Source organism: Heterodontus francisci, chromosome 29, assembly GCF_036365525.1.
Source record: "Heterodontus francisci isolate sHetFra1 chromosome 29, sHetFra1.hap1, whole genome shotgun sequence".
Lineage (NCBI taxonomy): Eukaryota > Metazoa > Chordata > Chondrichthyes > Heterodontiformes > Heterodontidae > Heterodontus > Heterodontus francisci.
The window spans coordinates 11,859,454-11,983,535 of record NC_090399.1 but is presented as its reverse complement, the minus strand read 5'-3'; the positions used below and the strand labels follow the sequence as shown (position 1 = coordinate 11,983,535).

At 47.3% G+C, this 124,082-nt stretch overlaps 1 pseudogene; it reads left to right on the top strand.

The window, feature by feature from the left end:
- Window positions 1-6,212: 6,212 nt before the first annotated feature.
- Window positions 6,213-120,258, top strand: LOC137346118 (zinc-binding protein A33-like; annotated as a pseudogene).
- The last annotated feature ends 3,824 nt before the right edge of the window (window positions 120,259-124,082 follow it).

Below are 124,082 nucleotides of genomic sequence, written 5' to 3'. Positions count from 1 at the left end.
CCTGAGTTCTTTCTGTCTTTAGACCCATGGTTTTTGTGCTGAATCAGTGTGATCAGTGTGCTGGAGCCTGATAAACATGCACAGCACTAGTGGCTAAGGTTTGAGGGTCCATTCCCCGGCCTCTCTGTTACATTGGTGTGGGTGAGATGATTAGAGTGAGAACACTCACCTCTCTATATCATGAGGTTAAACTGGAGGCTTCAGCGTGAGGTGTGATCTGATGGGGCTGGAATCAGGGGATGGATTCGGAGGTCAAGCTTGGTTCAGAGTGGAAAGGGCAAAGGGTAGGCGGATCCTTGGGTTTGGTTTTTGGGGGTTCGGGACTATGGTGAATGATGATAGTGCCTTGCTGACGGGTCATCCATAGGTGAGATCTGCTTCTCTAGTAGGTTCTTTGAGGTAATCTTCGGCCAGCCTATGAATAAACGTTACTATAACGTTGGCTTTACAATCATTTCTGCTGTAAATGTCAAATGCAGTTTTCAAACAGCAAGACATGAAACATGATGAATATAATGGTGCGTGAATTAATAAGAGTAGTAGGACAGAGCAGATTTAGAGGCATTAATTAAAATTAATAGTTTAAACAAGGTGCATAATTGGATGCTAAGGGAATAGAGTGTTTTTTTAGATCATGTTTGGGCAGCTGTGACCTGTTGCTTGTAATTCCAGCACCATTTAGGAACCCCAGGAAACTTCACGTGTCTTGGGCGATCATGTTTGTAGCAAGTGTCTCCAGCTGCTTCAGCTTGAGCTCAGAATTTTCGAGCTTGAAGGGAGCTGTAGTCACTGTGGAGCATCAGGGAGCAGAAGAATTTCCTGGTTCGTACTTTCCAGGAGGTGGTCACCTTACAGGCAGTAAGCATTCAGGATACTAGGTGGGTAGCCATCCAGAAAACTAGGAAGAGGCAGGAGGTGCAGGAACCTTCGTGCCACTCTCGAATAGATACTCTGTATTCCAGACAATGGCACCAAGGGGCTGTACAAGAAGGAGAAGCAAAGTTTATAAATGCAGTGGTTATAGGAGATTCCATAGTCAGGGGGACAGAACAGGCATTTCTGTATCCATCATCCTGAGTTCCACATGGTGTGCTACCTCCCTGGTGCCAGGGCAAGGAATGTCACAGAGAGAGTGCAGGATATTCTGCAGAGGGAAGAGAGTGAGCAGAAGTTGTTGTACACTTTGGCACCAATGACATAGCAAAGGCAGGTATTGAGGTCCTATGGTCAGATACTCGGGAGCTAGCAAGGAAGTTAAAGAGTAGGACCTTGAAGGTGGTAATCTCTGGATTACTCTCAGTGCCATACACTCGTGAAAGTAGAAATAGGAAGATAGGAAGGATCAATGCGTGGCTTGAATAATGGTGCAGAAGGGAGGGATTCAGATTCTTGGGCATTTTGACCAGTTCTGGGCATTGGGGCCTATTCAAAAGGGACGTGTTGCACTTCAATAGGACTGGGACCAACGTCCTTGTGGGGAGACTGCTGTGGTTAGGGAGGGTTTAAACTAAATTGGTAGAGAGATGTGTACCAGCATATAGAAGTAGAAAAGATAAATAAGGTGCATAATTTGAGTGTTGGACAGTACTAGAGAAGGAAATAGTTCTATACTAGATAGGAACAGACTGAGATGGATTACGAGGAGTGCATGTATGTAAAGACACAAAGTGTGGTGAATAACGTTGGTGAGCCACAAGCATAAATAGCAATATAGGAATATGATCTAGAGGCAATAACAGAAATGTGGCTTAAAAATGGTGAAGTCTGGGTGCTTAATATACAAGGATATAAAGTGTTCAGTAAAGATAGAGAAGGAGAAAAGGGAGGTGGGGTTGCAGTACTGATTAGGGAATCTGGTGCTGGGAAATGAGGTGGGCCAGGTGTCTGTCAGGGAACACTTGGGTAATAGTGATTATCATATCATAATGTTTAGACTAGTCTGCAGAAAAGCAATGAACGATATAAGGTAAAATGGCTAGATTGGAAAAGGGCGAATTTCAATGCAATTAGAAGGGATCTCGCCAGGACAAAATGGAACCAATGACTGATGGGAAAAACTGTATTGGAATAATGGGTTATCTTTAATGAAGAGATACTTCAGGTACAGGCTAGGTACATTCCAACAAGGCAAAAGGTAGGGTAACTAAAAACAGGCCTCCTTGGATGACAAGGGACAGAGATTATGATGAAACAAAAAAGAGGGTGTATAATGCATGTTTGGTGAATTCTTCAAGTGAGAACTAGGCTAAATACAATAAATTGAGAAGGGAAGTGAACATTAAAATAAGACATTTAAAGAGAGAATATGAGAATAAAATGGCAGTCAACATAAAAAGGAACCCGAAAATCTTCTACCTGCATGTAAATAGTAAGTGGATAGTAAAAGGTGAAGTGGGTCTATTAAGGACAGAGGGCAATATATGCTTCAAGGAAGAGGGAAAGGCTAGAATACTTAATAAGAACTTTGTATCACTGATAACTAAGGAAGAGGAGTCTGACAAAATATTGGGAGAAGTGAGGAAAGTAGAGGCAATGGATAGGGTAAAAATTAAGAGGGAGGCAGTACTGGAAAGGCAGGCTATGCTTAGGGTAAATGAGTCACCTGGTCTGGATGGCTTGTATCCCAGGAAGTAGGGGTGGGCTTGCCGTAATCTTCCATTCTCCCTGAGAAATTCAAGAAAGGATGTAAGGACAGTCCCAGCAACTACAGGCCAGTTAATTTAACATCAGATGGGTAAGGTTATAGAAACACTAATTAGGCAAAAAAAAATCAACATATGCTTGGAGAGGTTTGAGTTAGTAAGGATAAACAGCACTGATTTGCAAAAGGCAGATCATGTTTGACTAATTTAATTTTTTGATGAGGTAACAGAGAAGATTGATGAAGGAAATGCGGTGAATATTGTCTTTATGGATATTAAGAAAGTGTTTGACAAAGTACCACATGAAATGCTGGCTAACAAAATTGAGGCTTATGGAATAGGAAGGTCAGTGTCCAATTTGATTTAAAAATTGGCTTAAGGACAGAATACAGTGAGCTATGATAAATGGTTTTTTTCAGACTGGAGAATGGTAGACTGAGGGATTCCCCAAGGGTCAGTGCTGGGACCACTCCTTTTTTTTTGGCTATATATAAATGACTTTGATCTTGGAATATAGAGCAGAATTTCAAAATTTGCTGATGATACCAAACTTGGAGGATTGGCAAACAGTGAGGATAATAATGAACTGCCTGCAACGGGACATAGATAGGCTAACAAAATGGGCAGACAGGTGACAGATGGAATTTAATACAACGAAGTGTGAGGTGATGCATTTTGGCAGAAGGGATAGGGTGAGGCAATATAGACTTAATGGCACAATTCTAAAGAGTGTACAGCGACTGAAGAACCTGGGGGAACATGTGCATCGATCTTTGAAGGTGGCAGGACATATTGGGAGAGTGGTTAGTAAAGCATATGTGATCTTGGGCTTCATAAATAGAGGCATAGGGCTGAATCTTCTGTGTCCACCATCGATGTCGGCAGTGGGTGCAAATAATGGAGGCCTGCCCATGTAGGCCTCATGTCACTGACCCATCGCAATCTTCCCTGCGGCATCTCATTTGAATAGCTGGGCAGGCTGCTTCCCTGAACACGTGGAGGGAGAGGGCTGTCCATGCTCGGTAATAGCGTCAGCTGCCGTTACGCAGGCACTAACGCCATTTTGAAAGGGCTGTCAGCCTAACCGGGAGCTTTAAATATTTAAAGATGAAGTGAGTAAAAACGACATTTATTTTGCCCCTCTCCCAGTCCCCAATAACCATTATATTAATTATTTGCCCTTTCCCCGCCCCAAGACACTTACCTTTACAATCTGACCCCCACCCACCCACCCCCCCTAACCCCCACCCCCCGAAATTGCACATAGTATTCATTTAATACGTCAGCTATGCCTTCAGCCTCCATGTGTAAATCCCTTTATAGTCTCGAATGAGCCCCAATCCTCCTTTTACCACCACTTTACAGCTCTAGTACAAAACAAAACCCAAAAATACGTTAACCAAAATACTTGATAATTCTTGAAGAAAAAAAATGATACTAAAAGATGTCAGAAGTGCTCTTCTGATTTGGTGTCCCAAATACGTATAGATGGCTGTCACTGGGATCTTCCTGGAATATTTCTTGTCAGGCGATGTTGAAGATCAGTTTGGGTGGGCTTTCGAGGAAAAAAAGCAGCACCAGGGGTTTCAGGCAGTTTCTGACACTTACTTCTCAAGAGATGGAAAACTGACAGGCTTTTTCAAAGAGCTGGAACAGACTGAGGTAGGGTTTGCTCCCTTTGCAAGTGTTCTCCAACTGTCTTTTCAAATCATTGTCCATATCCTAACTCACTGTCCAAAGTGAAACCAAAAACATGATCACAAGAGTCAAGCATCCTGACCCCTATAAATCTGGACCTGTCACTTCTTCGTAAACATCTTTCCCCAAAAGTTGTACCTCTGTTTAAAAAGGGAACGAAGGATAGACCCAAATAATTGCAGGCTAGTCAGTCTAACCTCAATAGTGGGCAAATTATTAGAATCTATTCTGAGACAGGATAAACTGTCACTTAGAAAGGCACAGGTTAATCCAGGGTAGTCAGCTTGGATTTGTTAAGGGAAGATCTTGTTTGACAAACTTGATTGAATTTTTTGAAGAAGCAACAAGGAAGATTGATGAGGGTAGTGTAGTTGATGTGGTCTACATTGATTTTAGCAAGTCTTTTGACAAGGTCCCACATGGCAGACTGGTTTAAAAAATAAAATTCGATGGGATCCAGGGAAATGCAGCAAGGTGGATACAAAGTTGGCTCAGTGGCAGGAAACAAAGGGTAATTGTTGACGGGTGTTTTAGCAACTGGAGGGCAATTTCCAGTGGCATTCCACAGGGCTCAGTTTTGCGTTCCCTGCTTTTTGTGATATATATTAATGATTTGGACGTAAATGTAGGGGGCATGATCAATAAGTTTGCAGACGACACAAAGATTGGCTGCGTGGCAGATAGTGAGGAGGATAGCTGTCGGCTGCAGGAAGATATTGATGGTCTGGTCAGATGGGCAGAAAAGTGACAAATGGAATTCAACTTGGAGAAGTATGAGGTGATGCATATGGGGAGGTCAAACAAGGCAAAGGAATATATGATTAATGGGAAAATACTGTGAAGTGCAGAGGAATTGAGGGACCTTGGAGTGAATGTTCACAGATCCCTGAAGGTAGCAAGACAGGTTGATAAGGTGGTTAAGAAGGCATATGGAATCATTTCCTTTATTAGCCGAGGTAAAGAATATAAGAGCAGGGAGGTTATACTGCAACTGTATAACTCATTGAGCAGTTGAACAGTGTGCAGTTCTGGTCACCTCATTAAAGAAAGGATGTAATTGCACTAGGGAGGGTACAGAGGAGATTTATGAGGATGTTGCCAGGACTGGAAAAATGCAGCTATGAGGAAAGATTGGATAAGCTGGGGTTGTTCTCCTTGGAACAGATAAGGCTGAGGGGAGATCTTATTGAAATGTAAAAGATTTTGAGGAGCCTGGATAGAGTGGAGGTGAAGGGTCTATTCACCTTCGCAGAGAGGTCAGTGACGAGGGGGGCACAGATTTAAAGTGATTGGCAGAAAAATTAGAGGGGAAATGAGGAAAAACGTTTTCACCGAGATTGTGATGGGGGGGTCTGGAACTCAGTGCCTTGAAAGGATGGTCAAATCAGAGAGCCTCAGCTAATTCAAGAGGTGTCTGGATATGCACCTCAAGTGCCGTAATCTACAGGGCTACGGACCAAATGCTGGAAGGTGGGATTAGAATAGGTGGATCGTTTTTCGGCTGGCACAGACACGATGGGCCAAGTGGCCTCCTTCTGTGCCTTAAACTTTCTATGATTCTATGAAGTCAAGAACAACCCCTGCTGGGTAATTATTTGAAGACTGGTACCTTCCAGTAACTGTTTACAATCCAGACCTCTCAGTGACCCTTAAAACAAAAAATCCATGGATTCCTTTTCAGTTTTAAAACACAATTCCTCAAAAGTTAAGAAAAAAATGGAAGCCGCCATAACAAAGAGATGAACATCATAGGACTATGTTAAGCCTATGTGTTCTTATTAATAATTTGCAGACTTACATTGAGTTTATAAACAACATGCTGTCATCATAAATGATCAATAATTAATAGACATGTCACATTCTCTTCAGGAACTGCTGAAAACTTTACTGAATCCCCCTTCAGAACAAAAAGGAGAATGCAGTACCTCAAAAGGGAACAATTGGAGAATGCTAACCCACATTCAGGTATATTTCATGTTATTTATTCAATATTCTTTAAATATAAGACTTTAAACTCTTGCTAAAATATCCAACCTCTTTAACAAAGCCAAATCTTAGCAAAACAAACTTAGCCCGAGCTGTTTATGTAGAAGGGCCATAAATATGAAATAATCACTAATAAATCCAATTGGGAATTCAGGAGAAACTTCTTTACTCAGAGAATGATGAGAATGTGGAAGCTACTAACACTGGGTGAAGTTGAGGTGAATAGTACAGGTGCATTCCAGAGGAAGCTAGATAAGCATTAAGGAGAAAGGAATAGGAAAGTTATGTTGACAGACTGATAAAATAGAAGCAAAATACTGCAGATGCTGGAAATCTGAAACAAAAACAAAAAGTTTTTGCTGGAAATACTCAGCAAGTCTGGCAGCATCTGTGGAGAGAGAAGCAAAGTTAATGTTTCAGGTCTGTGACCTGAGAGGGTCGTGTAGAACATAAATACTGGCAGGAACCTGTTGGGTCATGTGGCTATTTCTGTAAATACTTTGTAAGAACATTGTCCTTTTCATTTAAATGCAGAAGCAGCTGAGTTATTAGTTTGATTTCATTTCCCCTTTTGGGTAACTGATTCTGCATTCATACTGTGGCTGCTGGCAATATCTGCATCATGGGCTTCCAGGAGGCAGCTGTTTAAGACTGCCTGAGACCCTTCCCAGAGATAGCTCAGTGCACGTGTAGTTCAAGTACATGCAGACTTCCTTTTCCATTTAAAATGTTTAGGGTGCACAGGGCAGAGTTTATACTCACTAAACATTTACTGTTGCTCAGTGGGTATCACTCTCATCTCACAGTCAGAAGGCCAGAGATTCAATCCCCACTCCAGAAACCTGAGCACATAATCCAGGCTGACACTCCAGTAAAGTACAGAGGGAGTGCTGCACTGTTGAAGGCGTTGTCTTTCAGGTGAGACAGCAAGCCCCACTCAGATGGATGTAAGAGATCCCTCGGCCCTATTTGAGGAAGTGCTGGCAGGGCAAGCTGGGCATGTGACAGTGTGCACATCAGAACTGGCTGCTCTGTGGTTGTACCACATCCACAGTTGACTAGTCAGCTGATGTTCCCTCTTTCGAATCAGACGTGATGACTGGTCACCAGGCTAAGATGCCAGAGGGTTCCTGACTGTCTGTGGAACTGTGTCCCAGTGAGGAATCAATGCCTTCAGGAGAAGAGAGGGAGGAAAGAGAAGAAAATTAGTGAGGAAAGATCTGTTACTATTTCTATGGAAATAAGGAACACACACTGGTCATCTTAAACAGATTATATTACAGCGAATATCTGAAAGTATAAAGAAATGAGAATAGTTTTTTTTTTACATCTGAATATTTTGTACTGGATTGTTAACCATTGAGCTGCATTACAAAATAATACCATCTGTTTTCAGTATCACAATATATTCACATTCTCAGGATAAAGAAGTGCTTTTGCTGTCTAAAATCAAAAAATACTGCCACTTGTCTGAATTTTACTCTGGATCAATTGCGTTTGTTTGGTACTGAAAGTTCTGAAAAATAAGGAGACTAATTATTGTGTTTTCCTCCTTTCAGAAATTTCCAGAAATGGAGAAAAGTTACAGGTTAAACTGGTAATGTTAATCTTTTTTTCTTTTGTAATTTGTTCACAATTCCAGCAAAAACTGGTATCATCTGCCACTGATCTCTTCTTGCAGAGCTAAAAGGACCATCCCAGCTGTAGCCAGGGCTTGTCCTATTGTAAATGTAGAGAAATGCATTGGATCTCTCCAGTAGAGTCTGGAAGAGATACTGAAGGTAATTAACATGGGCGGGTGACACGGATTCCGTGTTTTATTCCTGGTATCATCCATTGGACTGATCTCTCCAGGAACAGAAGACAATATTCCAATTGTGCAATTCACCAATTCTCTTCCAAAAGTGTAATTGTGTCTCTTTAACTAAGTTCCCTGGAAGAATCTATCAGCCTCGAATATGTTCTGATTGGAATGCATTTCAGGTGGTGGAAGCAGATTCAATAGTAACATTCAAAAGGGAATTAGAAATATACTTTCAAAGAAAAAAGTGTCGGGCTATGGTGAAGAGTGGGGGAGTGGGACGAATTGATAGCTTTCAGAGAGCCAGCACAGGCATGATGGGCTAAATGGCCTCCTTCTGTGCTATATCCTTGTATGATTGTAGAAAGCTTGTTGTCACAACATATAGAATCATAAATAAAAACAAGAAATGCTGGAAATACTCAGCAGGTCTGGCAGCATCTGTGGAGAGAGAAACAGAGTTACCGTTTCAGGTCAGTGACCCTTCATCAGAACTGACAAATTAGAATTAGAATTAGAACATTACAGCGCAGTACAGGCCCTTCGGCCCTCGATGTTGCGCCGACCATCTGACCTACACTATTCCATTTTCATCCATATGTCTATCCAATGACCACTTAAATGCCCTTAAAGTTGGCGAGTCTACTACTGTTGCAGGCAGGGCGTTCCACGCCCCTACTACTCTCTGCGTAAAGAAACTACCTCTGACATCTGTCCTATATCTTTCACCCCTCAACTTAAAGCTATGTCCCCTCGTGTTTGCCATCATCATCCGAGGAAAAAGACTCTCACTATCCACCCTATCTAACCCTCTGATTATCTTGTCTGTCTCTATTAAGTCACCTCTCCTCCTCCTTCTCTCTAACGAAAACAACCCCAAGTCCCTCAGCCTTTCCTCGTAAGACCTTCCCTCCATACCAGGCAACATCCTAGTAAATCTCCTCTGCACCCTTTCCAAAGCTTCCACATCCTTCCTATAATGCGGTGACCAGAACTGCACGCAATACTCAAGGTGCGGCCTCACCAGAGTTTTGTACAGCTGCATCATTACCTCGTGGCTCCGAAACTCGATCCCCCTACTAATAAAAGCTAACACACCATATGCCTTCTTAACAGCCCTATTAACCTGGGTAGCAACTTTCAGGGATTTATGTACCTGGACACCAAGATCTCTCTGCTCATCTACACTACCAAGAATCTTCCCATTAGCCCAGTACTCTGCATTGCTGTTACTCCTTCCAAAGTGAATCACCTCACACTTCTCCGCATTAAACTCCATTTGCCATCTCTCAGCCCAGCTCTGCAGCCTATCTATGTCCCTCTGTACCCTACAACACCCTTCGACACTATCCACAACTCCACCGACCTTCGTGTCATCCGCAAATTTACTAACCCACCCTTCTACATCCTCATCCAGGTCATTTATAAAAATGACAAACAGCAGTGGCCCCAAAATATTAAAAATGTAAAAGGTTTTAAGCAAGTAAAGCGGGGGTGGGGCAAGAGATAACAAAAGAGAAGGTATTGATAGGACAAGGTCACAGGGAATCATATATAGAATCATAAACTGGTTACAGCACAGAACAAGGCCATTTGGCCCATTGTGTCCATGCCAGCTCTCTGTAAGAGCAACTCACCTAGTCCTACACCCCTGCCTTTTCCCCATAGCCCTGCAAATGTTTTCTCTTCGGACAATTGTCCAATTTTCTTTTGAAGGCCCCAATTGTACCTGCCTCCACCACACTCTCAGGCAGTGCATTCCAGATCCTAATCATTGGTGCTTTAAAACATTTTTCCTCATGTCACCATTGCTTCTTTTGCCAATCACCTTAAATCAATGCCCTCTGGTTCTCTTTCATCTGACAAAGGAAACTGTTTCTCACTATCTGCTCTGTCCAGACCCCTCGTGATTTTTCTTGCTTCTCCAACCTATCCATGTAACTGAAATTCCTCACACCTGGAACCATTCTTGTAAATCTTTTCTGCACCCGCTTTAATGCTTTCACATCCTTGCTCAAGTATGGTGCCCAGAATTGGACACAAGACTCCAGTTGAGGCCAGACCATTGTTTTATAAAGATTCATCATAACTTCTTTGCATTTTGACTCCATGTCCCGATTTATAAATCCCAGGAACCCAGCAACCTTCAATGATTTGTGCACATGTATCTCCAGGTTCTGCTGCTCCTGCACCCTCTTTAGAATTGTATCCTTTATTTTATATTGCCTCTCCTCATTCTTCTGACCAAAATGAATCACTTCACACTTCTCCATCAATTTCAGTTGCCACATTGGGGCAGCACAGTGGCGCAGTGGTTAGCACCGCAGCCTCACAGCTTCAGCGACCCGGGTTCAGTTTTGGGTACTGCCTGTGCAGAGTTTGCAAATTCTCCCTGTGACCGTGTGGGTTTCCACTGGGTGCTCCGGTTTCCTCCCACAGCCAAAGACTTGTAGGTTGAGAGGTAAATTGGCCATTGTAAATTGCCCCTAGTGTCGGTAGGTGGTAGGAGAATGGTGGGGATTAATGTAGGATTGGTATAAATGGGTGGCTGTTGGTCGGCACAGACTTGGTGGGCCGAAGGGCTTTTATCTCTCTATGACTCTATATTCACCCATTCCACCAGCCTGTCTATGTCCTCTTGAAGCAAGAGCCAAGTTCATGGCATCATGGGTGGCTGTGCTGCACAGGAGGGAAGGAAGAAGAGGGCAGGGCTATAATGATAGGGGATTCAATCATAAGGGGAATAAATAGGCGTTTCTGCAGCCACAAGCGTGACTCCAGGATGATATGTTGCCTCCCTGGTTCTAGGGTCAAGGATGTCTCGCAGTGGCTGTCGGACATTCTGAAAGGGGAGGGGGAACAGTCAGAAATTGTGGTATACATTGGTACCAATGAGATAGGCAGAAAGAGAGATGAGGTCCTGCAACAAGAATTTAGGGACCTAGGTAGCAGATTAAAGAGCAGGACCTCAAAGGTTGTAATCTCTGGATTACTCCCGGTGCCACGTGCGAGTGAGTATCTGAATAAAAGGATAGAGCAGATGAATGTGTGGCTGAAGAGATGGTGCAGGAGGGAGGGCTTTAGTTTCCTGGATTACTGGGTCTGTTTCTGGCGAAGGTGGGAGTCAGGAGGGGAGTTACTCGCCTCAGGATTCCCAGCCTCTGACCTGCTCTTGTAGCCACAGTATTTACATGGCTACTCCAGTTCAGTTTCTGGTCAATGGTAGCCCCTAAGATGTTGAGTTCTGAAGAAGGGTCACTGACCCGAAACGTTAACTCTGCTTCTCTTTTCACTGATGCTGCCAGACCTGCTGAGTGGTTCCAGCATTTCTTGTTTTTATTTCAGATTTCCAGCATCCACCGTATTTTGCTTTTATTACCCTAGGATGTTGATAGTGGGGTATTCATCGATGATAATGCCGTTGAATGTCAAGGGGAGATGGTTAGGTTCTCTCTTGTTGGAGATGGTCATTGCCTGGCACTTGTGTGGAGCGAATGTTATTTACCACTTATCAGCCCAAGTCTGGATATTGTCCAGGTCTTGCTGCATTTCTACACAGACTGCTTTAGTTTCTGTGGAGTCACAAATGGTGCTGAACATTGTGCAATCATCCGCGAACATCCCCACTTCTGACCTTATGATTGAAGGAAGGTCATTGATGAAGCAGCTGAAGATGGTTGGGCCTCGGACACTACCCTGAGGAACTCCTGCAGTGATGTCCTGGAGCTCAGATGATTGATCTCCAACAACCACAACCATCTTCCTTTGCACTAGGTATGACTCCAGCCAGCGGAGAGATTTCCCCTGATTTCCATTGACTCCAGTTTTGCTAGGGCTCCTTGATGCCACACTCGGTCAAATGCTACCTTGATGTCAAGGGCAGTCACTCTCACCTCACCTCTTGAGTTCAGCTCTTTTGTCCATGTTTGAACCAAGGCTGTAATGAGGTCAGCAGCTGAGTGGCCCTGGCGGAACCCAAACTGAGTGTCACTGAGCAGGTATTGCTAAGCAAGTGCCGCTTGATGGCACTGTTGCTGACACCTTCCATCACTTTACTGATGATTGAGAGTAGGCTGATGGGGCAGTAATTGACCGGTTGGACTTGTCCTGTTTTTTGTGTGCAGGACATACCTGGGCAATTTTCCACATTGCAGGGTGGATGCCAGTGTTGTAGTTGTGCTGGAACAGCTTGGCTAGGGGCGTGGCAAGTTCTGGAGCACAGGTCTTCAGTACTATTGCTGGAATATTGTCAGGGCCCATAGCTTTTGCAGTATCCAGTGCCTTCAGTCGTTTCTTGATATCATGCGGAGTGAATCGAATTGGCTGAAGTCTGGCATCAGTGATGCTGGGGACTTCAGGAGGAGGCCGAGATGGATCATCAACTTGGCACTTCTGGCTGAAGATTGTTACAAATGCTTCAGCCTTATCTTTTGCACTGATGTGCTGGGCTCCCCCATCATTGAGGATGGGGATATTTGTGGAGCCACCTCCTCCAGTTAGTTGTTTAATTGTCCACCACCATTCACGGCTGGATGTGGCAGGACTGCAGAGCTTCGATCTGATCCGTTGGTTATAGGATCGCTTAACTCTGTCTATCGCATGCTGCTTACGTAGTTTGGCACGCAAGCAGTCCTGGGCTGTAGCTTCACCAGGTTGATATCTCATTTTGAGGTATGCCTGGTGCTGCTGCTGGCATGCCCTCCTGCACTATTCATTGAACCAGGGTTGGTCTCCTGGCTTGATGGTAATGGTAGAGTGGGGGATATGCTGGGCCTTGAGGTTACAGATTGTGGATGAGTACAATTCTGCTGCTGCTGATGGCCCACAGCGCCTCATGGATGCCCAGTTTTGCATTGCTCGATCTGTTCGAAATCTATCCCATTTAGCACGGTGATAGTGCCACACAACACGATGGATGGTATCCTCAATGTGAAGGCAGGACTTCGTCTACACAAGGACTGTGCGGTGGTCACTCCTACCAATACTGTCATGGACAGAAGCATCTGCGGCAGGCAGATTGGTGAGGACGAGGTCAAGTATGTTTTTCCCTCGTGTTGGTTTCCCCACCACCTGCCGCAGACCCAGTCTAGCAGCTATGTCCTTTAGGACTCGGCCAGCTCGGTCAATAGTGGTGCTACCGAGCCACTCTTGATGATGGACATTGAAGGCCCCCACCCAGAGTACATTTTGTGCCCTTGCCACCCTCAGTTCTTCCTCCAAGTGGTGTTCAACATGGAGGAGTACTGAATCATCAGCTGAGGGAGGGCGGTAGTTGGTAATCAGTCGAAGGTTACCTTGCCCATGTTTGACCTGATGCCATGAGACATCATGGGTTCCGGAGTCGATGTTGAGGACTCCCAGGGCAACTCCCTCCCGACTGTATACCACTGTGCCACCACCTCTGCTGGGTCTGTCCTGCCGGTGGGACAGGACATACCCGGGGATGGTGATGGCAGTGTCTGGGACGTTGTCTGTAAGGTATGATTCCATGAGTATGACTATGTCAGGCTGTTGCTTGACTAGTCTGTGGGACAGCTCTCCCAACTTTGGCACAAGCCCCGAGATGTTAGTCAGGATGACTTTGCAGGGTCGACAGGGCTGGTTTTGCCGTTGTCGTTTCCGGTGCCTTGGTCGATGCCGGGTGGTCCATCCGGTTTCATTCCTTTTTATAGACTTTGTAGCGGTTAGATACAACTGAGTGGCTTGCTCGGCCATTTCAGAGGGCATGTAAGAGTTAACCACATTGCTGTGGGTCTGGAGTCACATGTGGGCCAGACCAGGTAAGGACAGCAGATTTCCTTCCCTCAAGGACATTAGTGAACCAAATGGGTTTTTACAACAATCGACAATGGTTTCATGGCCATCATTAGACTAGCTTTTTTTAAAATTCCAGATTTATTAATTAAATTCAAATTCCACCTTCTGCTGTGGTGGGATTCGACCCCATGTCCCCAGAGAAATACCCTGGGTCTCTGGGTTACCAGTCCAGTGATAATACCAGTACGCCACCGCTGAGAGAGAATGCGAATGCGAAGAGAGAGAGAGCTGAAGTGGCTTGAGTTAACTAGGGGGCAACAAAGTAACCCCAGCGAAACCATGGCCAATATGGAGGAGCTTAATTCAGGGCTGGGTATAACATTCCCAACTGATCCCAGAATTCAATGAGGGAGACACAGAAGTGTTTTTTGTGTCAAGGTAGTTAAAGTAACCAGCTGGGGCTTGGACTCTGCTGTTACAGAGTAAATTAACTAGAAAAGCCCATGAGGTTTATTCCATGTTGCCAGATGACAGTTCATCAAATTATGAACTGACAAAAAATCCTCGGGCATATAAGTTAGCCTATCTCTAAAAGTTCAGAACCTTCAAGAAGCAAGTTGATTAAACTTACTTGGAATTTGAGAGATACAAGCAGCTAGATTTTGACCAGTGGCTGAGGGCTCTTAAAGTACAGCTCAGCTATGAAAATCTCAGAGAAGTAATTTTGCTAGAGGAATTTTAAAACTCTCTCCCAATCTCCATAAAGACACATGTAGAGGAACAGAAGACTGATAGAGCCCGGCAAGCCGCAGTTCTGGCCAATGCGTTTGCTCTCATTTATAAGTCAGTTGCCTCAGGGAAAACATTTCCTAATCACTCCCACTAATCTGAAAAGGACGAAGGGTGGGAAGGTGATCGCAGCCCCAGCAATCCTGGGAGGGAAAGAAAAGCAGACACACAGGGGACTCTCCTCCAGCCAAAAAGGAAGGTGCTGTAAGCAGGAGTGAGACCCAGAGACCTGTGCGCTTTCATTGTAATAAAGCAGGGCATAGGAACATAGAAGCAGGAGTAGGCCATTCAGCCCATCAAGCCTGCCCCGCCATTCAATATGATCATGCCTGATCATCCAGTTCAATGACTTTTTCCCACACTATCCTCATATCCCCTTATGCCAGTTGCATTTAGAAATCTGTCAGTCTCTACTTTAAACATACTCAATGACTGAGCTTCCACAGCTCTCTGGGATAGAGAATTCCACAGATTCACAACCCTCTGAGGAATGAAATTTCTCCTCATCTCTGTCCTAAGTGGCTTCCCCCTTATTTTGAAATTGTGTCCACTGGTTCTAGACTCCCCAACCAGGGGAAACATATTAGCTGTATCTACTCTGTCTATCCCTTTAAGTATTTTTAAGTTTCAATTAGATCACCTCTCATTCTTCGAAATTCTGGAGAATACAGGCACAGTTTCCCCAATCTCTCTTCATAGGACAGTCTCGCCATCCCAGGAACAAGTCTGGTGAATCTTCGTTGCACTCCCTCGATGGCAATGATATCCTTCCTAAGGTAAAGGGACCAGATCTGCATACAGTACACCAAGTGCGGTCTAACCAAAGTTCTATACAATTGAAGCAAGACTTCACTACTCCTGTACTCAAATCCTCTTGCAATAAAGGCTAACATACTATTAGCCTTCCTAATTGCTTGCTGCACCTGCATGTTAGCTTTAAGTGAGTTATGACAAGGATACCCAGGTCCCTTTGTACATCTACACTTTCTAATCTCTTACCATTTAAGAAATACTCTGCACATCTGTTCCTCTTACAAAAGTGAATAACCTCACATGTTTCCACATTATATTCCATCTGCCATGTTCTTGGCCACTCACTAAGTCTGTCCAAATCCCCTTGAAGCCACTTTGCATTTTCCTCACAACACACATTGCCACCTAGTTTTATGTCATCTGCAAACTTAGAATTACTACATTTGGTTCCCACATCCAAATCATTTATATATTTTGTGAATAACTGGGGCCCAAGCACTGATTCCTGAGGTACCTCACTAGCCACAGCCTGCCAACGTGAGAATGACCCGTGTATTCCTACTGTCTGCTTTCTGCCTGTTAACCAATTCTTAATGCATGCTAGTATATTACCTCCTAGCCCATGTGCTTTAATTTTGCTAAGCAATCTCCTGTGAGGGACTTTATCAAAAGCCTTCTGAAAATCCAAGTATACCACGTCCACTGACTCCCCTTTATCAATTCTGTTCGTAACATCCTCAAAAAACTCCAACAGGTTCGTCAAACATGATTTCCCATTCATAAATCCATGTTGACTCTGCCCAATCAGATCATTATTATCCAAGTGTCCATTTATCACATCCTTTAGAATAGATTCTAGCATTTTCCCAATGACTGATGTAAGGCTAACAGGTCTGTAATTCCCTGTTTTCTCTCTCCCTCCCTTCTTAAATAATGGGTGACATTTACAACCTTCCAATCTGCAGGAACCACTCCAGAATATCAGATCCTGGGGACTTATCAACCTTCAGCCCCATTAATTTATCTAATACAACCTTTTTACTAATACAATTTCCTTCAATTCCTCATTCCCCCTAATCCCTTGGATCTCTAATTCTGGGAGATCTCTTGTATCTTCCTCAGTGAAGACAGACACAAAATAATCATTTAGCTTCTCTGCCACTTCTTTATTCCCCATTATAAATTCTCCTGACTCTGCCTGTAATGGACCCACATTTGTCATTGCCAAAAGTTTCCATTTTACATACGTGTACAAGCTTATACAGTCCGTTTATATATTTTTTGCTGGCTTACATTCATATTCTATTCTCCTTTATCAGTTTCTACGTCCTCCTTTTCTATATTCTAAAATCCTCCCAATACTCAGGTTTACTACTATTTCTGGCAACTTTCTAGGCCTTTTCTTTTAATCTTATACAATCCTTAACTTCCTTTTTTAGCCACGGTTGACTGCCTTTACTTTTGGGGTTTTTGTGCCTTGAAGGAATATAAGTTGCTGCAAGCCATGCAATATTTCTTTAAAGACTATCCATTAGCCATGTGCTATCGTCACTTTTAATGTAATTACCCAATCCAGCTCAGCGAATTTGCCCCTCCTACCTTCATAATTTCCTTTGTTCAACTTTAACACCCTGGCTTCAGATTGAACTACCTTACTTTCAAACAAAATGTAAAATTCTATCATATTATGGTCACTCATCCCTAAACATTCTTTTACAAGATGATTATTAATTAGCCCTTTCTCATTACATAATACTATATCTAAAATAGCCTGTTTGCTCGTCAGTTCCTCAACATACTTCTCTAGAAAACCATCCCTAACATACTCCAGAAACTCGTCTTCCACAGCATTAGTGCTTATTAGGTTTACCCAGTCTATGTGCAGATTGAACTCACCCATTATTACTATACTACCCATGCCACAAGCTTCTCAAATCTCCTGATTAACACCATGCCCCACATTACAGGGCATTTAAGAGATGACTGTTGCAAACTAAGGGGAAAACCTGTAGGGTTAATCAGGGCACACCCGCTCAGTAAAGAAGCGACTCTGATGGAAAGCACAGCAGAACAAGTTGTGGCTTTGACTGCAGTAAGAGTGAGACCCAGGAAGCTTACGGCTGCAATTGCAGGACAAATTAATAGGATTCCTGAGGGGTATCTGGGTTTTTTCCCTGAAGGGAGAGTAACCCCATACCCCTCGAGTGGGGCAAGCAAGCCCATAGTAATCCTCAGAGACATAGGGGCCACTAGATCCTTTTTACTGGGAAAAGGCCTGACCTTTCCCCAGAGAGTGCAGTAAACTCTAAAATGGTTGTGAATGGTATTGGAGGGCAGAGTATGCCTGTACCTTTACACTGGGCGCAATTGGGGTGTGACCTACTTTGGGACCGGTGAGTGTAGGGATTGCCCCTAGTCTGCCTGTGGACAGAGTTGACCTGCTCCTAGGTAATGATCTGGCAGGGATGAAGGTGGTAGCTTCGTCAGTAGTGAAAGAGAGACTGCAGGAAGTCAGAGAAACAGAGCAGTGGCAGGTGACGGTCCCCTGCAGTTATCCTGAATTTGTGATGAGTGAGGCATGATCAACCTAGCTGCCTCAGAGGAGACTGAATTGGCACTGCAGGCAGATGACCACGAGGTCTGTCTGTCATAGACTTTCTTTGGGAAGTTAGAATATTCTGGGAATGAATTTTTCCTATCATATTCCCATATGACAAAAGTGTTATCAATATATCGGAGCCAGAATTTAGATTGAAGAGTGGCTGATTGAAGTGCTTCCTTATTCTCATTTATAATTTTTCCTGTCTCGTTCTCTAAGAGATCTACATTTACTCTCATGAATCTCTCCCTTTTTATCTGTTCTTACACCTCCAGCTAGTTTACTCTCATATCCTATTTTCTCTTTCTTTTTCAATTTCTTTGTCATCCTTTCCTGAATTTTAAAATCCTCCATACATCAAGCTCCCTATTCTTTCTGGCAACATTATACACCTCTCCCTTTAATCTAATACTATCTTTAACTTCCCTTGTTCGCCATGGTTGGACCACTTTGGGGTTTTATTCCTTTAGGGAATGTATAATTATTGCAACTTATGAATTAACTGTTTAAATATTTGCCATTGCCTATTTCCTGCAAAACCTTTTAATCTTCTTTCCCAGTTTACCTTAGTCAACTTACTCCTCATACCTTTGTTCAGATCAAAAACACTCCTTTTGGAAATAACTAAATCACTCTCAAACTCAATATAAAATTCTGGCATGTTATGATCACTGTTCCCCACAGGCTCTTTTAATACAATGTTATGAATTAATATTGTATTTAATTGAACTAAACTAGACTTAAAATACCCCTGTTCTCTAATTGGTTCCTTGACACACTAATCTAGAAAACTATCTTGAATGTATTTCAACAGTCCCAGAATTTCCTACAGTATAACAGTGACTTCACTTCATTGGCTGTAAAGTGCTTTAAGATGCCCGGTGGCCATGAAAAGCCAATTTAAATGCAAGTCTTTCTTTTTATCTGAATATTGACTAACATTTTCGGACCATAACTGTATCTCCCACTTTCTCTCTGGGACTGCTAGCAATGGATATGCCAGTATTTCTGGAGACAGGCGAGAAGACAGGTGAAAAGACTGGGGGTGGGACCCCCAGCCAATCAGAACGTTGCGCTGATAGGTGATCTGCAATAATGTTTCCCCATTTCTGTTTTTTTTTGTAGCCCGAAATGCTAACTTTCCTATTGTCTCCACAGATGTTCCCTGACCTGCTCAGCGTTTCAGCATTTTCTGTCTTTGTTTCAGGTTTCCAGCATCTGCAGTATTTTTGCTTTGTTTTATGTTGTACTGATGATTCAGGAGCAGGAGGCCCAGTTACTCTTCCTAACTCAACAATGCACCTTGGGCAACTTCACAGAATATTTAAGGATTAGGATGGATGTTCACCCATCTTACTTGATTCATCCAGGAATATTCTACTGTTTCCCCTTCATTGCGACATTCCATTTTCTATCAGATAATTTCAGTGTTTCTGTTTCTACTGCTCCAGGAAACCATTCCAAGTGTTAATCACTCTACTTTCAGTCTTGAGCTTTTATTTTACTATATTCACCCTGTGTCCCCTTATCCTTTTTATAAATTCATTCTTGTGGGTATTGTTGGCAAAGGCAGCATTTTATTGTCTCTTCTTAATTGAAAGTGCTATCCATTACAGGACAATGAGCTGGTACAGGCATGATGGGCCAAATAGCCTACTTCTGTGCTGTACGATTTTGTGATCAAAGCAGTTTATTCAAAATGAGAATTGCATTTGACAAACCCATCATGAATGATGTTGAGTAAATGAACCACTTCTCAGTGATACCAGCAGATGGCAGAATTGTTCCAGTTATTTCCTCTTATGCTTTGCTTCCACACAGTGTAGAGAGAAGGTTCCCAGTACATACTGAATACACACTGATAGTACACTCCTGTCTGGCAAGAATATTTTGATCAGCAAACTCCTGAGATATATCTCTGTGTCCTTATTAGACAGGAAACATCAGACGAAGCAACAAGAACTGGTCTGCACCAAGTGCTGTTTGAGGGCAGAGTGTGAAGAAGGGTCACTGACTTGAAACGTTAACTCTGCTTCTCTCTATACAGATGCTGCCAGACCTGCTGAGTATTTCCAGCATTTCTCGTTTTTATGTGTGAAGAAGGGAGTTTGGTAGGGAGGAAGTTCAGTAAGGATGGGAGCTAAAAACTAATTAAAAGAAAATAAATTTAATTAAATTAATGCAATAAAGATGGCAGGTGATGTGTTATGGCCGCAGTATGTGGGAGCTCCTGGATGCCATGGCAATTCATGGCAACCACATCTGTAGTAAGTATCTGTGGCTTGAGGAGCTTTGGTTCAAAGTTATTGAGCTGGAGGCTGAGCTGCAGACACTGCGATGCAACAGGGAGGGGGAATGTTTACCTGGACACTTTGTTCCAGAAGGCAGTTACACCCCATAGGATAGGATCATGTTTTGGTCAGTGGTCAGGGACAGGAGGGTGTGACTGCAAGTCAGGAAGGTAAGGGGATTGCGAAGTTGGAAGTGGAGGAGGTGCAGCCCTTTCAATTGAGCAACAAATTCGAGGTTCTTGTAGCTTATACAGACAAGAGCAAGGACTGTAGTGTGGATAAGCAGACTGACCATGGCACCATGGTACAGGAAGCTATTCAAGTGGGGGGGAGAAAAAAGGAAAGTAGTGATAGTAGGGGACAGCATAGTGAGAGGGACTGACACTGTTCTCTGCAGCAAAGAGCGAGAGTCCAGAAGGCTGTGTTGCCTGCCCAATGCCAGGGTTTGGGATAGCTGCTCAGGGCTGGAGAGGAACTTACAATGGGAGGGATAGGATCCAGTTGTCATGGGCCTTGTAGGTACCAACAACATAGGCAGAACAAAGAAAGAGTTCTACATAGTCAGTATGAGGAACTAGGCAGCAAATTAAGAAGCAGAACCTCAAAGGTAATAAAGTCTGGATTATTACCTGAGCCACGTGCAAATTGGAGTAGGGCAAATAATATTAGAAAAATGAATGCATGGCTCAAAGACTGGTGAGGTAGAAGTGGGTTCTGGTTCTTGGGGCATTGGAACCAGTATTGGGAAAAGTGGGGGCTGTAATGTTGGAACAGTCCACATCTGAACCGTGCAGGACCTGGTGTTCTAGCGAGTCACATAGCTAGGGAAGACGAGAGGGTTTTAAACTAAAGAGTGGGGGCATAGTGTCATGGTCCTGTGTTTTTTTTTTCTTCTCCGGGGAATATACGGTTTGCCTTTAAGTCTTGCAAAGGATCAGTACTGCTTTAAAAACCAGCAGGCCCCTTGAGTTAGAGAAAACGCATTTTCGGTTGCCGTTGGATACAACCATTTGGAGACTGCAATTCAAAGGGTGCATTCTTGTTACCATGGATACAGCCACTTGGAGTGCGTATCAAACGATACATTTGTTACAATTCAATTTTGAACTAGCTTATTAGTTGAAGACAGTCTGTTCTAACAGAGAACACAGATAGACAGCTGTGGTGTTACCACCTGAAAAAAGAGCTCTCAGCCATTTAAACTGAAGGAAGAGAATTTTAGTCTGTTTAATTATTATTAACTCTCAAAATTCGAAAAAAAAGTCAAGCCAAAACAGAGAACTCATAATTTGAACTGAAGAAAGGGAAGTTAGACTGTGGCAATCTTTTATCCATCAAAAACTCTAAAGTCAGATTGATTCTTTTGAAAGTGTTCACAAGTTGTTAATTGTTGAAATCCATCGCTGAAAAAGGAAGCATCACTTACTGCTGGAGTTAGACTACGGACTGTTCTACTGTGGAAGAACCTTTTTTCCCCATCGGACAGCAGTGAGGACTTCAAGGAACATTGGACTGTAAATTTGCAAGGACTCTAATTTTTTTTCTATTTTAGATGTTATTTATATCTTCATAGTGTTTAGCTTTTCTAATTAGACAGTTAATTTGTTCATTTAAAGACACCTGGTTTCGTTAGCCTCATTTGGGGGTTAATAGATGGTACAATTTGGCTGCGTCTTTCTTCAATTTGGAAAGTTTAAAATGATATGTTAGGCGATCTGTGGAGGGATGGGATTGAATTAACAGTGTGTTTCTCCCACCACAATCAGAATCATATATTTTGATTGGGGGCTTTGACTGGAGCGGTCAGTCATAACAATAGGATCAAATTTGGGAAGATATGGTAAATCAAAGAGTAGGGACAAGGCAAGAGAGAAACGTATTAATATGGGAAAAGATAAACAGACCATGACAGGATGGGACAGTGATTACATATCTAAGAGTAACACAGCAGACAAGGCTAGAGGTTGCAAAAATAATAAAAGGAAAATACGAAAGGCTCTATATGTGAATGCACGGAGCATTTGAAACAAAACAGATGAACTAATAACATAAATAGAAATAAATAAGTATGATCTGATGGCCATTACAAGACATGGCTGCAGGATGGCATAGATTGGGAACTGAATCTTTAAGGGCACATGACATTTAGGAAGGACAGGAAGTTAGGAAAAGGAGGAGGGGTGGATCTGTTAATCAATGATGGTATTAGCATAATGGAGAGGAGTGACCGAAGTTCAGGAAACCAGGATGGAGAAGTGGTTTGTGTCGAGATGAGGAATGATGAAGGCAAGAAGTCACTTTTAGGAGTGGTGTACAGGCCCCCTAACAGTAACAACACAGTAGGACGGGATATGGAAGAAGATATAATGGGTGCTTGTCAGAAAGGTACGGCGATAATCATGAGGGATTTTAATCTACATATACCTTCCTCTACATCAGCGAGGCCTGGCCAATGTATGTCAGCCAAGAGCGACGTCTCAATTCATTCCATCTTCGCTGCCTCTGGAGAATCCTTGGCACTGGGTGGCAGGACCATATCTCCAAAGCAGAAGTCCTCGAGGTGGCCAACATCCCCAGCATATACACCTTACTGAGCCAGCGGCGCTTGAGATGGCTTGGCCATGTGAGCCGCATGGAAGATGGCAGGATCCCCAAGGACACATTGTACAGCGAGCTCATCGCTGGTATCATACCCATTGGCTGTCCATGTCTCCGCTTTAAATACATCTGAAAACGTGACATGAAGTCTTATGACATTGACCACAAGTTGTGGGAGTCAGTTGCCAGTGATCACCAGAGCTTGCGGACAGCCATAAAGGCGGGGCTAAAGAGTGGCGAGTCGAAGAGACTTAGCAGTTGGCAGGAAAAAAGACAGAAGCGCAAGGAGAGAGCCAACTGTATAACAGCCCTGACAACCAATTTTATCTGCAGCGCCTGTGGAAGAGTCTGTCACTCTAGAAATGGCCTTTATAGCCACTCCAGGCGCTGCTCCACAAACCACTAACCACCTCTAGGCACCATTTTCCCACACCCTCTTGGCCAATCTGGACATAGCTGCAGATGCCTTTCCCATGCGCTTGTTGATTTCTGCATCGAGAGACAGGTTACTGGTGATAGTTGAACCTATATAGGTTAACTCTTGAACCACTTCCAGAGTGTGATTGCTGATATTGATGGATGGAGCATTTCTGACATCCTGTCCCATGCAGTTCATTTTCTTGAGGCTGATGGTTAGGCCAAATTTGTTGCAGGCAGCCACAATCCTGTCGGATGAGTCTCTGCAGACACTCCTCTGTGTGGGATGTTAATGCAGCATTGTCAGCAAAGGGGAGTTTCCTGATGAGGACCTTCCGTACTTTGGTCTTCACTCTTAGATGGGCAAGGTTGAACAACCTGCCATCTGATCTTGTGTGGAGGAAAATTCCTTCTTCTGACGACTTGAATGCATGTGAGAGCAGCAGGGAGAAGATGATCCCAAACAGTATAGGTGCGAGAACACAGCCCTGTTTCACGCCACTCAGGATAGGAAAGGGGTCTGATAAGGTACCACTATGCTGAATTGTGCCTTTCATATTGTCATGGAATGAAGTGATGATACTTAGTAGCTTTGGTGAACATCTGATCTTTTCTAGTAGTCTGGAGAGACCACGTCTGCTGACGAGGTCAAAGGCTTTGGTGAGATCTATGAAAGCAACATAGAGGGGCATCTGTTGTTCGCGGCATTTCTCCTGTAGCTGGCGAAGGGAGAACAGTTTGTCAATAGTGGATCTCTCTGCTTGAAAGCCACACTGTGCCTCAGGGTAGACACACACAGCCAGCTTCTGGAGTCTGTTTAAAACGACACGAGCGAAGACTTTCCCCACTATGCTGAGCTGGGAGGGATCAGTCTTCACCAAAGAGGATACAAGTAACATCCTAGAAATAGCTGTAAATCAGGAAATGGAAGGGAGTGATGTCATGGACACAAAGATAGGTAGGAAAGTATGTTGTGAGGAGGACATAAATAGGTTGAGTGAGTGGGTAAAAACCTGGCAGATGGAGTATAATGTGGAAAAATGTGAAGTTGTTCACTTTGGCAGGAAGAGTAAAACAGCAGAGTATTTTTTTAAACAGGGTACAACTGCAGAATTCCGAGGTGCAGCAGGATCTAGGTGTTCTTTTGCATGATACAAACGGTTAGTTTGCAGGTACAGCAAGTAATAAAGACGGCTATTGGAATGCTATCCTTTATTACAAGAGGAATTGAAAATAAAAGTAAGAATGTTATGCTTCAGTTATACAGGGCATTGGTGAGCCCACTTCCCAAATACTGTGTGTAGTTTTGGTCTCCTTATTTAAAGGTGGATGTTCTGTTTCCAGATGTGGATGTTTCCAGAAGGCATTTGATAAGGTGCCACATCAAAGGTTATTGCGGAAAATAAAAGCTCATGGTGTAGGGGGTAACATTTTGGCATGGTTAGAAGATTGGTTAGCTAATAGGGAACCGAGAGTAGGCTTAAATGGGTCATTTTCTGGTTGGCAAGATGTAACAAGTGGTATACCACAGGGATCAGTGCTGGGGCCTCAACATTTTACAATTTATAGAAATGACTTGGATGAAGGGACTGAAGGTATGGTTGCTAAATTTGCTGATGACACAAAGACAGGTAGGAAAGTAAGTTGTGAAGAGGACATAAGGAGGCTGCAAAGGGATATAGATAGGTTAAGTGAGTGGGCAAAGATCTGGCAAATGGAGTATAATGTGGGAAAATGTGAAATTGTCCATTTTGGCAGGAAGAATAAAAAAGAAGCATATTATCTAAATGGTGAGAGATTGAAGAGCTCTGAGATGCAGAGGGATCTGGGAGTCCTAGTGCATGAATCACAAAAGATTAGTATGCAGGTACAGCAAGTAATTAGGAAATCTAATAAATGTTATCATTTATTGCGAAAGGAATTGAATACAAAAGTAGGGAGGTCATACTTCAGCTATATAGGGCATCGGTGAGACCACATCTGGAGTACTGTGTACAGTATTGGTCTCCTTATTTAAGGAAGGATGTAAATGCGTTGGAAGAAGTTCAGAGAAGTTTTACTAGACTAATACCTGGAATGGGCGGGCTGTCTTATGAGGGAAATGTTGGACAGGCTTGTATCCGCTGGAGTTTAGAAGAGTAAGAGATGACCTGATTGAAAGATATAACATATAAGATCCTGAGGGGTCTTGACAAGGTGGATGTGGAAAGGATGTTTTGTCTTGTGGGAGAATCTAGAACTAGGGATCACTGTTTAAAAATAAGGAGTCTCCCATTTAAGTCAGTGATGAGAAATTTTTTCTCTCAGAGGGTCATGAGTCTTTGGAATTCTCTTCCTCAAAGGCGGTGAAAGCAGAGTCTTTGAATATTTTTAAGGCAGAGGTAGATAAATTCTTGATAAGGGGTGAAAGGTTATTGAGGGTAGGTGGGAATGTTGAGTTGAGGTTCAATCAGATCAGCCATGATCTAATTGAAAGGTGGCGCAGACTCGAAGGGCCGAATGGCATACTCCTGCTCCTAATTCATATGTTCGTATGTAGATCACAAATAACGGCAGGAAATACTGGAGGTCAGCAGGTCAGGTAGCAAGAGTGGAGAGAGCAAACAACTCAATGTCTGAGCAGTGGAGCCTTTGTCAGAACACCATCAGATTTTACTGTTTGTTCTTATTGTTTAATTCACTGCCACTTCTCCAGGAATGTCCACCTTGAGGAAGTTCTCCTCCTCTCTTTGATGTGACCTCCCTTTGTCTCTGTTACCCTGCTCACCTTCCATTGCTACCACTGCCCCTTCTTGTGTTTGATTGCATATGTGCCAATCAATCTCACATCCTGCAGATTCAAAAGTAACTTTCAAAAGGGAATTAGATAAATACTTGTGAAGGAATATTTGCAGAACAATAGGGAAATAGCAGGGGTTGCAGGACAAATTGCATAGTTCTTTCAAAGAGCCTGCACAGGCATGATGAGCCGAATGGCCTTCTGTGCTGTAACATTCTATGATTCTGTAAATGGAACAGGGGAGGCCTGGGGAACCATTAATTAATTGGACACCTGAGCAGTGAGTGAGAATTCCAATTTCATATCAGATTAGGGTCTGTTTTGTGCTGTGGATCTGTGCTCCAAACCACTGTTGACTTTATTATCACTCTTCCCTCCCTGTGGAGCAGCGAGGTCTTTGTAATCTGTGTGTGCAGTGGGTGGAGGGGGGAGTAGGAGCGGGTTAGGAGAGGGGTCTTCTCTTCCCATTGTTGGGGGAAACATGATGTAAAGCTTATGTGTGTAATAGACGAGATGTTATTAATGTTCCAGTTGACAGAGGCACTGTACAGTGTTACACTGAGTCACACAGATCAGGAAGATCCCAGGTTCCACCTCGAAATATTCAGATCAGGCAGTGGGAGTGGTGTCCAAGTTGTGTCAGTGGCCTCAGCTAAGGAAGGGGGAAATTATTGAGGATTCTCCTGATCACTATCCTGTGACTCCTGTTGGAAAGCAGCATGTGTGTTGCCATTGGGGTATCAGCCTTGGTTCAGTGGGTAACAGTTTCTCGCCTATGGAGTTAGAAGTTGTGAGTTCAAGTCACATTCCAGATACAGCAAAGGCCCCAACAATATCCCAGCTGCAGTGCTGAAGACTTGTGCTCCAGAACTATCTGTACCGCTAGCCAAGCTGTTCCAGTACAGCTACAACAGTGCCATCTACCCGACATTGTGGAAAATTGTCCAGGTATGTCCTGTCCACAAAAAGCAGGACAAATGCAATCCGGCTAATTGCAGCCCCTTCAGTCTAGTCTCAATCGTCAGAAAAGTGATGGAAGGTGTTGTAGTGTTTTGAAATTGCAATTGCATTGTACATTGTGTGCTCTAGAGGCTGCTGTAGAACACACATGCTAGCAAAGGGAAAGTGAAATGAAAACAATAAAGAAGAAACGTTTATGTTCAACAGCCTTACTACTTCTGACTTAATCACTACCTAATTTCTTATACCAAATGCGGCTAAACCTCACTCCATTCCCAAGGACACCACAGTGCGATCAAATGGCACTTAATCAGCAAAACATGCTGTCGCTGGGCCAAATTCCTGGAACTCCCTCCCTAACAGCACTGTGGGTGTACCTACACCAGATGTACCGCAGCGGTTCAAGATGATGGCTCACCACCACCTTCTCAAAGGCAATTAGAGAGGGGCAATAATTGCTGGCCTTGCCAGGAATGTCCCCCTCACATGAATGAATAAAATAAAATTGTCAGTTTTACTGGGCTATGGTTTATACGGCTGTTGCTGGAATCGGGAGGGGAAACCAATTGAGCCCCCTTTTACACAGATTTGACTGACAGCAGCCGCAAAGGAAAATGTGCTGACCCACAGGGGAAAAAGTGGTGAAATGGTGCACAGGGTCGAGAAAAAGGAGCTGTGACATAACTGGGTGGGGGAGAAGAGAGAAAAAGAATGGTTTGAGTGTCTGCATGAGAGTGTGGCCTGACGCCACAGAGGGCTTGAAAGAGCTCGCGGTTTGTGTTATGTGCACAGCTTGACATCACAGAGGGTTTTAAAAAGCTCACGGTTTGTGTTTGGAGTGAGTAGCAGCTCCGGGTCGCGGGTGAGGCAATGGTCCCCCCTGACCTCCCTGCCTCTGTGGGACTAGAACCTGGCTCACTAATCCTGTCCAGCCTGGATCAGCCTGTTCTGGCCCCGTCTATACCTCCAGGGCCCTCAGACAACTGCAGCTTCTCTCTCCAACATGTCCCTGGGAACATTTTTAAACAGCCTCTTCCTCCCCTCCTCCACCACCCCAACTCCCGCGTGCAGATTGAATGTGAGGGAACTGGAGTTAAAATCTCACCCAAACCCAGACAGATAGAGACAGGAGGAGGCCATTCAGCCCCTTAAGCCCCACATCCCTTAAAACTTTGGTAAACAGAAATCTATCAATTTCAGATTTAAAATTAACAATTGACCCAACATTAACTGCTGCTTGTGGAAGAGAATTCCAAACTTCTAACATCTTTTGTGTGTAGAATATGGGCAGTGAGTTCCAGGCTCTGCTGCTGATGTTTACAGCTCCTCTCGACCCATCTTTTATTTCTTCACTCGTCCCATTCCCACCCTCCTTTGCCTCACACCATCATCTGTTTTATCATTGAATTACTCCTGCTCTCCATCCGATCACAGACCTTCCCTTTTTTTTTTACACTCCATCTTTTTTTCCCCTGGCTCGGTACTTGTTTGCAAACTGTCACATTTCTAATTTCTTCCAGTTCCGATGAAAGGTCACAGACCCGAAACGTTAACTCTGTTTCTCTCTCCACAGATGCTTCCTGATCTGCTGAGTATTTCCAGCTATTTTCTGAAGCTTGGATAGAAAGTGAGTTGACAGACAGGAAATGAATGGATGTTGCTCTAATTGTTAATGTCTGGAAGTGGAGCCCCCTAGAGGTCAATGATGGATCCAATTTTATTCTTGATATAACTCGATGGCTCAGACTTGGGCAGAGGGACCACATCAGGTTTTAATAAAGAGCTTGGAGTTCAACTTTGGAATGGGATACCACAACTTGTCAAGTATGTAAGAACTGATTTTCCTCCTCTGCCTCCTGGGTAGAAACCAGATAGTGCACACCTGAAGTGTGTTCCACCTGACCCGAACTACCTCTATATCCAGGTCTCAACTGCTGCTTCAGGAACATAGGAACAGAAGGAAGCCATTCAGTCCCTCAAACCTGATCCACCATTCAATCAGATCATGGCTGATCTGTATTCGAACTCCAGTTTCCGCCTTGGTTCCATAATCCTTCATACCCTTGGCTAGCGAAACTCAATCGATCTCAGATTTAAAACTATTAATTGAGCGTGCTTCCACTGTTTTCTGTGTGAAAGAATTCCACATTTCTACCGCCCTTTGTGTGAAGAAGTGTTTCCTAACTTCTCTCCTGAATTGCCTGGCTTTGATTTTAATGTTATGTCTCCTTGTCCTAGACTCCTTCACCAGCGGAAAATGTTTGTCTCCACCTACCTTATCAATTCCTTTCAAAATCCTAAAAAACCTCAATCAAATCACCCCTTAGTCTTCTATATTCTGTATAATACAAGCCTATTTTGTGTAATCTTTCCTCGTAAATTAACCTTCGAAGCCTTGGTAACATCCTGGTGAATCTGCACTGCATTCCTTCCAAGGCCAATATAACCTTTTTTAATGTGTGGTGCCCAGAGTTGTACACAGTCCAGGCCTGAGAGGGAGATATGCAGCAGCAATTGAGACCTGTACCCGGAAACAGAGTGAGTTTGACTCAGATAGCAGTTGCTGGAAATATTGTTTAATATATCAGCAACACTATCAAGAATGCACTTATTGTCCATTCCTAGTTACCCTGAGAAGGGATGGTGGGGATTCCCGTCCAATCACTGCAGTCTTGGTGGGGATGATACTGCCACAGGATATCAGGTGGGGGGATTCCAGAGTTTTGACCCAGCACTGATGAAGAAACAGCAGTATACTTGCCAGTCAGGATGATGATGGGATTGATGGTGTTCCTGCCACATTGCTGCTCTTGTCCTTCCTTGTGGCAAAGTTTGCAGCACTGAGAGGTGTCACTAATTGAAGCTTGCCGGGACACTGCAGTTCGTCCTGTAAACAGGAAATATTCCAGCCACAATTCATTGGTGATGAAGCGGGTGAATATTCTGTTCACTGGCACCGGCACCTGTCAAGCTGACTGCTTGGTCCTGGTCAGTGCTGAGATTCTGGAGTGTTAATTCAATAAACCCATCCAGGTGAGGAGATTCATTCAGAATCTTGACTGCAGCCTAATGGATGGTGGAAAAATGTTTGGAGGTGGGGGGTGGGATCAGAAAGTAAGCCGCTGATCAGAGTGCCTAGTAGCTATGTTGTTGGTATGACTGGTCCGTTGAAGCTTCTGTTCAATGGTCATCCTCAGGTTGATGTAGTTTTTGCTTTCCTGTCATTGCCAAAAGGAGCAAAGGAGATTGAGTGAAGATTTGATAGAGGTGTGCAAGATTATGACAGGTTAAGCTAAGGTAGACAAAGAAAAGCTGTTCCCATAAGCTGATCGTACAAGGACTAGGGAACACAAATATAATGTTTTGGGCAAGAGATGCTAGGGGAATATGAGGAAGAACTTTTTTACACAATGAGTGGTAATGATCCAGAACTCACTGCCTACAAGGGTGGTGGAAGCGGAGACAGTGAATGATTGCTAAAGGAAATTGAATGGGAACTTGAGGGTGATAAACCTGCAGGGCTACGGGGATATGGTGGGGGGAATGGGACTGACTGGATTGCTCTATAGAGAGCCAGCATGAACTCAATGGGCCGACTGGCCTCCTTAAGTGCTGTAATGACTCTGTGACTCTTTTTAAAGTTTTGGTGCATCATTCTAAATATCAGCACATTTTTGCAGTGCCAATTGTCATTCAGGTATTCGGGTATCTCCCAACTTAAAACAAAGAACAGTACAGCACAGGAACAGGCCATTCGGCCCTCCAAGCCTGCGCTGATCTTGATGCCTGCCTAAAATAAAACCTTCTGCGCTTCCGGGGACCGTATCCCTCTATTCCCATCCTATTCATGTATTTGTCAAGATGCCTCTTAAATGTCGCACATCCCCTCTAAACTTTGCCCCTCGCACCTTAAACCTATGTCCCCTAGTAACTGACTCCTCCACCCTGGGAAAAAGCTTCTGACTATCCACTCTGTCCATGCCTCTCATAACTTTGTAAACCTCTACCATGTCGCCCCTCCACCTCCGTCGTTCCAATGAAAACAATCCGGGTTTATCCAACCTCTCCTCATAGCTAATGCCCTCCAGACCAGGCAACATCCTGGTAAACCTCTTCTGTACCCTCTCCAAAGCCTCCATATCCTTCTGGTAGTGTGGCGACCAGAATTGCACGCAATATTCTAAGTGTGGCCTAACTAAAGTTCTGTACTAAACTTGTCACGACAAAATCCAACAGAGCAGCAAGGAGATTCCAGGAGACACTCTTTCATAACGTCATGGCCTCAAAAGTCAAAATCAGTACTTTTAAACATTGTTCTTTAATTACCAACAAAATTAGGTCCTGATCTCACAGGCTAATTTCTTCAGGAGAGTTTGAAATGTTCTACTTGTTCCTTCCACTAAGTTTGACACATGTGGATGGGATGGGATGTTGAATTTCTCTTCTGTCTCTCAGTGCACATTTCTTTCATGCCCAGGGCAGCATTTATTTGCATCACAAGTGGGCTGGTCTAGGTTTCTGATTGGTCCCCCTAGGGGACAAGATACACCCAACGGTTTGTCTGGAATGTATAATTTGATCTTGTCAGTTGCAGAGTCATTTAAGGTCTCGGCATTGAGTAATGTAATCCCTTTCTACTTTAAACCAAGCCACATCTATAATAAAAGAGCAGATTGAGGAGAAAAGGGGAATGTTCAATATTCAGATGGAGCCCAAGGTGGTTACAGATACTGATGAGACAGAACTGGTGAGGCAACTTGAGTGACTGGATCAGGAAACTGCTGAGTTCGAAGGGGATGACAATACAGATGAAATGGAAGCAAAAACTGAGGATTAATTAGCTGCTCAGCATGGAAGTTGACGAGGGAAACAGAAAACTCCATTCATAATACAGATTCCAAAGCTATCAATGGCAGGTAACTCACCTCCTGACTCTCCAACGCCTGTCCACCATCTCAAAGCACAAGTCAGGAGTGTGATGGAATACCCTCCACTTGCCTGGATGGGTGCAGCTCCAACAACACTCAAGAAGCTAGACGCCACCCAGGACAAAGCAGCCCGCTTGATTGGCCCCCCATCCACAACATTCACTTCCCTCCACCACCTGCACACTGGCAGCAGTGTGTACCATCTAGAAGATGCACTGCAGCAACGCACCAAGGCTCCTTAGACAGCACCTTTCAAACCCGCGGCCACTACCACCCAGAAGGACAAGGGGCAGCAAATACATGGGAATGCCACCACCTGCAAGTTCCCCTCCAAGCCACACATCATCCTCATTTGGAACTATATCGCCGTTCCTTCATTGTCGCTGGGTCAAAATCCTGGAACTCCCTTCCTAACAGCACTGTGGGTGTACCTACCCCACATGGCCTGCAGCTGTTCAAGAAGGCAGCTCACCACCACCTTCTCAAGATAAATTAGGGATGGACAATAAATGCTGGCCTAGCCAGCAACACACACATCCCATGAATGAATATTAAAAAAATCAATATTGACGAATCCAAAAGACTCCGTACAAGATTATTTAATTTTTCATTTACATTGCTTGTAATCGAGAATTGTTTTGTACCTTTTTTTTCACAGTTCCAATAGAAAATGTTCCAGCTTGACGCAATTTATTCGCAAGATGCAACCGCCCCAGTGTAAAAATGGTACATTGGGGAACAAGGTGAGTGCATGGTACCTTTAAAGCAGGAATTATCTAAATTGAAGCATTTGAAAATCACTAATTGTATAATCACACTAGAATTTTACAATAATGCGGTTCGATAGGAAGGAGGATAAATCTTTTTTGACCGAGATGGTATTCAGAACATATAACAAAAAACAATAAACATTGGTAAAATGTAAAAAATAATCAGACATGCCTTAACGTTCACAGTGTTAATACGACTGCTTTCAGTGAACAGTCTGGCACACACTTCTGGGTTAGGATCACTCACAGTGCTAACACTACTGCTTTCAGAGAACAGACAGGCTCACACTCCCGGGATCACTCACAGTGTTAACACAACTGCTTTCAGAGAACAGACAGGCTCACACTCCCAGGATCACTCACAGTGTTAACACGAAAATAAAAGCAAAATACTGCGGCTGCTGGAATTCTGAAACAAAAACAAGAAATGCTGGAATCACTCAGCAGGTCTGGCAGCATCTGTGGAAAGAGAAGCAGAGTTAACGTTTCGGGTCAGCGACCCTTCTTCGGAACGGACAAATCTTAGAAAAGTCATAGATTAGAAACAAGTGAGGTGGGGGTTGGGCAAGAGATAACAAAGGAGAAGGTGCAGATTGGACCAGGCCACAGTGTTAACACTACTGCTTTCAGAGAACAGACAGACTCACACTCCTGGATTAGGATCACTCACAGTGTTAACACTACTGCTTTCAGAGAACAGACAGGCTCACATTCCCGGGGTCACTCACAGTGTGAACACTACTGCTTTCAGAGAACAGACAGGCTCACACTCCCGGGATCACTCACAGTGTTAACACTACTGCGTACAGAGAACAGACAGGCTCACACTCCCGGGATCACTCATAGAGTTAACACTACTGCTTTCAGAGAACAGACAGACTCACACTCCCAGGATTACTCACAGTGTTAACACTACTGCTTTCAGAGAACAGACAGACTCACACTCCTGGATTAGGATCACTCACAGTGTTAACACTACTGCTTTCAGAGAACAGACAGGCTCACACTCCCAGGATTACTCACAGTGTTAACACTACTGCTTTCAGAGAACAAACAGGCTCACATTCCCGGGATCACTCACAGTGTTAACACTACTGCTTTCAGAGAACAGACAGACTCACACTCCCAGGATTACTCACAGTGTTAACACTACTGCTTTCAGAGAACTGACAGGCTCACACTCCCGGGATCACTCACAGTGTTAACACTACTGCTTTCAGAGAAGAGACAGGCTCACACTGCCGGGATCACTCACAGTGTTAACACTACAGCTTTCAGAGAACAGACAGGCTCACACTCCTGGATTAGGATCACTCACAGTGTTAACACTACAGCTTTCAGAGAACAGACAGGCTCACACTCCTGGATTAGGATCACTCACAGTGTTAACACTACTGCTTTCAGAGAACAGACAGACTCACACTCCCGGGATCACTCACAGTGTTAACACTACTGCTTTCAGAGAACAGACAGGCTCACACTCCCGGGATCACTCACAGTGTTAATACTACTGCTTTCAGAAAACAGACATGCTCACACTCCCGGGATCACTCACAGTGTTAACACTACTGCTATCAGAGAACAGACAGGCTCACACTCCCGGGATCACTCACAGTGTTAACACTACTGCTTTCAGAGAACAGACAGGCTCACACTCCCAGGATTTTTCACAGTGTTAACACTACAGCTTTCAGAGAACAGACAGACTCACACTCCTGGATTAGGATCACTCACAGTGTTAACACTACTGCTTTCAGAGAACAGACAGGCTCACACTCCCAGGATCACTCACAGTGTTAACACTACTGCTTTCAGAGAACAGACAGGCTCACACTCTCAGGATCACTCACAATGTTAACACTACTGCTTTCAGAGAACAGACAGGCTCACACTCCCGGGATCACTCACAGTGTTAACACTACTGCTTTCAGAGAACAGACAGGCTCACACTCTTGGATTAGGATCACTCACAGTGTTAACACTACTGCTTTCAGAGAACAGACAGGCTCACACTCCTGGATTAGGATCACTCACAGTGTTAACACTACTGCTTTCAGAGAACAGACAGGCTCACACTCCCGGGATCACTCACAGTGTTAACACTGCTGCTTTCAGAGAACAGACAGGCTCACATTCCCGGGATCACTCACAGTGTTAACACTACTGCTTTCAGAGAACAGACAGGCTCACACTCCCAGGATTTTTCACAGTGTTAACACTACTGCTTTCAGAGAACAGACAGGCTCACACTCCCGGGATCACTCACAGTGTTAACACTACTGCTTTCAGAGAACAGACAGGCTCACACTCCCAGGATCACTCACAGTGTTAACATTACTGCTTTCAGAGAACAGACGGGCTCACACTCCCGGGATCACTCACAGTGTTAACACTACTGCTTTCAGAGAACAGACAGGCTCACACTCCCGGGATCACTCACAGTGTTAACACTACTGCTTTCAGTGAACAGACAGGCTCACACTCCCTGGATCACTCACAGTGTTAACACTGCTGCTTTCAGAGAACAGACAGGCTCACATTCCCGGGATCACTCACAGTGTTAACACTACTGCTTTCAGAGAACAGACAGGCTCACACTCCCAGGATTTTTCACAGTGTTAACACTACTGCTTTCAGAGAACAGACAGGCTCACACTCCCGGGATCACTCACAGTGTTAACACTACTGCTTTCAGAGAACAGACAGGCTCACACTCCCAGGATCACTCACAGTGTTAACATTACTGCTTTCAGAGAACAGACAGGCTCACACTCCCGGGATCACTCACAGTGTTAACACTACTGCTTTCAGAGAACAGACAGGCTCACACTCCCGGGATCACTCACAGTGTTAACACTACTGCTTTCAGTGAACAGACAGGCTCACACTCCCTGGATCACTCACAGTGTTAACACTACTGCTTTCAGAGAACAGACAGGCTCACACTCCCAGGATTACTCACAGTGTTAACACTACTGCTTTCAGAGAACAGACAGGCTCACAGTCCCAGGATTACTCACAGTGTTAACACTACTGCTTTCAGAGAACAGACAGACTCACACTCCCAGGATTACTCACAGTGTTAACACTACTGCTTTCAGAGAACAGACAGACTCACATTCCCGGGATCACTCACAGTGTTAACACTACTGCTTTCAGAGAACAGACAGGCTCACAGTCCCAGGATTACTCACAGTGTTAACACTACTGCTTTCAGAGAACAGACAGGCTCACACTCCCAGGATTACTCACAGTGTTAACACAACTGCTTTCAGAGAACAGACAGGCTCACACTCCTGGATTAGGATCACTCACAGTGTTAACACTACTGCTTTCAGAGAACAGACAGGCTCACACTCCCAGGATTACTCACAGTGTTAACACTACTGCTTTCAGAGAACAGACAGGCTCACACTCCTGGATTAGGATCACTCACAGTGTTAACACTACTGCTTTCAGAGAACAGACATGCTCACACTCACGGGATCACTCACAGTGTTAACACTACTGCTTTCAGAGAACAGACAGGCTCACACTCCCGGGATCACTCACAGTGTTAACACTACTGCTTTCAGAGAACAGACAGGCTCACACTCCCGGGATCACTCACAGTGTTAACACTACTGCTTTCAGAGAACAGACAGGCTCACACTCCCGGGATCACTCACAGTGTTAACACTACTGCTTTCAGAGAACAGACAGGCTCACACTCCCAGGATTTTTCACAGTGTTAACACTACAGCTTTCAGAGAACAGACAGGCTCACACTCCTGGATTAGGATCACTCACAGTGTTAACATTACTGCTTTCAGAGAACAGACAGGCTCACACTCCCGGGATCACTCACAGTGTTAACACTACTGCTTTCAGAGAACAGACAGGCTCACATTCCCGGGATCACTCACAGTGTTAACACTACTGCTTTCAGAGAACAGACAGGCTCACAGTCCCAGGATTTTTCACAGTGTTAACACAACTGCTTTCAGAGAACAGACAGGCTCACACTCTTGGATTAGGATCACTCACAGTGTTAACACTACTGCTTTCAGAGAACAGACAGGCTCACACTTCCGGGATCACTCACAGTGTTAACACTACTGCTTTCAGAGAACAGACAGGCTCACACTCCCGGGATCACTCACAGTGTTAACAGTACTGCTTTCAGAGAACAGACAGGCTCACACTCCCGGGATCACTCACAGTGTTAACACTACAGCTTTCAGAGAACAGACAGACTCACACTCCTGGATTAGGATCACTCACAGTGTTAACACTACTGCTTTCAGAGGACAGACAGGCTCACACTCCCGGGATCACTCACAGTGTTAACACTACTGCTTTCAGAGAACAGACAGGCTCACACTCCCTGGATCACTCACAGTGTTAACACTACTGCTTTCAGAGAACAGACAGGCTCACACTCCCGGGATCACTCACAGTGTTAACACTACTGCTTTCAGAGAACAGACAGGATCACATTCCCGGGATCACTCACAGTGTTAACACTACTGCTTTCAGAGAACAGACAGACACACACTCCTGGATTAGGATCACTCACAGCGTTAACACTACTGCTTTCAGAGAACAGACAGGCTCACACTCCCAGGATCACTCACAGTGTTAACACTACTGCTTTCAGAGAACAGACAGGCTCACACTCTTGGATTAGGATCACTCACAGTGTTAACATTACTGCTTTCAGAGAACAGACAGACTCACACTCCCAGGATTACACACAGTGTTAACACTACTGCTTTCAGAGAACAGACAGGCTCACACTCCCGGGATCACTCACAGTGTTAACATTACTGCTTTCAGAGAACAGACAGGCTCACACTCCCAGGATCACTCACAGTGTTAACACTACTGCTTTCAGAGAACAGACAGGCTCACACTCCCAGGATTACTCACAGTGTTAACACTACTGCTTTCAGAGAACAGACAGACTCACACTCCCAGGATTACTCACAGTGTTAACACTACTGCTTTCAGAGAACAGACAGACTCACATTCCCGGGATCACTCACAGTGTTAACACTCCTGCTTTCAGAGAACAGACAGGCTCACACTCCCGGGATCACTCACAGTGTTAACAATCCTGCTTTCAGAGAACAGACAGGCTCACACTCCCGGGATCACTCACAGTGTTAACACTACTGCTTTCAGAGAACAGACAGGCTCAAACTCCCAGGATTACTCACAGTGTTAACACAACTGCTTTCAGAGAACAGACAGGCTCACACTCCTGGATTAGGATCACTCACAGTGTTAACACTACTGCTTTCAGAGAACAGACAGGCTTACACTCCCAGGATCACTCACAGTGTTAACACTACTGCTTTCAGTGAACAGACAGGCTCACACTCCCTGGATCACTCACAGTGTTAACACTACTGCTTTCAGAGAACAGACAGGCTCACACTCCCGGGATCACTCACAGTGTTAACACTACTGCTTTCAGAGAACAGACAGGCTCACATTCCCGGGATCACACACAGTGTTAACACTACTGCTTTCAGAGAACAGACAGGCTCACACTCCCAGGATCACTCACAGTGTTAACACTACTGCTTTCAGAGAACAGACAGGCTCACACTTTTGGATTAGGATCACTCACAGTGTTAGCACTACTGCTTTCAGAGAACAGACAGACTCACACTCCCAGGATTACACACAGTGTTAACACTACTGCTTTCAGAGAACAGACAGGCTCACACTTCCTGGATCACTCACAGTGTTAACACTACTGCTTTCAGAGAACAGACAGGCTCACACTCCCGGGATCACTCACAGTGTTAACACTACTGCTTTCAGAGAACAGACAGGCTCACATTCCCGGGATCACTCACAGTGTTAACACTACTGCTTTCAGAGAACAGACAGGCTCACAGTCACAGGATTTTTCACAGTGTTAACACAACTGCTTTCAGAGAACAGACAGGCTCACACTTCCGGGATCACTCACAGTGTTAACACTACTGCTTTCAGAGAACAGACAGGCTCACACTCCCGGGATCACTCACAGTGTTAACACTACTGCTTTCAGAGAACAGACAGGCTCACACTCCCAGGATCACTCACAGTGTTAACACTACTGCTTTCAGAGAACAGACAGGCTCACACTCTTGGATTAGGATCACTCACAGTGTTAGCACTACTGCTTTCAGAGAACAGACAGACTCACACTCCCAGGATTACACACAGTGTTAACACTACTGCTTTCAGAGAACAGACAGGCTCACACTCCCTGGATCACTCACAGTGTTAACACTACTGCTTTCAGAGAACAGACAGGCTCACACTCCCAGGATCACTCACAGTGTTAACACTACTGCTTTCAGAGAACAGACAGACTCACACTCCCGGGATCACTCACAGTGTTAACACTACTGCTTTCAGAGAACAGACAGGCTCACACTCCCAGGATTACTCACAGTGTTAACACTACTGCTTTCAGAGAACAGACAGACTCACACTCCCAGGATTACTCACAGTGTTAACACTACTGCTTTCAGAGAACAGACAGACTCACATTCCCGGGATCACTCACAGTGTTAACACTCCTGCTTTCAGAGAACAGACAGGCTCACACTCCCGGGATCACCCACCGTGTTAACAATCCTGCTTTCAGAGAACAGACAGGCTCACACTCCCGGGATCACTCACAGTGTTAACACTACTGCTTTCAGAGAACAGACAGGCTCACACTCCCAGGATTACTCACAGTGTTAACACAACTGCTTTCAGAGAACAGACAGGCTCACACTCCTGGATTAGGATCACTCACAGTGTTAACACTACTGCTTTCAGAGAACAGACAGGCTCACACTCCCAGGATCACTCACAGTGTCAACACTACTGCTTTCAGAGAACAGACAGGCTCACATTCCCGGGATCACTCACAGTGTTAACACTACTGCTTTCAGAGAACAGACAGGCTCACACTCCCAGGATCACTCACAGTGTTAACACTACTGCTTTCAGAGAACAGACAGGCTCACACTCTTGGATTAGGATCACTCACAGTGTTAGCACTACTGCTTTCAGAGAACAGACAGACTCACACTCCCAGGATTACACACAGTGTTAACACTACTGCTTTCAGAGAACAGACAGGCTCACACTCCCTGGATCACTCACAGTGTTAACACTACTGCTTTCAGAGAACAGACAGGCTCACACTCCCAGGATCACTCACAGTGTTAACACTACTGCTTTCAGAGAACAGACAGACTCACACTCCCAGTATCACTCACAGTGTTAACACTACTGCTTTCAGAGAACAGACAGGCTCACACTCCCAGGATTACTCACAGTGTTAACACTACTGCTTTCAGAGAACAGACAGACTCACACTCCCAGGATTACTCACAGTGTTAACACTACTGCTTTCAGAGAACAGACAGACTCACATTCCCGGGATCACTCACAGTGTTAACACTCCTGCTTTCAGAGAACAGACAGGCTCACACTCCCGGGATCACCCACAGTGTTAACAATCCTGCTTTCAGAGAACAGACAGGCTCACACACCCGGGATCACTCACAGTGTTAACACTACTGCTTTCAGAGAACAGACAGGCTCACACTCCCAGGATTACTCACAGTGTTAACACTACTGCTTTCAGAGAACAGACAGGCTCACACTCCCGTGATTACTCACAGTGTTAACACTACTGCTTTCAGAGAACAGACAGGCTCACACTCCCGGGATCACTCACAGTGTTAACACTACTGCTTTCAGAGAACAGACAGGCTCACACTCCCGTGATTACTCACAGTGTTAACACTACTGCTTTCAGAGAACAGACAGGCTCACACTCCCGTGATTACTCACAGTGTTAACACTACAGCTTTCAGAGAACAGACAGGCTCACACTCCTGGATTAGGATCACTCACAGTGCTAACACTACTGCTTTCAGAGAACAGACAGGCTCACACTCCCGGGATTACTCACAGTGTTAACACTACTGCTTTCAGAGGACAGACAGGGTCACACTCCTGGATTAGGATCACTCACAGTGTTAACACTATTGCTTTCAGGGAACAGACAGGCTCACACTCCTCGATTAGGATCACTGATAGTGTTAACACTACTGCTTTCAGAGAACAGACAGACTCACACTCCTGGATTAGGATCACTCACAGTGTTCACACTGCTGCTTTCAGAGAACAGACAGGCTCACACTCCTGGATTAGGATCACTCACAGTGTTAACACTATTGCTTTCAGGGAACCGACAGGCTCACACTCCTCGATTAGGATCACTGACAGTGTTAACACTACTGCTTTCAGAGAACAGACAGACTCACACTCCTGGATTAGGATCACTCACAGTGTTAACACTGCTGCTTTCAGAGAACAAACAGGCTCCTACTCCCGGGATCACTCACAGAGTTAACACTACTGCTTTCAGAGAACAGACAGACTCACACTCCCAGGATCACTCACAGTGTTAACACTACTGCTTTCAGAGAACAGACAGGCTCACACTGGAGAATGTGATCCTGGTGGAGGAGGGGAGGAGAGGGTGAATGTGTTGAAGGTGTAAAGGAGGGAGTGGAGAATGTGATCCTGGTGGAGGAGGGGAGGTGAGGGTGAATGTGTTGAAGGTGTGAAGGAGGGAGTGGAGAATGTGATCCTTGTGGAGGAGGGGAGGAGAGGGTGAATGTGTTGAAGGTGTGAAGGAGGGAGTGGAGAATGTGATCCAGGTGGAGGAGGGGAGGAGAGGGTGAATGTGTTGAAGGTGTGAAGGAGGGAGTGGAGAATTTGATCCAGGTGGAGGAGGGGAGGTGAGGGTGAATGTGTTGAAGGTGTGAAGGAGGGAGTGAAGAATGTGATCCAGGTGGAGGAGGGGAGGAGAGGGTGAATGTGATCCAGGTGGAGGAGGGGAGGAGAGGGTGAATGTGTTGAAGGTGTGAAGGAGGGAGTGAAGAATGTGATCCAGGTGGAGGAGGGGAGGAGAGGGTGAATGTGATCCAGGTTGAGGAGGGGAGGTGAGGGTGAATGTGTTTCTGCAGTACTTGAACTCGAATTTGTACTGCAGATTATTCTCACTTCATCCTCGTATAGGAAACCTCCAAAAGTGCTGCAGCAGTAACCAAAAGTAATGATGCAGTAACTATTCCATGATCCTTTAAATTGTGCTTGTTGACGGGCCGATTGCAGGGGATTCTTCATTCGATTTAACACTTTGGCCTGGATTCTGCGGGGGTGGTGGGGGGGGAGGGTGGAGGATTGGGAGTGGGGGTTCGAGTGGAGCCTTTATCAGCTGTAAAGTCGGGTGTTATCCAGCTTCCGCCGGCCCCGTAATCCAGACTGGAATTTACGGTCCCCTGTCCGTTAAATGGTCTTGGGCGGGACTTCCACCATTATTGAGGCAAGAAGTCCCGCCTAATGGTGCTGCCAGCCAATCGTCTGCTGGCAGCTCTTAGTCTCAGCAGTGCCACTGTGAACAGTAACCACTGCTGGGTCTGCAAACCAACTTCAGAATGAAGATGACAGTATGCACGGAAAAGAGGTGAGTTTTTGGGGCCTCACTGGGGACAATCGGTCGGGCTCCTGCGAATTAAGGGGGCCGTTTAGCGGGGACAGGGGGCATGTTGGCTGTTGGACGCAATTGGGCCTGGGTACAGCCCTCTGAGGTGCATAGGGTGCCCAATCAGGAGGGCCCGCCCAGGCCGACAGAAGGCAGCAGGCGGAGTCCTTTAAGTGGCCATTTTTTCCTGTGCTGTTTGCCATGATCTGTATAAAGATCCTGTCTTAATCGACTGTGATCACAGCTTCTGTCGATCCTGTATAACACAGTACTGGGAGAAAGCTGTCACCACCTCCTGTCCCAGCTGTAGAAAGGAATCTTCCTCCAGGACCCTGAGACCCAACCGCACCCTCTCCAACATCGTGGAGACATTTGTAAATAGTGGTAAAGGTGATGAAAGTCAGCAGGAATTCAGCGGCCACAAGGAGGAGATGAAATTATTTTGCAAAACTGACAATCAGACCATCTGTGTTGTTTCTCAGATTTCAAAAAATAATCAAAACCATGAGGTGCTGCCAATGGAAGAAGCTACTGAAGAGTTTAAGGTGAGCAGATACTGAGTAAAATAAAATACAGAAACAGATAATGGAATGTTGAACAAGGAGCATGAATAGATTTGGGTTTGAGCCTCTCTCAATATTTAAGGATCTTTTATTTAACAAAGTGACTCCTGACAACGCAGACCCCTTCGCCCCCGCCGACGTCATCAGAGTGCTCCCAGTTTTGCACATGCGCAGAACGGACGCTTGCTGCCGGTATGGTGCTGCGCTTACGCAGCCTACATCAGCACCCAGCTTGTCATGACTAATTCGCACATGTGCGCAAAAATGTCATTCGTCGCTCGTCTCTCCTGGCCTTGCCACTTCGTCTCACTCGGCTCCCTCCCGCTTCTGGTCCCCGCTTCCTCCCGCAATAGCAGCCTTTTTTCCCCGCACGGGGAAGCGTGGAAGAGAGAGAGTGACAACATAGAGAGAGGAGGGGAGGGAGACTGCGAGTGGGAGGGAGCAGGGGAGCGAGCAGCTGAGGGGAAAGAAGGGGCGAGGCTACGGATTCTGTTGTAATGCACACACTCCTGCACATGCAGCTATCCTGGAATTCAGGTCTAAACACAAAGCTCACTGAAGTGATGCTGGATCAAGTTGTTGATTTGGCTCTTATTACAACACAGAAGCAGCTCTCTGCCGGGATTCATGCTTAACACGAGCTCTCAGGATTTATCTGTTCAAACTTCCAAAATGTTAGAATTCTCTTTTTAAAATGCTCACTGGTTTAAAATTCGGGTTTGTGTCCTGAAATAATCATCAATAAAATTCATCAAACAACCTGTTGCGGGGAGCAGGAGTGGGGACCAGAAGTGGCTATTTTGGTTTCATTTATTTTCATTTTTGTGATATATTGAGCAGCGCCATCTTTATTACTGGAAGCTGCCTGAGACCTCGCAGACAGTGACGTTTCAGTCAACTCCATCTTTATTACTGGAAGCTGCCTGAGACATCGCAGACAGTGACGTTTCAGTCAACTCTGTCTTTATTACTGGAAACTACCTGAGACCTCGCAGACAGTGACGTTTCAGTCAACTCCATCTTTATTACTGGAAACTACCTGAGACCTCGCAGACAGTGACGTTTCAGTCAACTCCATCTTTATTACTGGAAACTACCTGAGACATCGCAGACAGTGACGTTTCAGTCAACTCCATCTTTATTACTGGAAGCTGCCTGAGACCTCGCAGACAGTGACGTTTCAGTCAACTCCATCTTTATTACTGGAAACTACCTGAGACCTCGCAGACAGTGACGTTTCAGTCAACTCTGTCTTTATTACTGGAAACTACCTGAGACCTCGCAGACAGTGACGTTTCAGTCAACTCCATCTTTATTACTGGAAACTACCTGAGACAGCGCAGACAGTGACGTTTCAGTCAACTCCATCTTTATTACTGCAAGCTGCCGGAGACATCGCAGACAGTGACGTTTCAGTCAACTCCATCTTTATTACTGGAAACTACCTGAGACCTCGCAGACAGTGACGTTTCAGTCAACTCCATCTTTATTACTGGAAGCTGCCTGAGACATCGCAGACAGTGACGTTTCAGTCAACTCCATCTTTATTACTGGAAACTAGCTGAGACATCGCAGACAGTGACGTTTCAGTCAACTCCATCTTTATTACTGGAAACTACCTGAGACATCGCAGACAGTGACGTTTCAGTCAACTCCATCTTTATTACTGGAAACTACCTGAGACATCGCAGACAGTGACGTTTCAGTCAACTCCATCTTTATTACTGGAAGCTGCCGGAGACATTGCAAACAGTGACGTTTCAGTCAACTCCATCTTTATTACTGGAAACTACCTGAGACATCGCAGACAGTGACGTTTCAGTCAACTCCATCTTTATTACTGGAAACTACCTGAGACCTCGCAGACAGTGACGTTTCAGTCAACTCCATCTTTATTACTGGAAACTACCTGAGACATCGCAAACAGTGACGTTTCAGTCAACTCCATCTTTATTACTGGAAACTACCTGAGACCTCGCAGACAGTGACGTTTCAGTCAACTCCATCTTTATTACTGGAAACTACCTGAGACCTCGCAGACAGTGACGTTTCAGTCAACTCCGTCTTTATTACTGGAAACTACCTGAGACCTCGCAGACAGTGACGTTTCAGTCAACTCCATCTTTATTACTGGAAACTACCTGAGACCTCGCAGACAGTGACGTTTCAGTCAACTCCATCTTTATTACTGGAAACTACCTGAGACCTCGCAGACAGTGACGTTTCAGTCAACTCCATCTTTATTACTGGAAGCTGCCTGAGACCTCGCAGACAGTGACGTTTCAGTCAACTCCATCTTTATTACTGGAAGCTGCCGGAGACATCGCAGACAGTGACGTTTCAGTCAACTCCATCTTTATTACTGGAAACTACCTGAGACATCGCAGACAGTGACGTTTCAGTCAACTCCATCTTTATTACTGGAAGCTGCCGGAGACATTGCAAACAGTGACGTTTCAGTCAACTCCATCTTTATTACTGGAAACTACCTGAGACATTGCAAACAGTGACGTTTCAGTCAACTCCATCTTTATTACTGGAAACTACCTGAGACATCGCAGACAGTGACGTTTCAGTCAACTCCATCTTTATTACTGGAAGCTGCCGGAGACATTGCAAACAGTGACGTTTCAGTCAACTCCATCTTTATTACTGGAAACTACCTGAGACCTCGCAGACAGTGACGTTTCAGTCAACTCCATCTTTATTACTGGAAGCTGCCTGAGACCTCGCAGACAGTGACGTTTCAGTCAACTCCATCTTTATTACTGGAAGCTGCCGGAGACATCGCAGACAGTGACGTTTCAGTCAACTCCATCTTTATTACTGGAAACTACCTGAGACATCGCAGACAGTGACGTTTCAGTCAACTCCATCTTTATTACTGGAAGCTGCCGGAGACATTGCAAACAGTGACGTTTCAGTCAACTCCATCTTTATTACTGGAAACTACCTGAGACCTCGCAGACAGTGACGTTTCAGTCAACTCCATCTTTATTACTGGAAACTACCTGAGACATCGCAAACAGTGACGTTTCAGTCAACTCCATCTTTATTACTGGAAACTACCTGAGACCTCGCAGACAGTGACGTTTCAGTCAACTCCATCTTTATTACTGGAAACTACCTGAGACCTCGCAGACAGTGACGTTTCAGTCAACTCCGTCTTTATTACTGGAAACTACCTGAGACCTCGCAGACAGTGACGTTTCAGTCAACTCCATCTTTATTACTGGAAACTACCTGAGACCTCGCAGACAGTGACGTTTCAGTCAACTCCATCTTTATTACTGGAAACTACCTGAGACCTCGCAGACAGTGACGTTTCAGTCAACTCCATCTTTATTACTGGAAGCTGCCTGAGACCTCGCAGACAGTGACGTTTCAGTCAACTCCATCTTTATTACTGGAAGCTGCCGGAGACATCGCAGACAGTGACGTTTCAGTCAACTCCATCTTTATTACTGGAAACTACCTGAGACCTCGCAGACAGTGACGTTTCAGTCAACTCCATCTTTATTACTGGAAACTACATGAGACCTCGCAGACAGTGACGTTTCAGTCAACTCCATCTTTATTACTGGAAACTACCTGAGACATCGCAGACAGTGACGTTTCAGTCAACTCCATCTTTATTACTGGAAACTACATGAGACCTCGCAGACAGTGACGTTTCAGTCAACTCCGTCTTTATTACTGGAAACTACCTGAGACCTCGCAGACAGTGACGTTTCAGTCAACTCCATCTTTATTACTGGAAACTACCTGAGACCTCGCAGACAGTGACGTTTCAGTCAACTCCATCTTTATTACTGGAAACTACCTGAGACCTCGCAGACAGTGACGTTTCAGTCAACTCCATCTTTATTACTGGAAGCTGCCGGAGACATTGCAGACAGTGACGTTTCAGTCAACTCCATCTTTATTACTGGAAACTACCTGAGACCTCGCAGACAGTGACGTTTCAGTCAACTCCATCTTTATTACTGGAAGCTGCCGGAGACCTCGCAGACAGTGACGTTTCAGTCAACTCTGTCTTTATTACTGGAAACTACCTGAGACATCGCAGACAGTGACGTTTCAGTCAACTCCATCTTTATTACTGGAAACTACCTGAGACATCGTAGACAGTGACGTTTCAGTCAACTCCCTCTTTATTACTGGAAGCTGCCTGAGACATCGCAGACAGTGACGTTTCAGTCAACTCCATCTTTATTACTGGAAACTACATGAGACCTCGCAGACAGTGACGTTTCAGTCAACTCCATCTTTATTACTGGAAACTACCTGAGACCTCGCAGACAGTGACATTTCAGTCAACTCCGTCTTTGTTACTGGAAACTACCTGAGACCTCGCAGACAGTGACGTTTCAGTCAACTCCATCTTTATTACTGGAAACTACCTGAGACCTCGCAGACAGTGACGTTTCAGTCAACTCCATCTTTATTACTGGAAACTACCTGAGACCTCGCAGACAGTGACGTTTCAGTCAACTCCATCTTTATTACTGGAAACTACCTGAGACCTCGCAGACAGTGACGTTTCAGTCAACTCCATCTTTATTACTGGAAGCTGCCTGAGACCTCGCAGACAGGGACGTTTCAGTCAACTCCATCTTTATTACTGGAAGCTGCCGGAGACATCGCAGACAGTGACGTTTCAGTCAACTCCATCTTTATTACTGGAAACTACCTGAGACCTCGCAGACAGTGACGTTTCAGTCAACTCCATCTTTATTACTGGAAGCTGCCGGAGACCTCGCAGACAGTGACGTTTCAGTCAAGTCTGTCTTTATTACTGGAAACTACCTGAGACATCGCAGACAGTGACGTTTCAGTCAACTCCGTCTTTATTACTGGAAACTACCTGAGACATCGCAGACAGTGACGTTTCAGTCAACTCCATCTTTATTACTGGAAGCTGCCTGAGACCTCGCAGACAGTGACGTTTCAGTCAACTCCATCTTTATTACTGGAAGCTGCCGGAGACATTGCAGACAGTGACGTTTCAGTCAACTCCATCTTTATTACTGGAAACTACCTGAGACCTCGCAGACAGTGACGTTTCAGTCAACTCCATCTTTATTACTGGAAACTACCTGAGACCTCGCAGACAGTGACGTTTCAGTCAACTCCGTCTTTATTACTGGAAACTACCTGAGACATCGCAGACAGTGACGTTTCAGTCAACTCCATCTTTATTACTGGAAGCTGCCTGAGACCTCGCAGACAGTGACGTTTCAGTCAACTCCATCTTTATTACTGGAAACTACCTGAGACCTCGCAGACAGTGACGTTTCAGTCAACTCTGTCTTTATTACTGGAAACTACCTGAGACCTCGCAGACAGTGACGTTTCAGTCAACTCCATCTTTATTACTGGAAACTACCTGAGACAGCGCAGACAGTGACGTTTCAGTCAACTCCATCTTTATTACTGCAAGCTGCCGGAGACATCGCAGACAGTGACGTTTCAGTCAACTCCATCTTTATTACTGGAAACTACCTGAGACCTCGCAGACAGTGACGTTTCAGTCAACTCCATCTTTATTACTGGAAGCTGCCTGAGACATCGCAGACAGTGACGTTTCAGTCAACTCCATCTTTATTACTGGAAACTAGCTGAGACATCGCAGACAGTGACGTTTCAGTCAACTCCATCTTTATTACTGGAAACTACCTGAGACATCGCAGACAGTGACGTTTCAGTCAACTCCATCTTTATTACTGGAAGCTGCCGGAGACATTGCAAACAGTGACGTTTCAGTCAACTCCATCTTTATTACTGGAAACTACCTGAGACATCGCAGACAGTGACGTTTCAGTCAACTCCATCTTTATTACTGGAAACTACCTGAGACCTCGCAGACAGTGACGTTTCAGTCAACTCCATCTTTATTACTGGAAACTACCTGAGACATCGCAAACAGTGACGTTTCAGTCAACTCCATCTTTATTACTGGAAACTACCTGAGACCTCGCAGACAGTGACGTTTCAGTCAACTCCATCTTTATTACTGGAAACTACCTGAGACCTCGCAGACAGTGACGTTTCAGTCAACTCCATCTTTATTACTGGAAACTACCTGAGACCTCGCAGACAGTGACGTTTCAGTCAACTCCATCTTTATTACTGGAAACTACCTGAGACCTCGCAGACAGTGACGTTTCAGTCAACTCCATCTTTATTACTGGAAACTACCTGAGACCTCGCAGACAGTGACGTTTCAGTCAACTCCATCTTTATTACTGGAAGCTGCCTGAGACCTCGCAGACAGTGACGTTTCAGTCAACTCCATCTTTATTACTGGAAGCTGCCGGAGACATCGCAGACAGTGACGTTTCAGTCAACTCCATCTTTATTACTGGAAACTACCTGAGACATCGCAGACAGTGACGTTTCAGTCAACTCCATCTTTATTACTGGAAGCTGCCGGAGACATTGCAAACAGTGACGTTTCAGTCAACTCCATCTTTATTACTGGAAACTACCTGAGACATCGCAGACAGTGACATTTCAGTCAACTCCATCTTTATTACTGGAAACTACCTGAGACCTCGCAGACAGTGACGTTTCAGTCAACTCCATCTTTATTACTGGAAACTACCTGAGACATCGCAAACAGTGACGTTTCAGTCAACTCCATCTTTATTACCGGAAACTACCTGAGACCTCGCAGACAGTGACGTTTCAGTCAACTCCATCTTTATTACTGGAAACTACCTGAGACCTCGCAGACAGTGACGTTTCAGTCAACTCCGTCTTTATTACTGGAAACTACCTGAGACCTCGCAGACAGTGACGTTTCAGTCAACTCCATCTTTATTACTGGAAACTACCTGAGACCTCGCAGACAGTGACGTTTCAGTCAACTCCATCTTTATTACTGGAAACTACCTGAGACCTCGCAGACAGTGACGTTTCAGTCAACTCCATCTTTATTACTGGAAGCTGCCTGAGACCTCGCAGACAGTGACGTTTCAGTCAACTCCATCTTTATTACTGGAAGCTGCCGGAGACATCGCAGACAGTGACGTTTCAGTCAACTCCATCTTTATTACTGGAAACTACATGAGACCTCGCAGACAGTGACGTTTCAGTCAACTCCGTCTTTATTACTGGAAACTACCTGAGACCTCGCAGACAGTGACGTTTCAGTCAACTCCATCTTTATTACTGGAAACTACCTGAGACCTCGCAGACAGTGACGTTTCAGTCAACTCCATCTTTATTACTGGAAACTACCTGAGACCTCGCAGACAGTGACGTTTCAGTCAACTCCATCTTTATTACTGGAAGCTGCCGGAGACATCGCAGACAGTGACGTTTCAGTCAACTCCATCTTTATTACTGGAAACTACCTGAGACCTCGCAGACAGTGACGTTTCAATCAACTCCATCTTTATTACTGGAAGCTGCCGGAGACCTCGCAGACAGTGACGTTTCAGTCAAGTCTGTCTTTATTACTGGAAACTACCTGAGACCTCGCAGACAGTGACGTTTCAGTCAACTCTGTCTTTATTACTGGAAACTACCTGAGACATCGCAGACAGTGACGTTTCAGTCAACTCCATCTTTATTACTGGAAACTACCTGAGACCTCGCAGACAGTGACGTTTCAGTCAACTCCATCTTTATTACTGGAAACTACCTGAGACCTCGCAGACAGTGACGTTTCAGTCAACTCCGTCTTTATTACTGGAAACTACCTGAGACATCGCAGACAGTGACGTTTCAGTCAACTCCATCTTTATTACTGGAAGCTGCCTGAGACCTCGCAGACAGTGACGTTTCAGTCAACTCCATCTTTATTACTGGAAGCTGCCGGAGACATCGCAGACAGTGACGTTACAGTCAACTCCATCTTTATTACTGGAAACTACCTGAGACCTCGCAGACAGTGACGTTTCAGTCAACTCCATCTTTATTACTGGAAGCTGCCGGAGACCTCGCAGACAGTGACGTTTCAGTCAACTCTGTCTTTATTACTGGAAACTACCTGAGACATCGCAGACAGTGACGTTTCAGTCAACTCCATCTTTATTACTGGAAACTACCTGAGACCTCGCAGACAGTGACGTTTCAGTCAACTCCATCTTTATTACTGGAAGCTGCCTGAGACATCGCAGACAGTGACGTTTCAGTCAACTCCATCTTTATTACTGGAAGCTGCCGGAGACATCGCAGACAGTGACGTTTCAGTCAACTCCATCTTTATTACTGGAAACTACCTGAGACATCGCAGACAGTGACGTTTCAGTCAACTCCATCTTTATTACTGGAAGCTGCCGGAGACATTGCAAACAGTGACGTTTCAGTCAACTCCATCTTTATTACTGGAAACTACCTGAGACATCGCAGACAGTGACGTTTCAGTCAACTCCATCTTTATTACTGGAAACTACCTGAGACCTCGCAGACAGTGACGTTTCAGTCAACTCCATCTTTATTACTGGAAACTACCTGAGACATCGCAAACAGTGACGTTTCAGTCAACTCCATCTTTATTACTGGAAACTACCTGAGACCTCGCAGACAGTGACGTTTCAGTCAACTCCATCTTTATTACTGGAAACTACCTGAGACCTCGCAGACAGTGACGTTTCAGTCAACTCCGTCTTTATTACTGGAAACTACCTGAGACCTCGCAGACAGTGACGTTTCAGTCAACTCCATCTTTATTACTGGAAACTACCTGAGACCTCGCAGACAGTGACGTTTCAGTCAACTCCATCTTTATTACTGGAAACTACCTGAGACCTCGCAGACAGTGACGTTTCAGTCAACTCCATCTTTATTACTGGAAGCTGCCTGAGACCTCGCAGACAGTGACGTTTCAGTCAACTCCATCTTTATTACTGGAAGCTGCCGGAGACATCGCAGACAGTGACGTTTCAGTCAACTCCATCTTTATTACTGGAAACTACATGAGACCTCGCAGACAGTGACGTTTCAGTCAACTCCGTCTTTATTACTGGAAACTACCTGAGACCTCGCAGACAGTGACGTTTCAGTCAACTCCATCTTTATTACTGGAAACTACCTGAGACCTCGCAGACAGTGACGTTTCAGTCAACTCCATCTTTATTACTGGAAACTACCTGAGACTTCGCAGACAGTGACGTTTCAGTCAACTCCATCTTTATTACTGGAAGCTGCCGGAGACATCGCAGACAGTGACGTTTCAGTCAACTCCATCTTTATTACTGGAAACTACCTGAGACCTCGCAGACAGTGACGTTTCAGTCAACTCCATCTTTATTACTGGAAGCTGCCGGAGACCTCGCAGACAGTGACGTTTCAGTCAAGTCTGTCTTTATTACTGGAAACTACCTGAGACCTCGCAGACAGTGACGTTTCAGTCAACTCTGTCTTTATTACTGGAAATTACCTGAGACATCGCAGACAGTGACGTTTCAGTCAACTCCATCTTTATTACTGGAAACTACCTGAGACCTCGCAGACAGTGACGTTTCAGTCAACTCCATCTTTATTACTGGAAACTACCTGAGACCTCGCAGACAGTGACGTTTCAGTCAACTCCGTCTTTATTACTGGAAACTACCTGAGACATCGCAGACAGTGACGTTTCAGTCAACTCCATCTTTATTACTGGAAGCTGCCTGAGACCTCGCAGACAGTGACGTTTCAGTCAACTCCATCTTTATTACTGGAAGCTGCCGGAGACATCGCAGACAGTGACGTTACAGTCAACTCCATCTTTATTACTGGAAACTACCTGAGACCTCGCAGACAGTGACGTTTCAGTCAACTCCATCTTTATTACTGGAAGCTGCCGGAGACCTCGCAGACAGTGACGTTTCAGTCAACTCCATCTTTATTACTGGAAACTACATGAGACCTCGCAGACAGTGACGTTTCAGTCAACTCCATCTTTATTACTGGAAACTACCTGAGACCTCGCAGACAGTGACGTTTCAGTCAACTCCATCTTTATTACTGGAAGCTGCCGGAGACCTCGCAGACAGTGACGTTTCAGTCAACTCCATCTTTATTACTGGAAACTACATGAGACCTCGCAGACAGTGACGTTTCAGTCAACTCCATCTTTATTACTGGAAACTACCTGAGACCTCGCAGACAGTGACGTTTCAGTCAACTCCGTCTTTGTTACTGGAAACTACCTGAGACCTCGCAGACAGTGACGTTTCAGTCAACTCCATCTTTATTACTGGAAACTACCTGAGACCTCGCAGACAGTGACGTTTCAGTCAACTCCATCTTTATTACTGGAAACTACCTGAGACCTCGCAGACAGTGACGTTTCAGTCAACTCCATCTTTATTACTGGAAGCTGCCTGAGACCTCGCAGACAGGGACGTTTCAGTCAACTTCATCTTTATTACTGGAAGCTGCCGGAGACATCGCAGACAGTGACGTTTCAGTCAACTCCATCTTTATTACTGGAAACTACCTGAGACCTCGCAGACAGTGACGTTTCAGTCAACTCCATCTTTATTACTGGAAGCTGCCGGAGACCTCGCAGACAGTGACGTTTCAGTCAAGTCTGTCTTTATTACTGGAAACTACCTGAGACATCGCAGACAGTGACGTTTCAGTCAACTCCGTCTTTATTACTGGAAACTACCTGAGACATCGCAGACAGTGACGTTTCAGTCAACTCCATCTTTATTACTGGAAGCTGCCTGAGACCTCGCAGACAGTGACGTTTCAGTCAACTCCATCTTTATTACTGGAAGCTGCCGGAGACATTGCAGACAGTGACGTTTCAGTCAACTCCATCTTTATTACTGGAAACTACCTGAGACCTCGCAGACAGTGACGTTTCAGTCAACTCTGTCTTTATTATTGGAAACTACCTGAGACATCGCAGACAGTGACGTTTCAGTCAACTCCATCTTTATTACTGGAAACTACCTGAGACCTCGCAGACAGTGACGTTTCAGTCAACTCCATCTTTATTACTGGAAACTACCTGAGACCTCGCAGACAGTGACGTTTCAGTCAACTCCGTCTTTATTACTGGAAACTACCTGAGACATCGCAGACAGTGACGTTTCAGTCAACTCCATCTTTATTACTGGAAGCTGCCTGAGACCTCGCAGACAGTGACGTTTCAGTCAACTCCATCTTTATTACTGGAAGCTGCCGGAGACATCGCAGACAGTGACGTTACAGTCAACTCCATCTTTATTACTGGAAACTACCTGAGACCTCGCAGACAGTGACGTTTCAGTCAACTCCATCTTTATTACTGGAAGCTGCCGGAGACCTCGCAGACAGTGACGTTTCAGTCAACTCTGTCTTTATTACTGGAAACTACATGAGACATCGCAGACAGTGACGTTTCAGTCAACTCCATCTTTATTACTGGAAACTACCTGAGACATCGTAGACAGTGACGTTTCAGTCAACTCCCTCTTTATTACTGGAAGCTGCCTGAGACATCGCAGACAGTGACGTTTCAGTCAACTCCATCTTTATTACTGGAAACTACCTGAGACATCGCAGACAGTGACGTTTCAGTCAACTCCATCTTTATTACTGGAAACTACCTGAGACCTCGCAGACAGTGACGTTTCAGTCAACTCCATCTTTATTACTGGAAACTACCTGAGACATCGCAGACAGTGACGTTTCAGTCAACTCCATCTTTATTACTGGAAACTACCTGAGACCTCGCAGACAGTGACGTTTCAGTCAACTCCATCTTTATTACTGGAAACTACCTGAGACATCGCAAACAGTGACGTTTCAGTCAACTCCATCTTTATTACTGGAAACTACCTGAGACCTCGCAGACAGTGACGTTTCAGTCAACTCCATCTTTATTACTGGAAACTACCTGAGACCTCGCAGACAGTGACGTTTCAGTCAACTCCGTCTTTATTACTGGAAACTACCTGAGACCTCGCAGACAGTGACGTTTCAGTCAACTCCATCTTTATTACTGGAAACTACCTGAGACCTCGCAGACAGTGACGTTTCAGTCAACTCCATCTTTATTACTGGAAACTACCTGAGACCTCGCAGACAGTGACGTTTCAGTCAACTCCATCTTTATTACTGGAAGCTGCCTGAGACCTCGCAGACAGTGACGTTTCAGTCAACTCCATCTTTATTACTGGAAGCTGCCGGAGACATCGCAGACAGTGACGTTTCAGTCAACTCCATCTTTATTACTGGAAACTACCTGAGACCTCGCAGACAGTGACGTTTCAGTCAACTCCATCTTTATTACTGGAAACTACCTGAGACCTCGCAGACAGTGACGTTTCAGTCAACTCCCTCTTTATTACTGGAAACTACCTGAGACATCGCAGACAGTGACGTTTCAGTCAACTCCATCTTTATTACTGGAAACTACATGAGACCTCGCAGACAGTGACGTTTCAGTCAACTCCGTCTTTATTACTGGAAACTACCTGAGACCTCGCAGACAGTGACGTTTCAGTCAACTCCATCTTTATTACTGGAAACTACCTGAGACCTCGCAGACAGTGACGTTTCAGTCAACTCCATCTTTATTACTGGAAACTACCTGAGACCTCGCAGACAGTGACGTTTCAGTCAACTCCATCTTTATTACTGGAAGCTGCCGGAGACATCGCAGACAGTGACGTTTCAGTCAACTCCATCTTTATTACTGGAAACTACCTGAGACCTCGCAGACAGTGACGTTTCAGTCAACTCCATCTTTATTACTGGAAGCTGCCGGAGACCTCGCAGACAGTGACGTTTCAGTCAAGTCTGTCTTTATTACTGGAAACTACCTGAGACCTCGCAGACAGTGACGTTTCAGTCAACTCTGTCTTTATTACTGGAAACTACCTGAGACATCGCAGACAGTGACGTTTCAGTCAACTCCATCTTTATTACTGGAAACTACCTGAGACCTCGCAGACAGTGACGTTTCAGTCAACTCCATCTTTATTACTGGAAACTACCTGAGACCTCGCAGACAGTGACGTTTCAGTCAACTCCGTCTTTATTACTGGAAACTACCTGAGACATCGCAGACAGTGACGTTTCAGTCAACTCCATCTTTATTACTGGAAGCTGCCTGAGACCTCGCAGACAGTGACGTTTCAGTCAACTCCATCTTTATTACTGGAAGCTGCCGGAGACATCGCAGACAGTGACGTTACAGTCAACTCCATCTTTATTACTGGAAACTACCTGAGACCTCGCAGACAGTGACGTTTCAGTCAACTCCATCTTTATTACTGGAAGCTGCCGGAGACCTCGCAGACAGTGACGTTTCAGTCAACTCTGTCTTTATTACTGGAAACTACCTGAGACATCGCAGACAGTGACGTTTCAGTCAACTCCATCTTTATTACTGGAAACTACCTGAGACATCGTAGACAGTGACGTTTCAGTCAACTCCCTCTTTATTACTGGAAGCTGCCTGAGACATCGCAGACAGTGACGTTTCAGTCAACTCCATCTTTATTACTGGAAACTACATGAGACCTCGCAGACAGTGACGTTTCAGTCAACTCCATCTTTATTACTGGAAACTACCTGAGACCTCGCAGACAGTGACGTTTCAGTCAACTCCATCTTTATTACTGGAAGCTGCCGGAGACCTCGCAGACAGTGACGTTTCAGTCAAGTCTGTCTTTATTACTGGAAACTACCTGAGACATCGCAGACAGTGACGTTTCAGTCAACTCCGTCTTTATTACTGGAAACTACCTGAGACATCGCAGACAGTGACGTTTCAGTCAACTCCATCTTTATTACTGGAAGCTGCCTGAGACCTCGCAGACAGTGACGTTTCAGTCAACTCCGTCTTTGTTACTGGAAACTACCTGAGACCTCGCAGACAGTGACGTTTCAGTCAACTCCATCTTTATTACTGGAAACTACCTGAGACCTCGCAGACAGTGACGTTTCAGTCAACTCCATCTTTATTACTGGAAACTACCTGAGACCTCGCAGACAGTGACGTTTCAGTCAACTCCATCTTTATTACTGGAAGCTGCCTGAGACCTCGCAGACAGGGACGTTTCAGTCAACTCCATCTTTATTACTATAAGCTGCCGGAGACATCGCAGACAGTGACGTTTCAGTCAACTCCATCTTTATTACTGGAAACTACCTGAGACCTCGCAGACAGTGACGTTTCAGTCAACTCCATCTTTATTACTGGAAACTACCTGAGACCTCGCAGACAGTGACGTTTCAGTCAACTCCATCTTTATTACTGGAAGCTGCCTGAGACCTCGCAGACAGTGACGTTTCAGTCAACTCCATCTTTATTACTGGAAGCTGCCGGAGACATCGCAGACAGTGACGTTTCAGTCAACTCCATCTTTATTACTGGAAACTACCTGAGACCTCGCAGACAGTGACGTTTCAGTCAACTCCATCTTTATTACTGGAAACTACATGAGACCTCGCAGACAGTGACGTTTCAGTCAACTCCATCTTTATTACTGGAAACTACCTGAGACATCGCAGACAGTGACGTTTCAGTCAACTCCATCTTTATTACTGGAAACTACATGAGACCTCGCAGACAGTGACGTTTCAGTCAACTCCGTCTTTATTACTGGAAACTACCTGAGACCTCGCAGACAGTGACGTTTCAGTCAACTCCATCTTTATTACTGGAAACTACCTGAGACCTCGCAGACAGTGACGTTTCAGTCAACTCCATCTTTATTACTGGAAACTACCTGAGACCTCGCAGACAGTGACGTTTCAGTCAACTCCATCTTTATTACTGGAAGCTGCCGGAGACATCGCAGACAGTGACGTTTCAGTCAACTCCATCTTTATTACTGGAAACTACCTGAGACCTCGCAGACAGTGACGTTTCAGTCAACTCCATCTTTATTACTGGAAGCTGCCGGAGACCTCGCAGACAGTGACGTTTCAGTCAAGTCTGTCTTTATTACTGGAAACTACCTGAGACCTCGCAGACAGTGACGTTTCAGTCAACTCTGTCTTTATTACTGGAAACTACCTGAGACATCGCAGACAGTGACGTTTCAGTCAACTCCATCTTTATTACTGGAAACTACCTGAGACCTCGCAGACAGTGACGTTTCAGTCAACTCCATCTTTATTACTGGAAACTACCTGAGACCTCGCAGACAGTGACGTTTCAGTCAACTCCGTCTTTATTACTGGAAACTACCTGAGACATCGCAGACAGTGACGTTTCAGTCAACTCCATCTTTATTACTGGAAGCTGCCTGAGACCTCGCAGACAGTGACGTTTCAGTCAACTCCATCTTTATTACTGGAAGCTGCCGGAGACATCGCAGACAGTGACGTTACAGTCAACTCCATCTTTATTACTGGAAACTACCTGAGACCTCGCAGACAGTGACGTTTCAGTCAACTCCATCTTTATTACTGGAAGCTGCCGGAGACCTCGCAGACAGTGACGTTTCAGTCAACTCTGTCTTTATTACTGGAAACTACCTGAGACATCGCAGACAGTGACGTTTCAGTCAACTCCATCTTTATTACTGGAAACTACCTGAGACATCGTAGACAGTGACGTTTCAGTCAACTCCCTCTTTATTACTGGAAGCTGCCTGAGACATCGCAGACAGTGACGTTTCAGTCAACACCATCTTTATTACTGGAAACTACATGAGACCTCGCAGACAGTGACGTTTCAGTCAACTCCATCTTTATTACTGGAAACTACCTGAGACCTCGCAGACAGTGACGTTTCAGTCAACTCCATCTTTATTACTGGAAACTACCTGAGACCTCGCAGACAGTGACGTTTCAGTCAACTCCATCTTTATTACTGGAAACTACCTGAGACCTCGCAGACAGTGACGTTTCAGTCAACTCCGTCTTTGTTACTGGAAACTACCTGAGACCTCGCAGACAGTGACGTTTCAGTCAACTCCATCTTTATTACTGGAAACTACCTGAGACCTCGCAGACAGTGACGTTTCAGTCAACTCCATCTTTATTACTGGAAACTACCTGAGACCTCGCAGACAGTGACGTTTCAGTCAACTCCATCTTTATTACTGGAAACTACCTGAGACCTCGCAGACAGTGACGTTTCAGTCAACTCCATCTTTATTACTGGAAGCTGCCTGAGACCTCGCAGACAGGGACGTTTCAGTCAACTCCATCTTTATTACTGGAAGCTGCCGGAGACATCGCAGACAGTGACGTTTCAGTCAACTCCATCTTTATTACTGGAAACTACCTGAGACCTCGCAGACAGTGACGTTTCAGTCAACTCCATCTTTATTACTGGAAGCTGCCGGAGACCTCGCAGACAGTGACGTTTCAGTCAAGTCTGTCTTTATTACTGGAAACTACCTGAGACATCGCAGACAGTGACGTTTCAGTCAACTCCGTCTTTATTACTGGAAACTACCTGAGACATCGCAGACAGTGACGTTTCAGTCAACTCCATCTTTATTACTGGAAGCTGCCTGAGACCTCGCAGACAGTGACGTTTCAGTCAACTCCATCTTTATTACTGGAAGCTGCCGGAGACATTGCAGACAGTGACGTTTCAGTCAACTCCATCTTTATTACTGGAAACTACCTGAGACCTCGCAGACAGTGACGTTTCAGTCAACTCTGTCTTTATTATTGGAAACTACCTGAGACATCGCAGACAGTGACGTTTCAGTCAACTCCATCTTTATTACTGGAAACTACCTGAGACCTCGCAGACAGTGACGTTTCAGTCAACTCCATCTTTATTACTGGAAACTACCTGAGACCTCGCAGACAGTGACGTTTCAGTCAACTCTGTCTTTATTACTGGAAACTACCTGAGACCTCGCAGACAGTGACGTTTCAGTCAACTCCGTCTTTAGTACTGGAAACTACCTGAGACATCGCAGACAGTGACGTTTCAGTCAACTCCATCTTTATTACTGGAAGCTGCCTGAGACCTCGCAGACAGTGACGTTTCAGTCAACTCCATCTTTATTACTGGAAGCTGCCGGAGACATCGCAGACAGTGACGTTACAGTCAACTCCATCTTTATTACTGGAAACTACCTGAGACCTCGCAGACAGTGACGTTTCAGTCAACTCCATCTTTATTACTGGAAGCTGCCGGAGACCTCGCAGACAGTGACGTTTCAGTCAACTCTGTCTTTATTACTGGAAACTACCTGAGACATCGCAGACAGTGACGTTTCAGTCAACTCCATCTTTATTACTGGAAACTACCTGAGACATCGTAGACAGTGACGTTTCAGTCAAGTCTGTCTTTATTACTGGAAACTGCCTGAGACATCGCAGACAGTGACGTTTCAGTCAACTCCATCTTTATTACTGGAAACTACCTGAGACATCGCAGACAGTGACGTTTCAGTCAACTCCATCTTTATTACTGGAAACTACCTGAGACCTCGCAGACAGTGACGTTTCAGTCAACTCCATCTTTATTACTGGAAACTACATGAGACATCGCAGACAGTGACGTTTCAGTCAACTCCATCTTTATTACTGGAAACTACCTGAGACCTCGCAGACAGTGACGTTTCAGTCAACTCCATCTTTATTACTGGAAACTACCTGAGACATCGCAAACAGTGACGTTTCAGTCAACTCCATCTTTATTACTGGAAACTACCTGAGACCTCGCAGACAGTGACGTTTCAGTCAACTCTGTCTTTATTACTGGAAACTACCTGAGACATCGCAGACAGTGACGTTTCAGTCAACTCCATCTTTATTACTGGAAACTACCTGAGACATCGTAGACAGTGACGTTTCAGTCAACTCCCTCTTTATTACTGGAAGCTGCCTGAGACATCGCAGACAGTGACGTTTCAGTCAACTCCATCTTTATTACTGGAAACTACCTGAGACCTCGCAGACAGTGACGTTTCAGTCAACTCCATCTTTATTACTGGAAACTACCTGAGACATCGCAGACAGTGACGTTTCAGTCAACTCCATCTTTATTACTGGAAACTACCTGAGACATCGCAGACAGTGACGTTTCAGTCAACTCCATCTTTATTACTGGAAGCTGCCTGAGACATCGCAGACAGTGACGTTTCAGTCAACTCCGTCTTTATTACTGGAAACTACCTGAGACCTCGCAGACAGTGACGTTTCAGTCAACTCTGTCTTTACTACTGGAAGCTGCCTGAGACCTCGCAGACAGTGACGGTTCAGTCAACTCCATCTTTATTACTGGAAACTACCTGAGACATCGCAGACAGTGACGTTTCAGTCAACTCCATCTTTATTACTGGAAGCTGCCTGAGACCTCGCAGACAGTGACGTTTCAGTCAACTCCGTCTTTATTACTGGAAACTACCTGAGACATCGCAGACAGTGACGTTTCAGTCAACTCCATCTTTATTACTGGAAACTACCTGAGACATCGCAGACAGTGACGTTTCAGTCAACTCCATCTTTATTACTGGAAACTACCTGAGACATCGCAGACAGTGACGTTTCAGTCAACTCCATCTTTATTACTGGAAACTACCTGAGACATCGCAGACAGTGACGTTTCAGTCAACTCCATCTTTATTACTGGAAGCTGCCTGAGACCTCGCAGACAGTGACGTTTCAGTCAACTCCATCTTTATTACTGGAAACTACCTGAGACATCGCAGACAGTGACGTTTCAGTCAACTCCATCTTTATTACTGGAAACTACCTGAGACCTCGCAGACAGTGACGTTTCAGTCAACTCCATCTTTATTACTGGAAACTACCTGAGACATCGCAGACAGTGACGTTTCAGTCAACTCCATCTTTATTACTGGAAACTACCTGAGACATCGCAGACAGTGACGTTTCAGTCAACTCCATCTTTATTACTGGAAACTGCCTGAGACCTCGCAGACAGTGACGTTTCAGTCAACTCCGTCTTTATTACTGGAAACTACCTGAGACCTCGCAGACAGTGACGTTTCAGTCAAGTCTGTCTTTATTACTGGAAACTACCTGAGACATCGCAGACAGTGACGTTTCAGTCAACTCCGTCTTTATTACTGGAAACTACCTGAGACATCGCAGACAGTGACGTTTCAGTCAAGTCTGTCTTTATTACTGGAAACTGCCTGAGACATTACAGACAGTGATGTTTCAGTCAACTCCGTCTTTATTACTGGAAACTACCTGAGACATTGCAGACAGTGACGTTTCAGTCAACTCTGTCTTTATTACTGGAAACTATCTGAGACATCGCAGACAGTGACGTTTCAGTCAACTCTGTCTTTATTACTGGAAACTACCTGAGACATCGCAGACAGTGACGTTTCAGTCAACTCTGTCTTTATTACTGGAAACTACCTGAGACATCGCAGACAGTGACGTTTCAGTTAAGTCTGTCTTTATTACTGGAAACTACCTGAGACCTCGCAGACAGTGACGTTTCAGTCAAGTCTGTCTTTATTGCTGGAAACTACCTGAGACATTACAGACAGTGACGTTTCAGTCAAGTCTGTCTTTATTACTGGAAACTACCTGAGACATCGCAGACAGTGACGTTTCAGTCAACTCCGTCTTTATTACTGGAAATTTGCTGAGACCTCGCAGACAGTGGCGTTTCAGTCGGCTCCATCTTTATTACTGGAAGCTGCCTGAGACCTCGCAGACAGTGACGTTTCAGTCAATAAGGCTGCATTTGTGCATGTGCCAGTAATGCGCCACCTTGTGGTTGCCTTGTCAGCAATCGCAGCCTTTATTTAATTACTCAGTCTTTAGATGAACTGCCATTTGTGTCACTGCTTCAGAACCAGGGACAGAATGTGAAGGAGTTTCACTTTATTCTAAACACCATTTTAATAGAAGTTAATCAACAATAACAACAACAACTTATATTTATATAGTGCCTTTAACGTCGGGTGGCGCAGTGGTTAGCACCGCAGCCTCACAGCTCCAGTGACCCGGGTTCAATTCCGGGGACAGCTTGTGTGGAGTTTGCAAGTTCTCCCTGTGTCTGCGTGGGTTTCCTCCGGGTGCTCCGGTTTCCTTCCACAGCCAAAAGACTTGCAGGTTGATAGGTTAATTGGCCATTATAAATTGCCCCTAGTATAGGTAGGTGGTTGGGGAATATCGGGACAGGTGGGGATGTGGTAGGAATATGGGATTATTGTAGGATTAGTATAAATGGGTGGTTAATGGTCGGCACAGACTCGGTGGGCCGAAGGACCTGTTTCTGTGCTGTATCTCTAAATCAAAAAAAATCAAAACATCCTAAGGCCTTTCACAGGAGCACTGTAAAGTAAATTACACACTGAGCCATGCAAGGAGATATTAAGGCAGATGTCCAAAAGCTTGGTCAAAGAGGTAGGTTTTATAGAGTGTCTTAAAGGTGGAAAGAGATGTGCAGAGGTGGAGAGGTTTAGGAAGGAATCTTAGGGCCTAGGCAACTGAAGGTGCAGCCACTAATGGTTGAGCGATTAAAATCAGGAATGCTCAAGAGGCCAGAATTCGAGGAGTGCAGATCAGGGATAGGCACCAACATGTTGCACCACAGACATCTGACAAAATTATTGACTCAGCCATGAACATGGCGGCAACTAATCTGTATCTAAAATGTATAGCCAATTTAATGTCATCAAAACACAGTCCGATTTAAAACACATTTCTCCCTCTAAATAAAGTAGCTAAGCATACAAACATCAATGGAGAGCAGCATAACAGTATTAGCTAGCTAGCAAGCAAAATAGTGTGCAATGCCAATGCGAATTGCTTTTGTTGACAGAATCGAACTAGCTACACCATGTCACAGGGTGGTAGATGGACCTTATTTGATGACCTCTGCGGATTTGCACAGTGTCAGGCGTGCAAATTCATCCAATAAACAATGAAACTCAAGGACAGGATTGTTATTGTCGTCATTGAGGTGAGGCAATAGAAAAATCAGCAATAGGGAGACAGACCATTTTTCACACTGCTGCTGTCACAAGACATGATGGTCAATGTTTATGCAACTTCTTCACCTGCTTCTTCACCTATGTGTCTGAAGATAGGACAGCAAAAGGGCAGTGATCTCCAAATCAGGAGAATTTTATATGTTGGAGCAGATAGTACTTCAGAAGAGTCATGTAAAACAGAAAAGCAGAGTGGGACAGGTAGGGACAGAGATTGACAGTAGGTAACCAAGACTAGTTTATTCATCTTGACAGGCTGTTAAACTAGGTCCTGTATTCTAAAATACAGAAACATCATCTCTCATAGACAAAATGTAATTTACTCACTAAAGCTGGTGACAAAATTAAATAAACACAATTACAGTTAAGAGCACCCTCTAGTTCCTCAAATAAAATGATTGTCTTAAATTCACTTATGTCTATATCTCAGTCTATCACTGTGGATTCTGATTTGGCTCTGACAGGATAATTATTAACAAAAAGCTTTTCTGCAAAAGGTTGAGTGGTTGTTACTGCATGTATTAGTCAGTTCCAAAATGTTTAGTCACTATCTGTCGCTGTGAGGCAACTATGGAGTGACCTCTCCATGGCGCATGCACAAAGAACAGCTAGGCGTTGCGCAAACGACTACTGGCAACACCTATGCAGTCATATTCAGCTGGCCTCAGACACCGGAAACATCAGAGGAATGTATGATGGCATGAAGAGAGCTCTTGGGCCAACCATCAAGAAGATCACCCCCCTCAAATCTAAATCGGGGGACATAATCACTGACCAACGCAAACAGATGGACCGCTGGGTTGAGCACTACCTAGAACTGTACTCCAGGGAGAATGCTGTCACTGAGACTGCCCTCAATGCAGCCCAGCCTCTACCAGTCATGGATGAGCTGGACATACAGCCAACCAAATCGGAACTCAGTGATGCCATTGATTCCCTAGCCAGCGGAAAAGCCCCTGGGAAGGACAGCATTACCCCTGAAATAATCAAGAGTGCCAAGCCTGCTATACTCTCAGCACTACATGAACTGCTATGCCTGTGCTGGGATGAGGGAGCAGTACCCCAGGACATGCGCGATGCCAACATCATCACCCTCTATAAAAACAAAGGTGACCGCGGTGACTGCAACAACTACCGTGGAATCTCCCTGCTCAGCATAGTGGGGAAAGTCTTTGCTCGAGTCGCTCTGAACAGGCTCCAGAAGCTGGCCGAGCGCGTCTACCCTGAGGCACAGTGTGGCTTTCGTGCAGAGAGATCGACTATTGACATGCTGTTCTCCCTTCGTCAGATACAGGAGAAATGCCGTGAACAACAGATGCCCCTCTACATTGCTTTCATTGATCTCACCAAAGCCTTTGACCTCGTCAGCAGACGTGGTCTCTTCAGACTACTAGAAAAGATCGGATGTCCACCAAAGCTACTAAGTATCATCACCTCATTCCATGACAATATGAAAGGCACAATTCAACATGGTGGCTCCTCATCAGAGCCCTTTCCTATCCTGAGTGGTGTGAAACAGGGCTGTGTTCTCGCACCCACACTTTTTGGGATTTTCTTCTCCCTGCTGCTTTCACATGCGTTCAAATCCTCTGAAGAAGGAATTTTCCTCCACACAAGATCAGGGGGCAGGTTGTTCAACCTTGCCCGTCTAAGAGCGAAGTCCAAAGTACGGAAAGTCCTCATCAGAGAACTCCTCTTTGCTGACGATGCTGCTTTAACATCTCACACTGAAGAATGCCTGCAGAGTCTCATCGACAGGTTTGCGTCTGCCTGCAATGAATTTGGCCTAACCATCAGCCTCAAGAAAACGAACATCATGGGGCAGGATGTCAGAAATGCTCCATCCATCAATATTGGCGACCACGCTCTGGAAGTGGTTCAAGAGTTCACCTACCTAGGCTCAACTATCACCAGTAACCTGTCTCTAGATGCAGAAATCAACAAGCGCATGGGTAAGGCTTCCACTGCTATGTTCAGACTGGCCAAGAGAGTGTGGGAAAATGGCGCACTGACACGGAACACAAAAGTCCGAGTGTATCAGGCCTGTGTCCTCAGTACCTTGCTCTACGGCAGCGAGGCCTGGACAACGTATGCCAGCCAAGAGCGACGTCTCAATTCATTCCATCTTCGCTGCCTTCGGAGAATACTTGGCATCAGGTGGCAGGACTATATCTCCAACACAGAAGTCCTTGAAGCGGCCAACATCCCCAGCTTATACACACTACTGAGTCAGCGGCGCTTGAGATGGCTTGGCCATGTGAGCCGCATGGAAGATGGCAGGATCCCCAAAGACACATTGTACAGCGAGCTCGCCACTGGTATCAGACCCACCGGCCGTCCATGTCTCCGTTATAAAGACGTCTGCAAACGCGACATGAAATCGTGTGACATTGATCACAAGTCGTGGGAGTCAGTTGCCAGCATTCGCCAGAGCTGGCGGGCAGCCATAAAGACAGGGCTAAATTGTGGCGAGTCGAAGAGACTTAGTAGTTGGCAGGAAAAAAGACAGAGGCGCAAGGGGAGAGCCAACTGTGCAACAGCCCCAACAAGCAAATTTCTCTGCAGCACCTGTGGAAGAGCCTGTCACTCCAGAATTGGCCTTTATAGCCACTCCAGGCGCTGCTTCACAAACCACTGACCACCTCCAGGCGCGTATCCATTGTCTCTCGAGATAAGGAGGCCCAAAAGAAAGAAAGTCACTATCTGTAAGATTGTACTCCAGACTAACCAATTTATGTCCAAGCCAAATCCATTAGCTGTTAGCAAAGGTGCACTTTTAACGCATTGTAATTATATGATACAGACAACTTTCAAATGACAGTGGCCACTCAGGTATCTGACCTCAGACTGGATTGACATACTTGTAAAACTTGTCCTTTCATCAATTTGCAGCAAAACAAATCAGTTAATGACTGTAGCTAACATTGTCATTGAAACATAATACATTTTTACTATGTCTTCCCCGACAGTTCTTAAAACTGAAAATGCAGCATAGCTTTTCTCAAGCAATTGTAGACAGTTCATCATAAATTAAGGTTAATTAAAGCTATCTGCTGCATTGTATTCACTAATTACTGTATATGGGTCAGCAGCATCTTGTTTTTACCAATATTACTCAGCCCCATTACACCATACTCTCACATTCATGAGGAAATTGCAGTGCTGACTTCTGGAGACTCCTTAGATTTCCTTGCCTGTTTTCCCTTCACTACAATTCTGGAACAATATGATTCCAAATGGATAGCAATGGAATTGCAACATTTATATAGAAGTAAAAGCCCAGCAACTTTCAACATGTCACTTATCTTGAGTTCCAAGTGAAAGCAATGCGTGCCAGATCGTAGAAATTGAGACATTTCTTAAGTGACTTTTGCCATTTTAAAATGAGTTTGCATAACATCAGCCTTTAAACTTGTGCTTTGAAGTAACCTAGCTGCTCGAGCAGGGATGTCCAACCCTTGCATCTGGGGAGCCATATTACAATTTTTGTCTTATATAGGGGGCTGTGAGACAATTTCGGAAAGATAAAGGCATTAAAGATTTGTCTTACTATAAATCTAAAAAGCAACAAACGTGCATTTTTGTGAAGAAACCTTAAATGAGAAGACTAATTTATTTACTTACTTTCACTTCAGTATATCTTTAGTGAGATATCTGGCATTGCTTTTGCTTGCACAAGTAGTCAATGTTTGCCTGCACACTTCATGCAGTGATACGGAGTATCCTGGATAGATGTCCATCTGTCAGGAGTGACCTTGCACATGCTGTCTCCCTCCTCTCTCCCTCTCTGTCTGTCTCTCCCTGTCTAGCTCTGCGTCCTCCTTCTCTGTGTTCCCCACCCCCCCCTCTCTGTGTCCCCACCTTGTTGTTCCCTGCCTCTTTGTTGTCCCCTATCTATGTCATCCCCCTCTTTGTTTGTTGTGTGTGTTGTTCTCCCCTTCTCTGTGTTCCCCCTCACTCTCTCTCTTCCCCTCTATTTCATTGCTCCCCCTATCTCTGCCCCCACTCTCTCTTCCCCCACTCTCTCTTCCCCCACTCTCTCTTCCCCCACTCTCTCTGCTCTTCTTCTCTCCCTGACCCTCTCTCTCTCTGCCCCCTCTCTTACTATGCCCCTCTCTCTCTGCTTCTCCTCTTCTTTGACCCCCTCTCTCTCTGCTCCCCTCTCTGCCCCTCTCTGCCCCCATCTGCTCCCTCTCTCTCCGTCCCCCGTCTCTCTCTGCCCCTCCTCTCGCTCTGTCTGTCTGTCTCTGTCTTCCTCCTCTCTCTCTGTCCCCTCTCTCTTTCTCTCTCCCTCCCCCTCCTTCTCTCTCTCTCTCTCTGACTGTTACTGAGAGCGGGAACAGCGGTCTCAGAACTTTGGACAGTTTTATGGTCTTGCGGTGAGATTTTTTAAAAATCGAAACCTGCTGGAAAACCCCGAAGCTCTCCGAAGTCCGGAAACTGCTGTTCCTGCTCTCAGCTGTGAATATGGAAAGGAATGTTAATGAGCATTAGATAAAGATCTGAGCTTAGAAATTTCAATTCAGCTGTGAAACTGACACTTGTGATTTTTTTTTAAAGTCAGTTTGCTTGGAAACAAGAAGCCAATGGGAAATTTCTCATCCCTTAAATTACCAGGAATGAAATTTTTTTACCACGGACATTGCTGACCCCTGGCGCAGATATCTCGGAGGTTTGTGGGGCTGGAGGAGATTGCAGAAATAGAGAGCGGCGAGGCCATGGATAGATTTAAAAACCAGGATGAGAATTTTAAAATCAAGATGTTGTTTGACGAGGAGCCAATGTTGGTCAGCGATCACAGACGTGAAAGGGGAACGGGACTTGGTGCAAGTCAGGAGATGGGCAGCAGAGTTTTGGATGACCTCAAGTTTATGGAGGGCAGAATATGGGAGACCAGCCAGGAGTGCATTCGAATAGTCAAGTCTAGAGCTAACAAAGGCATGAATGAGAGTCTCAGCAGCAGATAAGCTGAGGCAGGGGAGAAGTTGAGCGATGTTATGGAGGTGGAAATAGGTGGTCTTAGTGATGGAGCGAATATGAGGTCAGAAGCTCAGCTCAGGGTCAATATGAGAACACTCTGGTTTAGTCTCAAGTGTTGCCAGGGAGAGTGATGGAAGCAGTAGCGAAAGAACAGGGTTTGTAGCAGGATTCAGTCTTGCCAATATTTAATCGGAGGAAATGTCTATTCAGCCAGTACTGGATGTTGGATCAAAAGTCTGATAATTTAGCAACAGTGGAGGAGTTGAGAGGAGTGGTAAGATAGAACCTGGGATGTCGTCAGTAATTTGCTGAATTAGTAACCCTACAACCATCATAATAATCATTCACTGTAAAAAACACAGCAGTGCAACAGTTGGGACCTAAAAAGCTTTGCAGGATTTCTGCCACTATTAGTGCCTAATTGCTTAAAAAATAAGCAAATTACTTTACACATCTGAACAGTATATTGGAAAACAGTCATGTCCAGTACATGCAATAGTTGATCAGCCCTTTGAATACCAAGTGAATTCTCTTGTACAGTGTGTTATCAGATCAATGCTGATCAAGTTTAATAGTAAATCTGAAAACATTATAAACAGCACATAAGAAGTCCAGGTAATCTTTAATTTCTGCTTCAATCTGTTCCATGGTACAGAAAATGTGGGCGTCATCCTCAGTGACAAGTGATGATATGTGGAATGTGTCTCCAATTTATATTCCAGATGTAAAGTGTTTAATGTCAACATGAACTTGTTAAACTTTCACCAAAGCCTCCCGGACAGCACAAAGTTTCAGCAATCGGGTAAAATAACAGGGAGCAGGAAACAGAAGCTGATCAATTCCTCTGGGTATTTTCTGAATGAACAGCCCAGGCAGAGGGAGATTTACTGGGAAATCACTGGAGAGGTTAAAGAGGAAAGGGAGAGAGTGGAGGGGAACTCAGGTGAATCAGGGGACAAAGGAGATCACCAGCGACGGTAGAATCATGGACATTTATGGCACAGAAGGAGGCCATTCGGCACAGTGTGTCCGTGCTGGCTGTAACGAGCTTTCCCACCCGATCCCACTTTCCAGCTCTCGGTCCATAGCCTTGTAGGTTACGGCTCTCCAAGTGCATATCCAAGTGTTTTAACATGCTATGAAGGTTTCTGTCTCTACCATGCTTTCAGGCAGTGAGTTCCAGACAGTCACCACCCTCTAGGGGAAAAGATTTCTCAACTCTCCTCTAATTCTTCGACCAATTACTTTAACTCTGTTCTTGATCTCTCTGTGAATGGAAGTAGGTCCTTCCTATGCACACTATCCAGGTCCCTCATAATGTCATACAGCTCAATAAAATCTCCCCTCAGCCTCCTCTGTTCCAAAAAAAACAGATTATCAAATCTCTCCTCATAGCTAAAATTCTCCATTCCAGGGACCATCCCTGTAAATCTCCTCTGTACCCTCTCCAGTGCGATCACATCCTTCCTGTAATGCGGTGACCAGATCTGTATGCAGTACTCTAGCTTTGGTCTAACTAGTATTTTATACAGTTCAAACGTAACCTCCCTACTCTTGTATTCAATACCTCGGCCAATAAGGAAAAGTACCCCATATGCTGTCTTAACCTCCTTACCTACCCATCCAGTCACCTTCAGGGATCTGTGGGCGTCCACTCCAAGCTCCCTCTGTTCCTCTACACTTCTCTGTATAATACCATTTATTGTATATTCCCCTTGTTTTCCCTTCCCAAATGCATTACCTCACACCCTGGTTTGAATTTCATTTGTCCCCTTTCTGCCCAGATCCAGTAAAGAAAACCCAAGAGCAGCAAAAAGTAATATTTTCTAAAAGAGATAGCAGTCGGAAGTAAAATTAAAGGGGAAAGCTTGGTATGAACTCAAGTTTAACCAAAAGGGACAACAGGAAAAATCGAACAACCAAAGGAAAAAGCTGAGAACTTTGTAAATGAGATGGAGTGGGTGAAGTATGTTTATTGTGCAATATTCAGAGGAGAAAGACAGATACAATACAAAGGTGGAGAGATATGAAAAATGTCTTTAAAAGGATTTCTAACCTTAGAGATGTGGGAATTTAAAAGGGCGAGAAGACGAGGAATTCTCTGAGTGCGGGTGGATCGAGTTAGATTGTCAGTGCCAGCATCAGACCTCGAGCGGGAACCTTCACGAACTGTAGCTGGAGACCAGTACAATCAGCAGCAGATTTTCATCATAGAGGGAAGAATACTGAAGGAAACTAAAGATATAGGAATGCTGGATGGATTGAGATTGTTGAAAAAAAGTCCTGTGAGAATGTTCAAGAGATTAAATTAGTGAACAGCTAGCAGTCATGACCCAATTTTTAATTATTGATACTCAAGATTTAGGTGTTTATTATTTATTTGTATGTGGGACGGCGGGCAGCCATAAAGGCGGGGCTAAAGAGTGGCAAGTCGAAGAGACTTACCAGTTGGCAGGAAAAAAGACAGAAGCCAACTGTGTAACAGCCCCGACAGCCAATTTTATCTGTAACACCTGTGGAAGAGTCTGTCACTCTAGAATTGGCCTTTATAACTACTCCAGGCGCTGCTTCACAAACCATTGAGCACCTCCAGGCGCTTATCCATTGTCTCTCGAGACAAGGAGGCCAAAGAAAGAAGAAAGAGGAAAGATGTGGGATGTGGGCATCCCCGTTAAGGCCAGCATTTATTGCCCATCTCTGGTTAAACTTTGAATGTTGAATCTGTGTGGTGTAGGTACACCCACAGTGCTGTTAGGAAGGGAGTTCCAAGATTGTGACTCAGCCACAGTAAAGGAACAGCGATATAGTTCCAAGAGAGGATGGAGGGGAACTTGCAGGTGATGGCATTCCCACGGGTCTGCTGTCCAGTCTTTCTAGGCAGCAGAGGTCATGAGTTTGGAAAGTGCTGTTGAAGAAGGCTTGGCAGGTTACTGCAACGTACCCGGTAGATGGTACACACTTGTGCTACTGTGCACCCATGTGAGGGGAATGAATGTTGAAGGTGGTGGATGAGGTGCAAATCAAGTGGGCTGCTTTGTTCTGGATGGCATTGAGTTTCTTAAGTGTTTCTAGAGCCACACTCACTGAGCAAGTGTAGAGTATTTCATCACACTCCTGACTTAGATTAGATTAGATTAGATTAGAGATACAGCACTGAAACAGGCCCTTCGGCCCACCGAGTCTGTGCCGACCATCAACCACCCATTTATACTAATCCTACACTAATCCCATATTCCTACCAAACATCCCCACCTGTCCCTATATTTCCCTACCACCTACCTATATTAGTGACAATTTATAATGGCCAATTTACCTATCAACCTGCAAGTCTTTTGGCTTGTGGGAGGAAACCGGAGCACCCGGAGAAAACCCACGCAGACACAGGGAGAACTTGCAAACTCCACACAGGCAGTAGCCAGAATCGAACCCGGGTCCCTGGAGCTGTGAGGCTGCAGTGCTAACCACTGCGCCACTGTGCCGCCCTAAGACTTGTGCCTTGTAGATAGTGAACAGGCTTTGGGAAGTCAGGAGGTGAGTTACTCCCCACAGGATTCCTAGCCTGTGACCTGCTCTTGTAGTCAAGGTATTTATATGACTGGTCCATTTAAGTCTCTGTTCAAGGGCAAACCACTGGATGTAGATGGTGGTGGATTCAGCAATTGTAAATGCAATTGAATGTCAAGGGGAGATGGTTAGATTCTCTCTTGTTGGAGATGATCATTGCCTGGCACTTGTGTGGCGTGAATGTTACTTGCCACTTATCAGCCCAAGCCTGAATGCTGCCCAGGGCTTGCTGCATGTGTGCATGGACTGCTTCAGTATCAGAGAAGCCGTGAATGGTGCTGAACATAGTGCAGTTATCAACTAAAATCTCCACTTCTGACCTTCTGATTGAAGGAAGGTCATTGATGAAGCAGCTGAAGATGGTTGGACCTTGGACACTACCCTGAGGAACTCCTGCAGTGATTTCCTGGAGCTGAGATGATTGACCTCCAACAACCACAACCATCTTCCTTTGCGTTCGGTATGACTCAAATCAGTGGAGAGTTCTCCCCCTGATTCCCATTGACTCCAATTTTGTTAGGGCTCCTTGATGCCATACCCGGGCAAATGCTGCCTTGATATTAAGGGTAGTCATTCTCACCTCACCTTTGGAATTCAGCTCTTTTGACTATGTTTGGACCAAGGTTGTAATGAGGTCAGGAGCCAAATGGTCCTGATGAAATCCAAATATGGCATCTGTAAGCAGGATATTAGTAAGTGCAGCTTGATAGCACTGTCAACGACACCTCCATCACTTTGCTAATGATTTAGAGTAGACTGATGGGGCAGTAATTGGCTGGATTGGACTTACCTGGGCAATTTTCCATTTTCTCAGGAAGGTGTCAGTGTTGTAGCTATAATATAACAGCTTGACTAGAGGCATGACCAGTTGTGGAGCACAGTTCTTCGGTACTACAGCCATGGTGTTGTCAGGGCCCATAGCCTTTCCTGTTTCCAGTGTGCTTATATCACATGGAGTTAATTGAATTAGCTGAAAACTGGTATCTATGATGCTGGGGACCTCAGGAGGAGGCCCAGATGGATCATGTTCTCAGCACTTCTGGTTGCAAATGCTTCAGCCCTTATCTTTTGCACTCATGTGATAGTTTCTGCCATTTTTGAAGATGGGGATGTTCGTGGAATCTCCTCCTCAGGTCAGTTGTTTAATTTTCCACCACCATTCACAACTGGATGTGGCAGGAACAAAAACAAAGAACAGGGGACTACTTTGGGAATAGTGATCACAATTCCGTAAGCTTTAAAATACTCATGGACAAAGACGAGAGTGGTCCTAAAGGAAGAGTGCTAAATTGGGGAAAGGCCAACTATACCAAAATTAGGCAGGAGCTGGGAAATGTAGATTGGGAGCAGCTGTTTGAAGGTAAATCCACATGTGATATGTGGGAGGCTTTTAAAGAGAGGTTGATTAGCGTTCAGGAGAGACATGTTCCTGTGAAAATGAGGGATAGAAATGGCAAGATTAGGGAACCATGGATGACAGGTGAAATTGTGAGACTAGCTAAGAGGAAAAAGGAAGCATACATAAGGTGTAGGCGGCTGATGAAAGACGAAGCTTTGAAAGAATATCGGGAATGTAGGACCAATCTGAAACGAGGAATTAAGAGGGCTAAAAGGGGTCATGAAATATCTTTAGCAAACAGGGTTAAGGAAAATCCCAAAGCCTTTTATTCATATATAAGGAGAAAGAGGGTAACTAGAGAAAGGATTGGCCCACTAAAGGACAAAGGAGGAATGTTATGCTTGGACTCAGAGAAAACGGGTGAGATTCTAAACGAGTACTTTGCATCGGTATTCACCGAGGAGAGGGACATGACGGATGTTGAGGTTAGGAACAGATGTTTGATTAATCTAGGTCAAGTCGGCATAAGGAGGGAGGAAGTGTTGGGTATTCTAAAGGGCATTAAGGTGGACAAGTCCCCAGGTCCGGATGGGATCTATCCCAGGTTACTGAGGGAAGCGAGAGAGGAAATAGCTGGGGCCTTAACAGATATCTTTGCAGCATCCTTAAACACGGGTGAGGTCCCGGAGGACTGGAGAATTGCTAATGTTGTCCCCTTGTTTAAGAAGGGTAGCAGGGATAATCCAGGTAATTATAGACCGGTGAGCCTGACGTCAGTGGTAGGGAAGCTGCTGGAGAAGATACTGAGGGATAGGATCTATTCCCATTTGGAAGAAAATGGGCTCATCAGTGATAGGCAACATGGTTTTGTGCAGGGAAGGTCATGTCTTACCAACTTAATAGAATTCTTTGAGGAAGTGACAAAGTTGATTGATGAGGGAAGGGCTGTCGATGTCATATACATGGACTTCAGTAAGGCGTTTGATAAGGTTCCCCATGGCAGGCTGATGGAGAAAGTGAAGGCGCTTGGGGTCCAAGGTGTACTAGCTAGATGGATAAAGAACTGGCTGGGCAACAGGAGACAGAGAGTAGCAGTAGAGGGGAGTTTCTCAAAATGGAGACGTGTAACCAGTGGTGTTCCACAGGGATCCGTGCTGGGACCACTGTTGTTTGTGATATACATAAATGATTTGGAGGAAAGTATAGGTGGACTGATTAGCAAGTTTGCAGACGACACTAAGATTGGTGGAGTAGCAGATAGTGAACGGGACTGTCAGAGAATACAGCAGAATATAGATATATTAGAGAGTTGGGCAGAGAAATGGCAGATGGAGTTCAATCAGGGCAAATGCGAGGTGATGCATTTTGGAAGATCCAATTCAAGAGTGAACTATACAGTAAATGGAAAAGTCCTGGGGAAAATTGATGTCCAGAGAGATTTGGGTGTTCAGGTCCACTGTTCCCTGAAGGTGGCAACGCAGGTAAATAGAGTGGTCAAGAAGGCATACGGCATGCTTTCCTTCATCGGACGGGGCATTGAGTACAAGAGTTGGCAGGTCATGTTACAGTTGTATAGGACTTTGGTTCGGCCACATTTGGAATACTGCGTACAGTTCTGGTCGCCACATTATCAAAAGGATGTGGATGCTTTGGAGAGGGTGCAGAGGAGGTTCACCAGGATGTTGCCTGGTATGGAGGGCGCTAGCTATGAAGAGAGGTTGAGTAGATTAGGATTATTTTCATTAGAAAGACGGAGGTTGAGGGGGGACCTGATAGAGGTGTACAAAATCATGAGAGGTATAGACAGGGTGGACAGCAAGAGGCTTTTTCCCAGAGTAGGGGTTTCAATTACTAGAGGACACGAGTTCAAAGTGAAAGGGGAAATGTTTAGGGGGGATATGCGTGGAAAGTTCTTTACGCAGAGGGTGGTGGGCACCTGGAACGCGTTGCCAGCGGAGGTGGTAGACGCGGACACGATGGAGTCTTTTAAGATGTATCTAGACAGATACATGAATGGGCAGGAAGAAAAGAGATACAGAACCTAAGAAAATAGGCGACATGTTTAGAGAGAGGATCTGGATCGGCGCAGGCTTGGAGGGCCGAAGGGCCTGTTCCTGTGCTGTAATTATCTTTGTTCTTTGTTCTTTTTTACCCTCAGTGCTTCTTCCAAGTGGTGTTCAACATGGAGGAGTACTGATTCATCAGCTGAGGGAGGGCAGTAGGTGGTAATCAGCAGGAGGTTTCCTTGTCCATGTTTGACCTGATGACATGAGATTTCATGGGGTCTGGAGTCAATGTTCAGAACTCTAGGGACAGTCCCTCCTGACTGTATATCACTGTGCCCCCACCTCTGGTGGGTTGTCATGCTGGTAGGATAAGGCATACCCAGGAATGGTGATGGAGGAGACTGGGACATTGGTGGTAAGGTTTTATTCTGTGAGTCTCACTATGTCAGGCTGTTACTTGACCAGACTATTTGACAGCTCTCCCAACTTTGACACAAGTCCCCACATGTGAGTGTGAGGAGGACTTTGCAGGGTTGACTGAGCTGGGTGTGCCTTTGATGTCTCCAGTGACTTGGTCGATACCGGGTGATCTGTCCAGTTTTATTATTCTTATACTTTTTTGTAGTGATAGTGATAGTGTAGTGAGAAACGTGATAGGTTATTTCAGAGGGCAGTTAAGAGTCAACTACATTGGTGTGGGTCTGGTGTCACATACAGGCCAGACCAGGTAAGGACGGAAGATTTCCTTCCTTAAAGGACATTACTGAACCAGTTGAGTTTTTAGGACAATCTAGTAGTTTTCATGGCCCCCATTCCTGAGACTAGCTTTTTATTCCAGATTTATTTAATTCACTGGATTTAAACTCCCCAGCTGCTGTGGTGGGATTTGAACTTATGTCTTTGGATCATTAGTCCAGGCCTCTGGATTACTAGTCCAGTAACATCATCACTCTGCTTCCACAAGGCAACATTTATTGTCCATCTCTAATTGCCCTGAGAAGGTGGTTGTGGGTCTTGTTGAACCACTGTAGTCATATTCCTTCAGTGCTTCTGATACAACTGAGTGGCTCAGCCTCTTCAAAGGGCAGTTAAAAGTCAAACACATCAGTGTGGGACTGGAGTCACGTACAGATTGGGAAAGGACTGCAGTTAGATTTTAATGACAATCCAACAACTTCATCCTCACTTTTACTGGCACCAGCTTTTTAAACTGAATTCAAGTTCTCAAACTGTCATGATGAGATATGAAATGAATTTCTCTGGATTATTAGTCCAGTCACATAACCACTACACTACTGTAGGTAGAAGGTTATAAGATTGCAGAAGTAAAAGCAGAGAGAACAGCTGAACAAAGATACAGTTTGCAGGTTACAGAGAGACTGTAGTCCGACGGGGTTTATTCACTCAAGAAGGAGTCTGGCCATTTGTGTCTTCAGGACAATACCTGCAGGATGGTGAGCTGTCTACCTGGAACTAGAGCAGTAAATATTGAGGAAAGTTAGAAGGGATACTGATGGGGACAGGGGGAGACCCAGTGGTAGTGAATGTAGGAGTAAATAACGCGGGGAGGAATCTTATAGGAGCCTTAAAAGTTACTTGAAGATTGGCTCAAAACTCAAAGGTCAAGGTTGCAAAATAATGTTCTCTGGTAAACTCCCAACATTTGGAGAAGGAAGGGAGTTTATCAAAACATGTTGAGGTGGTACAGCGTATATAAATCAGTACTAGCTTCAAAAATAACTGGGAACAATCCAGAATGAAAAAGGGCTTTTACTCAAGAGATGATCTAGATTTAAATAAGATAGGGACAAAGAGATTTGTGAGGATAATTGAGTCAGCAATGGAAAAACATTTAAACTGGACAGGGGAAGGGCAAGGGAAGCAGGATCCCAAATGAGACAAACTGCAGGGTAGAAGGTAGACAAAGGGTAGCTGTAGACACAGATATCCAGAGAGACACAGGAACTGGAGAGCAGGAATAGGCAGACACAGTGGGAGCCGGTCCAAGTGGGAACATCACTTACCTGTCTACACCTGTGCATATCAACACGGTGAACCAAAGAGAGAGAATAGTTATTTCAGCCATAGGTAGGAGTATGATGGATATTACACATGTGACTCATGTAACGCTGTGAGATATGACCAACTCACGAGGTTAACATTCTATTATAAAGGAGTTTAGCTCCTGTGTTAATTGCTCATTGATGTTATGTCGTCTACAGCATGGTTATTTATTCGTAAGAAGCAAATGTAGAACAGAAGTTGATTTAATCGCAGAATAGAACAAAGAACAAAGAACAGTACAGCACAGGAACAGGCCATTCGGCCCTCCAAGCCTGCACCGATCTTGATGCCTGTCGAAACTAACACCTTCTGCACTTCCGGGGCCCATATCCCTGGTACAGTAATTGTTAATTTTGACCAGTATTTTAAATCAGTTTAAAACATTAAAAATCGAAGCCTCTCTATTAACTTCGTGTCTCGGACGACACATTCGTGATTTCAATGGAAATAGAAACACAGGTGGTTCCTATAGTGAGTGGCCGATCCCTAACGTCAGTTTTACACCAGATAGCAATCTGGAAATCTATCTCAGAAACTGCTGAATGTGAAGAAAAAGGGGCCTCATAAAAGTCTGAGAGCCTGAGACTTAATTTTAACTGAATGGAGTTGAATTTTGGGGTATTTATTTCTGAAAAATGTACAAATTAATTGATGTTTTTGTTCACGAGGAACTGCGAACCTTACTGAAGCCGGTCCAGGACAAGAAGAAGGATTGTGATATTATAAAAAGTGATTATGAGAAAACATTAACCCACATTCAGGTATATGTGATGTTATTTTAGATTTAGATTTTTAGATTTAGAGATACAGCACTGAAACAGGCCCTTCGGCCCACCGAGTCTGTGCCGACCATTAACCACCCATTTATACTAATCCTACACTAATTCCATATTCCTACCACATCCTCACCTGTCCCTATATTTCTCTACCACCTACCTATACTAGTGGCAATTTATAATGGCCAATTCACCTATCAACCTGCAAGTCTTTGGCATGTGGGAGGAAACCGGAGCACCCGGAGGAAACCCAGGCAGACACAGGGAGAACTTGCAAACTCCACACAGGCAGTACCCAGAATTGAACCCAGGTCGCTGGAGCTGTGAGGCTGCGGTGCTAACCACTGTGCCACTGTTCCACATTCTGTATACACTTGCAGAATTGTACTGTGCAGAATTCTGGTCTCCGTATTCTAAAAGTATAAAGAGGCACTGTAGACATTGACATCAGAACTGAGAGTTCATACCTATCAGGAAAGAGTGAACAGACTGTGGCTCTTTTCTCTGGAAAAGAGAAGGCTGAGGGATGATCTGATAGAGGTCTTTCAAATGATGAAAGGGTTTGCTAGGGTAGATATAGAACATAAGAAATAACAGCAGGAGTAGGCCGTACAGCTGCTTGAGCCTGCACCACCATTCAGTAAGATCATGGTTGATCTGACAATGATGTCAACTCCAGTTTTCTGGCTGTTCCCCATAACTATTGATTCCCCAACAGTTCAAAAATCTATCTCAGCCTGGAATCTATTCAATGACTCAGCCTCCACTGCTCTTAGGGGTAGATATTTCCATAGATTAACCACCTTCTGAGAGCAGAAATTCCTCCTTATCTCCATCTTAAATGGGAGACCCCTTATTTTTAAACTGTGGCCCCCCCCCACCCCAAGTTCTAGATGCCCCCATGAGGGTAACCATCCTCTCGACATCTACTCTGTCAAGTCCCCTTAGAGTCTAATATGTTTCAGTAGAATCACCATTCATTCTTCTAAACTCCAATGGATACAGGCCCAACCTGCTCAAACTTTCCTCACAAGATAACCCCTTCATCCCATCGAGTGAACCTTCTCTGAACTGCTTCCAATGCTTGTATATCGCTCTTCAAATAAGGTAACCAAAACTGTGCGCAGTACTCTTGGTGCTGTCTCACCAATGCCCTGTACAGTTGTAGCAAGATTTCTCTACTTTTATACTCTATCCCCTTTGCAAGAAAGGCCAATATTCCATTTGCCTTCCTAATGACTTGCTGCACCTGCATGCTAACTTTTTGTGATTCATGTAAGAGGACACCCAGATCCCTCTGTACCACAGCATTCTGCAGTCTCTCTGCATTTAAATAATATTTTGCTTTTCTATTCTTCCCAGTAAAGTGGACAACCTTACAGTTTCCCACATTATACTCCATCTGCCAAATTTTTGCCCACTCACTCAACCTATCTATATCCCTTTGCAGACACTTTGTATCCTCCTCACAACTTCTTTCCTACCTATCTCTATATCATCAGCAAATGTAGGTACAACACACTCAGTTCCTTCATCCAAGTCATGAATATAGACGGTAAGTAGTTGAGGCCCTAGCACGGATCCCTGAGTCACTCCCCTAGCAAAATGTTTCTCCTTGACTTTAGGTCCAAAACTTGGGGCATTAAATACATGACAGTCACTAATAAATCAAAAGGGGAATTCAGCAACTCCATCCTCAGTTGGAGTTCCCTCTTCTGAACAAATTATCTAATCTACAATCTATTAACTAGATATCACTGTATTAGAGAGTAATTTTCTCTGTATTTAAAAAACTCATGTATGCATCTCCATAATTTTGTTTTGGAAAGTAACTAAATCCGGAATATTTATCTCGATGATATTCTTAAATGAAGAGAACTACACAGGCTGTACAAACTTTTAAAAATCCTCATTTGATCTTTCAATCTCAAGGTCCAAAGTGTAAATACAGAGGAACAGATTAAAGCAGAATTTGAAAAGATTCACCAGTTTCTCCGTGAGGAAGAGAGGATTGTGTTGGAAGATCTGAAACTGGAGAAAGAGAAAAAGTGTCAGGAGATGAAGGAGAGGATTGAGAAAATAACGGAGGAAAATTCATCACTTTCAGTCACTGTTCAGGATATTGAACAAAAGCTGAGTGAACAGGACAACATCAAGTTTTTAACGGTAGCTGGCTATTTATTATTCTTTTCTTCACCTCTTTTCTTTGAAATCATCTTCAAGAAAGTGCAGGATGTGTCATCAAAATCTAGAATATAAAACTCATGAAACAAAATAATACCAATCACCAGTGATATTTGGTTTTCTCTGTCTCACACCCAAGAACACGAACGACTGTGTTTAACATGGAAGTTACTAAGTCTGAAGCTTGTTCACTGTAGTGAAATATTATAAGGGAACAGTTTAATCAGATCAAACAATGAGGAAAATCAACTTCATACAGAGTGAGAAACCCATGACTGATCAGACCATCCTTCCCTGAGTATGCATTTCCAGTGCAGCTGCTGCTCTGAGACTGGGAACTACAGTCCGGGATCCAGCCAGGCAGTACCATGTTTACAATACTTGGTTCCTGCCTGGTTAGAACTGTAATGACCTTGTCCAGGAGAGAGCTCTGCACAGGGTCAGATACACAGATAGGGAGAGCTTTCTCCCAGCAGTTAAATAGTTAAATACTCAGAGCGTGGGAGCGGAGAGTCTTCACACTGCAAACATTTAAATTACAGTAAATTTGGTTTTAAAAGCTCTCAGGAAGTTCAGTGAACCGCCTGAGTACTTTTGTTAATTCAGTGCTGTGTATTACAATGTTAATTGATCTATTTTAGCAGTGTTGGTTGAGGGATAAATGTTGTCCAGAACACTGAGAGAACTCCTGTGCTCTTCTTGGAATAGTGTCTTGGGATCTTTTAGCTTCACCTGAACAGGCAGAGGAGGCCTCGGTTTAAAAATGAACTGCAGCGGTTCAAGAAGGCAGCTCACCACCACCTTCTCAAGGGCAATTAGGGATGGGCAATAAATGCTGGCCTAGCCAGCGACGCCCACATCCCATGAATTAATAAAAAAAAAACTCTGTATGGCTCAGGTTTTTAGGCTACATAGAGTGGTCTGAGACTCTATCTGTAGTATAACTGCAGACAAAGATTCAAATCCAAGTTTGATGTGTCCCAGATTGTTCAATCATTTTAACCTGGCTTTGTACAGACCGAAGGATAGATTTTCAACTTGATGCTTGAGTGTAAAACGTGGCAGATTGTCCGCCTGTTATACAAACTGCCCAATTTTAATTCCCATTGACATCGGTGGAAATAAACCAATGCAGTTTCTATAATGAGATACCAATCCACAATACTAGTTTCATGTCCAGGAGACAATTTGAACAGCTACATCCTGGAGTTATACTCCAGCTGGTGAGAAACTCTGTGCTGAATGACCTGCTAACAGGTGGTGATTCAGATTCACTGCTGAGTTAAATGACCCCTTTGGATCTATGTGTACCTGATACAGCTTAAAAGTTAAATTCAAGTAATTGAATAAAAATCTGGAATTAAAAGGCTGGTGTCCGTGATGGTGACTGTGAAACTACTGGATTGTCATAAAACACCCACCTGGTTCACTAATGTCCTTTAGGGAAGGAAATTGTCCTACATGTAGCCCCAGACTTACAGCAATGTGGTTGACACTTAACTGCCTTCTGAAATGTTCAAGCAAGTCACTCAGTTGGATTCAAGGCAGTGGCTTCTCAAGGGTAATTAGGGGTGGGCAATAGTTGCTGGCCTTGCCAGTGATGCCAACACCCAGAGAACGAATAAAAAAAGGTAATAAACACCATTGTTCAGCATGTGATCTGAATCTACATAGTCACACAGTGTAAGCAAATGTCCATTAATTAACCTCTTTGTGCCTCAGCTGGTAAAATGGTCAGACGAGGCATTTTTGAATAAAACGGTGTTGCTATTACACCTGTGGTCAGAAGAAACATAAAAAAATAAGAAATAGGAGCAGGAGTAAGCCATTTAGCCCGTAGAGCCTGCTTCTTCATTCAATAGGATCGTGATTGGTCTGATCGTGCCTCAACTCCACTTTCCTGCCTGCCCCCTCATGACCCTTGACTCCCTTGTCGATCAAAGATCTGTCTCAATAGTTGAGGCTCCAGCACTGATTACTGTGGCTGCCCACTAGTTACAGTTTGCCATCCTGAAAAATTCCCCATTTATCCCGACTCTCTGTTTCCTGTCCATTAGCCAATCCTCTATCCATGCTAATGTATTACCCCAATACCATGAGCTCTTATCTTGTGCAGTAACCTTTAATGTGGCAGCTTATCGAATGCCTTTTGGAAATCCAAATAAACTACAACCACTCGTTCTATTTTATCCACCCTGCTTGTTACATCCTCAAAGAATTCTAATACATTTGTCAAACACAATTTCCCTTTCATAAAACCATGTTGGCTCTGCTTGATTGTATTATGATTTTCTAAATGTCCTGCTACTACTTCCTTAATTATGGATTCCAGCATTTTCCCACTGGCAGATGTTTCCTATATTCTGTCTCTCTCCTTTCTTGAATAGCGGTGTTACATCAGCAATTTTCCAATCCGCTGGGACCTTTCCAGAATCTAGGGAATTTTGGAAGATTATAACCAATGCATCCACTATCTCTGTCATCACTTCTTTTATGGCCCTAGGATGCAGACCATTGGGTCCAGGGGTTTTGTCAGCCTTTAGTCCCATTAGTTTTCCTAGTACTTTTTCTCTAATGATAGTGATTGTTTTAAGTTCCTGCCTGCCTTTTGCCCCCTGATTTTCTACTATTATTAGGATGCTTTTAGTGTCTTCTACTGTGAAGACAGGTACAAAATACTTATTCAAAGTCTCTACAATTTCCTTGTTTCCCATTATTAATTTCCCAGTCTCATTTGTCTCTAAAGGACCAATGCTTACTTTAGCTACTCTCTTCATTTTTATATATTTGTAGAAGCTCTTACGATCTGTTTTTATATTTTTGCCTGGTTTACTCTCATTTTCTAATTTCTCCCTCTTTATTTTCTTTAGTCATCCTTTGCTGGTTTCTAAAAGTTTCCCAATCTTCAGGCCTATCACTAATCTTCACAACATTGTACATCTTTTCTTTCAACTTGATACCATCCTTAACTTCCTTACTCAGTGATTTCTATTTGACCACACTGGTCTGGATTCACAGAAACACTTGTCTCCAGGGCACACTCAAATTACAACATGAAAACACTAAACAATAAATTGATTTGAATAATTTGATATTCTTCAGGATTTTACAGTTGGATTTTAGCTCTGTGAGTTGTGTTGTGCAGTAAAATTGAGTCACTTGTAATATTATGGAGTAACTCACACTACAGTAAGGACAGACAGTCCAATAACTTTCTACATTTAAAATACACTTTTCTGTGGAATCCAGTCTGTTACTTTTCTTCTTGCGATAAAATGTTTTCCAAACACAAACGTTAATAATTGTTATAAAAACAAGAAATGCTGGAACCACTCAGCAGGTCTGGCAGCATCTGTGGAAAGAGAAGCAGAGTTAACGTTTCAGGTCAGTGACCCTTCTTCAAATATTCAGCATTTCTTGTTTTTATTTCAGATTTTCAGCATCCGCAGTATTTTGCTTTTATTAATAATTGTTCTTGTTCCACAGAAATTTCTGGAAGCACAGAAAAGGTATAATTTACACCCTTGACTGGAGTCAATATTTTTATTGCTAACATATTTCTTGCCCACCCTGGAATGACGGAACACTGACCTTTATCTCCTGTTTCAGAGTGAAGCGAACTCTCCCAGAGCCGCAGAAGGTTTACACTTTAATAAATGTGGGGAAGTACATTGGGTCACTGCAGTACAGAGTGGAAAAAGATGCTGACAGTGATTAATACAGGTGGGTGTGAGCTTCCTGACACCAGCTATTAAACAGCTCTCTCTATTATCAGTAGAAGGGATGTGTCTCTTTATGATAATACTCCAATATGTAATCTCATGTCGAAGCATATTCCCCCACTCGACCATTATCACCAAGCCAAAGGATCAACCCTGGTTCAATGAAGAGTGCAGGAGGGCATGTGAGGAGCAGCACCAGTCATACTTTAAAATGAGATGCCAGTCTGCTGAAGCTACAACACAGGACTACATGCATGCTAGACAGCAGAAGCAGAATGCTGTAGACAGAGCGAAGCGATCCCACAGCCAATGGATCAGATCAAAGCTCTGCAGTTCTGCCACATCCAGTCATAAACGGTGGTGGACAATTAAACAACTAGAGGAGCAGGCTCAATGAACATCCCCATCCTCGATGATGGGGGAGCCCAGCACATCAGTGCAAAATACAAGGCAGAAGCATTTGCGACCATCTTCAGCCAGAAGAGCCGAGTGGATGATCCATCGCAGACTCCTGAAGTCCCCAGCATCACAGATGCTATTTTTCAGCCAATCCAATTCACTCCACGTGATATCCAGAAAAGGTTAAGGACACTGGATACTGCAAAGGCTATGGGCCCCGACAACATCCCAGCTGTAGTACTGAAGGCTTGTGTTCCAGAACTAGCTGTGCCTCTAGCCTAGCTGTTCCAGTAAAGCTAGAACACTGGCATCTACCCAGAAATATGGAACATAGCCCAGGTATGGCCTGTCCACAAAAAGCAGGACAAGTCCAATGCAGCCAGTTACTGCCCCATCAGTCATTTCTCAATCATCAGCAAAGTAATGGAAGCTGTAATGGGCAGTCTTTTCAGCATCACTTACACAGCAATAACCTGCTCACTGATGCTCAATTTGGGTTTTGCCAGGGCCGCTCGACTCCAGACCTCATTACAGCCTTGCTAAATTCCAAAGATGGGGTAAAAGTGATTGCCATTCATATCAAGGCAGCATTAAATTGAAGACAGTGAGAATCAGGGGAAACAATGCATTGGCTGGAATCATACCGAGCACAAAGAAAGATGGTTGTTGTTGTTGCAGGCCAATCGTTTCAGCCCCAGGCCAACACTGCAAGAGCTCCTCAGGGTAGTGTCCTAGGCCCAACCATCTTCGGCTGCTTCATCAATGACCTTCCTTCAATCATAAGATCAGAAGTGGAGATGTTTGCTGATGATTGCACAGTATTCCGTTGCATTTGCACCTCTTCAGATAATGAAGAAGTCTGTGCCTGCATGCAGCAAGATCTGGACAATATTCAGGCTTGGGCTCGCACCACACAAGTGCCAGGCAATGACCATCTCCAACAAAAGAGAATCTAACCATCTCCCCTTGATGTTCAACGGCATTACAATTGCTGAATCCCCCACTATCTTGGGAGTTACCATTGACCAGAAACTGAACTGCACCAGCCATATAAATACTGTGGCTACAAGAGCAGGTCAGAGGCTAGGAATCCTGCGGTGAGTAACTCACCTCCTGTCTCCCCAAAGCCTGTCCACTATCAACAAGGCACAAGTCAGGAGTGTGATGGAATACTCTCCACTTGCCTGGATAGGTGCAGCTCCAACAACACTCAAGAAGCTCAACACCATTCAGGACAAAGCAGCCTGCTTGATTGGCACCCCATCTACAAACATTCACTCCATGCACCACCGATGCACAGTGGCAGCAGTGTGTACCATCTACAAGATACACTGCAGCAACTCACTAATGCTCCTTCAACAGCACCTTCTAAGCCTGCAACCTCTACCACCTGGAAGGACAAGGGCAGCAGTTGCGTGGGAACATCACCACCACTTGTAAGTTCCCCTCCAAGCTACACATCATCCTGACTTGGAACTATATCACTGTTCCTTCACTGTCGCTGGGTCAAAATCCTGGAACTCCCTTCCTAACAGCACTGTGGGTGTACCTACCTCACATGGACTGCAGCGGTTCAAGAAGGCAGCTCACCACCACCTTCTCAAGGGCAATTAGGGATGGGCAAAAAATGCTGGCCCAGCCAGCGATGCTTACATCCGACGAATTAATAAGACAAAACATATATAATTATACTCATAACTGATTCGATTTTTTACTTCAGTCAGTTTTCTATTAAACTACATCATTGTTAGATCTGCTTCCATTTGACATTTTTGCTGAATAATTACCCAGGTGGGAAATTCCAGTGGAGGTGTTTTCAGGACAGTTGTGGGATATGATGAATTTCCATCTCTCCCACGGATGTGTCCCTGATCCCTATCCCAGATCCTGGAGTCTTGGGGATTTCCATATTGTGAGTCCATTTCCATTGCTATTTCCCACTCGAATAGGGAGCCAGCTTTAGGTGGGAGTAGACTGGTCAGAAATGTAAGGGACAGGAGGGAGCTACATTGGAAAACTGAACAATGCTGCTGCAGTTTGAAAGCTCACGATCAATCAGTGATTGATTACATTTGGGAATCGAGCCTTTTAAATGTTAAACACCCCCCATGTCTTCAGCAACACTGGACACCAGGGACACAGGAAACAGAGTTGTTTGAATAGTGATGTTTGTTTGGGTTGGATTGTCCCAGGATTTACCTCCCACCGTCAGCACTATCCTCAGTTAAACAGGCGACAACTGCAACTGCCTTAACTCTACCCATTTAAAATTAGACCACAATAGTCCTCAATAAAAAGTGCCCTTTCCCTAATGGCCACTCAGAAACCACTCTACCACATTTAAATGGGGTCAAATGTGGGTGATCAACCCGTCCACTCTATTTTCCACAATTTAAAACCCAAACTCAATCCTAGTTAATCCCAGAAGTACGTAAATTCAGTTCACTGACCTGATCCTTTACTGCCCCTGTCTGTTTCTGTCAATCCTCCAGTCTGTTTATCCCTTCTCCGTTTGCCTGCCTGATAACTACCTGTATACACTTTGTCTCCTGTGATCTGAAGGAAATAGTTTGTTTGCCACACTTATCAAAGTGTTTGCAGCATATAATGAATTTAAAATCAGAATATTTGTACTTAATTCATTTAGCAAAACTTTGTTCTTGGACAAGTCCAGACACTGTCACCCGCACGCTGTGTCTCACTCACCCATACGCTGTGTCTCACTCGCCCACACGCTGTGTCTCACTCGCCCACACGCTGTGTCTCACTCACCCATACGCTGTGTCTCACTCGCCCAAACGCTGTGTCTCACTCACCCATACGCTGTGTCTCACTCGCCCAAACGCTGTGTCTCACTCACCCACACGCTGTGTCTCACTCGCCCAAACGCTGTGTCTCACTCACCCATACGCTGTGTCTCACTCACCCACACGCTGTGTCTCACTCACCCACACGCTGTGTCTCACTCACCCGCATGCTGTGTCTCACTCACCCACACGCTGTGTCTCACTCACCCGCATGCTGTGTCTCACTCACCCACACGCTGTGTCTCACTCACCCACACGCTGTGTCTCACTCACCCGCATGCTGTGTCTCACTCACCCACACGCTGTGTCTCACTCACCCATACGCTGTGTCTCACTCACCCGCATGCTGTGTCTCACTCACCCACACGCTGTGTCTCACTCACCCATACGCTGTGTCTCACCCTCCCGCACGCTGTGTCTCACTCACCCAGACGCATTGTCTCACTCGCCCATACGCTGTGTCTCACTCGCCCACAATCTGTGTCTCACTCACCCATACGCTTTGTCTCACTCACCCATACACTGTGTTTCACTCACCCACAAGCTGTGTCTCACTCACCCATACGCTGTGTCTCACCCTCCCGCATGCTGTGTCTCACTCACCCATATGCATTGTCTCACTCACCCATACGCTGTGTCTCACTCACCCACAATCTGTGTCTCACTCACCCATACACTGTGTCTCACTCACCCACACGCTGTGTCTCACTCACCCGCACGCTGTGTCTCACTCACCCAGACGCATTGTCTCACTCACCCATACACTGTGTCTCACTCACCCACAATCTGTGTCTCACTCACCCACAAGCTGTGTCTCACTCACCCATACACTGTGTCTCACTCACCCGCACGCTGTGTCTCACTCACCCACACACTGTGTCTCACTCACCCACACACTGTGTCTCACTCACCCACACGCTGTGTCTCACTCACCCGCACGCTGTGTCTCACTCATCCACACACTGTGTCTCACTCACCCACACGCTGTGTCTCACTCACCCGCACGCTGTGTCTCACTCACCCACACGCTGTGTCTCACTCGCCCACACGCTGTGTCTCACTCACCCATACGCTGTGTCTCACTCACCCGCATGCTGTGTCTCACTCACCCATACGCTGTGTCTCACTCACCCGCACGCTGTGTCTCACTCACCCACACACTGTGTCTCACTCACCCGCACGCTGTGTCTCACTCACCCACACACTGTGTCTCACTCACCCACACGCTGTGTCTCACTCACCCGCACGCTGTGTCTCACTCACCCACACACTGTGTCTCACTCACCCACACGCTGTGTCTCACTCACCCGCACGCTGTGTCTCACTCACCCACACGCTGTGTCTCACTCGCCCACACGCTGTGTCTCACTCACCCATACGCTGTGTCTCACTCACCCGCATGCTGTGTCTCACTCACCCATACACTGTGTCTCACTCACCCACACACTGTGTCTCACTCACCCATACACTGTGTCTCACTCACCCGCACGCTGTGTCTCACTCACCCATACACTGTGTCTCACTCACCCATACGCTGTGTCTCACTCACCCATACACTGTGTCTCACTCACCCACAAGCTGTGTCTCACTCACCCATACACTGTGTCTCACTCACCCATACGCTGTGTCTCACTCACCCATACACTGTGTCTCACTCACCCACAAGCTGTGTCTCACTCACCCATACGCTGTGTCTCACTCACCCACACACTGTGTCTCACTCACCCATACACTGTGTCTCACTCACCCGCATGCTGTGTCTCACTCACCCATACGCTGTGTCTCACTCACCCACACGCTGTGTCTCACTCACCCGCATGCTGTGTCTCACTCACCCATACGCTGTGTCTCACTCACCCACACGCTGTGTCTCACTCACCCGCATGCTGTGTCTCACTCACCCATACGCTGTGTCTCACTCACCCAAACACTGTGTCTCACTCACCCATACGCTGTGTCTCACTCACCCACACGCTATGTCTCACTCACCCACACGCTGTGTCTCACTCACCCATACGCTGTGTCACACTCACCCACACACTGTGTCTCACTCACCCATACGCTGTGTCTCATTCTCACCCACACACTGTGTCTCACTCACCCACACACTGTGTCTCACTCACCGATACGCTGTGTCTCACTCACCCACACACTGTGTCTCACTCACCCACACACTGTGTCTCACTCACCCACACGCTGTGTCTCACTCACCCACACACTGTGTCTCACTCACCCATACGCTGTGTCTCACTTACCCATACGCTGTGTCTCACTCACCCACATACTGTGTCTCACTCACCCACACGCTGTGTCTCACTTACCCATACACTGTGTCTCACTCACCCATACGCTGTGTCTCACTTACCCACACGCTGTGTCTCACTCACCCATACGCTGTGTCTCACTTACCCACACGCTGTGTCTCACTCACCCACATACTGTGTCTCACTCACCCATACGCTGTGTCTCACTTACCCACACGCTGTGTCTCACTCACCCATACGCTGTGTCTCACTTACCCATACACTGTGTCTCACTCACCCATACGCTGTGTCTCACTTACCCACACGCTGTGTCTCACTCACCCACATACTGTGTCTCATTCACCCACACACTGTGTCTCACTCACCCATACGCTGTGTCTCACTCACCCACACACTGTGTCTCACTCACCCACACGCTGTGTCTCACTCACCCACACACTGTGTCTCACTCACCCACACGCTGTGTCTCACTCACCCACACACTGTGTCTCACTCACCCACACGCTGTGTCTCACTCACCCACACGCTGTGTCTCACTCACCCATACGCTGTGTCTCATTCTCACCCACACACTGTGTCTCACTCACCCACACGCTGTGTCTCACTCACCCACACACTGTGTCTCACTCACCCACACGCTGTGTCTCACTCACCCACACACTGTGTCTCACTCACCCACACGCTGTGTCTCACTCACCCACACGCTGTGTCTCACTCACCCATACGCTGTGTCTCATTCTCACCCACACACTGTGTCTCACTCACCCACACACTGTGTCTCACTCACCCATACGCTGTGTCTCATTCTCACCCACATACTGTGTCTCACTCACCCACACACTGTGTCTCACTCACCCATACGCTGTGTCTCATTCTCACCCATACGCTGTGTCTCATTCTCACCCATACGCTGTGTCTCATTCTCACCCATACACTGTGTCTCACTCACCCATACGCTGTGTCTCATTCTCACCCATACGCTGTGTCTCACTCACCCATACGCTGTGTCTCACTCACCCACACACTGTGTCTCACTCACCCATACGCTGTGTCTCATTCTCACCCATACGCTGTGTCTCACTCACCCACACACTGTGTCTCACTCACCCATACGCTGTGTCTCACTCACCCACACACTGTGTCTCACTCACCCATACGCTGTGTCACACTCACCCACAATCTGTGTCTCACTCACCCATACGCTGTGTCTCACTCACCCACACGCTGTGTCACACTCACCCACAATCTGTGTCTCACTCACCCATACGCTGTGTCTCACTCACCCACACGCTGTGTCACACTCACCCACAATCTGTGTCTCACTCACCCATATGCTGTGTCTCACTCACCCGCACGCTGTGTCTCACTCACCCACACACTGTGTCTCACTCACCCACACGCTGTGTCTCACTCACCCACACACTGTGTCTCACTCACCCACACGCTGTGTCTCACTCACCCACACACTGTGTCTCACTCACCCACACGCTGTGTCTCACTCACCCATACGCTGTGTCTCATTCTCACCCATACGCTGTGTCTCATTCTCACCCATACGCTGTGTCTCACTCACCCACACACTGTGTCTCACTCACCCACACACTGTGTCTCACTCACCCACACGCTGTGTCTCACTCACCCACACGCTGTGTCTCACTCACCCACACGCTGTGTCTCACTCACCCACACGCTGTGTCTCATTCTCACCCATACGCTGTGTCTCACTCACCCGCACACTGTGTCTCACTCACCCACACGCTGTGTCTCACTCACCCATACGCTGTGTCTCACTCACCCGCACACTGTGTCTCACTCACCCACACGCTGTGTCTCACTCACCCACACACTGTGTCTCACACACCCACACGCTGTGTCTCACTCACCCACACACTGTGTCTCACTCACCCACACACTGTGTCTCACTCACCCACACGCTGTGTCTCACTCACCCATACGCTGTGTCTCATTCTCACCCATACGCTGTGTCTCACTCACCCGCACACTGTGTCTCACTCACCCACACGCTGTGTCTCACTCACCCATACGCTGTGTCTCACTCACCCGCACACTGTGTCTCACTCACCCACACGCTGTGTCTCACTCACCCATACGCTGTGTCTCATTCTCACCCATACGCTGTGTCTCACTCACCCACACACTGTGTCTCACTCACCCACACGCTGTGTCTCACTCACCCGCACGCTGTGTCTCACTCACCCATACGCTGTGTCTCACTCACCCATACGCTGTGTCTCACTCACCCACACACTGTGTCTCACTCACCCACACGCTGTGTCTCACTCACCCGCACGCTGTGTCTCACTCACCCATACGCTGTGTCTCACTCACCCACACACTGTGTCTCACTCACCCACACGCTGTGTCTCACTCACCCACACGCTGTGTCTCACTCACCCGCACGCTGTGTCTCACTCACCCATACGCTGTGTCTCACTCACCCACACACTGTGTCTCACTCACCCACACGCTGTGTCTCACTCACCCACACATTGTGTCTCACTCACCCACACACTGTGTCTCACTCACCCACACGCTGTGTCTCACTCACCCACACATTGTGTCTCACTCACCCATACGCTGTGTCTCACTCACCCATACGCTGTGTCTCACTCACCCGCACGCTGTGTCTCACTCACCCACACACTGTGTCTCACTCACCCACACACTGTGTCTCACTCACCCACACGCTGTGTCTCACTCACCCATACGCTGTCTCTCACTCACCCACACACTGTGACTCACTCACCCATACGCTGTGTCTCACTCACCCACACGCTGTGTCTCACTCACCCATACGCTGTGTCTCACTCACCCGCACGCTGCGTCTCACTCACCCACACGCTGTGTCTCACTCACCCGCACGCTGTGTCTCACTCACCCACACGCTGTGTCTCACTCACCCGCACGCTGTGTCTCACTCACCCATACGCTGTGTCTCACTCACCCACACGCTGTGTCTCACTCACCCATACGCTGTGTCTCACTCACCCACACGCTGTGTCTCACTCACCCATACACTGTGTCTCACTCACCCATACGCTGTGTCTCACTCACCCGCATGCTGTGTCTCACTCACCCACACGCTGTGTCTCACTCACCCATACGCTGTGTCTCACTCACCCGCACGCTGTGTCTCACTCACCCATACGCTGTGTCTCACTCACCCACACGCTGTGTCTCACTCACCCGCATGCTGTGTCTCACTCACCCACACGCTGTGTCTCACTCACCCGCATGCTGTGTCTCACTCACCCATACGCTGTGTCTCACTCACCCGCATGCTGTGTCTCACTTACCCATACGCTGTGTCTCACTCACCCATACGCTGTGTCTCACTCACCCGCACGCTGCGTCTCACTCACCCATACGCTGTGTCTCACTCACCCACACGCTGTGTCTCACTCACCCACACGCTGTGTCTCACTCACCCACACACTGTGTCTCACTCACCCATACGCTGTGTCTCACTCACCCATACGCTGTGTCTCACTCACCCGCATGCTGTGTCTCACTCACCCATACGCTGTGTCTCACTCACCCATACGCTGTGTCTCACTCACCCACACGCTGTGTCTCACTCACCCACACGCTGTGTCTCACTCACCCGCACACTGTGTCTCACTCACCCACACGCTGTGTCTCACTCACCCATACGCTGTGTCTCACTCACCCACACGCTGTGTCTCACTCACCCACACGCTGTGTCTCACTCACCCGCATGCTGTGTCTCACTCACCCATACGCTGTGTCTCACTCACCCATACGCTGTGTCTCACTCACCCACACGCTGTGTCTCACTCACCCATACGCTGTGTCTCACTCACCCGCATGCTGTGTCTCACTCACCCATACGCTGTGTCTCACTCACCCACACGCTGTGTCTCACTCACCCATACGCTGTGTCTCACTCACCCATATGCTGTGTCTCACTCACCCACACGCTGTGTCTCACTCACCCATACGCTGTGTCTCACTCACCCACACGCTGTGTCTCACTCACCCATATGCTGTGTCTCACTCACCCACACGCTGTGTCTCACTCACCCATACGCTGTGTCTCACTCACCCACACACTGTGTCTCACTCACCCATACGCTGTGTCTCACTCACCCATACGCTGTGTCTCACTCACCCACACGCTGTGTCTCACTCACCCGCACACTGTGTCTCACTCACCCACACGCTGTGTCTCACTCACCCATACGCTGTGTCTCACTCACCCACACGCTGTGTCTCACTCACCCGCACACTGTGTCTCACTCACCCATACGCTGTGTCTCACTCACCCGCACACTGTGTCTCACTCACCCATACGCTGTGTCTCACTCACCCATACGCTGTGTCTCACTCACCCACACACTGTGTCTCACTCACCCATACGCTGTGTCTCACTCACCCATATGCTGTGTCTCACTCACCCACACGCTGTGTCTCACTCACCCATATGCTGTGTCTCACTCACCCCCCACACGCTGTGTCTCACTCACCCGCACACTGTGTCTCACTCACCCGCACACTGTGTCTCACTCACCCATACGCTGTGTCTCACTCACCCATACGCTGTGTCTCACTCACCCACACGCTGTGTCTCACTCACCCGCACACTGTGTCTCACTCACCCGCACACTGTGTCTCACTCACCCATACGCTGTGTCTCACTCACCCATACGCTGTGTCTCACTCACCCACACACTGTGTCTCACTCACCCATACGCTGTGTCTCACTCACCCATACGCTGTGTCTCACTCACCCGCACACTGTGTCTCACTCACCCGCATGCTGTGTCTCACTCACCCATACGCTGTGTCTCACTCACCCATACGCTGTGTCTCACTCACCCACACACTGTGTCTCACTCACCCACACACTGTGTCTCACTCACCCATACGCTGTGTCTCACTCACCCGCACGCTATGTCTCACTCACCCATACGCTGTGTCTCACTCACCCATACGCTGTGTCTCACTCACCCGCACGCTGTGTCTCACTCACCCATACGCTGTGTCTCACTCACCCGCACGCTGTGTCTCACTCACCCACACGCTGTTTCTCACTCACCCGCACGCTGTGTCTCACTCACCCATACGCTGTGTCTCACTCACCCGCACGCTGTGTCTCACTCACCCATACGCTGTGTCTCACTCACCCATACGCTGTGTCTCACTCACCCATACGCTGTGTCACACTCACCCATACGCTGTGTCTCACTCACCCACACGCTGTGTCTCACTCACCCATACACTGTGTCTCACTCACCCATACGCTGTGTCTCACTCACCCATACGCTGTGTCTCACTCACCCGCACACTGTGTCTCACTCACCCATACGCTGTGTCTCACTCACCCATACGCTGTGTCTCACTCACCCACACGCTGTGTCTCACTCACCCATACGCTGTGTCACACTCACCCATACGCTGTGTCACACTCACCCATACGCTGTGTCTCACTCACCCATACGCTGTGTCTCACTCACCCACACGCTGTGTCTCACTCACCCATACGCTGTGTCTCACTCACCCATACGCTGTGTCTCACTCACCCACACGCTGTGTCTCACTCACCCGCACACTGTGTCTCACTCACCCACACGCTGTGTCTCACTCACCCATACGCTGTGTCTCACTCACCCACACGCTGTGTCTCACTCACCCTCACGCTGTGTCTCACTCACCCGCATGCTGTGTCTCACTCACCCATACGCTGTGTCTCACTCACCCATACGCTGTGTCTCACTCACCCACACGCTGTGTCTCACTCACCCATACGCAGTGTCTCACTCACCCGCATGCTGTGTCTCACTCACCCATACGCTGTGTCTCACTCACCCACACGCTGTGTCTCACTCACCCATACGCTGTGTCTCACTCACCCATATGCTGTGTCTCACTCACCCACACGCTGTGTCTCACTCACCCATACGCTGTGTCTCACTCACCCACACGCTGTGTCTCACTCACCCATATGCTGTGTCTCACTCACCCACACGCTGTGTCTCACTCACCCATACGCTGTGTCTCACTCACCCACACACTGTGTCTCACTCACCCATACGCTGTGTCTCACTCACCCATACGCTGTGTCTCACTCACCCACACGCTGTGTCTCACTCACCCGCACACTGTGTCTCACTCACCCACACGCTGTGTCTCACTCACCCATACGCTGTGTCTCACTCACCCACACGCTGTGTCTCACTCACCCGCACACTGTGTCTCACTCACCCATACGCTGTGTCTCACTCACCCATACGCTGTGTCTCACTCACCCGCACACTGTGTCTCACTCACCCATACGCTGTGTCTCACTCACCCATACGCTGTGTCTCACTCACCCACACACTGTGTCTCACTCACCCATACGCTGTGTCTCACTCACCCATATGCTGTGTCTCACTCACCCACACGCTGTGTCTCACTCACCCATATGCTGTGTCTCACTCACCCCCCACACGCTGTGTCTCACTCACCCGCACACTGTGTCTCACTCACCCATACGCTGTGTCTCACTCACCCATACGCTGTGTCTCACTCACCCACACGCTGTGTCTCACTCACCCGCACACTGTGTCTCACTCACCCATACGCTGTGTCTCACTCACCCATACGCTGTGTCTCACTCACCCACACACTGTGTCTCACTCACCCATACGCTGTGTCTCACTCACCCATACGCTGTGTCTCACTCACCCGCACACTGTGTCTCACTCACCCGCATGCTGTGTCTCACTCACCCATACGCTGTGTCTCACTCACCCATACGCTGTGTCTCACTCACCCACACACTGTGTCTCACTCACCCACACACTGTGTCTCACTCACCCATACGCTGTGTCTCACTCACCCGCACGCTATGTCTCACTCACCCATACGCTGTGTCTCACTCACCCGCACGCTGTGTCTCACTCACCCATACGCTGTGTCTCACTCACCCGCACGCTGTGTCTCACTCACCCACACGCTGTGTCTCACTCACCCGCACGCTGTGTCTCACTCACCCATACGCTGTGTCTCACTCACCCGCACGCTGTGTCTCACTCACCCATACGCTGTGTCTCACTCACCCATACGCTGTGTCTCACTCACCCATACGCTGTGTCACACTCACCCATGCGCTGTGTCTCACTCACCCACACGCTGTGTCTCACTCACCCATACACTGTGTCTCACTCACCCATACGCTGTGTCTCACTCACCCATACGCTGTGTCTCACTCACCCGCACACTGTGTCTCACTCACCCATACGCTGTGTCTCACTCACCCATACGCTGTGTCTCACTCACCCACACACTGTGTCTCACTCACCCATACGCTGTGTCTCACTCACCCATACGCTGTGTCTCACTCACCCACACACTGTGTCTCACTCACCCATACGCTGTGTCTCACTCACCCATACGCTGTGTCTCACTCACCCGCACGCTGTGTCTCACTCACCCATACGCTGTGTCTCACTCACCCACACGCTGTGTCTCACTCACCCATACGCTGTGTCTCACTCACCCACACGCTGTGTCTCACTCACCCACACGCTGTGTCTCACTCACCCGCACATTGTGTCTCACTCACCCACACGCTGTGTCTCACTCACCCGCACATTGTGTCTCACTCACCCACACACTGTGTCTCACTCACCCATACGCTGTGTCTCACTCACCCACACGCTGTGTCTCACTCACCCACACGCTGTGTCTCATTCTCACCCACACGCTGTGTCTCACTCACCCACACGCTGTGTCTCACTCACCCATACGCTGTGTCTCACTCACCCGCACGCTGTGTCTCACTCACCCACACGCTGTGTCTCACTCACCCATACGCTGTGTCTCACTCACCCACACGCTGTGTCTCACTCACCCAAACGCTGTGTCTCACTCACCCATACGCTGTGTCTCATTCTCACCCACACACTGTGTCTCACTCACCCATACGCTGTGTCTCATTCTCACCCACACACTGTGTCTCACTCACCCATACGCTGTGTCTCACTCACCCACACACTGTGTCTCACTCACCCACACGCTGTGTCTCACTCACCCACACGCTGTGTCTCACTCGCCCATACGCTGTGTCTCATTCTCACCCACACACTGTGTCTCACTCACCCACACGCTGTGTCTCACTCACCCACACGCTGTGTCTCACTCACCCATACACTGTGTCTCACTCACCCACACACTGTGTCTCACTCACCCACACGCTGTGTCTCACTCACCCACACGCTGTGTCTCACTCGCCCATACGCTGTGTCTCATTCTCACCCACACACTGTGTCTCATTCTCACCCACACACTGTGTCTCACTCACCCACACGCTGTGTCTCACTCACCCATACGCTGTGTCTCACTCACCCACACACTGTGTCTCACTCACCCACACGCTGTGTCTCACTCACCCACACGCTGTGTCTCACTCACCCATACGCTGTGTCTCACTCACCCACACACTGTGTCTCACTCACCCACACGCTGTGTCTCACTCACGCATACGCTGTGTCTCACTCACCCACACACTGTGTCTCACTCACCCACACGCTGTGTCTCACTCACCCACACACTGTGTCTCACTCACCCATACGCTGTGTCTCACTCACCCACACACTGTGTCTCACTCACCCACACGCTGTGTCTCACTCACCCACACGCTGTGTCTCACTCACCCACACGCTGTGTCTCACTCGCCCATACGCTGTGTCTCATTCTCACCCACACACTGTGTCTCACTCACCCACACGCTGTGTCTCATTCTCACCCACACACTGTGTCTCACTCACCCATACGCTGTGTCTCACTCACCCATACGCTGTGCCTCACTCACCCACACGCTGTGTCTCATTCTCACCCACACACTGTGTCTCACTCACCCATACGCTGTGCCTCACTCACCCACACGCTGTGTCTCACTCACCCGCACGCTGTGTCTCACTCACCCATACGCTGTGTCTCACTCACCCGCACGCTGTGTCTCACTCACCCATACGCTGTGTCTCACTCACCCGCACGCTGTGTCTCACTCACCCGCATGCTGTGTCTCACTCACCCACACACTGTGTCTCACTCACCCGCATGCTGTGTCTCACTCACCCACACACTGTGTCTCACTCACCCGCACGCTGTGTCTCACTCACCCATAAGCTGTGTCTCACTCACCCGCATGCTGTGTCTCACTCACCCACACACTGTGTCTCACTCACCCGCATGCTGTGTCTCACTCACCCGCACGCTGTGTCTCACTCACCCATACACTGTGTCTCACTCACCCGCATGCTGTGTCTCACTCACCCGCACGCTGTGTCTCACTCACCCATACGCTGTGTCTCACTCACCCGCATGCTGTGTCTCACTCACCCACACACTGTGTCTCACTCACCCACACACTGTGTCTCACTCACCCATACGCTGTGTCTCACTCACCCGCATGCTGTGTCTCACTCACCCACACACTGTGTCTCACTCACCCACACACTGTGTCTCACTCACCCATACGCTGTGTCTCACTCACCCACACACTGTGTCTCACTCACCCATACGCTGTGTCTCACTCGCCCACACACTGTGTCTCACTCACCCACACGCTGTGTCTCACTCACCCACACGCTGTGTCTCACTCACCCATACGCTGTGTCTCACTCGCCCACACGCTGTGTCTCACTCACCCATACGCTGTGTCTCACTCACCCGCATGCTGTGTCTCACTCACCCACACGCTGTGTCTCACTCACCCACACGCTGTGTCTCACTCACCCATACGCTGTGTCTCACTCACCCATACGCTGTGTCACACTCACCCATACGCTGTGTCTCACTCACCCGCATGCTGTGTCTCACTCACCCGCATGCTGTGTCTCACTCACCCACACACTGTGTCTCACTCACCCACACGCTGTGTCTCACTCACCCGCATGCTGTGTCTCACTCACCCGCATGCTGTGTCTCACTCACCCACACACTGTGTCTCACTCACCCACACGCTGTGTCTCACTCACCCACACGCTGTGTCTCACTCAACCACACGCTGTGTCTCACTCACCCGCATGCAGTGTCTCACTCACCCACACACTGTGTCTCACTCACCCACACGCTGTGTCTCACTCACCCACACGCTGTGTCTCACTCACCCGCATGCTGTGTCTCACTCACCCACACACTGTGTCTCACTCACCCACACGCTGTGTCTCACTCACCCACACACTGTGTCTCACTCACCCACACGCTGTGTCTCACTCACCCACACACTGTGTCTCACTCACCCACACGCTGTGTCTCACTCACCCATACGCTGTGTCTCACTCACCCACACGCTGTGTCTCACTCGCCCACACGCTGTGTCTCACTCACCCACAGGCTGTGTCTCACTCACCCACACGCTGTGTCTCACTCACCTACACACTGTGTCTCACTCACCCATACGCTGTGTCTCACTCACCCACACACTGTGTCTCGCTCACCCATACGCTGTGTCTCACTCACCCGCACGCTGTGTCTCACTCACCCATACGCTGTGTCTCATTCTCACCCACACACTGTGTCTCACTCACCCATACGCTGTGTCTCACTCACCCACACACTGTGTCTCACTCACCCATACGCTGTGTCTCACTCACCCGCACGCTGTGTCTCACTCACCCATACGCTGTGTCTCACTCACCCACACGCTGTGTCTCACTCACCCACACACTGTGTCTCACTCACCCACACGCTGTGTCTCACTCACCCACACGCTGTGTCTCACTCACCCATACGCTGTGTCTCATTCTCACCCACACACTGTGTCTCACTCACCCACACACTGTGTCTCACTCACCCATACGCTGTGTCTCACTCACCCGCACGCTGTGTCTCACTCACCCATACGCTGTGTCTCACTCACCCACACACTGTGTCTCACTCACCCATACGCTGTGTCTCACTCACCCGCACGCTGTGTCTCACTCACCCACACGCTGTGTCTCACTCACCCACACACTGTGTCTCACTCAGCCATACGCTGTGTCTCACTCACCCGCACGCTGTGTCTCACTCACCCACACACTGTGTCTCACTCACCCACACACTGTGTCTCACTCACCCACACGCTGTGTCTCACTCACCCATACGCTGTGTCTCACTCACCCATGCGCTGTGTCTCACTCACCCGCACGCTGTGTCTCACTCACCCATACGCTGTGTCTCACTCACCCACACGCTGTGTCTCACTCACCCACACACTGTGTCTCACTCACCCACACGCTGTGTCACACTCACCCACAATCTGTGTCTCACTCACCCGCATGCTGTGTCTCACTCACCCACACGCTGTGTCTCACTCACCCATACGCTGTGTCTCACTCACCCATACGCTGTGTCTCACTCACCCACACGCTGTGTCACACTCACCCACAATCTGTGTCTCACTCACCCACACGCTGTGTCACACTCACCCACAATCTGTGTCACACTCACCCACACGCTTTGTCTCACTCACCCATACGCTGTGTCTCACTCACCCATACGCTGTGTCACACTCACCCACAATCTGTGTCTCACTCACCCACACACTGTGTCTCACTCACCCACACACTGTGTCTCACTCACCCATTGGCTGTGTCTCACTCACCCATACGCTGTGTCTCACTCACCCACACGCTGTGTCTCACTCACCCACACGCTGTGTCTCACTCACCCACACGCTGTGTCTCACTCACCCACACACTGTGTCTCACTCAGCCATACGCTGTGTCTCACTCACCCGCACGCTGTGTCTCACTCACCCACACACTGTGTCTCACTCACCCACACACTGTGTCTCACTCAGCCATACGCTGTGTCTCACTCACCCATACGCTGTGTCTCACTCACCCACACACTGTGTCTCACTCACCCACACACTTTGTCTCACTCAGCCATACGCTGTGTCTCACTCACCCGCACGCTGTGTCACACTCACCCACAATCTGTGTCTCACTCACCCACACACTGTGTCTCACTCACCCACACACTGTGTCTCACTCACCCATAGGCTGTGTCTCACTCACCCGCACGCTGTGTCTCACTCACCCACAATCTGTGTCTCACTCACCCACACGCTTTGTCTCACTCACCCATACGCTGTGTCTCACTCACCCACACACTGTGTCTCACTCACCCACACACTGTGTCTCACTCACCCATACGCTGTGTCTCACTCACCCACACGCTGTGTCTCACTCACCCATACACTGTGTCTCACTCACCCACACGCTGTGTCACACTCACCCACAATCTGTGTCTCACTCACCCACACGCTGTGTCTCACTCACCCACACGCTGTGTCACACTCACCCACAATCTGTGTCTCACTCACCCACACGCTGTGTCTCACTCACCCACACACTGTGTCTCACTCACCCACACGCTGTGTCTCACTCACCCACAATCTGTGTCTCACTCACCCACACACTGTGTCTCACTCACCCACACGGTGTGTCTCACTCACCCGCACGCTGTGTCTCACTCACCCACACGCTGTGTCTCACTCACCCACACACTGTGTCTCACTCACCCACACGCTGTGTCTCACTCACCCACAATCTGTGTCTCACTCACCCACACACTGTGTCTCACTCACCCACACGCTGTGTCTCACTCACCCACAATCTGTGTCTCACTCACCCACACGCTGTGTCTCACTCACCCACACGCTGTGTCTCACTCACCCGCACGCTGTGTCTCACTCACCCACACACTGTGTCTCACTCACCCACACGCTGTGTCTCACTCACCCGCACGCTGTGTCTCACTCACCCACACACTGTGTCTCACTCACCCACACGCTGTGTCTCACTCACCCACAATCTGTGTCTCACTCACCCACACGCTGTGTCTCACTCACCCACAATCTTTGTCTCACTCACCCACACACTGTGTCTCACTCACCCACACGCTGTGTCTCACTCACACGCATGCTGTGTCTCACTCACCCACACGCTGTGTCTCACTCACCCATACGCTGTGTCTCACTCACCCACACGCTGTGTCTCACTCACCCATACGCTGTGTCTCACTCACCCACACGCTGTGTCACACTCACCCACAATCTGTGTCTCACTCACCCACACGCTGTGTCTCACTCACCCACACGCTGTGTCACACTCACCCACAATCTGTGTCTCACTCACCCATACGCTGTGTATCACTCACCCGCACGCTGTGTCTCACTCACCCACACGCTGTGTCTCACTCACCCACACACTGTGTCTCACTCACCCACACGCTGTGTCTCACTCACCCACAATCTGTGTCTCACTCACCCACACACTGTGTCTCACTCACCCACACGCTGTGTCTCACTCACCCGCACGCTGTGTCTCACTCACCCACACGCTGTGTCTCACTCACCCACACACTGTGTCTCACTCACCCACAATCTGTGTCTCACTCACCCACACACTGTGTCTCACTCACCCACACGCTGTGTCTCACTCACCCACACACTGTGTCTCACTCACCCACACGCTGTGTCTCACTCACCCACACGCTGTGTCTCACTCACCCACACACTGTGTCTCACTCACCCACACGCTGTGTCTCACTCACCCTCAATCTGTGTCTCACTCACCCACACACTGTGTCTCACTCACCCACACGCTGTGTCTCACTCACCCACACGCTGTGTCTCACTCACCCATACGCTGTGTCTCACTCACCCACACTCTGTGTCTCACTCACCCACAATCTGTGTCTCACTCACCCACACACTGTGTCTCACTCACCCACACGCTGTGTCTCACTCACCCGCATGCTCTGTCTCACTCACCCACACGCTGTGTCTCACTCACCCATACGCTGTGTCTCACTCACCCACACGCTGTGTCTCACTCACCCACAATCTGTGTCTCACTCACCCACACACTGTGTCTCACTCACCCACACGCTGTGTCTCACTCACCCGCATGCTGTGTCTCACTCACCCACACGCTGTGTCTCACTCACCCATACGCTGTGTCTCACTCACCCACACGCTGTGTCTCACTCACCCATACGCTGTGTCTCACTCACCCGCATGCTGTGTCTCACTCACCCACACACTGTGTCTCACTCACCTGCATGCTGTGTCTCACTCACCCATACGCTGTGTCTCACTCACCCACACACTGTGTCTCACTCACCCACACGCTGTGTCTCACTCACCCAGACGCTGTGTCTCACTCACCCACACACTGTCTCACTCACCCGCACGCTGTGTCTCACTCACCCGCATGCTGTGTCTCACTCACCCACACACTGTGACTCACTCACCCGCATGCTGTGTCTCACTCACCCACACACTGTGACTCACTCACCCGCATGCTGTGTCTCACTCACCCACACACTGTGACTCACTCACCCGCACACTGTGTCTCACTCACCCACACACTGTGTCTCACTCACCCACACGCTGTGTCTCACTCACCCGCACACTGTGTCTCACTCACCCACACGCTGTGTCTCACTCACCCACACACTGTGTCTCACTCACCCATACGCTGTGTCTCACTCACCCGCACGCTGTGTCTCACTCACCCACACACTGTGTCTCACTCACCCATACGCTGTGTCTCACTCACACGCACGCTGTGTCTCACTCACCCATACGCTGTGTCTCACTCACCCACACACTGTGTCTCACTCACCCACACGCTGTGTCTCACTCACCCGCACACTGTGTCTCACTCACCCACACGCTGTGTCTCACTCACCCACACACTGTGTCTCACTCACCCATACGCTGTGTCTCACTCACCCGCACGCTGTGTCTCACTCACCCACACACTGTGTCTCACTCACCCATACGCTGTGTCTCACTCACCCGCACGCTGTGTCTCACTCACCCACACGCTGTGTCTCACTCACCCACAATCTGTGTCTCACTCACCCACACACTGTGTCTCACTCACCCACACGCTGTGTCTCACTCACCCGCACGCTGTGTCTCACTCACCCACACGCTGTGTCTCACTCACCCACACACTGTGTCTCACTCACCCACAATCTGTTTCTCACTCACCCACACACTGTGTCTCACTCACCCACACACTGTGTCTCACTCACCCACACGCTGTGTCTCACTCACCCACACGCTGTGTCTCACTCACCCACAATCTGTGTCTCACTCACCCACACACTGTGTCTCACTCACCCACACGCTGTGTCTCACTCACCCACACGCTGTGTCTCACTCACCCATACGCTGTGTCTCACTCACCCACACGCTGTGTCTCACTCACCCACAATCTGTGTCTCACTCACCCACACACTGTGTCTCACTCACCCACACGCTGTGTCTCACTCACCCGCATGCTGTGTCTCACTCACCCACACGCTGTGTCTCACTCACCCATACGCTGTGTCTCACTCACCCACACGCTGTGTCTCACTCACCCACAATCTGTGTCTCACTCACCCACACACTGTGTCTCACTCACCCACACGCTGTGTCTCATTCACCCGCATGCTGTGTCTCACTCACCCACACGCTGTGTCTCACTCACCCATACGCTGTGTCTCACTCACCCACACGCTGTGTCTCACTCACCCATACGCTGTGTCTCACTCACCCGCATGCTGTGTCTCACTCACCCACACACTGTGTCTCACTTACCTGCATGCTGTGTCTCACTCACCCATACGCTGTGTCTCACTCACCCACACACTGTGTCTCACTCACCCACACGCTGTGTCTCACTCACCCAGACGCTGTGTCTCACTCACCCACACACTGTCTCACTCACCCGCACGCTGTGTCTCACTCACCCGCATGCTGTGTCTCACTCACCCACACACTGTGACTCACTCACCCGCATGCTGTGTCTCACTCACCCACACACTGTGACTCACTCACCCGCATGCTGTGTCTCACTCACCCACACACTGTGACTCACTCACCCGCACACTGTGTCTCACTCACCCACACACTGTGTCTCACTCACCCACACGCTGTGTCTCACTCACCCGCACACTGTGTCTCACTCACCCACACGCTGTGTCTCACTCACCCACACACTGTGTCTCACTCACCCATACGCTGTGTCTCACTCACCCGCACGCTGTGTCTCACTCACCCACACACTGTGTCTCACTCACCCATACGCTGTGTCTCACTCACCCGCACGCTGTGTCTCACTCACCCATACGCTGTGTCTCACTCACCCACACACTGTGTCTCACTCACCCACACGCTGTGTCTCACTCACCCACACGCTGTGTCTCACTCACCCGCACACTGTGTCTCACTCACCCACACGCTGTGTCTCACTCACCCACACACTGTGTCTCACTCACCCATACGCTGTGTCTCACTCACCCGCACGCTGTGTCTCACTCACCCGCACGCTGTGTCTCACTCACCCATACGCTGTGTCTCACTCACCCACACACTGTGTCTCACTCACCCACACGCTGTGTCTCACTCACCCACACGCTGTGTCTCACTCACCCGCACGCTGTGTCTCACTCACCCATACGCTGTGTCTCACTCACCCACACACTGTGTCTCACTCACCCACACGCTGTGTCTCACTCACCCGCACGCTGTGTCTCACTCACCCACACACTGTGTCTCACTCACCCATACGCTGTGTCTCACTCACCCGCACGCTGTGTCTCACTCACCCACACACTGTGTCTCACTCACCCATACGCTGTGTCTCACTCACCCGCACGCTGTGTCTCACTCACCCATACGCTGTGTCTCACTCACCCGCACGCTGTGTCTCACTCACCCACACGCTGTGTCTCACTCACCCACACACTGTGTCTCACTCACCCATACACTGTGTCTCACTCACCCACACTCTGTGTCTCACTCACCCGTACGCTGTGTCTCACTCACCCGCACGCTGTGTCTCACTCACCCACACACTGTGTCTCACTCACCCACACGCTGTGTCTCACTCACCCATACGCTGTGTCTCACTCACCCGCACGCTGTGTCTCACTCACCCACACACTGTGTCTCACTCACCCATACACTGTGTCTCACTCACCCACACGCTGTGTCTCACTCACCCACACACTGTGTCTCACTCACCCATACGCTGTGTCTCACTCACCCACACACTGTGTCTCACTCACCCATACGCTGTGTCTCACTCACCCACACACTGTGTCTCACTCACCCATACGCTGTGTCTCACTCACCCATACGCTGTGTCTCACTCACCCACACACTGTGTCTCACTCACCCACACACTGTGTCTCACTCACCCATACGCTGTGTCTCACTCACCCACACACTGTGTCTCACTCACCCATACGCTGTGTCTCACTCACCCATACGCTGTGTCTCACTCACCCACACACTGTGTCTCACTCACCCGCACGCTGTGTCTCACTCACCCACACACTGTGTCTCACTCACCCATACGCTGTGTCTCACTCACCCACACACTGTGTCTCACTCACCCACACACTGTGTCTCACTCACCCATACGCTGTGTCTCACTCACCCATACGCTGTGTCTCACTCACCCACACACTGTGTCTCACTCACCCATACACTGTGTCTCACTCACCCATACGCTGTGTCTCACTCACCCGCACACTGTGTCTCACTCACCCATACGCTGTGTCTCATTCACCCATACGCTGTGTCTCACTCACCCGCACACTGTGTCTCACTCACCCATACGCTGTGTCTCACTCACCCATACGCTGTGTCTCACTCACCCACACACTGTGTCTCACTCACCCGCACACTGTGTCTCACTCACCCACACACTGTGTCTCACTCACCCATACGCTGTGTCTCACTCACCCACACACTGTGTCTCACTCACCCGCACACTGTGTCTCACTCACCCATACGCTGTGTCTCACTCACCCATACGCTGTGTCTCACTCACCCACACACTGTGTCTCACTCACCCACACGCTGTGTCTCACTCACCCATACGCTGTGTCTCACTCACCCACACGCTGTGTCTCACTCACCCACACGCTGTGTCTCACTCACCCATACGCTGTGTCTCACTCACCCACACGCTGTGTCTCACTCACCCATACGCTGTGTCTCACTCACCCATACGCTGTGTCTCACTCACCCACACTCTGTGTCTCACTCACCCACACACTGTGTCTCACTCACCCATACGCTGTGTCTCACTCACCCACACGCTGTGTCTCACTCACCCACACACTGTGTCTCACTCACCCATACACTGTGTCTCAGTCACCCACACGCTGTGTCTCACTCACCCACACACTGTGTCTCACTCACCCATACACTGTGTCTCACTCACCCACACACTGTGTCTCACTCACCCATACACTGTGTCTCACTCACCCACACACTGTGTCTCACTCACCCATACACTGTGTCTCACTCACCCACACACTGTGTCTCACTCACCCATACACTGTGTCTCACTCACCCACACACTGTGTCTCACTCACCCACACACTGTGTCTCACTCACCCATATGCTGTGTCTCACTCACCCGCACGCTGTGTCTCACTCACCCACACACTGTGTCTCACTCACCCACACACTGTGTCTCACTCACCCATACACTGTGTCTCACTCACCCACACACTGTGTCTCACTCACCCATACACTGTGTCTCACTCACCCACACACTGTGTCTCACTCACCCATATGCTGTGTCTCACTCACCCGCACGCTGTGTCTCACTCACCCATACGCTGTGTCTCACTCACCCATACGCTGTGTCTCACTCACCCACACACTGTGTCTCCCTCACCCATACGCTGTGTCTCACTCACCCACACACTGTGTCTCACTCACCCGCACGCTGTGTCTCACTCACCCATACGCTGTGTCTCACTCACCCGCACGCTGTGTCTCACTCACCCATACGCTGTGTCTCACTCACCCATACGCTGTGTCTCACTCACCCGCACGCTGTGTCTCACTCACCCATACGCTGTGTCTCACTCACCCGCACGCTGTGTCTCACTCACCCATACGCTGTGTCTCACTCACCCGCACGCTGTGTCTCACTCACCCACACACTGTGTCTCACTCACCCGCACGCTGTGTCTCACTCACCCACACACTGTGTCTCACTCACCCATACGCTGTGTCTCACTCACCCGCACGCTGTGTCTCACTCACCCACACACTGTGTCTCACTCACCCATACGCTGTGTCTCACTCACCCACACACTGTGTCTCACTCACCCACACGCTGTGTCTCACTCACCCATACGCTGTGTCTCACTCACCCGCACGCTGTGTCTCACTCACCCACACACTGTGTCTCACTCACCCACACACTGTGTCTCACTCACCCGCACGCTGTGTCTCACTCACCCATACGCTGTGTCTCACTCACCCGCACGCTGTGTCTCACTCACCCATACGCTGTGTCTCACTCACCCGCACGCTGTGTCTCACTCACCCACACGCTGTGTCTCACTCACCCACACACTGTGTCTCACTCACCCATACGCTGTGTCTCACTCACCCGCACGCTGTGTCTCACTCACCCACACGCTGTGTCTCACTCACCCATACGCTGTGTCTCACTCACCCACACACTGTGTCTCACTCACCCACACACTGTGTCTCACTCACCCATACGCTGTGTCTCACTCACCCACACACTGTGTCTCACTCACCCACACACTGTGTCTCACTCACCCATACACTGTGTCTCACTCACCCACACACTGTGTCTCACTCACCCATACGCTGTGTCTCACTCACCCACACACTGTGTCTCACTCACCCACACACTGTGTCTCACTCACCCATACGCTGTGTCTCACTCACCCATACGCTGTGTCTCACTCACCCACACACTGTGTCTCACTCACCCATACGCTGTGTCTCACTCACCCACACACTGTGTCTCACTCACCCACACACTGTGTCTCACTCACCCGCACACTGTGTCTCACTCACCCATACGCTGTGTCTCACTCACCCACTCACTGTGTCTCACTCACCCGCACGCTGTGTCTCACTCACCCACACACTGTGTCTCACTCACCCATACGCTGTGTCTCACTCACCCACACACTGTGTCTCACTCACCCACACGCTGTGTCTCACTCACCCATACGCTGTGTCTCACTCACCCACACACTGTGTCTCACTCACCCACACACTGTGGCTCACTCACCCGCACGCTGTGTCTCACTCACCCACACGCTGTGTCTCACTCACCCACACACTGTGTCTCACTCACCCGCACGCTGTGTCTCACTCACCCACACACTGTGTCTCACTCACCCGCACGCTGTGTCTCACTCACCCACACACTGTGTCTCACTCACCCACACACTGTGTCTCACTCACCCATACGCTGTGTCTCACTCACCCACACACTGTGTCTCACTCACCCGCACGCTGTGTCTCACTCACCCACACGCTGTGTCTCACTCACCCACACACTGTGTCTCACTCACCCGCACGCTGTGTCTCACTCACCCACACACTGTGTCACACTCACCCACACACTGTGTCTCACTCACCCATACGCTGTGTCTCACTCACCCGCACGCTGTGTCTCACTCACCCGCACGCTGTGTCTCACTCACCCACACACTGTGTCTCACTCACCCATACGCTGTGTCACACTCACCCACACACTGTGTCTCACTCACCCGCACGCTGTGTCTCACTCACCCACACACTGTGTCTCACTCACCCATACGCTGTGTCACACTCACCCACACACTGTGTCTCACTCACCCGCACGCTGTGTCTCACTCACCCACACACTGTGTCTCACTCACCCATACGCTGTGTCTCACTCACCCACACACTGTGTCTCACTCACCCATACGCTGTGTCTCACTCACCCGCACGCTGTGTCTCACTCACCCACACACTGTTTCTCACTCACCCACACACTGTGTCTCACTCACCCATACGCTGTGTCTCACTCACCCACACACTGTGTCTCACTCACCCGCACGCTGTGTCTCACTCACCCACACACTGTGTCTCACTCACCCACACGCTGTGTCTCACTCACCCACACACTGTGTCTCACTCACCCACACACTGTGTCTCACTCACCCATACACTGTGTCTCACTCACCCATACGCTGTGTCTCACTCACCCACACACTGTGTCTCACTCACCCATACGCTGTGTCTCACTCACCCACACGCTGTGTCTCACTCACCCATACGCTGTGTCTCACTCACCCGCACGCTGTGTCTCACTCACCCACACGCTGTGTCTCACTCACCCGCACGCTGTGTCTCACTCACCCACACGCTGTGTCTCACTCACCAACACGCTGTGTCTCACTCACCCGCACGCTGTGTCTCACTCACCCACACGCTGTGTCTCACTCACCCGCATGCTGTGTCTCACTCACCCACACACTGTGTCTCACTCACCCGCACGCTGTGTCTCACTCACCCACACGCTGTGTCTCACTCACCCACACACTGTGTCTCACTCACCCATACGCTGTGTCTCACTCACCCACACACTGTGTCTCACTCACCCACACACTGTGTCTCACTCACCCATACACTGTGTCTCACTCACCCATACGCTGTGTCTCACTCACCCACACACTGTGTCTCACTCACCCATACGCTGTGTCTCACTCACCCACACGCTGTGTCTCACTCACCCATACGCTGTGTCTCACTCACCCGCACGCTGTGTCTCACTCACCCACACGCTGTGTCTCACTCACCCGCACGCTGTGTCTCACTCACCCACACGCTGTGTCTCACTCACCCGCACGCTGTGTCTCACTCACCCACACGCTGTGTCTCACTCACCCGCATGCTGTGTCTCACTCACCCACACACTGTGTCTCACTCACCCGCACGCTGTGTCTCACTCACCCACACGCTGTGTCTCACTCACCCACACACTGTGTCTCACTCACCCACACACTGTGTCTCACTCACCCATACACTGTGTCTCACTCACCCACACGCTGTGTCTCACTCGCCCGCTCATTTTGTCTAACTCGCCCGCAGGCTGTGTCTCACTCACCCATACTCTTTGTCTCACTCACCCACACACTGTGTCTCACTCACCCACACGCTGTGTCTCACTCACCCACACACTGTGTCTCACTCACCCATACACTGTGTCTCACTCACCCACACGCTGTGTCTCACTCGCCCGCTCATTTTGTCTAACTCGCCCGCAGGCTGTGTCTCACTCACCCATACTCTTTGTCTCACTCACCCATACACTGTGTCTCACTCACCCACACGCTGTGTCTCACTCGCCCGCTCATTTTGTCTAACTCGCCCGCAGGCTGTGTCTCACTCACCCATACTCTTTGTCTCACTCACCCATACGCTGTGTCTCACTCACCCATACTCTTTGCATACGGCATGCTTTCCTTCATCGGACGGGGTATTGAGTACAAGAGTTGGCAGGTCATGTTGCAGTTGTATAGGACTTTGGTTCGGCCACATTTGGAATACTGCGTGCAGTTCTGGTCGCCACATTACCAAAAGGATGTGGATGCTTTGGAGAGGGTGCAGAGGAGGTTCACCAGGATGTTGCCTGGTATGGAGGGCGCTAGCTATGAAGAGAGGTTGAGTAGATTAGGATTATTTTCATTAGAAAGACGGAGGTTGAGGGGGGACCTGATTGAGGTGTACAACATCATGAGAGGTATAGACAGGGTGGATAGCAAGAGGCTTTTTCCCAGAGTGGGGGATTCAATTACTAGGGGACACGAGTTCAAAGTGAAAGGGGAAAAGTTTAGGGGGGATATGCGTGGAAAGTTCTTTACACAGAGGGTGGTGGGTGCCTGGAACGCGTTGCCAGCGGAGGTGGTAGACGTGGGCACGATAGCGTCTTTTAAGATGTATCTAGACAGATACATGAATGGGCAGGAAGTAAAGAGATACAGACCCTTAGAAAATAGGCGACAGGTTTAGATAGAGGATTTGGATCGGCGCAGGCTTGGAGGGCCGAAGGGCCTGTTCCTGTGCTGTAATTTTCTCTGTTCTTTGTTCTTTGTTCTTTGTCTCACTCGCCCATACGTTGTGTCTCACTCGCCCATACGCTTTGTCTCACTCACCCATACGCTGTGCCTCACTCACCCATACGCTTTGTCTCACTCACCCACACGCTGTGCCTCACTCACCCATACGCTTTGTCTCACTCGCCCGCACGCTGTGCCTCACTCACCCATACGCTGTGTCTCACTCACCCACACACTGTGTCTCACTCACCCATACGCTGTGTCTCACTCACCCACACGCTGTGTCTCACTCACCCATACGCTGTGTCTCACTCACCCACACACTGTGTCTCACTCACCCATACACTGTGTCTCACTCACCCATACGCTGTGTCTCACTCACCCACACACTGTGTCTCACTCACCCATACGCTGTGTCTCACTCACCCACACGCTGTGTCTCACTCACCCATACGCTGTGTCTCACTCACCCGCACGCTGTGTCTCACTCACCCACACGCTGTGTCTCACTCACCCGCACGCTGTGTCTCACTCACCCACACGCTGTGTCTCACTCACCCACACGCTGTGTCTCACTCACCCGCACGCTGTGTCTCACTCACCCACACGCTGTGTCTCACTCACCCGCATGCTGTGTCTCACTCACCCACACACTGTGTCTCACTCACCCGCACGCTGTGTCTCACTCACCCACACGCTGTGTCTCACTCACCCACACACTGTGTCTCACTCACCCACACACTGTGTCTCACTCACCCATACACTGTGTCTCACTCACCCACACGCTGTGTCTCACTCGCCCGCTCATTTTGTCTAACTCGCCCGCAGGCTGTGTCTCACTCACCCATACTCTTTGTCTCACTCACCCACACACTGTGTCTCACTCACCCACACGCTGTGTCTCACTCACCCACACACTGTGTCTCACTCACCCATACACTGTGTCTCACTCACCCACACGCTGTGTCTCACTCGCCCGCTCATTTTGTCTAACTCGCCCGCAGGCTGTGTCTCACTCACCCATACTCTTTGTCTCACTCACCCATACACTGTGTCTCACTCACCCACACGCTGTGTCTCACTCGCCCGCTCATTTTGTCTAACTCGCCCGCAGGCTGTGTCTCACTCACCCATACTCTTTGTCTCACTCACCCATACGCTGTGTCTCACTCACCCATACTCTTTGCATACGGCATGCTTTCCTTCATCGGACGGGGTATTGAGTACAAGAGTTGGCAGGTCATGTTGCAGTTGTATAGGACTTTGGTTCGGCCACATTTGGAATACTGCGTGCAGTTCTGGTCGCCACATTACCAAAAGGATGTGGATGCTTTGGAGAGGGTGCAGAGGAGGTTCACCAGGATGTTGCCTGGTATGGAGGGCGCTAGCTATGAAGAGAGGTTGAGTAGATTAGGATTATTTTCATTAGAAAGACGGAGGTTGAGGGGGGACCTGATTGAGGTGTACAACATCATGAGAGGTATAGACAGGGTGGATAGCAAGAGGCTTTTTCCCAGAGTGGGGGATTCAATTACTAGGGGACACGAGTTCAAAGTGAAAGGGGAAAAGTTTAGGGGGGATATGCGTGGAAAGTTCTTTACACAGAGGGTGGTGGGTGCCTGGAACGCGTTGCCAGCGGAGGTGGTAGACGTGGGCACGATAGCGTCTTTTAAGATGTATCTAGACAGATACATGAATGGGCAGGAAGTAAAGAGATACAGACCCTTAGAAAATAGGCGACAGGTTTAGATAGAGGATTTGGATCGGCGCAGGCTTGGAGGGCCGAAGGGCCTGTTCCTGTGCTGTAATTTTCTCTGTTCTTTGTTCTTTGTTCTTTGTCTCACTCGCCCATACGTTGTGTCTCACTCGCCCATACGCTTTGTCTCACTCACCCATACGCTGTGCCTCACTCACCCATACGCTTTGTCTCACTCACCCACACGCTGTGCCTCACTCACCCATACGCTTTGTCTCACTCGCCCGCACGCTGTGCCTCACTCACCCATACGCTTTGTCTCACTCGCCCGCACGCTGTGCCTCACTCGCCCACACGCTTTGTCTCACTCGCCCATACGCTTTGTCTCACATGCCCACACGCTTTGTCTCACTCACCCATACGCTTTGTCTCACTCGCCCATACGCTTTGTCTCACTCACCCATACGCTTTGTCTCACTCACCCATACGCTTTGTCTCACTCGCCCATACGCTTTGTCTCACTCGCCCACACGCTTTGTCTCACTCGCCCATACGCTTTGTCTCACATGCCCACACGCTGTGCCTCACTCGCCCACACGCTTTGTCTCACTCGCCCATACGCTTTGTCTCACTCGCCCATACGCTTTGTCTCACTCACCCATACACTGTGCCTCACTCACCCATACGCTTTGTCTCACATGCCCACACGCTGTGCCTCACTCACCCATACGCTTTGTCTCACTCGCCCGCACGCTGTGCCTCACTCGCCCACACGCTTTGTCTCACTCGCCCACACGCTGTGCCTCACTCACCCATACGCTTTGTCTCACTCGCCCACACGCTGTGTCTCACTCACACATACGCTTTGTCTCACTCGCCCATACGCTTTGTCTCACATGCCCACACGCTGTGTCTCACTCACACATACGCTTTGTCTCACTCGCCCACACGCTGTGTCTCACTCACACATACGCTTTGTCTCACTCGCCCACACGCTTTGTCTCACTCGCCCACACGCTGTGTCTCACTCACACATACGCTTTGTCTCACTCGCCCATACGCTTTGTCTCACTCACCGCATGCTGTGTCTCCCTCGCCCGCACGCTGTGCCTCACTCACCCATACGCTTTGTCTCACTCACCCATACGCTGTGTCTCACTCGCCCATACGCTTTGTCTCACTCGCCCACACGCTGTGTCTCACTCACCTGCACGCTGTGTCTCCCTCGCCCACACGCTGTGTCTCACTCGCCCATACGCTTTGTCTCACTCGCCCATATGCTTTGTCTCACTCACCCACACGCTGTGTCTCACTCACCTGCACGCTGTGTCTCCCTCGCCCACACGCTGTGTCTCACTCGCCCACACGCTTTGTCTCACTCGCTCGCACACTGTGTCACATTTGCCCGCAGGCTGTGTCTCACTCGACCGCACACAGTGTCTCACTCACCCACATGTAGTGTCTCACTCGCCCACACGCTGTGTCTCATCGCCCGCACGCTTTGTCTCACTCACCCGCACGCTGTGTCTTACTCACCCGCATGTAGTGTCTCACTCACCCACACGCTGTGTCTCATCGCCCGCACGCTGTGTCTCACTCGACCGCACACAGTGTCTCACTCACCCGCATGTAGTGTCTCACTCACCCACACGCTTTGTCTCACTCACCCGCACGCTGTGTCTCACTCACCCACACGCTGTGTCTCACTCACCCACACGCTGTGTCTCATCGCCCGCACGCTGTGTCTCACTCACCCGCACGCTTTGTCTCACTCACCCGCACGCTGTGTCTTACTCACCCGCACGTGTGTCTCACTTACCCGCATGCTTTGTCTCACTCACCCACACGCTTTGTCTCACTCACCCGCACGCTGTGTCTCACTCACCCGCACGCTTTGTCTCACTCACCCGCACGCTGTGTCTCACTCACCCGCATGCTTTGTCTCACTCACCCACACGCTTTGTCTCACTCACCCGCACGTGTGTCTCACTTACCTGCACGCTTTGTCTCACTCACCCACACGCTTTGTTTCACTCACCCACACGCTTTGTCTCACTCAGCCACACGCTGTGTCTCACTCACCCGCACGCTTTGTCTCACTCAGCCACACGCTTTGTCTCACTCACCCATACGCTGTGCCTCACTCGCCCACACGCTTTGTCTCACTCATCCACACGCTGTGTCTCACTCATCCACACACTGTGTCTCACTCGCCCGCACACTGTGTCTCACTCACGCACACACTGTGTCTCACTCGTGTGCACGCTCAGTTTCTCACACATGCTCTGTATCTCTCGGAAACCGAGCTTCTTGTGTTTGAACAGCACAAGTAAATCTCAAGCCCTCTCTCTCTCCACCCTCCTCCCGGTAACGGGACTTCCAGAGCCTCACTGCAGGGTATGACCGCCTGGTAAAACTTTCCTCTCTGCAGTGGCTGCTGAGAGTCTTCCCTGAAGGATGAATTTCTAATTGTGGATCATTGCTGATGTTTCCAATCACTAACTGGCTGTGAAAGTTACAGTGAGTGTGACTAACATTTTATCCATGTCCATCTGTTCCCAGCTCCAGTCACCTTGGATCCTAATACAGCCAATCCTTACCTTCTCCTGTCTGAGGACCTGAAAACTGTGAGATTCACCGAGAAACGGCAGGAACTCCCCGACAATCCGGAGAGATTTGATACCCATGTCTTTGTCCTCGGATCAGAGGGATTCACATCAGGGAAACATTCCTGGGAGGTGGAGGTGGGAAACAAGATCAAGTGGATTGTGGGTGTGGCCAAGGAATCCATCAACAGGAAGGGACAAATTACCCTAAATTCACATAATGGATACTGGGCAGTGGGACATGAGAGATTGAATGAATACTTGGCTTGTACCAAACCATGGAAACGCATAGAGCTGAGAGTGAAGCTGTGAAAGATTCGAGTCTGCCTGGATTATGAGGGAGGGAAGGTGTCCTTTTATAACTCAGATAACAAGTCCCATATCTACACTTTCACTGGGACATTCACTGAGAAACTCTATCCTTACTTCAATCCATGTATCACTGATGGGGGTAAAAACACTGAACCTCTGAAAATCTGTCCCCGGACAGTAACAATCCAGGAGGATGTTAGTTTTGTGCAGAGCTGGAGACAGGAACAGGAGGAGGCCGTTCAGCCCCTCAAGTCAGTTCTGTCATTCCAGTCGATCCTGGCTAAACTGTACCTTCACTCCATTTACCGGCCACAAACAACAGAAAATGTTGGAAATACTCAGCAGATCCGGCACTATCTGTGGAAAGAGAAACAGGGTTAATGTTTCAGGTCGTGACCTTCATCAGAACTATCTACCTGCCATTGCTTCATATACCCTGACCCAATAAAAGTCAATCGACCTCGGTCTTGAAAATTTCAGTTGATTCAGTGTCCATTGTCTTTTGGGGGTAGAGAGTTCCAGATTTCTACTGCTCTTTGTGTGAAACAAACCCTGCTTCCTGATTTGACCCCAAAATGACCTGGCTCGAATTTAGGATAATGTCCCCTTGTTCCTGTTTTCACCCTTAGAGGAAATAGTTTTTCTTTATCTGCCTTATTCAATCCTTTTAACAGTTTACACACCTCCGTTAGATCACCCCTTCAACCTAATATAATCCTGTCCTCATAATTAACCCTTTATATCCTGGTAACATTCTGCTGAATCTCTGCTACACTCCCTCCAAAGCCATTATATCAATCCTGAGGTGCAGGGCCCAAAACTAAACATGATGCTCCAGATGGGGGTCAGACTAACGGTCTGTACAACTGAAGATGATGAAAGGTCGCAGACCTGAAATATTAACTCTGTTTCTCTCTCCACAGATGCTGCCAGACCTGCTGAGTATTTCCAGAATTTTCTGTTTTTAATTCACAACTTCCTCCCCTTTGTAATCCGTCCACCTTGAGATAAATGGCCAAAACTCCATTAGCCTTTTTGGTTGTTTTTTTGTACCTATCTAAGAGGCTTCTATGATTTGTGTAGCAGGTCTCCTGAACCTGTCTGTTCCCTTACAATCTCTGGATTCTCACCATTTAAATTTATCTTGTGACCAAAACTGATGACCTCACATGCCCACATTGAACCCCATCAGCATAGTTTAGCCCACTCATTTAATCTGTCCATATCCTCTGAAAACTTCCTGAGCCCATCTGCACTACTTATTGTACATCCTCATTTAGTGTCAGCTGCAAACTTGGATATATAACCCTCGATTTTTTTCACCCAAGTCATTAATAAATGTGGTGAAAAGTTGAGGCCCCAGAACAGATCGCTGGAGAATGCCATTTGTCACATCCTGCCAATCTGAATCCTCTACCCATTATCCTCACTCTCTGTCTCCTACCTCCCAACTAATTTCCAACCCAAGTGGCTACTTCCAATTCTGTGCATTCTCATTTTTACCAATAATCTTTTATGTGGTACTTTGTCAAATGCATTCTGAAAGTTCATCTCCATAACATCCACAGACACTCCCATGTCTATCTTATTACTGACCTCCTCAAAAGATTTAACGAGATTAATCAGACATGACATTCCTTTAACAAAGCCATGCTGGCTCTCCCCGATCAGCTCATATTTGTTCAAGTTTCAGTCACTCTATGCTTCATGATAGATTCTATTAGCTTCCATTACACTGACAGGCCTGTGGATACATGGATTTGCTATGAAGCATTTTATAGGCCTCTTTTCATAAGATTTGTTGTCGTTTGTCTTTAACTGGGTAAGTCCATAATCTGTATGCATCATCAGACAGGATATGATATCATCTGTCACGTGACACGGTTGTTGCAATAGGAACGGGAGTAGGCCATTCAGCCCATCGAGCCGTCGCCGCCATTCAATTAGATCATGGCCGATCATCTACCTCAGCGCCACTTCCCTGCACTATCCCCAATGTGTTAGTTCACCAAGTAAGACGTATTAGTACGAGCTCTCCATCAGTGTGTATATACTATTGCAATCTTCAAACAAAAAAACTTACCGTTTAGTTAACCAGTCCTATCTGAGTGATTGGGGAATTTGTGTTAGAAGGATAGAAGGAAACACAACAATATTGACGTTAACATCTTCAGCCCTTTGCTATGTGTCCCACTGTCTCTCTGATAGGAGCTGCTAGCAATATAGGACAGATGTGCCTGTGATTCCGGAAACAGGGAGAGGTACTTGGTGTGGCGACACCCCCCCCCCCCCACCCCCACCACCCCCCACCCCCAGTCAGAACACTGTGCTGGCAAGGTGGTCTGCAACCTATGTTGTACCCCCCCCAAATCTTGTCTTGTCCAAATCATCAACTTTCTTGTCGTCTCCATGGATGTTCCCTGACCTGCTGAGCATTTCCAGCATTTTCTGTCTTTGTTTCAGATTTCCAGCGTCTGCAGTATTTTTACATTGTTGTTGATATGCTGTACTGATGATTCACCAGCAGGTGGCCCAGTTACTCTTCCGAACTCGAGGTGCTCCTCGGGCAACTTTACAGGATATTTAAGGATTAGGACGGATATTCGGCTCATCTTATTTGATCCAATGTTCCATTTTCTGTGAGATAATGTCAGTGTTTCTGTTTCCACTACGCCAGGAGACCATTCCAACTGTTTATCGTTCTTTATGTGTAGAAGAGCTTGCATTTTACTATATTGATCCTATGTCCCCTTGCCCTATTTTAAATGTATTCTTGGGATATGGCAGTCGTTGGCAAGGACATCATTTATTGTTCAGCCCTCCCTGTTCTGGTTGAGATAGCTCTTTTGATGAGCCAGTACAGGCCTGATGGGCCAAATGGTCTCCTTATGTGCTCGTTTATTGATCCTGAACAATGTTGAATAAATGAAACACTTCTTGGTGTTACCAGCAGATGGCAGAATTGTTCCAGTTATTTCCTCTTGTGCTTTGCTTCCACACAGTGCAGAGAGAAGGTTCCCAGCACGTACTGAATACACACTGAGTTCACTCCTCTCCAGCAAGAACTCAGGATAAATACAAAGAACAAAGAAAATAACAGCACAGGAACAGGCCCTTCGGCCGTCCATGCCTGCGCCGATCCAGATCCTCTATCTAAACATGTCGCCTATTTTCTAAGGGTCTGTATCTCTTTGCTTCCTGCCCATTCATGTATCTGTCTAGATACATCTTAAAAGACGCTATCATGCCCGTGTCTACCACCTCCGCTGGCAACGCGTTCCAGGCACCCAACATCCTCTGCGTAAAGAACTTTCCATGCATATCCCCCCTAAACTTTTCCCCTCTCACTTTGAACTCATGACCCCTAGTATTTGAATCCCCCACTCTGGGAAAAAGCTTCTTGCTATCCACCCTGTCTGTACCTCCCATGATTTTGTACACCTCAATCAGGTCCCCCCTCAACCTCCGTCTTTCTAATGAAAATAATCCTAATCTACTCAACCTCTCTTCATAGCTAGCGCCCTCCATACCAGGCAACATCCTGGTGAACCTCCTCTGCACCCTCTCCAAAGCATCTACATCCTTTTGGTAATGTGGCAACCAGAACTGCACGCAGTATTCCAAATGTGGCCGAACCAAAGTCCTATACAACTGTAACATGACCTCCCAACTCTTGTACTCAATACCCCGTCCGATGATGGAAAGCATGCTGTATGCCTTCTTGACCACTCTATTGACCTGCGTTGCCACCTTCAGGGAACAATGGACCTGAACACCCAAATCTCTCTGTACATCAATTTTACCCAGAACCTTTCCATTTACTATATAGTTCACTCTTGAATTGGATCTTCCAAAATGCATCACCTCGCATTTACCCTGATTGAACTCCATCTGCCATTTCTCTGCCCAACTCTCCAGTCTATCTATATTCTGCTGTATTCTCTGACAGTCCCCTTCACTATCTGCTACTCCACCAATCTTAGTGTCGTCTGCAAACTTGGTAATCAGACCACCTCCAAATCATTTATGTATATCACACACAACAGTGGTCCCAGCACGGATCCCTGTGGAACACCACTGGTCACACATCTCCATTTTGAAAAACTCCCTTCCACTACTACTCTCTGTCTCCTGTTGCCCAGCCAGTTCTTTATCCATCTAGCTAGTACACCCTGGACCCCATGCGACTTCACTTTCTCCATCAGCCTACCATGGGGAACCTTATCAAACGCCTTACTGAAGTCCATGTCTATGACATCTACAGCCCTTCCCTCATCAATCAACTTTGTTACTTCCTCAAAGAATTCTATTAAGTTGGTAAGACATGACCTTCCCTGCACAAAACCATGTTGCCTATCACTGATAAGCCCATTTTCTTCCAAATGGGAATAGATCCTATCCCTCAGTATCTTCTCCAGCAGCTTCCCTACCACTGACGTCAGGCTCACTGGTCTATAATTACCTGGATTATCCCTGCTACCCTTCTTAAACAAGGGGACAACATTAGCAATTCTCCAGTCCTCCGGGACCTCACCCGTGTTTAAGGATGCTGCAAAGATATCTGTTAAGGCCCCAGCTATTTCCTCTCTCGCTTCCCACAGTAACCTGGGATAGATCCCATCCGGACCTGGGGACTTGTCCACCTTGATGCCCTTTAGAATACCCAATACTTCCTCCCTCCTTATGCTGACTTGACCTAGAGTAATCAAACATCTGTCCCTAACCTCAACATCCGTCATGTCCCTCTCCTCGGTGAATACCGATGCAAAGTACTCGTTTAGAATCTCACCTGTTTTCTCTGACTCCAAGCATAACTTTCCTCCTTTGTCCTTGAGTGGGCCAATCCTTTCTCTAGTTACCCTCTTGCTCCTTATATATGAATAAAAGGCTTTGGGATTTTCCTTAACCCTGTTTGCTAAAGATATTTCATGACCCCTTTTAGCCCTCTTAATTCCTCATTTCAGATTGGTCCTACATTCCCGATATTCTTCCAAAGCTTTGTCTTTCTTCAGCCGCCTAGACCTTACGTATGCTTCCTTTTTCCTCTTAGCTAGTCTCACAATTTCACCTGTCATCCATGGTTCCCTAATCTTGCCATTTCTATCCCTCATTTTCACAGGAACATGTCTCTCCTGCACGCTAATCAACCTCGCTTTAAAAGCCTCCCACATATCAAATGTTTTCATCATCAATCTCTTGAGATATTGTTCCACAAGATGGCAACTGTGGACAGAGTAAGCAACAATCACTTGCATTTATATAGCAGCTTTAACTTCGTAAAACCCGTAAGGTCAGAAGTGGGGATGTTCACTGATGATTGCACAATATTCAGCACCATTCGTGACTCCTCATATACTGAAGCAGTCCGTGTAGAAATGCAGCAAGACCCGGACAATATCCAGGCTTGGGTTGATAGGTGGCAAGTAACATTCACACCACACAAGTGCCAGGCAATGACCATCTCCAATAAGAGGGAATCTAACCATCTCCCCTTGACATTCAACGGCATTACCATCACTGAATCCCCCACAATCAATATTCTAGGGGCTACCATTGACCAGAAATTGAACTGGAGTAGCCATATAAATACCATGGCTACAAAAGCAGCTCAGAGGCTGGGAATTCTGTGGGGAGTAACTCACCTCCTGACTCCCCAATGCCTGTCCACCATCTACAAGTCACAATTCAGGAGTGTGATGGAATATTCTCCACTTACCTGGATGGGTGCAGCTCCAATAACACTCAAGAAGCTTGACACCATCCAGGACAAAACAGCCCGCTTGATTGGAACCCCATCCACAAACATTCACTCCCTCCACCACCGATACACAGTGGCAGCAGTGTGTACCATCTACAAGATGCACTGCAGCAATGCACCAAGGCTCCTTAGACAGCACCTTCCACACCCGCGACCTCTACCAAGTAGAAGGACAAGGGCAGCAAATGCATGTGAACACCACCACCTGCAATTCCGCCCCAAGTCACACATCATCCTGACTTGGAACTATATCGCCAGTTCCTTCACTGTCGCTGGGTCAAAATCCTGGAACTCCCTTCCTAACAGCACTGTGTGTGTACCTACCCTCCAAGGACTGCAGTGGTTCAAGAAGGCAGCTCACCACCACCTTCTCAAGGGCAATGAGGGATGGGCAATAAATGCTGGCCTGGCCAGCGACACCCACATCCCATGAATGAATAAAAAAAGGAACCTGTTTGCACTGAGAGCTGCTGAGTCTGGTAAGTCTGGAGCTTTAAGGGTTAATTTCTATCTAAAATCTAGTTTTTTCTTCAATTTAGCAGTTAACTAAAAATTACTGCTTAAGATGAGAAGTTTAGTTTTATTCCAGCCTTAAAACAGGGATAAGTTCACTGGGAGCAGCTGCAGCTAGTTAATTAGCTAGCTGGCTTAAACTGGTTTTCAGAAGCTTGAATCAGTTGTTTTTCAGAAAGTCTAAAAACAGGGCTTCATCTGCACTGTGAACTGCTTTGAGTGCACAGAGTGTAAAGTGAGAGTTTGGTGAATGAGGGAGTTTGGTCAGAGAGGTACTCCTTTCTTTATTTTTCTACCGTTTCTCAGCCTTCAGTAGCCGGAGCTTAGTTTGGTACCGGGGAAGAAGCTGATTGGTGAGTAACTGGTAAGTTATTCTACTTATTCTAATTGTAAGAAATAGTTTTTAAAGTTACGTTATGGCAGCTCAGCTCGGCCAAGTAGAATGTACATCCTGCAGTATGTGGGAAGTCATGGATGCACC